A 130,517-nucleotide genomic window follows, 5' to 3' on the forward strand; every position below is an offset into this window, starting at 1 on the left:
GAAACAGGCCCTTCCAGCCCAGTGAGCCACGCCGCCCAGCAACCCACCTGTTTAACCCAATCCTGATCACGGGAAAATTTACAATGACCAATTAACCTACTAACGGGTACATCTTTGGACTGTGGGAGGAAACCGGAGCACCCGGAGGAAACACACGCGGTCACGGAGAGAACCTACAAACTCCTTACAGGCAGAGGCGGGAATCGAACCCGGGTTGCTAGTACTGTAAAGCATTTTTCCCTCTCTACCCCTCTCTGCTTTTCGCATGGATCGTTCCCTCTGCAACTGCCTGGTCCACACGTCCCTCCCCACAGATCTCCCACCTGGTACTTATCCCTGCAAGCATAAGTGCTACACCTGTCCTTACACCTCCTCTCTTACTGCCATTCAGGGCCCCAAACAGTCCTTCCAGGTGAGGCAACACTTCACTTGTGAGTCTGTTGGGGTAATCTATTGCTCCTGGTGTGGCCTCCTCTACATTGGCGAGACCTGACGCAGATTGGGGGACACTCATTTCAACTCTCCCTCTCATTCCCATTCGGATATGTCCATACATGGCCTCCTCTACTGCCATGATGAGGCCAAACTTCAGTTGGAGGAACAACACCTCATATATTGTCTGGGTAGTCTCCAGCCCCTTGGTATGAACATCGAATTCTCCAACCTCCGGTAATTCCCTCCCTCTCCCTTCCCCCATCCCACTTTCACTCTGTCTCCTCTTCTAGCTGCCTATCACCTCTCATAATTCTGCCTCCTTCTACTACCCATAGTGGTTTCCCCTTAGATTCCTTCTTCACCTCTCCTGCCTATCCCCTCCCTGCTTCCCCTCCCCCACCCCTTGATCTTTCCTCTGATTGGTTTTTCACCCTCCTCCCACCTTCTTCAGTCCTGACGAAGGGTCTCGGCCCGAAACGTTGACCGCTCCTTTCAACGGATGCTGCCCGACCTGCTGAGTTCATCCAGCTTGTTTGTATGTCTTGATTTGACCACAGCATCTGCAGTGTACTTTGTGTTTACTGTAAAGCATTGTGCTGACCACCACATTACAAACTCCTTACAGAGAATACCAGGATTGAACTCTGAACTCTGACACAAGCTGCAATAGCGTCATGCTAACCGCTACACTATGGTGGCATTGTCTGAGGGAGCGCTGGGGGCTGCTCAGAGAAGGGTTGCCACACATCTGGTGCCATCATAGCGTTTCCCACAATGCACGGCAAGCATTTCTTCCCACTCTCTCCCCCCCCCCCCCACCACCCCAGCAGCAACAGTCCGAGGCTGGGTGGAGCTGAGAAAGCCGACGACACCAAGCAGGCTCACCTGCTCACTCACCGAGTCAGCGAGGCCGCTCTCCCCACACTCCCTCACTCTTCTGTCCCTGCTGTTCCTGGGATCCCCTCTTGTTCTTCTCCGACAGTTCAGTTATGACCCTTAACAGTGTTACCGAGCAGAGAGATCTTGGGACCCACGTTCATAGCTCCTTGAAAGTGCTTACACAGGTCGATAAGGCAAAGGCTGATGGAATGCTTGCTTTTATTAGTCGAGGCTATGAGTTCAAAAGTCAAGAGGCTGTGTTGCAACTTTATAAAACTCTGGTTAAGCCACATCTGGAGTATTGTGTACAGTTCTGGTCACCCCACTATAGGAAGGATGTTGAGGCTTTGGAGAGGGTGCAGAAGAGGTTTACCGGGATGCTGCCTGGTTTAGAGGGGATGTGTTATCAAAAGAGGCTGGATAAACTTGGGTTGTTTTCTCTGGAGCGTCAGAGACTGTGAGGAGATCTGATAAAGGTTTATAAGATTATAAGAGACAGAGATAGAGTAGACAGGGAGTATCTGTTTCCCAGGGTTGAAATGTTTAATACCAGAGGGTATACATTGAAGGGAAGAGGTATGTAGGTTCAAGGGGGATGTGAGGGGTAAATTTTTTACTCAGAGTAGTGGATGTCTGGATTGCGCTGTCTGGTATGGTGGTAGAGGCAAATACATTAGAGGCTTTTAAGAGATGTTTGGACAGACACATGGATCTGAGGAAGATGGAGGGATATGGACATGGTGTAGGTAGGAGGGATTAGTGTTTGGGTGTTTTTGATTTGCTTGTTAGCTGGTTTGGCATAATGATGTGGGCCGAATGGCCTGTTCCTGTGCTGTCCTGTTCTGTGTTCTATGTTCTATCTCGGGAATGGGGCCTGTCATAATGTCCAGACATTGCCTGTATTTTGGGAAATGCCCAATTGCCCCATTGCTCCATCACCCAGTGAGACCATGGTAATCTTCCACCACAATATGTTCATGGTGTAGGTTGATGCAAATAAAACAAAGTGAGGCATTTTATGTTTAGTGAAACTCATAACACATTTTAATGAAATCCAAAACCTACCCAGCAAAAGCGCGCTAAAAAGCTTTTCTGTCATAATGTCATCACGTCCAACGAGCCTCTTATTGCGAAACCCCAACTCAATGTCAGTGGTTGTGAATTATGTGCATTTCCATCAATTATGTTACCCTACACAGGCCCTCCCAGAATTCACTAAAACTGGCATCGTGAGCCTGTCTGGAGCTCGGACGAGCCGCCCAGCTCAGGTCCTGTATTCCATGGGTGAAGGAACAGCACCCCGAGGTGCGTTGAAACACTGATGGTCATATGACACCAGGGGCATTTCTACGGAATACTCCAAATCTTGGGTGGGCCGGTTTAAGGCTATCTACTGAAATACTTTTACCCCAGTTATTTGTGATAAAAGTCTTTTCTCCCCATTCCAAATGCAGAACAGGCCATCCAGAGAGGGTCTAAGGGGATGTCGGTGTGCATCAGGACGAATGAAAACAAACGAGGTGGAATGTGATGGGAGGTAGGATTAGGTGCAAAGGAATTGAATTTACTGAGTGGAATGGAACGCTGTTGAGTGGCCAGCCTGGCAGTCGTGGCATCAGCTGGCACTCATAATGGCTGCCATATTCTAACTCTGCCACGGACAACGGCAGGTCCCCTTTTGAAGCTGTTGCGAGCCCCAGCACCAAGTCCTCAGACCAGCCTTTAAAGAGTGGTGAAACCACTTGCACAGGCCATTGGACCGTGGGAGATGTACCCTAACCTCGAGGTTCTGGGCCATCGCAGCCCAGAGGTCTGAACTGAATTGGAGACCGTGGTCAGAGGAACTGTCAGGTGGGGTGTCAAACCAAGCGACCCAAACCAGGACTGCAGCTGTCGTTGATCCTAGAGGGACAACCTCTGGCCACCTGGTGGCACAGTCCACCGTAGTAAGATGGTCCGTGAAACCACGGGAGGGGGAAAGAGGACCAACAAGATCCACATTGACACGGTCAAACCACCCGCTCAGGGACCTCAAAAGGTGACAATGGCAATCCAAAATTAACATGATGGTTAATTTTTGCCTGCTGTCATTCCACATAGGCTGCAGTCCAATCATGCATGTCCTTTCTGAGGCCATGGCAAACATACTTTAGTGCAACTAGTGGCTGTGAGGACTTTGAGCCCGGATGCGAGAAGCCATAAAACAGTTCATCTCCAGTTTGTGGGCACAGTGGGCAAGGGCAACTTTGTTGAGACATCACACAGGAGAGAATTCCCAGCAATGTGATGGCCAAGAAAGTCAACGGTTGACAACCCAAACTGGCATTTAGCAGGGTTAGTATTAAACTCGTGTTGGCTTACGTGCTCGAAGAGTGAGCAGAGATGAGATATATGTTCAGATTTGGGCACACTGGTGACAAATACGTCATTCAGGTAAACAAAAAGAAAGTCTAAGTCTTTTAATACAGAGTCTGTGCTGCATTTCTCAGCCCAAATGGCACGCACAAAAACTCAAACAGGCCAAAAGGGGTTGTCACAGCTGTTTTGGGAATGTACCCTGAACACACAGTCACATGATGGTAGCCCCTAACTAGATAGACTTGGAAAAAATTAACTTTCTGCTAAACATGCTGAAAAGTCTTGGATGTGTGTGACCGGGTAACAACCAGGGGTGGTGGCCTCGTTAAGATGTCAGTAATCACCACATGGGCGGCAACCACCATCGGGCTTAGGAACCATATGGAGGGTGAAGCCCAGGGGCTATTTGACCAATATACAATGTTGTCTTTCCATGTTGGCAAACTCAGCCTTCGCAGTTGCCAGCTTTTCTGGGTCCAGTTGACACACGCAGGCATTACTGGCGGGCCATTTGTGAGAATGTGGTGCTTGACCCCATGTTTTGTGACTGTAGTGGAGAATGTGGGCTTGGTGAGGTTTGGAAATTCATCCAGCAATTGAGTAAACTCATGCAGTGGTGCATGTGCTTGGTGAACTACATACACCTGTCTGGACACGCCCCCCCCGCTGACTGCTCCTGTGGCTCCTCCCACTGACCGTGGCTCCTCCCACAGACCCCTGTATAAAGGCGAGAGAAACAGTGAGAGAGGGGAGAGGGAGGGAGAGAGAGGGGGAGTGTGGTGAACTACATATACCTGTCTGGACACGTCCCCCCCCCCGCTGACTGCTCCTGTGGCTCCTCCCACAGACCGTGGCTCCTCCCACAGACCCCAGTATAAAGGCGATTGGAGCCTGGGCCCTGCCCTCAGTCTCCAGGATGTAGTATGGTGGTTGTGCCTGGTAGAGTCATTGTGGGGAACTTACTGGGGGAGCAGGGTAATGACCCAAAGTCCTTGACGTCCACATACCGGTAGTTCTTAAGATCAACTAACAGCCCTTGGGCCCACAGGAAATCTGCACTGACCAGAGGTCCAGCCACTTTAGCCAGGTCGAAGTCTCGTGTGTAATATCGCTTACTGAAGCAGAACATCACCCGTTGTGTCCCGTAAGTCTGGATCCTGCTGTTGTTGGCGGCCTTAAGCAAGATTTTGTCACTCTTTGCCTTCTTGTCAATAGACAATTCTGGCAGTACACTCACTTGCCCGTAATGAACAGTACACGGCCCTGTCAGCTGGAACCCATGTGTTCACAGACCTCTGTTGCCCCGAAACACTGGTACTGTAAGGCATTCGGCATTTCCAAGCAATCGTTATCACGGTCCTGATCGGTCATTCCCTGGTTCCTTTAAATTTCCCTTGTCTGTGTCACGATCTGGACCGTTCACTCCTTGTTTTCCGATATTCCTTGTTTCCCTGTGTTTCTTGAGCTCTTTAATTAAAGGCACTTGATTCTCAGCTGAACCGGCAGTATTTAGTGTCCGGCTTACAGCTACTCAGCGCTAGATCATCACCGGACGTCACCGAAGCAAGTGTGAGCAAGTCACATCGCCGGAGCAAGTCAAGTCTTCTCCCCGAAGCGAATGCCAGTAAGTTGTCTCTCCTTGCCGGAGCCAGCCCGTTAAGTTACCTCGCCTGAGAAAGCCGCTAAGCTACCTCACCAGAGTGGGTCCATCAAGTTAACCTGCCAGAGTGGGACAAGATCCACTGTCTGTAGTTCCCGGGCTGCGTCAAGAACTTGCTGCTACTTGGAGCCATTTTGTGTCAAGATAAAGAACTGTCAATTGTTGTGTGGTTTTGTGTCCCCGTGTCCTCTCCTCCATTGGGTAGGTCCAGCCGTTTACCGCTACCCTGAGTGGGGAATTGTCTCTTTGTGTCCTGTGTCCAAGAAGAGTCCCAGCTCTGTGTCCTGTGTTCCCGGTTTCAAGTCCAGGTCCCAAGTTCCAAGTCCAAGTCCAAGTCCAAGTCCCAGTCCCAAGTCCGTGCCCTGATTTCCAGTCTAAATCCAGGGCCTGAGTCCGAGTCCAGCAACACTTATTCCCGCTTCTATTTTGTTCACTCCTTGATTTCCCTCTGAACAATCCTTGCTTCCCAACTTTCCTTGTAATTATTAATAAACTCTATTTTGTTAACGCTACAAAACGTGTTTGTGTTCTGCATTTGAGTCCCCTTGTGACCACTTGTGACCACTTCACCAATGGTCCACTTGTGACAATCGTACCAAAACAGGTGTGGTAAAAGCACAAGCCCCGTGTCATCTGTTTTGCAGCCGCGGGTGTCCTTACGGTGGGGGCCTTGCTGACCGGATTATTGAGGTAGAGAAAGGAGGAGGAATGATGCATCGCTGCCTGGCTGAGTGCAGACTATTGGCCAGTTTAGCAAGCTAACTGTAGTCCTTCACATATGCATTAGTGTGGGTTATGTGAACTTGATTTGGCATTTGCTGCGTGAAGAGTTCTTTAAAAATAAAACAAGGATGGCAATTTTCCGGGAGAGGCGGCATGCAATCCGTGAGCTCTGAAGGCTCACCTTTGCTGAGACTGGGTAAGGAGAGCAACTGTTTGCTGCTCTCTGACTCTGATAGTCCAAAAGTCTATAAAAAGGTGAATTTTCAGCGATCAGAATTTATCGTGTTCAGGTGGGTGTTGAAGCAGATTTGCAATGCTCACGGCATGGAATTGAATCACACCACGTAATAGAATCTAACGCTGCTGGCGGAGATTTCTCAGAGGGTGGACTGGCTTCAGGTTGTACAAACCAAGCGACAGCATTTTGCTCCCAAAACTCTGGCAGCTTCAAAGTGACTGTGTTGGCCAACATATTCAATAACTCTGGAATCATCCTAGAGCATCAGGGTCACCAATGTAGCTTGATACAAATAAAATGAAATGAGGCATTTTATGTTTCATGAAACCTGTATTATCGAACTCCCAAACCTACACAACAAAAGTGCGCTAAAAACTTTTTACATCATGACAATGTCATCACGTCAGACCAGCCTCTTAAAGCAAAGCCCCAACTCAATGTTGGTGGTTGTGAATTATGTACATTTCTCCCAATTATGTGAACCTACAACGGTGTATATTCCGGCACCGTTCGTGGAACCGCTGCCTTCCAGCTCCAGTGACCCAGTTATCATCTCTGCACTGTCTCCGTGGAATCTGCACGTTCTCCCCTTGACCGTGAAGATTTTCTCCCACATTCCAAAGACATGCGGGTTGTTCAGCTAACTATCCCATACGTGAAGATGCGGGTGGGGGGGGAAGGTGGAGTAAAACCTGATGGGAAAGTCCCCCATCACTCCTCCTGGGGCATAGACCGGCGACAGCAGCTCACCAGAGTCCTCTGTCCTAGGCCAGTCTTTCAAATTGTTTCCAGGTGCAGCCCATCTTCCTCTCCCAGGGACGGAGTCTTTGGAGCTTCTGTTGGCATTTCTGTAGCTCTGGGTTTTTACAGAATGGAGTTGCTAGACCCATGTCAACCATCCCCCTTTTGCCGCCGGGATTGGGACTGTCCATGGAGGAGTTTGATGGGAATGTAGGAAGAATAAAAGGGGAAGAGTAGGTAGGTGCTCGATGGTCAGTACAGACTGGATGGGACGAAGAGCCTGCTGTGAGCTGTGTGAATCTGCACCTTTCCCAATCGAGCCCTTAGCATCTGAAAATGTAGGCATCTAAGTCATTATTATAACCGATGAATATCAGTCAGAGAGTCACATGGCACATAAACAGGCCCTTCAGCCCATCTTATGCATGCCGAACACGATACAGTACTGTGCAACAGTCTTAGGTACATGTATATAGGTAACGTACCTAAGGCACTTGCACAGAATTTGTCAATGTGGAGCAAAAAGTTTCACCTGCCCCATCACTGAAATGCTCCCACAACCATTGGACTCATTTCAAGGACTCTTCATCTCATGTTATTGCTTATTTATTATTATTATTATTGTACATATTTGCACTGTTTGTTGTCTTCTGCACTCTGGGTGAACACCCTAGTTGGGCGATCTTTCATTGATTCTGTTATGGTTATTATTCTATAGATTTACTGATTATGCCCACAAGAAAATGAATCTCAGGGTTGTATATGGTGATATATATATATGGTGCAGGCAGACCCAGCCCTGAGACACCAGGCAGGATCTTTTGTTTCCAAACAATTGGTTTAATTGATCATTTCAGAACGTTTCTCTGGTACTTCCTGCTCCCTCCCCTCTCCTTTCCCCTTTTCCCAACCATGATTCCCCTCTCCCTGCCCCCTTCCCACTCTCAGTCCACAACAGAGACCTGTATCAAAATCAGGTTTATCATCATTCACATATGTCATGAAATTTGATTTTTTCTGCAGCAACAGTACAGTGCAATATGTAAAATTAGTACAGTATAGTGCAAATATCTTGAGCACCCTAACCATACATATGTATGTGCCTAAGACTTTTGCACAGCATTGTGTCTATCCAAGCAAGTGTCATTTGCCCATATTTGTCCATAACCCTCTTAAACAAGGGATACCAAACTGGGGTCCATGGATTACTCACTTAATGGCATGGAACAGGTTGGGAACCCTGTGAAAGAAACACAAGAGAGTCTGCAGATGCTGAAAATGCAAAGCAACACACACAAAATGCTGGAGGAACTCAACAGGTTAGGCAGCATCTGTGGAGAGGAATACACAGCCAGCATTTCAGGCTTATATTCCTTCCCTCCCCCACCTTCCTATTCTGGCTTCTTCCTTTCCAGTTCTGTGTATTTAATATTTCAATAATATTTGATTAATCTTATATATAAGCGTTCTTGTTCGTTTAAATAATTCATTATAGGTCATGTGTCAAAATATGTAAATTGCTTACATCATCACACTATCACGTGATACGTGCGCCTCGCTTAAAGTAAATTCAAAGTTGGACCCGCATTTTGGACTCCTGTGTTGTCCTCTGAATTAACTTAATGTTTTGAAGTTACAAAGCATAACAGGACTGGCAAGTGTAAAGTTGTTTTTGTGGCAGCACTCAACCAGATTTTCAACCCCCCTCCTATATTCTGATTTGTCACCACTCTTGATTCGACTAGCAGCCAGCAAACTTGAATATGGCTTTGGAACTGTGGAAGGATGTCGTTAAGGTAGGAAAGGTGCAGCGAAGCTTTACTGGGATGTTGTCAGGATGGAGGTACATCAGGTTTGGTATACTAGAACTTTACTCCTCGGAGCATAGGAGAGTGAGGGTGCAATCTGAACGAGGCATATAAGAGGACAGCATGGTAGCGCAGTGGTTAGCACAATGCTTTACAGTTCAGGTGACCTGGGTTCAATTCCCACCACTATCAGAGTTTGTACATTCTCCCTGTGACCGTGTGGATTTCCTCTGGGTGCTCTGGTTTCCTCCCTCAGTCCAAAGACTTACCAGTTGAAAGGTTAATTAGTCAATGTAAATTGTCCAACCCTATGAATTAAATCTGGGGACTTCTGGGCGGTGTCTCATTAAATAAATAAAAAGAATCACGTGGGGTGCAGATAGGATGCAAGCACGCAGTCTTCTTCCAAGGGTTATGGAATCGAGAACTGGAGGGGGAAGGGGAGAGATTTAATAGGAACCTGTGGGGCAACTTCTTCACAAAGCAGGTGGTATGAATGTGGGATGAGCTGCCAGAGAGAGGCACAATAACAGCATCTAAAAACATTTGGATGGTAAGGGGACAGGAAAGATTTAAACTTAAGGGTTCCCAACCTGGGGTCCACAGACTCTTCAGTCAGTAGTCCATGACAGAAAAAGGGTTGGAAATCCCTGATTTAGAGGGATATGCGGCAAATGTTTTCACTCAGCCCTGGGACATCAAAGCAGCAAAGGTACATACATCTGAATGTTCTTTATTGATTACAGTTCAGCATTTAATACCAACATTGTCTGGAAATATCTTCACTGTGGCTGGTCACAGTGGACGAAAGACTCTAATATCCCATTGGGTCCATATTGGCTCAATCGTACTGTGATCAGAGACCTTGACAAGGATGATTTGGACCCAAATGCTGGAGTATCTGAGGCTAGGATTGAGACACGGTATCAAATTGGATCAAGATCTGAGCACAAAACAAAACGCTAGACAATATCGCTAGTAGGATGTATGATTGAGCAGCAAATCTCAGTTCAGGTGCTCATTAAACACTCCATTCTTGGCACCCAAAACAGAATTGCCAATTAGTAGGATGGTCCTGATTACTTAAATATCCATACTCCTGAGTGTTTGAGAGTCGAAACCCCAGAAGCTGGCCTGGTTGGGTGCATGTTGTAACAAAGGGATAACTACACTCAACTTGCCCATCCATTGAGATGTTCCCACAACCAATTATCTCACTTTAAGGACTCTTCATTTGGTTATCTCATGCTTTCATTATTTATTACTATCTACCTATATTCGCATTTGCATAGTTTGTTAACTAATGCACTCTAGTTGATGTTTCATTGATTCTGTTACAGTTACTATTCTCTAGATTTGCTGAGTATTCCCGGAGGAAAATGAATCTCAGGGTTGTATGTGGTGCCGCGTATGTACAGTACTCTGATAATAAAATTCACTTTGAACTTTGAACCACAGGGAAACGGGTTAAGTTTAGATGGCATCTTGTTTGGCATGGACCAATTGTGCTGTAGAGCCAGATTCCATGCTTTATGACTCAATTACAATGTAAATAATTATTTCGAATTGGTCCTTTCCAATTTATTAATCATCATCATCGTTATGTGCCACGTTGTATGATGCTAGCAGTCAAGGTCTTCCATCTGTCTTAAATCTGAGAAGTTTCAAAACTTTAGTCTGTCCATATAACAATTACAGCGCGGAAACAGGCCATCTCGGCCCTTCTAGTCCCTGCCGAACGCTTACTCTCACTGTCCATCCTTTGATGTAACTCATGAATGCCATGTGCTGTTGCCTGTCACTTTTTCTTCCATCAATATTTCCCATCACTGTGAGAAGCCTGAACTTCTCTCTCCTCAGAACTTGTCCCAGAAACTGCAGCTGCTGCTTTCTGAGTGATGATATCAGCTCTCTTCTTATTCCAGCTTTTCACAACATTTCCTCGTTTGTTACTGTCTTTTTGAGAAAGTTGCCCAAATTTGTTTGTTTGTCAGTCTTTGTTAATGTATAGTTTTTCATTGTATGTCTATATTTTATGTCTTTATTTTCCTGTAAATGCCTGCAAGAAAATGAATCTCAAGGTAGTATATGGTGACATATCAAGTCAAGTTTATTGTCATTTAACTATATACACATATACCATCAAACGAGACAACGTTTCTCTGAATCACCGTGTAAAGAACAGGAGTACACATAACATGCAATAACTTAGGAAAGTAAGAACAAAATGTATAAATTAATTGCACAAAATTAAACAAAGTAAAGTGTATAAATTAAATATTGAAAGGTACAGAACAAATTATCTGGAGAACTTTAAATACGATGCGGCAGGGAGCTCAGAAGCCTAATGGCCTGAGGGAAGAAACTGTTTCCCATCCTGACCATTCTTGTCTTTATGCATCGGAGTCTCCTGCCTGATGGTAGAAAGTCAAAGAGGATGCTAGACAGATGGGTGGGATCCTTAATGATACTAAGGGCCCTGCATACGCAGTGCTCCTGATAAATGTCCCCGGTGGATGATAGGGAGACCCCTGTGATCCTCTCAGGGGTTCTCACAGTCCTTTGTAAGGACTCCCAGTCCAATGCTCTGCTGCTGCCAAACCAGATGGAGACGTAGTTTTTCAGGATGCTCTCAATGGTGCTCCTGTAAAATGCAGTTAAGATGGTGGGGGGAGGGAGCATCACGTGCCACTTAGGACGTGGAGGCACCGCTGTGCTTTCTTGTCCAGGGAGGCGATATGAAGGGACCAGGTGAGGTCACCCGTGATTTGAACTCCCAGCAACATGGTAACTTGCTGCACCTAACTCTCTCTACATAGGAGCCATGGTTCCTCTGCACCTTCCTGAAGTCTTGGTCTTCTCCCGCGGGGTTCAGACTTGGGTTGTTCTTCTCACACCAGTCCACCAGCTGCTTGACATCCCCTCTGTGCTCCGAATCATCATCATTGTTGATGAAGTCAACCATAAACTATATGCACATTGCGGACATTGCTGTCTTCTCCCTTGGATGTACGAGTCTAAACATCTCATTTTTCCACCTATTCTTACCACTACACACTGCGGTATACCAGAAAGGTAGAGCAATCTCTCAAGTTGAGTATGATGTTCTCCTAACACAGGAATTACCAACCTTTTCCACCGTTAACCGAGAGATCTATGGACCCCAGGTTGGGAAACCTTGTCCTAAGGGGTTAACTATTGATGGGTCCTCTGCTGGCGGTAGAGGCCGATTTGGGATGTTAGTGTGGATTCCATCAGTGGAAAGGCCTGTGCAAGACTTTGTTTAATGTGGGGAAGCTGATGCACGGGCAGTGGCATGGAGTGCAAGATGACTGGGGAACCCTTCACTGCAGCAGCCTTCCTCCACTTTCACCGTCACTGTGATCCGACACCATCTCCCCCCAACTCCACCGTCTTTGCCTGGAACCTCCCCCTTGACCTTACCCGCTAAGTGCCAGATGAGTCCCTCTCCGTGTCTCGGGAACTCACTCCGCCACGTCAAGCTGATGATCCCACACACTCATTAGGGTCAAACTTATTGTCCCACTGTTGACATAACAATTAAAATTTTATACATGAGTTTTGAGAATTTATAAAATATTTCTTAGTTGTCTGGTGGATTTATGGGAAAACAGATGAGAAAAAACGTAATTGAAAACGTTACTGCAATTACAAGATTAGTCATAAATTGCACTGTCACATGCTTGTGATCACATGATCAGTTTAGGTTATCAGGTAATGGGAGATAATGAAATCTAAATTAACTTCTGTGTTTTGGATGCTGATAATCAGATGAATAACATTTGAATCTCTCCCAGTTATTTTATGAAGAGATACAGGGCAAAACAGGCCCATTGAGCCACTCTGTCCAGCAACCCACCGATTTAATCCTAGCCTAATCATGAGACAATTTACTGTGACCAATTAACCTAGCAACTGGTACGTCTTTGGACTATGGGAGGAAACTGGTACACCCGGAGGAAACCCACGTGCTCATGGGAAGGATGTACAAACTCCTTACAGACGGCGTCAGAGTTGAACTCTGATGCCTGAACTGTAATTGCAGCACGCTAAATGCTACATTCCCATAAGCTAGTTGGGTCAGTTTATGGGAGGGGAGAGGGGTGTCATGGGCTGGTGTAGGACCTGCCAAGTCAAAAGCTGTGTGTGCTGTGAGTTCAGGATAACTGTTTATGTCCTGCTTGTTATTTCAATTCAATTAAATTCAAGTTGAATTGTCATTCAACCACACGTGAGTACTCATGAATACAGTCAAAGGAGACAGTGATACTCTGGGCCAAAGTGCAAAGCACAGTACCATCAGTCACATCACAAAGCACATACAGCACATATAAGATAGCAAGCGCATATAGATATCAGTAAGATAGAGTCACACAAATAGTTTTTCAAGACTAATAGAAGATGGAGCCGAGGATGTTAGAATTGATTATACAGAGACAGATGTCCTTCAGAGTTCAAAGTAAATTTATTATCAAAGTACACATACGTCACCATAACCTTCCCTGAGATTCATTTTATTGTGGCCATCACCATCATCGTTATGTGCTGTGCCATAAGCCATGGGCAAATGTGGTCTTCCATCCATCTAAGTTCTAATAAGCTGGGTTGAGCTGTTCTCTGATCTTGGCAATTTACTTGTAAGTGCTTTGTCACCATGCAAAGGGACATCATCAGTGATTGTGATTGTGGTGCTCTTTAAAACTTCTGCCTGTCCATCCCTTGACGTAAATCATGACATACACCCCATCCTTGTTATATGCAGGGGATACGTTGTTTGCAGCCGGTGCATAACGTGAAAACGCATAATGTGAATAATTATTTAAATGGAGAATATGGGGATGTGTTCCAGAGGGCTTCCTAAATGTTTTATCTGTAATTTATTCACATTTTCATACCAATACGACACAAAAGCAGTACCACAAGGCAACATTCGTATTATATTTCATCAATTTAAGGTAATATTCAATGTAATAAATCATAGAAAGTTAACATACTAGGGTGTACGGTACTCACCAACAGTGGTGGGTGTGTTCGCTCTGGGGGATGAGTGGTTGTTGTGGTGTCGGGATCATATCAAGCACAGCAAGGGATGAAGGAAGACTCACAGAAATCTTAGAACTGCCAGCACCAGTTTGAAGAAAGTGGTGAGGGTTGTTTGCTTGGCAGCATTTTGATTTTCAGCATAAATTTGCTTGTAGGGAAGAAGGGCTGGCGGCAGGGAACGACTGAAATGCTGACTCCATTCTAAACTTGGGTCCATGTCCATCGCCATTTGTGCCAAGTGTTCCGACTTCCACCATTCCCTCACCATTGGGAAGCTCCCTGGATTTTCAAAATTGGCTGTTGCTTGCAGCATCTGAGAGATAATTCGCTGTAAAATAAATACGCCTTGAATGTGGATCACACCTTGGTCGGGTGGTTGAATCAGTGATGTTGTGTTAGGCGGCAGGAAATGCACTGTTATGTTAGGATGAATGCTGTCCAAATGTTTAGGATGGGCTGGCGCATTGTCAAGCAACAAAAGAACTTTAAAGACAAGATTCTGTTCCCGGCAGTAGTGTCCCAGAGCTGTGTTACCTTCACCTGATGCTGCGCTGTTTATAATTTACAGCTTATTTTCAAATGTTAAAGTGGTTTTCTGCCACTCAGCTGATGGCCCAGGACATGACATCGGAGGCTTAGCAGGCATAGTTAAATATTTCAAGCACAAAATCGCTACACTGTAGGTAAAACCAACAAAAGTTTAATAGCTCAAGATTGCACATCCACACCTTGCAAAAACCATTGCGAGACTGGCAGGAGTGAGATTGTGAGGCGTGCGCACATGACTTGTACTGGCGGGAAAGTGGTGCATCCCATCTCAACAGTGAGACTGTGAGGCATGCGTACGTGACTTGTATTGGTGGGAAAGCAGAGCTCCTCACATAACTGTGAGTTTTGGACGCATATTAGGAGGCGTTGGTAGAAAGAGGCTCCTCGCATAACTGCGAATCTGCATTGTCCGAAGACGCATATAACGAGGATAGGGTGTACTCAGTAAATCCAACAAACACAATAGAATCAATGAAAGATCGCACCCAACGGTATGGACAAACAACTGAAATGCAAACGACAACAAACTGTGCAATACAAAAGAAACAAAAAAGAAAGAACAACAATAAATAAATAAGCAATAAATATCGAGAACACGAGGTGAATGGTCCTTGGTAGTGACTTTTATAGATGCACAGCTGAGAGAATCCAAACTGGTTGCATCATAGCCTGTCACAAGAGCACTAATGCCCAAGAACAAAAAACGCTACAAGAAGTAGTGGATACAGCCCAGTCCATCACAGGCAAAGCCCTCCCAACCCTTGGTATGGTTGCAGTGTGTAGTGAGACTATCAGGAAGGACAGGCAGATGATACGGCAAAATTGCAGTAAAATTGAAAATGGTGATGAATACAGGACTGAGTGTGTTATATTTGAATGCAGACAGTACATGGAATAAGGTAGATGATCTTGTAGCACAGTTAGAGGATGGCAGGTGTCATTGTGAGCATATCCGATTGTGACTGCAATGAGATCGTAGCTGGAGCTTGCCAGCCAAGGATGCACATCGTATCGAAAGGACAGATAGGGAGGCAGAGAAGGTGGTGTGGCTCTGTTGGTAAAAAATGAAATCAAATCCTTAAAAAGAGTTAACATAAGATCAGAAGATGTAGAATCCTTGTGGGTAGAGTTAAGAAACTGCAAGGGTTAAAAGACCTTGATGGAAGCTATACAACAGCCTCTGAACAGTAGCCAGGATGTGGGCTAGAAATTGCAACAGGAGGTAGTAAAGGCATGTGAAGAGGGTAATGTTACAATAGTTATGGGGGGTTCAGTACACAGGTAGATTGGGAAAGTCAGGTTGGTGCTGGATCCCAAGAGAAAGGATTTATAGATTGCCTACGAGATGGCTTTTTAGAACTTTGTGGTTGAGCTCAGTAGGTGAAAAGCTGTTTTGGATTGGGTTTGTGTAATGAACTTAATTTGATTAGGGTGCTTAAGGTAAAGGAACCCTGAGGATAGCAGTGATCATGATATGATATATTTCACCCTGCAATTTGAGGGAGAGAGAAGCTAAATTCAGATGTATCAGTATTACAGTGGAGTAAAGGGAATTATAGAAGCATGAGAGAGGAGCTGGCCAAAGTTGATTGAAAGGAGACACTAACAGGGATGATGGCAATGAAATAAAGGCTGGTGTTTCTGGGAGTAATTCAGAAGGAACAAGATAGGTATGTACATTCCAAGGAAGCAGGAGTATTCTAAAGGCAGGATGATGCAACCATGGAAATCAAAGCCAACATAAATGCAAAAGAGAAGTCATATAACAGAGCAAAAATTAGTAGGAAGGTAGAGGATTGGTATGCTGTTAAAAACTAACAGAAGGCAACCGAAAGCCATAAGGAAGAAAAAGATGAAATATGAAGGTAAGCCAGCCAATAATATAAAAGAGGATATCAAAAGTTATCGGATAGATAAAGAATAAAAGAGAAGAGAGTGGATATTGGACTTTTGGAAAATGACACTGGAGAGGTAGTACAGGGGGATGAGGAAATGGCAAAAACACTTAATAAGTGTTTTGCATCAGTCTTGGTTGTGAAAGACACTAGTAGTATGCTGGAATTTCAGGTGGATCGAGGGTAGAAGTGAGTGCAGTTGCTATTATGAGGGAAAAGGTGCTTTGGAAGCTGAAAGATCTGAAGGAAGTTGTCACCTGGACCAGATGGTGTACACCCCAGAGTTCTGAAAGAGGAGGCTAAAGAGATTGTGGAGGTATTAGTAATGATCTTTCAAGAATCACTAGATTCTGACCTGGTTCCAGAGGACTGGATAATTGCAAATGTCACTCCACACTTCAATAAGGAAGGAGACAGACAAAGAAAATTATAGGCCAGTTAGCCTGACCTCAGTTGCTGGGAAGATATTGGAGTCGATGGTTAAGGATGAGGTCTCAGGGTACTTGGAGGCACATGATAAAATAGACCAAAGTCAGCATCGTTTCCTTAAGACCGGTTTCCACAGACTCAAGACTGCAGCACCAGTAGTGATGACCAAGAAGATATGGAGAAGAGAGGCGTAGTAGTGCTTATACTCAGGGATTCATCTTCAGGTCTGAATAATTTTGCCACAGATATCACTGACTTCATTAAAACCTATGTGGATGAGTGTATGCCTGTGAGAACTTACCCTACATACCTTAATCAATAGCTGAGGATAAACCAGGAGGTTCATAATCTGCTGAGGGCTAGGCTATGGCATTCAAGTCTGGAGACCCAGGTCTGTTAAAGAACACAAGGTATGACTTGCAAAGGACTATTTCAAGGGCTAAAGAACAAATCAGAGCGAGGTCAGAGGTGACAATGGGTGCACATCAATTCTGGCAGGGTTTGCAGGCCATTACTTCCTTCAAAGTGAGACCCAACAGCATGAAAAGCACTGATGCTTCACTCCCAGATGAGCTCAACACCTTTTTACACTTGCTTTGAAAGGGAGAATAAAACTACAGCTATGAGGGTTCCTGGAGCAACTGGTGACCCTGTGATCTCAGGCTTGGAGGCCGACATCAGGATGTCTTTCGGAAGGGTAAACCCTCACAAGAGAGCAGGCCCCAATGGAGTACCCAGTAAGGCTCTGAAAACCTGTGCCAGCCAACTGCCAGAGGTGTTCAAAGAGATTTTCAGTCTCTCATTGCTATAGTCAGAAGTTCCCACCTACTTCAAAAGGTCAACAAGTATAACAGTGCCCAAGTAGAGTGGCTTGAGTTGCCTCAGAGACTATCATCCAGTAGCACTCACATCTATGGTAATGAACTGCTTTGCTTTGAGAGGTTGGTCATGACTAGAAACAACTCCTGCCTTGGAAAGGACATGGACCCATTGCAATTTGCCTTTCACCACAATAGGTCAACGGCAGATGTGATTTCAATGGCTCTCCATGAAGCCTTGGATCACCTGGACAATATCTATGTCAGGATGCTGTTTATTGACCACAGCTCAGCGTTTAACACCATCATTCCACAGTTCTGATCAGAAAGCTCCAGAACCTGGGTCTCAGTACCTCCCTCTGCAACTGGATCCTCGACTTCCTAACCAGAAAGCCACAATCTGTGTGGATTGGTAATAACATCTTCTCCTCGTTGGCGATCAACACTAGTGCACCTCAGGGGTGTGTGCTTAGCCCACTGCTCTATACTCATCTTCTCCTCGTTGGCGATCAACACTAGTGCACCTCAGGGGTGTGTGCTTAGCCCACTGCTCTATACTCTCTATGCCCATGTCTGTGAGGCTAGGCACAGCTGCAATGCCATCTATAAATTTGCTGATAATGCAACCATTATTGGTGGAAACTCAAATGGTGATGAGAGGCTATTCAGGAGCAAGATACACCAGCTAGTTGAGTGGTGTCTCAGCATCAATCTTACACTCAACAAACAAGAGAAAATCTGTAGATGCTGGAAATCCAAGCAGCACACACAAAATGCTGGAGGAACTCAGCAGGCCAGGCAGCAACTATGGAAAAAAATACAGTCTAGGTTTCAGGCAGAGACCATTGCACTCAGTGTCAGTAAGACCAAAGAGCTGATTGTGGACTTCAGAAAGGGTAAGACAAGTGTACACGAACCAATCCTCATAGAGGGATTAGAAGTGGAGAGAGTGAGCAATTTCAGGCTCTTGGGTGTTAACATCTTTGAGCACCTAACCCGGTCTCAACATATCGATGCAGCAATGGAGAAGTCAAGACGGCGGCTATATTTCATTCGGAGTTTGAGGAGATTTGGTATGTTTCCTAAAATACTTGCAAATTTCTACAGATGTACCATGGAGAGCATTCGAACTAGCTGCATCACCGTCTGGTCTGTGTGTGGGGAGGGGGGTGCTACTGCACAGGATCAAAATAAGCTGCAGAGAATTATAAAATTAGTCAGCTCCATCATGGGCTCTAGCCTCCATAGTATCCAGGACTCAAAAAGGTGCCTCAAAAAGGTGGTGTCCATCACTAAGGACCCCCATCACTCATCTTCTCATTGTTACCATCAGGAAGGAGGTACAGAAGTCTGAAGGCACACACTCAGTGATTCAGGAACAGCTTCTTCCCCTCTGCCATCAGGAAGGAGGTACAGAAGTCTGAAGGCACACACTCAGTGATTCAGGAACAGCTTCTTCCCCTCTGCCATCTGATTCCCAAATGGACATTGAACCCGTGAACACTACCTCACTACTTTTCCCCTGTTTTGTACTACTTATTTAGTTTAATATATATACTATCTCTAAAAAATTTTCTGTATTATCATGTATTGCTCTGTATTGCTACTGCAAAGTTAACAGATTTTACAACATGCTCGTGATATTAAACCTGATTCTGATTAAGGGAAACTCTTGCCTGATAAAACTGTTGGAATTCTTTGAAGAAATAACAAGCAGGATAGACAAAGGAGAATTGGCAGATGTTGTGTACTTAGATTTTCAGAATGTTTTTTTTGTATGAGGCTGCTAAACAAGAGCCTACGCATGGAATTACAGGAAAAATAGTAGCATGGACTGTGAATTGGCTGATGGCAGGAGGCAAAGAGTGGGAATAAAGAGAGCCTTTTCTGGTTGTCTGCTGGTGAGGGTTCTGAGTTGGAACCGATTCTTTTAACGTTGCATGTCAATGCTGTGAATGAAGGAATTGATGGTTTTGTGGCCATTTTTGCAGGCGATGCAAAGATTGATGAAGGGACAGGTAGTGTTGAGCAAGCAGGGAGATTGCAGAAGGTCTGAGGCAGATTAGGAGAATGGGCAAACAAGTAGCAGATGGGATACAGTATGATTATGCACTTTGGTAGAAGGAATAAAAGTGTAGACTTTTTTCCAAACAGGAAGAAAATGTCACATTCTGAGCTGTAAAGGGACTTGGGAGTCCTCATTACCTGTACTGTACAGCGTTGTGCTAGCCTCTACACCACTGCTCTGCCTGCGGGTATTATCCATTTCCACCCTGGAAAAAGTCTCTGGCTGAACGCTCAATTTACATCTCTTGTCATTTTGGGCACCACCATCAAGTCACCTCTCATTTTTCTTCTCTCCAAAGAGAAGGGCTCTAGCTTGCTCAACCTCATGAGACAAGCTCTCTAATCCAGGCAGCATCCTGGTAAATCTCCTCTGCACCTGTAATGAGGTGACCAGAACTGAACACAATTGTTGGCTGGGTCTGAATCCCCAAACTCCCTCCAGTACAGCAAGGTGAGAGCATCTCCACCTGGATGTCTGCAGTGGTTCGATACTGCAGCTTACCAAGGGTAATTGGGAGATGGGCAATAAATTCTGGTCTTGCTAGCAACATCATATTAACTGCAGATACCTTCTACTGGCATCAGGTAATTTAATAAACAGAATCAGGATCAGGTTTAATACCACAGGCACATGTCATGAAATTTGTTGTCTTTCTGGCAGCAGTACAATGTAATACATAATAATAGAAAATACTGTGAATTACTATATCTATATATATATATATATATATAGCTAAGTTAAATAAACAGGGAAAATAGAAATTTAAAAAGCAGTGAAGTACTGTTCGTGGGTTCAATGCCCATTCAGAAATCGGATGGCAGAGAGGAAGAAATTGTTCCTGAATCATTGAGCGTGTGCCTTCAGGCTCTTGTACCTCCTTCCTGATGGTATCATTGAGAAGAGGGCATGTCCTGGGTGGTGGGGGTTCTTGATGATAGACGCTGCCTTCCTGAGGCACCGCTCCTTGAAAATGGCCTAGATACATGGAGGTTACTATTCATAATGGAGCTAAGTTTACAACTCTCTGCAGTTTACTTCGATCCTGTGCAGTAGCCCCCCTCCCCTCCCCTTCCCCCAGTTAGACTGCCCTCCACGGCATATCTGTAGAGATCTCCTCTGAACAAGGTTAAGGCTGCCGGACACAATGTGACAGATTGTGAACAGTTTGTAACAATAAATACGGCGAGAAAAAATCGTGCTTTTCTCCCAGCTGCAAGAGAGAGAAAGAAAAACCTCTTGAAACTGTTCGCCAGTTTCAGTATCCCTGACCAGCCTCCCTGGTCTTTTTAACAGACCTTATTTTTGCAATCGCAGACGTCTATTGCCCTTTTAAGAAACGCCTTGCTCGAAGCGCGGCCCCGGACACCAAACACCCCGCCCTCCTTCCACCTCACAGTGTGCGAGCAGCGCCGGGAACGCGCTTCCCTGTTCCTCACTCACACACAGGTGAATGAACTGGCGGAGGACACGCCAGCCAGAAGGACTCCCTGCTCGGGGACGATGGCAGGGAGACTGGTTCGAATCGCGGCGCTGGTGATAACCTGGGGTGTAGCGGCTGCAACCCGCACGGTAGGTGGGGGCAAAAGAGAAATACACGGGAGCTTTAGACAAACCGTAACTCGGAACAATTATGTATTTTTTCTCTTTTAAGTACCCATCCCACTCTCTCATGCACGGTTGCATAGCAGTTGTAATTGAGTTCAATTGTTTTGAAAGGCGCTGTTAAAACTTGCAACTTTGCATTTAGCGGAGGGGGGCTTTTCGTTTGTGGCAACTTTGATCGGCATTTTGGGAAAAATGTTTTCGACAATGAGTGAACGAAATCTTGCTCGCGACTTTAGAGTTGTATGTTTACAAGGCTGCGCGTCGAGCACCTATGTATTGAATTGTTGAAAGATGATGTTTGAAATATTTGAAATAGAAATTTCAATTTATTATTGATGAAATCTTGTGACTTATATTTAAAATAAATCTCTTGCGGGTCTGGTGAATGATTTCCATTTAAAATCGGGGCTTTTTTTGTCTTTAAGCGACTGTTTTGGTTCCTGAGGCGCCTTTTTTTTAGTCATTACGAATACCATCAGAGAGCGGGGAATGTTTCAATTATTCCCACAGACTGTCTAACATCTGTAAACTGTCCAGGCTGCCTCTGGAGTCCGTGACTGTGTTGACGATGATTGTTTTCACGGGGCTACGAGAAAATACACACACTGGCCTCTGGAGTGCCCGGTAATCCAGTCCCTTTGTAAACCTTCCTTCCCTGGCCGGGAGGGGAAATAAACTTTCCGGCTCTGGAGGTGTACATATCTGCCTGTCTTACTCCTTCATAAATGGAGCTTTTGTAACGCGTTTTAAAACGGGGGGTGCGGGGGAGTCAGCATATCAAGTGACCCCCATTTTAATGGCCTTCTTTGCTCTTCCCGTTTTAAACCACCTCCTCCTCCCCCTCTAATTATATTGGCCGAAGGGGCTGCGATAAATGTTGCCTTTGTTTCGGTAACAGCGAGACCCGAGGGCTGTTTTTGATCACCCTTTCATCCACCCCTCCCGTGTTGTATCCCCTATCGTGCAGGACACGTGGAAATGTCGATAGAGCACCGGGTGACAATATATCGGCATTAATATGAAGCCGCTGTTATGGAGACCCAGTTATTCCCCCCCCCCCCCACCCCGCTCCCCCATGCCGCCTACTTTAGGTAATATCTCTGCCTCTTCCCGCCCTGTTGTTTTTCTGAACTGATCTCATTAAAAAGTGAGAGCGTTAAATCTGTTCAGGCTGTGTCTCGGACTGTTCACAGCATTGTGTAGACGTGTACGGGTGTAAAATGGTCCATATACGCCTTTTTCTTTGTTCGCAATGGCAGTGTTTGTTGTCCGTCCCTTACCCGAGAACCCGGTTAACAATAAGTCACCTGGTAGAGTTGAAGTCCCTTTCTAATGAGCCTGAATCAGGAGAGCAGATTAGGATCAGGTTTAATATCACTGGCATATGTCGTGAAATGCCTTGTTTTGTGGAATCAGAACATTGCAATACAGAAGGAAAAATATAAATTACAAAGAAATGTACATACAGTACTCTGCAATATATGTAGTACAGTATTGACCAGATCAGAATCACTGGCATATGTCGTGAAATTCGTTTGGCAGCAGTACATTGCAATATATATTAATAAAAACTATAAATTACAGCAAGAAATTTACATACTGTAGTATGCAGAAGTCTTAAGCACCCCAAGATAGAAATTAAGCATCTCGTTGGTTAAACAAGAAAAGGTTCCATGATTTATTTTTGCATTTACAGACAGTGTAAGAGTCTAAGGCACGTATAGCGAAGGTGCTTAAGACTTTTGCAGAGTACTGTATTTGTGGAGTGGAGAGTGGGTTTGTAAATCTTGTGGGAGCAAAGGATGTGGGAATGGTGAGGGTGGAGCGCCGTGGGAGGGGTGTGGGACAGGTGGCAGAGGAGGAGTGCCAGGGGCAGGGGGGTGGGGTGGCATAGCTGCAGACACACCCAGCCCGAAGACATGAGGCAAGGTCATTCGATTCCAAACAATTGGTTTATTGATCATTACAGAATGTCTCTCTGGTGCTTCCTACTCCCTCCCCTCTCCCTTCCCCTTTTCCCAACCATGATTCCCCTCTCCCTGCCCCCTTCCCATTCTCAATCCACAGTAGAGACCCATATCAGAATCAGGTTTATCATCACTCACGTATGGCATGAAATTTGTTTTTTTTTTATGGCAGCAGTACAGTGGAATACATAAAATTACTGCAGTGTGCAAGAGTCTTGGGCTCCCGAGCTGTATATATGTGCCTAAGACATTTGCACAGTACTGTATAATTAAATAAATGCAAAAAGGAGATAGTGTACTTGGGTTCATTGTCCATTCAGAAATCTATGGTGGTGGTGAAGAATAAATGTTGATTTCTTCCCTTGAAGAGCATTAATTAACCAGAGGGTTGTTTTTCTACAATCTGCTGGCTTCAGGAGTAACATCTCCAGGACCGCATTTTTAAAAATATGTATTTTTATGAACTAATCTTTTCAAATTTTTGTTTGAAACTATGGTTTTAAATGTTTCTGCAGTCTCCAAATGACACATTCCGGTCTTGGAAAGGTGCCCAAAGTTAAAACAAGTGGTTTGTTAGTTCAGCCCATCCCTCCTACAGGTGACAACAGCTGGCCAGAGTCCACTGTCCTGGGCCAGTCTTGTGGTGGTCCTGGATGACAGAAGGATGATTCGCCCTGTGGTGTCCACAGAGTTGTGTCTGTCTTCACATGACATCATTCGCCTTCTAGGTGAAGATCTTTCCTCTCTCAGGGATGAGGTCTTTTACGGGATGGGGTTGCTGGCCCCGTGACTAACTCCCTTCCTCTCACATCCAGGCTGAAGTAGAATTTGTGAAGAATCAAAATGATGTTGACGTATCAGAATCAGGTTTAATATCACCAGCATATGTCATGAGATATGTTAACTTTGTGGCAGCAGTATAATACAATACATGATAGAGAGGAAAAAGAAAACTGAATTACAGTAAGTATATATTAAATGGTTAAAATACGTAGTGCAGAAACAGAAATTTAAAAAAATATTCGGGTAGTGTTTGTTCATAGCTTCAATGTCCATTCAAAAATCGGATGGCAGAGGGGAAGAAGCTGTTCCTGAATCACTGAGTGTGTGCCTTCAGGCTTCTGTACCTCCTCCCTGATGGTAGCAATGAGAAGAGGGCATGTTCTGGGTGATGGGGGTCCTTAATGATGGACACTGCCTTTTTGAGGCATCGCTCCTAGAAGATGTCTGGATACTACAGAGGTTAGAGTCCGTGATGGAGCTGACTGAGTTTACAGCTCTTGCTTTGATCCTGTGCAGTAGACCCCCTCCCACCCCAACCCATACCAGACGGTGACGTAGCCAGTTAGAATGCTCTTCATGGTACATCTGTAGAAATTTTTGCGTGTTTTAGATAACAAACCAAATCTCCTCAAACTCCTAATGAAATACAGCCACTGTCTTGCCACCTTTATATCTGCATCAATATGTTGGGACCAGGTTAGGTCCTCAGAGATAATTACACCCAGGAATTTGAAATAGCTCACTCTTTCCACTTCTGATCCTTCTGCGAGAACAGTTGTGTGCTTCCTCACCTTGCCCTGCAAATTTACAAAGGAAGGGCTAATTCAAGATCATTGGAAGTGGAAAAACTTGTTTTGATCTAGAAATCAGTGCTTGCATGGGTTCTAATTGGGTTCCAAGTTAGTTGAACATATAGTCAAGAAGAAGACATTTGCCCAGCATTGTGGCAGGGAGGGGAGCGTTATCAATTTGACCATTTTCCCACAGTAACAGATGCCTATTGTGGTTGGTCCCAGAGTGCACTGTGGTTGGGGGGAGGGCCATTCCACTGCTGTTCAGCAAATGCCCCTGGGCTGGGGGTGGGAGTGAGGCAGGGAATCGGTACCTTATAGAACTGAAGACATGAGACGGCAAACTCAAGCTTGTTCAATGGTTACATATAATTTCAGGGAATGTATACAACCTGAAATTCTTACTCTTCACAGACACGCATGTGAAACCCTGTAAAATGAATAACAGAAAAATGTAGAATCCCAAAGCCCCCCTCCTCCAGTTACTCCAGCAGAAAGCATCAGTCTCCCCCACCACAACACACACAAAATGCTGGTGGAACACAGCAGGCCAGGCAGCATCTATAGGGAGAAGTGCTGTCGACGTTTCAGGCCGAGACCCTTCGTCAGGACCACAACACCATGCAAACAATAATCTCGATTCTGTCCAAAACCCCTGTCCATCCCAAGAGTTCAACATCCCAGAGGCACTCTCTCTCACTAACCAGGGGCAGGAAGATATCACTCCTTCCACAGCAAGCCGGGAGACATACAGCTGGCTGTTTCGATCACTGCAGAGTTCCCCTGACTTGAGGATCAGCAACAAACTCTCTCTCTCATCATCTTTTGAGAGAGAGAGAGATCATTTGAGTGCAGAGGCACCCAACAGCCACACCTGCTGTCTTGATGTTCTGCTGTCCCACGACATCGGCAAGGAATCGGGTTGCTCCATGTCTTCCTGGAGATACCAAACACTAAGCTGCTCGGAGAGCTGCGGAAGCAGGAACATACTGCCGTGAAGAGCCGCATTTTGAGTGTGGGTGTAGATCACAGGACCCCTGCTACCTTGAAAAGGAAGGGAGAGACATTAAAGAGAATTTAAATAGTTTCACAGATGAACTCAAAGAAGTCTGTCTCTGGTGCCATCTCCCACTTCATTGAACTCTTTATTTCCAGTACACAAATGTAAAAGAGAATGAAATAATTGTTACTCTGGATCCTATGCAGCACAAAAAACACCTTAAATATTGGTACATAAGATACACCTGCATAGCCCCTCCCCTCCCTCCAGATCAGAGTCATGTGAAGCCATGAGAGCAGCTGGTACAGATCACAAGTCCTGGTTATGTGACCACTGACACCAGGCAGACAATCTCTGAAGAGTATTGATAATGGCTGGGGTCACCCATCTTGTAAAGACACTGCCCAGAAGAAGGCAATGGCAAACCACTTCTGTAGAAAAATTGGCCAGGAACAATCATGGACATGGAAAGAGTGGGTTCCTTTATTGATGTCACTGGCCCTTTTCTGGCACCTTTGTATACATGTTCTCGATGGTGGGTAGGCTGGCACCTGTGATGCTTTGGGCAGTTTTGACTGCCCATTGGACAGCCTTCCTGCCTGCTGAAGTGTAGTTTCTGTACCGTGCAGTGACGCACCTTGTTCGGACACTGTAATGCTGGAGTCTGGAGCAACAAAAAATCTGCCGCAGGACATAAGCGGGTTGAGCGGGGACTGTGCAGTGGGGGGGGGGGGGGGCAGGAGCAGGGAGGGCAAAAAGGAAAGGAACTGTCAACAGTGATGTAGCCATTTGACCCAAAGTATTGCTTGTCCCTCTTGGCCCAAGGATGCTGCTCGACCTGCTAAGTTCCCCAGTTAGTGGTTCATAGAACTGGTTTGGGTGTGAGGTGGTCAGTGATGTACTGCACCATGCAATTCTCTAACTATAGTCATAGAACGAGCCCTTCAGCCCATTATGTTGTGCCAAGGTTTTAACCTACTCCAAGATCAATCCAGTGCTTCCCTTCCCCATATCCTTTTTTCTTTCATCCATGTACCTATCTACAAGTCTCTTAAATGTCCCTAATGTATCTGCCTCTACCACCACCTCTGGTTCCATGTACCCCTGTTTTTAAAGAAAACAACAACTACCTGTAATATTCCTCTCTATACTTACCTCCAATCATAAGATTATGTCCCCTTGTATTAGCCATTTTTACCCTGGGTAAAAGTCTCAGGCTGTCCACTCGAGTTATGCCCCTCATCGTCTTAAACACCTCTATTAGGTCACCTGCCATCCTTCTTTGCTCACTCAACCTTTCCTCATAAGATATGTTCTCTAATCCAGGCAACATCCTGGCAAATCTCATCTGCATCCTCTCTAAAGCTTCCACATCAGATTAAGGAAATGTATAGAAATAATGGGGTTGTTGTCATGGGGGATTTCAACTTTCCTGATATACACTGGGACCTTCTTAATGCAAGAGGCTTAGATGAGGCAGAATTTAAGTGTTTCCATAAAAGTTTCTTAAATCAATGTGTGGACTGTCCAGTGAGAGGAGGGGCTATACTGGACTTGGTGTTGGATATTGAGCCTGGCCAGGTGACTGACCTGTCAGTGGGTGAACGGTTAGGGAACAGTGACCACAACTCCTTCACTTTAGGATAGCTATAGATAAGGCTCAGGATGGCCGTCCCTTACCAACTTGATTGAGTTTTTTGGCAAGGCGATGAGAGAGATTGAGGCTAGGGCAGTGGATGTGTTTGACAATGAGAGGCTAATTCAGAATAAAAAGCATGCAGCAAATTGGCTGTTTGGCTTCAGTAGGAAACAGGTTTGTGCATAGGAAACAGAGGGTAGTCTTTGAAGAGATTTGCTTGAGTTGGAGGTCTGCAATTAGTGGAATTTTGCAGGAATCTCTGCTGGGAGCTCTGCTATTTGTGATGAATATACAGTGCCCATCAAAGTATTCACCCTCTTGTATTACAGCATTGAATCACAGTGGACTTAATAAGTAAGTATTCATCCCTTGCATCTATTAGTAGATGCACCTATGGCAGCAATTACAGCCTTGAGTCTGTGTGGATGGATCTCTATCAGCTTTGCACATCTGGACATTGCAATTTATCTCATTCTCCTTTACAAAACTGCTTGAGCTCTGTCAGATTGCACGGGGATCGTGAGTGAACAGCCCTTTTCAAGTCCAGCCACAAAAACTCAATATTTCTCTCTCTCTCTCTACCCAGTCCTAAAGACACAATTAAATGCATCTTGATTTAATCGAATGTTGCTCTCACAGTCTCAAAAGTTCAAACTAAATTTATTATTAATGTACGTATATTACCATATACTACCATGAGATTAATTTTCTTGCAGGCAACTACAGGAAAGTAAAGAAATATAATAGAATTTACAAAATCTCTACATAAAGGCTGATAGACAACCACTGTGCAAAAAAAAGACTCATTGTGCAAATAGAACTTAACTCTGAGAGCAAGTTGTAAAGAGTTTTCATCCATTTGTTCTGCCCATTCCTGCCCCATCTTCTCCATTACTGAAAACAAACTTATTTTTTCCCCTTTCCCAGTCTTGGCAGATGATGCCATATCTGGAACATTAGCTCTGTTTCTCTATCCACATACCTGACCTGCTGAATATTTCCCACGTTTTCTGTGTTTTATTTCAGAATTCTATTATCTGTAGTTTTTTTAAATTTCCACGTTGGTTTGGAGCCAGAGGTCCAAGAGCCAGGCCTCATCAGAGGATCAGAGGTGGAGAGGGTCAGCAACTTTAAATCCTTTGGTGTTTGCATTTCGGAGGACCTGTCCTGGGCCCAGCACATAAGTGCAGAAATGCAGAAACCATGGCAGTGCTTCTACTTCCTTAGGAGTTTACGGAGAATTCGGCATGACATCCGAAACTTTGACAAAGTTCCATAGGTGTGCAGTGGAGAGTATGTTGACAGGTTGTGGCACAGCCTGGTATGGAAACACCAATGCCCTTGAACGGAAAATCCTACAAAAAGTAGTGGATACGGTGCAGTCCATCAGGGGTAAAACCCTCCCCACCACTGAGCACGGTTCCAGGAAAGCAGCATCCATCATCGGGACAGGTTCTCTTCTCACTTCTGCCATCAGGAAGATGGTATAAGAGCCTCAGGACTCACCTCCAGATTCAGGAACAGTTATTACCCCTCAATCGTCAGGCTCTTGAACCAAAGGTGTTAACTTCACTCGCCCCATCATTGAAGTGTTACCACAACCAGTTGGCTCTCTTTCCTGACGAAGGGTCTCGGCCCGAAACGTCGACTGTGCTTCTCCCTATAGACGCTGCCTGGCCTGCTGCATTCCACCAGCATTTTGTGTGTGTTGTTTGAATTTCCAGCATCTGCAGATTTCCTCGTGTTGGCTCTCTTTCTAGTACTGTTTCTCTCATGTTCTCAATATCTATTAATTATTTCATTCTTTTTGTGCTTGTGTAGTTTGTTGTCTTCTGCACTCCAGTTGAACACTCAAGTTGGTCGGGCTTTTCACTGATTCTGTTATGGTTATTTTTCTATAGATTTATTGAGAATGCCTACAAGTAAACAAATCTATATGGTGGCATCGATGTCCTTCGATAATAAACTTACTTTGAACTTTGAGCAGTTAGAAGATGATTGAACGGTCCCCTAGTACGATAAGATGGACTCTTGACCTCACGATCTACCTCATTATGGCCCGTGCGCATTATTTGTCTGTCTGCATTGCACTTCCTCGATAATTGTAACACTTGTTCCGCATTGTTATTGTTTTCCCGTGTACTGCTGATGTGATGAGATGATCTGTAAAGACGTCATAAAAAAACCACGTTTTTCACAGTACCTCGGTACATGTGACAATAATAAGACCACAAGACATGGGCTCAGAAGTAATAATAAACCAGCTTTCCCACTGGTAACTATGGGAACAATCCCATAGCTCCAATTCGTATCTACCTACTGACCTGTACTCTTCAAATTATTCTCTCCCATCAGCTGCCTTTTGATTCTTTATGTCATTAATATGTAGTTTACAGCGACCGGTTAACCTACCAGCACATGGTTCTGTTTCTCTGAAGAGCAAAGAGCTGTGCGGAAACCCACAATCTCATTCACACAACATACAGATTCCTCAGAGACCAGACAGCGTGTGAGGTTGGGATCTGCCACGAGACAGATCCACAAGCAGTGTCTTTCTTTTTGCTCTAAGTGTGATTCTTTCTTGTAAACTTTGTGAACTCTGCTTATCTGATAATCAGTATCTGGTTTAATATCACTGGCATATGTCGTGAAGTTAGTTTTTGTGGCAGCAGTGCAATGTGTTACATGATATAGAGAAAACTGAGTTACAGTAAGTATATATTAAATAGTTAAAATAGAAATAATATTTTTGTGCAAAAATAGAAATAAAAAAAGTAGTGAGGCAGTGTTCATGGGTTCAATGTCCATTTAGAAATCAGTGCCTATGATGCTGCTGCAGGCAAATTTTTCATTACACCTGTGCATAAAGTACTGTGCCAGAGAGCCTAAGATTTTTGCACAGCACTGTGATGCTGTTTCAAAAAATTTTTAACACATGTGAGTGATGATAAACCTGAATTCTGATCTGGGTCTCTATTGTGGACTGAGAGTGGGAAGGGGGCAGGGAGAGGGGATCATGGTTGGGAAAAGGGGAAGGGAGAGGGGAGGGAGTGGGAAGCACCAGAGAGACATTCTGTAATGATCAATAAATCAAATGCCTTTGCCTGGTGTCTCAGGGTGTGTCTGCTCCCACGCTGCCATCGCCTGCACCCTGGCTCACATTCTCTGCCACCTGTCCCACTCCCTCTCTGCCACCTGTCCCACTCCCTCTCTGCCACCTGTCCCACACCCCGCCCCTGGCACTCCTCTGCCACATGTCCCACTCCCTCCCTGGCTCACGTTCTCTGCCACCTCTCCCACTCCTTCTGTGCCACCTGTCCCACTCCCTCCCTGGCTCACGTTCTCTGCCACCTCTCCCACTCCCTCTCTGCCACCTGGCCCACACCCCTCCCCTGGCACCCCTTCTCTGCCACCTGTCCCACACCCCTCCCCTGGTACTCCCTCTCACCACCTGTCCCACACCCCTCCCCTGGCACTCCCTCTCACCACCTGGCCCACACCCCTACCATGGCACTCCCTCTCTGCCACCTGGCCCACACCCCTCCCCTGGCACCCCCTCTCTGCCACCTGTCCCCCACCCCTCCCCTGGTACTCCCTCTCTGCCACCTGTCCCACACCCCTCCCCTGGCACTCCCTCTCTGCCACCTGTCCCACACCCCCTCCCCTGGTACTCCCACTCTGCCACCCGTCCCTCACCCCTCCCCTGGCACCCCCTCTCTGCCACCTGTCCCACACCCCTCCCCTGGTACTCCCACTCTGCCACCCGTCCCTCACCCCTCCCCTGGCACCCCCTCTCTGCCACCTGGCCCACACCCCTCCCCTGGCACCCCCTCTCTGCCACCTGTCCCACACCCCTACCATGGCACCACACCTTCGCCATTTCCACACCCTTTGCTCTCAACAGATTTACAAACTTGCTTTCAAAGTAAATTTTATTATCAAAAGTACTTTATTATCAAAGTCACCATATACCATCCTGAGATTCATTTTCCTGTGGGCATACTCAATAAATCTATAGAATAATAACTATAACAGAATCAATGAAAGAACACCCAACTAGGGTTTGCAATCAAAGTGCAGAAGACAACAAACTGCACAAATATGAAAAAAGGAAATAATAAATAAATAAATAAGCAATGAATACTGAGAACATGAGATGAAGATTCCTTGAAAGTGAGTCCATAGGTAGTGGGAATATTTCTCTGCCCCTGCCCCACACCCTCCTGTAGTGCTCCACCCTCGCCATTCCCAACATCCTTTGCTCTAGCCTGATTTACAAACTCACTCTCCGCTCCACGATGACAAATACAGTACTGTGCAAAAGTCTTAGGCACCCCAGCTGTATATATGTGCCCAGGACTTTTGCACAGTACTGTGTGTGTATTAGAAACAGGTTTATTATCCCTGACATGAGTCATGAAATTTGTTGCCTTGTGACAGCAGTACAATGCAATGCATAAAATATTATAAATTACAATAAAGAATATATTTAAAAATAAGTAATGCAGGAAGAGCACAAATAGTGAGGTTTAAGATGGTGTTATTGAAACTCAGCAGCTACTTATTGGCACCAAACAAAACAACTAAATACTTTATTTGTAACACTTTTCCTGATAAACGATGGCCACAAACAGTAGTCTATAACTTCTCTTTGGACTCAATGCGGCAGAACTGAGGCAAGGCAGATTTGAGGTGAGCAGAGGCAAGGTAGAGCCTCCGTTGGCGAGAAAGACTCGAGTTTCGATTTAAGCTCCAGGCCGAATTGGGAAGGTCGGGTACGGGCCAAATTGAGGCCGTGGGATCACGGCCCCAGAGCACATCGAAGTGACAGAGCTCAGGTCCGAGAACAAGGAGCCACTTGATGTTTGGGTGATTTCAGTCCTGAGCCAGATTGAAAAGGTCAGGATGTGAGGGCCGGTCCAGTTTGCTGCTCCATGATGTTTACTCGCTTCTGCACTGAACTGAGTGTGGAGAGACTATCTTCAATAAGCTTCAGTTCTGAAAGCTATTTCCTTCCTTTTATTACCTGCACAATTTGTGCTTTTTCTCCTTGCACACTTGGGTGCTTGATAGTTTTTTTTTAATGGGCTCTTTTTGGCGTCTTTGTTTTGTGGCTGTCTGTAAGGAGATGAATCTCAAGGTTTGTACGTGCTTTGATAATAAATGTACTTTCAGCTTTGAGATGGTGTTCATGGGTTCAGTGTCCATTAGGAAATCTGCCAGGGAGAAGATGTTGTTACTGAAATGTTGAGTGGGTGACTCCTGGACTTGAGGGCTTGTGTACCTTGGACAAAGGACATATAGTGAAGGCAGCGTCTACGGAGAAGAAATAAATAGCAGATACTATTAATCAAGACTGGCAAAGCGCTTGTAGTGAGAGTAATCATGATGCTGCTTTCCTCAGAGATCGTGTTTCATTTAGTGTAGGATGTTGTACGATAGAGGGATTAAACGGGGGGGAGGAGGGGGTATGGAGAGTACTGATTCCCTGTAGAGATGAGGTTGTGGGTAGAATAATTGTGAGCTGTGTGGTAGGCTGGGTGGATGATGCAACAGGATGTGGTGAAGTGGATGCAATGGTGTGGGGCTGGGTCCGTGTGTAACCAAGTGAGGAGTCCCACAAAGAGGGTGTTGGTGTTCTTGGATCTCGTTGCTTCTCAAACTGAATTGGTATTGGTTTGTTATTGTCATGTGTACCATGATGCAGTGAAAAGCTTGTCGTGCGTACAGTTAATCTGATCAACCATTCTAGTTAGCCACCCCGTCCCTCTCTGTTACCTCGGTCACTGCGATGTACTGTAGGTTGTTTGAACCACTGTTTATAATGCTGCTTACATTGCAAGTACATGCTGGTATTTGTTTTTATGCACATTTATTCCATATCTGTCCATTAACTTTAAATTTTATATAATCCTTCATTCTTTATAATTGTTGAATGTTAAACACCAGAAAGTCTGCAGGTGCTGGAAATCCAGAGCAACACACACAAAATGCTGGAGGAACTCAGCAGGTCAGGCAGCATCCATGGAAATGAATGAGCAGTCGGTGGTTCGGCCCAAGACTTGTGTTTAAACTTTATCAAGGATCAAATTTAATTACCAAATACTGTATCTTTACTGAAAATGTATTAGGAATTTACTGTGGTGTATTGACGTGGCATGCAACAAAAACGACAGTTCACCTGCGAATCTGCTGGGGTTGTCTGTTGTGTCTGGTGCTCCTGATGTGGCCTCTTCTACATTGGTGACACCTGTCGTAAATTGGGGGGGGGGGGGGTGGCTTCGTTGAGCACCTCTGCACCATCTGCCACAAGTGGGACGTCCCGGTAGCTGAATAGTTGATGTTATGGGCTGAGACTCTTCTTCAGGACTGACAGGCAAAAGGGTAGGGAGGGGAAGGAGGTGAACTGGAAGGTGAAAGGTGAAGCCAGGTGCGTGGAAAAGGTGAAGGCTGGAGAAGAAGGAATCTAATTGGAGAGGAGAGTTGACCGAGGGAGAAAGGGAAGGCGGAGTGGACCTAGGGGGAGGTGACAGGCAGGTAAGAAGAGTAAAAGGCCAGAGTGGGGAATAGAGGAATGGGAAGGGGAAATTTGTTCACTGGAAGGAGAAAAACTTACTGTTCATTTCCTAACCAAAAGCTGTGGGTGAAGCAGGAGGTACGTCATCTACTGAAGGCTAGGTCTGAGGCATTCAAGTCTGGCAACCCAGGCCTATATTAGATAACCAGGTATGATTTGCCGAGGGCTATTTCAAGGGCATCGGATGCCTGGCAACTCTGGCAGAGTCTGCAAGACATTACTTCCTACAAAGCAAAACCCAATAGCATGAATGGCAGCGATGCTTCACTACCAGATGAACTCAACGCCTTCTATGCACACTTTGTAAAGGAGGACACAGCTACAGCTGTGAAGATCCCTGCTGTACCTGATGACCCTGTGATCTCTGTCTCAGAGGCCGATGTTAGGCTGCCTTTAAAGAGAGTGAACCCTCGCAAGGCGCAAATTCCAGATGGAGTACCTGGTAAGGCTCTGAAAGCCTGTGCCAACCAACTGGCGGGAGTAATCAAGGACATTTTCAACCTCTCACTGCTATGGGTGGAAGTTCTCATTTGGATCAAAAAGGCAACAATTATACCAGTGCCTAAGAAGAATATTGTGGGCTGCCTTAATGTCTATCACTCGGTAGCACTCACATCTACAGTGATGAAATGCTTTGAGAGATTGATCATGATTAGAATGAACTCCTACCTCAGCAAGAACCTGGACCCATTACAATTTGCCTATCGCCACAACAGGTCAACAGCAGATGCAATCCCAGTGGCTCTCCACATGGCTTTAGACCACCTGGACAGCACAAACACTTGCGTCATGATGCTGTTCGTCAACCATAGCTCAACATTTAATACCATCATTCCCATAATCCTGATTGAGAAGTTGCAGAACCTGGGCCTCTACCTTCTTCTGCAATTAGATCCTCGACTTACTAACCAGAAGACCACGATCTGTGCGGATTGGTGATAACATATCCTCCTTGCTGACAATCGGCACCAGTGCACCTCAGGGGTGTGTGCTTAGCCCACTGCTCTACTCTCTGTATAGCCATTACTGTGTGGCTAGGCATAGCTCAAATACCATCTATAAATTTGCTGACAACACAATCATTGTTGGTAGAATCTCAGGTGGTGACGAGAAGGCGTACAGGAGGGAGATATGCCAAATAGTGGAATGGTGCCGCAGCAACAACCTGGCACTCAACGTCAGAATGAGCAAGTTTCTAGCTGTCAAGATCTCTGAGGATCTAACCTGGTCCCAACATATCGACACACATAAAATGCTGGTGGAACACAGCAGGCCAGGCAGCATCTATCGGAAGAAGTACAGTCGATGTTTCGGGCGGAGACCCTTCGTCAGGACTAACTGAAAGAAGAGATAGTAAGAGATTTGAAAGTAGTTTCCCTCTCCCCCTCCAACTTTCAAATCTCCTACTATCTTTTCTTTCAGTTAGTCCTGACAAAGGATCTCAGCCCAAAACGTCGACTGTGCTTCTTCCTATAGATGCTGCTTGGCCTGCTGTGTTCCACCAGCATTTTCTATGTGTTGCTTGAATTTCCAGCATCTGCAGATTTTCTCGTGTTTGCGTCGTAACATATCGATGTAGTTATAAAGAAGACAAGACCGGCTATACTTTATTAGGAGTTTGAAGAGATTTGGCATGTCAACAAATACACTCAAAAACTTCTATATTTGTACCGTGGAGAGCATTCTGACAGGCTGCATCACTGTCTGGTATGGAGGGGCTACTGCACAGAACTGAAAGAAACTGCAGAAGGTTGTAAATCTAGTCAGCTCCATCTTGGGCACTAGCCTACAAAGTACCCAGGACATCTTTAGGGAGGGTATCTCAGAAAGGCAGCATCCATTATTAAGGGCCTCCAGCACCCAGGGCATGGCCTTTTCTCACTGTTACCATCAGGTAGGAGGTACAGAAGCCTGAAGAGACACACTCAGCAAACAGCTTCTTCCCCTCTGCCATCTGATTCCTAAATGGACATTGAACCAGTGAACACGACCTCACTTTTTTTCTGTTCTTGCACTTTTTAAAATCTATTCAATATACGCAATTAATCTACTTGTTCATTTATTATTATTTTTTTAAAACTTCTTTTCTCTCTGCTACATTACGTATTGCATTGAACTGCTGCTGCTCAGTTAACAAATGCCGGTAATAATAAACTAGATTCTGAAGCCGATATTCATGCCATCAGGTTGGAGGTACTGAGATGGAATCTCAGGTGTTGCTCCTCCACCCTGAGGCACAAGTGCAGGCCATGGATCGATACATCGGAACAGGAATGGGATCGGAATCAAAACGTTAGGCTATCAGGAATTCCTCCCACGTGGCGGATTGCGATGGTTACTTGCTGCATAGAGGCAATGACTTTATGGCTGTATTTACTTGCCAAGTTTAAACTAGAATTGCTGGGGGGTGGGAACCAAACTGAAGAGATGGAGGAAGGGGTGGTTGGCTCACAAATAGAGAAAGCTTGTAGACTGCGAGAGGGAGGATAGGCAGGTGATAGAGAAGGGACACACAGATGGTTTGAGATCAAGTCAAGTCACTTTTATTGTCATTTCGACCATAACTGCTGGTACAGTGCATAGTAAAAATGAGACAGCGTTGTTCAGGACCATGGTGTTACATGACACAGTACAAAAACTAGACTGAACTACGTAGAAAAAAACAACACAGAGCTACACTAGACTACAGACCTATACTGGACTGCATAAAGTGCACAAAAACAGTGCAGGCATTTACAATAAGTAATAAACAGGACAGTAGGGCAAGGTGTCAGTCCAGGCTTCGGGTATTGAGGAGTCTGATAGCTTGGGGGAAGAAACTGTTACATAGTCTGGTCGTGAGAGCCCGAATGCTTCGGAGCCTTTTCCCAGACAGCAGGAGGGAGAAGAGATTGTATGAGGGATGCATGGGGTCCTTCATAATGCTGTTTAATGCAAGGTGTATCATGAACAAAGAGGATGAGCTTACAGCGTGGATGAGTACTTGGAGCTGTGATGTTGTTGCCATTACAGAGACTTGGATGGTTCAGGGGCAGGAATGGTTACTTCGAGTGCCAGGCTTTAGATGTTTCAGAAAGGACAGGGAGGGGGCATGGCACTGCTGATCAGAGATAGTGTCACAGCTGCAGAAAAGGAGGAAGTCATGGAGGGATTGTCTACTGAGTCTCTGTGGGTAGAAGTTAGGAACAGGAAAGGGGTCAATAACTCTACTGGGTGTTTTTTTTTATAGACCACCCAATAGTAACAGGGATATTGAGGAACAGATAGGGAGACAGATTCTGGAAAGATGTGATAATAACAGGGTTATCGTGGTGGGAGATTTTAATTTCCCAAATATTAGAAACACAGAAAACCTACAGCACAATACAGGCCCATCGGCTCACAAAGCTGTGCTGAACACGTCCTTACCTTAGAACTACCTAGGCTCTCTATTATTTTGTCATATCTGTGGCAGAATAAGCGCTCTAGAATTAATAAAATCCACCTCCAAAAATCTAAAAAAGAGGGTGGCATGGTTTTACCTAATTTTCGCTTATATTACTGGGCAGCTAATATACGTTGTGCTGCCTTCTGGTCTTTCTTCCACGGTCAACCCGAGTGCCCTAACTGGGTGGCAATGGAGTTGAGCTCCACTAAAGAATTATCTATATCTGCACTTCTTGGCTCTGCACTCCCTAGCAGTCTGCCCAGATCAATAGCTAATCCTCTGGTTAGACACACTTTGCGTATATGGGCTCAGTTCAGGAAATGCTATGGTTTCCAGGGGTTTTCCATTTCTAGCCCTGTCGCACACAATCACCTTTTTTTACCTACCACGTTCGATTCAGCATTCCATGTTTGGTACAGGAAGGGCATTAGACATTTTGAAGATCTCTTCATTGATAACCGCTTCGCTTCTTTTCAACAGCTCTCTGTTAAGTTCAACCTGCCTAACGCTCACTTTTTCAGATATCTCCAAATCCGACACTTTACTGCTCCTTTAATTCCTAACTTTCCTGAAATGCCTGTGAAAAATGCTATGGACCTATTTCTCTCCATTAATCCACTAGGTAAAGGTTTAATTTCAATTATCCAAGATAAACTAGCAGCCTTACGACGGGCCCCTGTGGATAAAATTAAAATGGCCTGGGAGCAGGATTTAAATATCTCCTTATCCGAGGAGAGCTGGGACTCAGTTCTCAAATCGGTTAACTCAACCTCTCTTTGTGCTCGCCATTGTCTCTTACAGTTTAAGATTGTTCATAGAGCCCATATGTCTAAATCTAAACTATCTCGATTCTACCCTGGCATTAGTCCGCTCTGTGATAAATGCAAGAGGGGCGTGGCCTCTCTCATCCATATGTACTGGCTCTGTCCTAGCTTGGAGAAATTCTGGAAAGATGTCTTCACTACACTATCGGGTATTCTGAATCAGCACCTAGAACCTAACCCCTTAATTGCTCTGTTCGGTTTTTGGGGCGAGACAGATTTATGTCTGGGTCCGACCAAATGCCGAATATTATCCTTTGCCTCTCTCCTGGCGAGACGCTTGATCCTCCTTAGATGGAGAGATGTTGCCCCGCCCACTCATGCGCAATGGCTTAACGACATTATGGCCTGCTTGGACCTCGAAAAAATTCATTATTCAGTTCTCAATTCGGATTTAAAGTTCCATAAGATCTGGGGGCCTTTTATCAAGTACTTTCATAACCTTCCTCTTGACTAGGGTTTTTTTTTCTTTTCGGTCCCTTGCTTTCAGCTCCCTTTTTTTTCTGGTAGTAGGCATTATTATCCTCTGTTGCTAAGTGTATTCACAGTCTGGGAGTTTGACTGTCCGGACTTATACTCTCTATATTGTGTGGTGGTTGATCTGGAAGTGTTTTTTTTTCTTGTGTTGTGGGGTTTGGGGAGGACACTAAGCTCACTTGTCTTTAATTTAGGTGCTTTTTTTGTTAAATTCTCTTCTTCTGTAGCATATTGTTATTGTATGCTTAACCTTGCTCTGTATTAATGCTCCTCATTGGGATTTGGGGTTTTTAATTTTGTAAAATGTTTTGAAGAACTAATTTAAAAAAAATTTTAAAAAAAAGAACTACCTAGGCTTACCCATAGACCTCTATTTTTCTAAGCTCCATGTACCTGTCCAGGAGTCTCTTAAAATACCCTATCGTTTTCAACTCCACCATCTTCGCTGGCAGCCCATTCCATGCACTCACCACTCTCTGCATTAAAAAAAACTTACCCCTGACATCTCCTCTGTACCTACTTCCAAGCACCTTAAACCTGTGCCTTCGTGTTAGCCATTTCTGCCCTGGGGAAAAAGCCTCCGACTATCCACACGGTCAATGCCTCTCATCATCTTATACACCTCTATCAGGTCACCTCTCATCTTCTGTCGCTCCAAGGAGAAAAGGCCGAGTTCACTCAACCTATTCTCATAAGGCATGCTCCCCAAACCGGGCAACATCCTTGTAAATCTCTGCACCCTTTCTATAGTTTCCATGTCCTTCCTATAGTGCGGCAACCAGAACTGAGCACAGTACTCCAAGTGGGGTCTGACCAGAGTCCTATATAGCTGCAACTTTACCTCTTGGCTCTTAAACTCAATCCCGTGATTGATGAAGGCCAATGCACCGTATGCCTTCTTAACCACAGAGTCAACCTGCGCAGCAGCTTTGAGTGTCCTATGGACTCGGACCCCAAGGTCCCTCTGATTCTCCACACTGCCAAGAGTCTTACCATTAATACTATATTCTGCCATCATATTTGACCTACCAAAATGAACCACTTCGCACTTATCTGGGTTAACTCCATCTGCCACTTCTCAGCCCAGTTTTGTATCCTATCAATGTCCCGCTGTAACCTCTGACAGCCCTCCACACTATCCACAACACCTCCAACCTTTGTGACATCCATCCCTCCACTTCCTCATCCAGGTCATTTATAAAAATCACGAAGAGTACGGGTCCCAGAACAGATCCCTGAGGCACACCACTGGTGACCGAAATCCATACAGAATATGACCCGTTTATATCCACTCTGCCTTCTGTGGGCAAGTCAGTTCTGGATCCACAAAGCAATGTCCCCTTGGATCCCATGCCTCTTTACTTTCTCAATAAGCCATGCATGGGGTACCTTATCAAATGCCTTGCTGAAATCCATATACACTACATCTACTGCTCTTCCTTCATCGATGTGTTTAGTCACATCCTCAAAAAGTTCAATCAAGGTCGTAAGGCATGACCTGCCTTTGACAAAGTCATGCTGACTATTACAAATCATTATGCCTCTCCAAATGTTCATAAATCCTGCTTCTTAGGATCTTTTCCATCAACTTACCAACCACTGAAGTAAGACTCACTGATCTATAATTTCCTGGGCTATCTCTTCTCCCTTTCTTGAATAAGGGAACAACATCTGCAACCTTCCAATCCTCCAGAACCTCTCTCTTTGATGATGCAAAGATCATTGCCAGAGGCTCAGCAATCTCTTCCCTCACTTCCCACAGTAGCCTGGGTTACATCCCATCCAGTCCCGGTGACTTATCTAACTCGATCCTTTCCAAAAGATCATTAAGTACCTCTGCTATCTCCTCCGGTTCCAAACACATTTTTCCACTGTCACACTTGATTGGTCCTATTCTCTCACATCTTATCCTCTCGCTCTTCACATACTTGTAGAAGGCCTTGGGGTTTTCCTTAATCCTGTCCGCCAAGGCCTTCTCATGGCCCTTTCTGGCTCTCCTAATTTCATTCTTAAGCTCCTTCCTACTAGCCTTATAATCTTGTAGTTCTCTATCATTACCTAGTTTCATCAGCTTCATTCTCCTGCAGCCCTTTACCTCTCCCACCCACCTGGCTTCATCTATCACCTTCCAGCTCGCCTCCTTCCCCCTCCCCTCCTTTTAGTTCAGGTGTCTATTACCCCTCTCCCCCAGTCCTGAAGAAGGGTCTTGGCCCGAAATGTTGACTACTTACTCATTTCTATAGGTGCTGCCTGACCTGCTGAGTTCCTGCAGCATTTTGTGTGTCACTTTATGGTTGTTGCTGGTTTCCTCCCTCTGTGCCTTAACCTTGGCGCGTATGCTCCCTGAAGTCTGGCACTAGCAGGTCCGTGCCACGCTGCTGTTCGTGCTGGTGACGTGCCGATGCAGTGGAAGTCAACCTTGTGGAACTGCGGTTTACTGAACATGGCACTTGCCCTCTTGATCTTTGCCAACATGTGTGTGCAACAGGAGGAGTCTTTGTGGTGTCGCGTTTAGACAGCAGCCTGAGCCCTTGGTCTGTGAGCCATCATCAAACGTTACTTCATGGCCTTTAAAGCCAAGTAATCTGAACTACCCCTCTGCTGGCAAGCACGCTTCACTTCAGAGAGTCAGATTTACTTTCAGTTATTAAAGTAAATTGCAGCTGCTGAATTTAATATCAGAAACAGAACACATCAAAGTGAGCACCTTTGACTGAAGTCTAGGACGAGGCGTTTTTACTTGTGTTTGTACTTCCCTCGCTGAGGTGCTAACATCAACTATCCAGCCAGCCAAACCCCATTCAAAGACAACATGAGAGTCAGGGTATAGCGTCCTGCCTCCGTGCTTTCACTGCAGACTCAATGGCATTGGCATTGTGAGAAACTGAAAAACAACAAAATACAGTGCAGTCACAGCACTGTTCCATTCACACAAGTGAATAAACACAAACAAGTAAGAACTTAAAGTTAAGTTTCCTGCAGGGAAGTTTAAGATTCCGACCAGTAAATGCTACAGGTAGATAGTATGTGTAAACCTTAAGTATCTATGTTAGTATCCAGTAAACTCAAAAATAACATTCTGTTTCAGCAAATAGAACGGATTAAGGATAGTCAGCAGGGCTTCGTGCGTGATAGATCATTCTAACCAATCTTATAAACTTTTTCGAGGAAATTACCAGGAAAGTGGATGAAGGAAAGGCAATGGATGTTGTCTACGTGGACTTTAGCAAGGCATTTGACAAGATCCCCCATGGGAGGTTGGTCAAAAAGGTTCAGTCGCTCCGTATTCAGGAATAAGTGGTAAATTGGATTAGACATTGGCTTTGTGGGAGATGATTACCTCTGACTGGAGACCTGTGACTAGTGTTGTGCCACAGGGATCAGTGCTGGGTTCGTTGTCATCTATATCAATCATCTGGATGATAATGAGGTCAACTGGACCAGTTGATAATGTGGTAAACTGGATCAGTAGATTTCTGAATTATGCCATGATTGGTGTAGTGGTGAACGAGAAAGGCAATCATGGCTTGCAGAGGATCTACATCAGCTGGAAAAATGGGCTGAAAACTGGCAGATGGAATTTACTGCAGACAAGAGTGAGGTTTTGCACTTTGATAGGACCAGCTAAGGTAGGTCTTAAGCGATGAACGGTAGGGCAGTGAGGAGTGTGGTAGAACAAAGGGATCTGAGAAAACAGGTCCATGAATCATTGAAAGTGGTGTCACAGGTAGAGAAGGTCATAAAGAAAGTTTTTGGCACTTGGCCTTCATAAATCAGTGTATTGAGTACAGGAGATAGATGTTACGTTGAAGCTGTATAAGATGTTGGTGAAGCCTAATTTGGAGTATTGTATGAAGTTTTGGCCACCTACCTACAGGAAAGATGTAAACCAGGTTGAAAGAGTACAGAAAGTTTACAAGACTGTTGCTGGGTCTGGGGCACCTAAGTTAAAAGGCAAGATTGAATAGGTTCCTTAGAATGTAGATGATTGAGAGGAGATTTGAGGTATACAAAGTTATGAGGGGTATAAATTGGGTAAATGCAAGCAGCCTTTTTCTACTGAGGTCGGGTGGGACTAGAACCAGACATCATGGATAAGGGAGAAAGATGAGAAGTTTAAGGGGAACAGGAAGGGAAAGTTCTTCACTCAGATGGTTGTGAGAGTGTGGAATGAATTGCTAGCACATGCGAGCTCGATTTCAGCATTTAAGAGAAGTTTGGATAGGTACATGGATGGTGGGCTGTGGTCCTGGTGCAGGTCGACGGGAGTAGGCAGTTTAAATGATTTCAGCATGGACTAGATGGGCAAAGGGTCTGTCTGTGCTGTACTTTTCTATGGCTCTATGACTAAAATCTTATTGATACTTTTAGATTAACTTCTAAACAATGTAACATCAACTTACAAGCAATGACTCTGCTGGGGAAACAACGGGAGATGGCTTTAGATAGAAACTTACTTAGCTCCTAACATAAACCTCTGGCCATCTGCCAGCCAAAGTGCTTTCCAACTTATTACTTCCTGACTGCACAGTAAGTGACCTAATACAGATCTGAAACTGCTCATTTCTAAGTAAAACCTGAATGCGCTAGTCACATAGTAAAAACAAACCAGTTGTCCGAAGGGCAGAACTGTGCCTGGATTAAATTAGTTAGAATTTAAGAATGCCTTGTGGGAGATTTATTTCTGAGTTCAGTTGCAACCTACAGCTGAAAACTCCAAGGCACGGCTGATAAGTATCGACCAAGCTGGCACAGTAGTATAGTGGTTAGCTTAAAGCTATTACAACACCAGAGACTTGGGTTCAATTTCTGTTGCTGTCTTTAAGGAGTTCGCACACTCTCCCTGTGACTGCCTGGACTGCCTTCGAGTGCTCCAAAAAATCCTACAAAATGTAGTGGATTTGACCCAGTGCATCACGGGTAAAGCCCTTCCAACCATTGAGCACATCTACATGAAATGCTATCATAAGAAAGCAGCATTCATCATCAAAGATCCTCACCACCCAGGCCATGTTCTCCTCTCACTGCTGCCATCAGGTAGAAGGTACAAGAGCCTCAGGACTCACACCACCAGGTTCAAGAACAGTTATCCTCGACCATCAGGCTCTTGAACCAAAGGGGATGACTTCTCTTGTCCCTTCATTGAAATGTACTGACAACTAATGACCTCACTTTAAAGACTCTGTCTCTTTATCTCATGTTCTCATTATTTATTGCTATTTCTTTATATTTGCATTTGCACAGTTTGTTGTCTTCTGCACTCTGGGTGATCTGTCATTGATCCTGTTATAGTTACTGTTCTGTAAATTTGTTGAGTATGCCACAGGGAAGTGAGTCTCAGAGTTGTACATGGTGACATAGATGTACTTTGATAATAAAGTTTACTTTGAACTTTTCCTCTTCCATCCAAAAGAAGTACAGGTTAGTAGGTTAGAACCATAGAACATTACAGTACGGAAACAGGCCTTTTGGCCCTTCTTGGCTGTGCCGAACCATTTCTCTGCCTAGTCCCACTGACCTGCACCTGGACCATATCCCTCCATACACCTCTCACCCATGTACCTGTCCAAGTTTTTCTTAAATGTTAAAAGTGAGCCCACATTTACAACTTCATCTGGCAGCTCATTCCACACTCCCACCACTCTCTGTGTGAAGAAGCCCCCCCCATGTTCCCTTTAAACTTTCCCCCTTCACCCTTAACCCATGTCCTCTTTTTTTTCTCCCCTAGCCTCAGTAGAAAAAGCCTGCTTGCATTCATTCTCTCTATTACCCATCATAATTTTATACACCTCTATCAAATCTCCCCTCATTCTTCTATGCTCCAGGGAATAAAGTTCTAACCTATTCAACCTTTTTCTGTAACTCAGTTTCTCAAGTCCTGGCAACATCCTTGTAAACCTTCTCTGCACTCTTTCAACCTTATTAATATGCTTCCTGTAATTCGGTGACCAAAACTGCACACAATACTCCAAATTCGGCCTCACCAATGCTTTATACAACCTCACCATAATATTCCAACTCTTGTACTCAATAAAGGCCAATGGACCAAAAGCTCTCTTTATTACCCTATCTAGTTGTGACACCATTTTTAGGGAATTTTGTATCTGTATTCCCAGATCCCTCTGTTCTACTGCATCCCTCAGTGCCCTAACATTTACCTTGTATGTTCTACATTGGTTTTTCCTTCCAAAGGGCAATATCTCACACTTAACTGTATTAAACTCCATCTGCCATTTGTCAGCCCATTTTTCTAGCTGGTCCAAATCCTTCTGCAAGCTTTGAAAACCTTCCTCAATGTCCACTACACCTCTAATCTTTGTATCATCAGCAAATTTGCTGATCTAATTTACCACATTATCATCCAGATCATTGATATAGATAACAAATAACAATGGACCCAGCACTGATCCCTGAGGCACACCACTAGTCACAGGCCTCCACTCAAAGAAGCAATCCTCCACTACCACTCTTTGACTTCTCTCATTGAGCCAATGTCTAATCCAACTTATTACCTCACCGTGTATCTGAATCTTCCTAACTAACCTCCCATGTGGGACTTTGTCAAAGGCCTTACTGAAGTCCATGTAGACAACAACCACTGCCTTCCCTTCATCCACTTTCCTGGTAACCTCCTTGGAAAAACTCTAATAGATTTGTTAAACATGACCTACCATGCACAAAGCCGTGTTGACTCTCCCCAATAAGTCCCTGTCTATCCACACACTTGTAGATCCTATCTCTTAGTACTCCTTCCAATAAATTACCTACCACCAACGTCAAACTTACCGGCCTGCAATTTCTGGGATTACTTTTAGAGCCTTTTTTTTAAAACAACGGAACTACATGAGCTATCCTTCAATCCTCCAGCACCTCACCCGTGGATACCGACATTTTAAATATTTCTGCCAGGGCCCCAGCAATTTCAACACTAGTCTCCCTCAAGGTCCGGGAGAATATCCTGTCAGGTCCTGGGGATTTATCTACTCTGATTTGCCTCAAGATAGCAAGCACCACCTCCTCTTCAATCTGTATAAATTCCATGACCTCCCTACTTGTTTGATTTATTTCCATTGACTCCACACCAGTTTCCTTAGTAAACACAGACACAAAAAACCCATTTAAGATCTGTCCCATTTCTTTTGGTTCCATACATAGCCGACCACTCTGATCTTCAAGAGGACCAATTTTATCCCTTACTATCCTCTTGCTCTTAATATACCTGTAGAAGCTCTTTGGATTATCCTTCACCATGACTGCCAAAGCAACCTCATGTCTTCTTTTAGCCCTCCTGATTTCTTAAGTTTTTTTTGCACTTTTTATACTCCTCAAGCACCTTATTTGCTCCCTGTTGCCTATACATGTCATACATCTCTCTCTTCTTCTTTATCAGATTTCTAATATCCCTAGAGAACCGAGGTTCCTTATTCTTACTCACTTTGCCTTTAATCCTGACAGGAACGTACAAACTCTGCACTCTCAAAATTTCTCCTTTGAAGGCCTCCCACTTACCAATCACATCCTTGCCAGAGAACAACCTGTCCCAATCCACGCATTTTAGATCCTTTCTCATTTCTTCAAATTTGGCCTTTTTCCAGTTTAGAACTTCAACCCAAGGACCAGATCTATCTTTATCCATGATCAAGTTGAAACTAACAGTGTTATGATCATTGGAACCTAAGTGTTCCCCTACACACACTTCCGTCACCTGTCCTAACTCATTTCCTAATAGGAGATCTAATATTACATCCTCTCTAGTTGGTACCTCTATATATTGATTTAGAAAACTTTCCTGAACACATTTTACAAACTCTAACCTGTCTAGACCTTTAACAGTATGGGAGTCCCAATCAATATGTGGAAAATTAAAATCCCCTACTATCACAATTTTATCTTTCCTGTAGTTGTCTGCTATCTCTCTGCAGATTTACTCCTCCAATTCTCGCTGACTATTGGGTAGTCTATAACACAACCCCATTAATGTGGGCACTATGGGCTTCAGACCAAGGGTGTAGCTATGGGCACTCGCATGGGCCCTAGCTATGCCTGCCTCTTAGTTGGTTATGTGGAACAGTCTATGCTCCAAATCTATACTGGTACTGCTCCCCAACTTTTCCTTCGATACATTTATGACTACATTAGTGCTGCTTCCTGCACTTATGCTGAGCTCATCAATTTCATCGACTTTGCCTCTAACTTTCACCCAGCCCTCAAATTCACTTGGCCCATCTCGGACACTTCTCTCCCCTTTCTCGATCTCTCGGTTTCCATCTCTGGAGACAGACTGTCCACTGACATCTTCTATAAACCCACTGACTCCCATAACTACCTTGATTATACCTCTTCCCACCCTGCCAAATGTAAAAATGCTATTCCCTATTCCCAGTTCCTCCATCTCTGCCGCATCTGCTCCCAGGATGAGGCTTTCAGTTCCAGGACATCCCAAATGTCCTCTTTCTTTAAGAATCGTGGTTTCCCTTCTGCCGTCATCAATGATGCCCTCACCCACATCTCCTCCATTTCCCGCATTTCAGCGCTCACCCCATCCTCCCGTCACCACAACAGTGACCGTGTTCTCCTTGTCCTCACCTATCACCCCACTAGCCTCCGGATCCAGCATATTATCCTCCGCAACTTCCACCACCTTCAACAGGACCCCACCACTAAGGACATCTTTCCCTCTTTACCCCTCTCTGCTTTTCACAGGGATCATTCCCTCCGTGACTGCCTGGTCCACACGTCCCTCCCCACAGATCTCCCACCTGGTACTTATCCCTGCAAGCGTAAGTGCTACACCTGTCCCTACACCTCCTCTCTTACCACCATTCAGGGCCCCAAACAGTTCTTCCAGGTGAGGCAACACTTCACTTGTGAGTCTGTTGGGGTAATCTATTGCATCCGGTGCTCCCAGTGCGGCCTCCTCTACATCAGCAAGACCCAACGCAGATTGGGGGACAGCTTCATCGAGCACCTACGCTCCGTCCGCCACAACAGCCAGGATCTCCCGGTTGCCACTCACTTCAACTCTCCTTCACATTTCCATTCGGATATGTCCATACATGGCCTCCTCTACTGCCATGATGAGGCCAAACTTCAGTTGGAGGAACAACATCTCATATACTGTCTGGGTAGTCTCCAGCCCCTTGGTATGAACATCGAATTCTCCAACTTCCGGTAATTCCCTCCCTCTCCCTTCCCCCATCCCACTTTCACTCTGTCTCCTCTTCTAGCTGCCTATCACCTCTCATGACTCTGCCTCCTTCTACTACCCATAGAGCTTTCCCCTTAGATTCCTTCTTCACCTCTCCTGCCTATCCCCTCCCTGCTTCCCCTCCCCCACTCCTTGATCTTTCCTCTGATTGGTTTTCCACCCTCCCCCCACCTTCTTTATAGGGCCCCTACCCCCCTCCTCCTTTAGTCCTGACAAAGGGTCTCGGCCCAAAATGTTGACTGCTTCTTTCAACAGATGCTGCCCGACCTGCTGAGTTCATCCAGCTTGTTTGTACTGCTCTTTCACTAGGTTGATTGATTACATGGGTGTAATTGGCTGGTGCAGGCTTTTGGACAAGACCTATCATCATGTGTATCAGAATCAGGTTTAATATCACTGGCACATGTGGTCAAATTTGTTTTATTTGTGACAGCAGTACATGCAATACATCATAAACTGAAGTAAGTATATATGTATATTAAATAATTAAAATAATTAATACAAAACAGACATTTAAAAAAAAAAGTGAGGTCATGTTCATGGATTCAAAGCCATTCAGAAATTGGATGGTGGAGGGGAAGAAGCTGTTCCTGAATCACTGAGTGTGTGCCTTCAGGCTTCTGTACCTCCTCCCTGATGGTAGCAATGAGAAGAGGTCCTTAATGATGGACGCAGCCTTTTTGAGGCATCACTCCTTGAAGATGTTTTGGATACTTTGGGGATTGGTGCCCATGATGGAGCTGACCAGTTTTACAACTTACTTCCACGCTGTGCGTTGCCCACCCTCCCATACCAGATGGTGGGTGATACAGCTATCAGAATGCTCTCCACGGTACATCTGTAGAAGATTACTTGAAAATTGCTCACTCTTTCCACTTCTGATCCCTTTGAGGACTGGTGCGAGTTCCCTTGTCCTCTTTCTGAAGTCCACAAGCAGCTCTTTGGTCTTGCTGACGTTGAGTGCCAGGTTGTTGCTGTGGCACCACCCAACTAGCTGGCATATCTTGCTCCTGTACACCCTCTCATCACCATCTGAGATTCTGCCAACGATGATTGTATCATCAGCAAATTTATAGTTGGCATTTGAGCTGTGCCTTGCCACGCAGTTTTGGCTGTGGAAAGAGTATCACTAAACTTCGTATCTCTAATGACAATAAATAAAAGCCTGGAAGGTGGGGTGTGAGCAGCCACCTGGGACGACTGCAGTCTCCCCACTGTCTTCCTGGGGAGGGAGTATCAGAGTTCCCATGAATAAAGGAGGTGATACATTTCCTGAGGAGTTCCAGCAATCCAAAGACATACCGATTGGTAGTTTAATTGGTTATTATACATTTTCCCATGATTAGGCTAGGATTAAATCGGGGGATTGTTGGGCGGTGCAGCCCAAAGTGCCCATTCCGTGCTGTATCGTGACGGTTCAATTTAATATCAGAGAATGGATACAGTATACAACCTGAAATGCTTACTCTTCACAGACATCAACGAAACAGTTTAAAAAAAACCCCAAAGAATATGACATAATAACATTAGAACCCCAAAGCCCCCCCACACACAAAAGCATCATCCACCACACATGTAATAACAAAGCCCCCAGAGGCCATGGTCTCGAGCCCATCAAAAACTACTGTCCATCCCAACACTTCAACGTCTCAGACAGGCTCTTTCTCACTAGTGAGGGGGGGGAGAGAGAGAGATATTGCCCCTACAATAATGAGAGGGAGACCAACAGATCGCTGTTTTGATGTTACAATCTGCTGTGTCATTTGTCTGTGCCATCTGACTGGAGGAACAATGGACTCTCGTTCACCATGGAAAGTAAGAGAGAGCAGGGACCTCCAATAGCTGCGCACACCCCCTGGCGTCGCAGCGTTCCGATCTCCTGAGATGCGTCGGTCAGTGACATCGGCGAGGAATCGCTCCAATCACAGGGCCGTACTCTGAAGGCACAGGACTTGCAGGCTGCACGTGGAGATACTGAAACGCCAGGCCACGCTGAGAATGGGAACCCACTGTCTGCGGTGAACCACAGTCTGAGCAGTAACTGTAGATCAGGACCCGCACCACCTTAAAAAGAAAAATAAAAAGACTTGAGAAGAGAATAAATTAAACCGTTTCGCGGACCGACTGGAAGAAGTCTCCCAGGTCCACAATGACTTCTGGTACCATCTTTAGCTCCTCCCACTCCAATAAAATAAAATACAAATAGTTTGTGCCATATATCTCATTAGTACACCCAATACATGTTGGATGCCACAACTGAATCTTGTTTAATATATTTAGATTCAATGGAGGAAAAAAAAGCTCCTGTTACCCCTGACGAAGGGTCTCGGCCCGAAACGTCGACAGTGCTTCTCCTTGTAGATGCTGCCTGGCCTGCTGTGTTCCACCAGCATTTTGTGTGTGTTGTTTGAATTTCCAGCATCTGCAGATTTCCTTGTGTTAGCTCTCCTGTTACCCAGTCAGTTTAGCTTGTACTGGACTTGAACTTAATGCCAACTGTAATTTCAGGAACCGTTGTTCTAATCTGGAGTCTGTGGCAGAGAAAGGAGAATTTGACTTTCTCGTACTTGAGGCCTTCAAGCATCAAAGAGCACCTTTATGGCTACCGAGTTCTGCGTGCAGCTTGGAGGTGAAGTTTAAGTTTAAGTTGGAGCTTTAAGTTCCTCGGGGTGAATATCACAAATGATCTGACTTGGTCTAACCAAGCAGAGTCCACTGCCAAGAAGGCCCACCAGCGCCTTTACTTCCTGAGAAAGCTGAAGAAATTTGGCCTGTCCCCTAAAACCCTCACTAATTTTTATAGGTGCACCGTAGAAAGCATTCTTCTAGGGTGCATCACAACCTGGTATGGGAGTTGTCCTGTCCAAGACCGGAATAAGCTGCAGAAGATTGTGAACAGAGCCCAGCACATCACACAAACCGATCTTCCATCCTTGGACTCACTTTACACCGCATGCTGTCGGAGCAGTGCTGCCAGAATAATCAAGGACACGACCCACCCAGCCAACACACTTTTTGTCCCTCTTCCCTCCGGGAGAAGGTTCAGGAGCATGAAGACTCGTACGGCCAGATTTGGGAACAGCTTCTTTCCAACTGTGATAAGACTGCTGAATGGATCCTGACCTGGATCTGGGCCGTACCTTCCAAATATCCGGACCTGACTTGGACTACCTTACTTTCCCTTTTCTATTTTCTAATTATGATTTATAATTTAAATTTTTTTTATATTTACTTCGATTTGTACTTCAGGGAGCGCGAAGCGCAGAAACAAATATCACTGTGATGATTGTATGCTCTAGTATCAATTGTTTGGTGACAATAAACTAAAAGTAAAGCTGTTGACCTCACAGTCTACTTGGTTATGGTCCTTGTACCTTATCGTCTGCCTGCACTGCACTTTCTCTGTAATTGCAATACTTCATTCTGCGTATATTTGTACCCTTCTGTAGTATTGCCTCAATACACAGTTGTAGTGGAATTATAGGTATGGATGGCATGTAAAACAAACTCTTTCACTGTACCTATGTTCACTCATTCATTAAGTTTTGTGTGACATGGGTGATCTGGTCTTTCCTTAACTATGATTGTTCTTGGCAAATTTTCTTCTACAGAAGTGATTTGCCATTGCCCTCTGGGCAGTGTCTTTACAAGACGGGTGACCCCAGCCATTATCAATACTCTTCAGAAATTGTCTGCCTGGAGTCAGTGGTCACATGACCAGGATTTGTGATCTGCACCGGCTGCTCAAACGACCACCCACCACCTGCTCCCATGGCTTCACATGACCCTGATCGGGGGAGTGGGGGGGACTAAGGTGCTACACCTCAGCCAAGGGAGATCGGCAGGCAAGCAGAGGGAAAGAGCACCTTACACCTCCTTTGGTAGAGATGTATCTCCTCCCCACCACCCGTAGTATTAGCACAGTACCTATGTGTAATAATAATAAAGTCAATTTACCAATTTAATTTATCAATCGAGGGCATAGTTATGCAGTAGTGAACTATCAGACTAGTGACGCAGAGATCTGGTCAAAAAGCTCCATAATGAGCCAAATCCCAAAAGAACAGCTGCAGAAACTTTTTCAATTGGTTGAGTTTTTTTACTCAAAGACATCCACCTGGCTCCTGATGTCCTTTACAGAAGATGACTTGCTGTCCTGGCTTAGCCTGGTCTGTGCGTGGCTTCATATCATTACCTGTTGATTCAAAGCCACCCAGCGAATCAAACATCCAGTTGTTTAGAGTCAAATGACCTTGCCTGGGGTCTCAGGGCTGGGTGTGTCTGCACCCGTGCCAACCTACCTGCACCCTGGCACTCCTTCTCTGCCACCTGTCCTATACCTTTCGTCGTTTATTGATCATTACAGAATGTCTCTCTGGTGCTTCCCTCTCCCTTCCCCTTTTCCCAACCGTGATTCCCCTCTCCCTGCCCCCTTCCCACTCTCAGTCCACAATAGAGACCCATATCAGAATCAGGTTTATCATCACTCACATGTGGCATGAAATTTGTTTTTTTTATGGCAGCAGTACAGTGTAATACACAAAATCACTACAGTACTGTGTGAAAGTCTTAGGCAACCTAGCTATATATAGTCAAAGATTTAAGTACATTTATTATCAAAGTATGTATGAAGAATACAACTCTGAGATTCATCCTCCCATAGGCAGCCACGAAACAAAGAAACACCGTGGAGCATGTTGAAGAAAACATCAAGCACCCAACGTGCAAAAAGCAAGCAAACAGCACATAGAACATGCAGACAAGTATGAGGTGATGTACTCTGGTAGGACCAACCAGGACAGGTCTTACACAGAGAGCAGTGAGGAGGACCAACCAGGACAGGTCTTACACAGAGAGCAATGAGGAGGACCAACCAGGACAGGTCTTACACAGAGAGCAGTGAGGAGGACCAACCAGGACAGGTCTTACACAGAGAGCAGTGAGGAGGACCAACCAGGACAGGTCTTACACAGAGAGCAGTGAGGAGGACCAACCAGGACAGGTCTTACACAGAGAGCAGTGAGGAGGACCAACCAGGACAGGTCTTACACAGAGAGCAGTAGGGCACTGAGGAGTGTGGTAGAACAAAGGGGTCTGGGTTCCAGGTCCGCAACTCATTGAAAGCGGCGTCACAGGTAGATAGGAGTGGAAAGAAAGCTGTTGACACATTGGCCTTCATGAATCAAAATATTGAGTACAGGAGATGGGATGTTGAAGTTTATAAGTCGTTGGTGAGGCCTAATTTGGAGTATTGTATTCAGTTTTGGCCACCGACCTACAGGAACAATCTAAATAAGGTTGGAAGAGTACAGAGAAAATTTACAAGGATGTTGCCAGGACTGAATGACCTGAGTTACATGGAAAGATTGAATAGGTTCGGACTTTATTCCTTGGGACGTAGGAGCTGGAGAGGGGATTTGATAGAGGTATATAAAATTGAGGGGTATAGGTAGGGTAAATGCAAGCAGGATTTTTCCACTGAGTTTTTGTGAGATTACAACTGGAGGTCATGGGTTAAGGGTGAAAGGTGAAAAGCATAAGGGGAACATGAGGGGAATTTTTTTTCAGTCAGGGCCATGGGAACATGGAATAAGCTGCTGGCGGAAGTAGTATGTGCAAGCTGGATGTCAGCGTTTCAGAAAAGGTGCATGGATGGGAGGGGTATGGAGGGCTATGATTGTGGTGCAGGTCGATGGGGTTAGGCAGTTTAAATGGTTCAGCACAGAGTAGATGGGTCGAAGGTGCTGTTTCTGTGCTGTACTTCTCTGTGACACTAATATCAAATACCAGAGCAAGAGGCCAGTCGTGTTCAGTTCGGTGCGGCGTTGCTCGGCCACTGTAGGCTGAAGACCCATTCCTTATAGAGCGATCGTCTTGATCGAACTGCTCAGAAACAGGATAAAAATAGAGTAAGCAGAATCCTGGAACACATGCAACATGAACCTCAAAGTAGAGTGCCTAAGATTCTTAAACAAGAGAAAATCTGTGGATGGTGGAAATCTGATGCACCATCAATAACTCTCGGAGATGTGAGATGAGAGATAGGCTTTTATTAGCTAGCTGGAAGAAAGCACTGTCAGCAGCAAGAGACCATCACACAACATCTTGGAGACTGAGGGAGGAGCAGTGCCTCCAATCGCCTTTATACCGGGGTCTGTGGGAGGAGCCACAGGAGCAGTCAGCAGGGGGTCTGTGGGAGGAGCCACAGGAGCAGTCAGCAGGGGTCTGTGGGAGGAGCCACAGGAGCAGTCAGCAGGGGTCTGTGGGAGGAGCCACAGGAGCAGTCAGCAGGGGGTCTGTGGGAGGAGCCACAGGAGCAGTCAGCGGGGGTCTGTGGGAGGAGCCACAGGAGCAGTCAGCGGGGGGGGGGGGGGGGGGGTGTCCAGACAGGTATATGTAGTTCACCACAAGATCTGAGCAACACACACAAAATGCTGGAGGGTCTCAGCAGGCCAGGCAGCCTCTATGGGGAGAGAAAGTACAGTCGATGTTTCAGGCCGAAACTCGACTCCAGTCCTGCCGAAGGGTTTCAGCCCGAAATGTCAAATATACTTTTTCCATAGATTCTGCCCGGCCAGCTGTTCCTCCAACATTTTATGTGTGTTGCCTAAGAACTTTGTAGAGTCCTGTATTTATTGTGTTTTTATCTTAAAATTGTTGTTGTGATGCACCTCGTGTGCTAGTGTAGTGGGTAGTGCTTGTCGCTCTCACTTTCAGCTTCCACCAGTGGCTAGCAGTCTTGTGAAAAGGAGAGCTGAACGTGTAAATCTCTCCCTGCCGGTACATAGCCTCTCCAACAGCAAGCCTCATGAAGTGTCTCCTTGCTGGTGACACATGGAAAGTGAATTCCTTTTGGACTCGGGCTGGACTATACAGGACAGGGAGGAGGTCTGGCCCCTGCACACTTGGGCCTAGTGACGTGTGGACATGTCAACACATACAAACAAGCTGGATGAACTCAGCAGGTCGGGCAGCATCTATAAGGAGAAGCACTGTCGACATTTCGGGCTGAGACCCTTGAGGTTGTATATGGTGACATTTCTGTACTTTGAGAATAGATGTACTTTGAACGTTGAACTTCAAATGTATGTACCGCTATGTTCCTGCAGTCCAGTGTGGTGGATGGAAAGGAAAGATCAAAGATGTGAATTCGTTCCCTGTGGGTGTTTGTGTGGGATGACGTGACTCCAGGTTCATGGATATCGAGTTAAGAGAAGCTAAAGTTGCTCAGACCCCATCCCGGGGTGGCCAGAATTCTTCAGTGGTCATCGGTGTCTGGAGGAGAGTGGGCCACGGCTGCACCTCAAGAGGTCCAGGATTTTGAGGAGTTCAAGTTCAAAGAAAATAGGTGACACAGTAGCACAGTGGTTAGCAGACCACTATTACAGCAACAGTTCAATTCCCACCACTATCTTTAAGGAGTTTGAACATTCTCCCCGTGACCATGTGGGTTTCCTCCGGGCACTCTGATTTCCTCCCACAGTCTGAAGACATACTGGTTAATAAGCTAATTGGTCACATGAGTGTAAATGGACTGGAATGGCCTATCACTGAGCTGTATCTAAATTTAAAAAATAAATTTATTATCAGTGTACATATGTATTACCACATACAACCATGAGATTCATTTGCTTGCAGGCATTTACAGGGAGAGAAGAAATACAATAGAATTTATGAAAAGCTAGACATTAACAAAGACTGACACAACAAAAGAGAATAAACTGAAAATAAAAATAATTCTGAGAACATGAGTTGTGGAGTCTTTGAAAGTGAATCCATAGGTCATGGAGTCAGTTGATTCAAGAGCCTGATCTTTGAGGGGTAGTAACGAGAAGAGGGAATGGCCATCAGACCTTAATCTCTTTGGATAGGCCGTCTTCGCAGACATGCCGTTAATGTAGTTTTCCTTTACACCAGGCAGCAGCTTGGTTTTTACAATTCGCAACCTTATTTTCAAACCCCTTCACGACCCCTGCACAGGAACACTGCCCCTCCCCAAACACCCCATCTCTGCATTACCAATCCTAGCCCCTTTTGCATCCATGGTTTATCATGCCCTGCTTTTGACGGCCATTCTTTGCTTCCTGAGCTCTGGAATTCTCCCTAAAGCAGCTCTGTCTCTCCAGATACATCATCTGGATTATTGTGTGCGTCTCAGTTTTTTTTAAAAAAAGCTGTTTAAAGAGATTAGCTTTATTTGTTGTACGCATATTGAAAATGCATCATTTACGTCAATGACCAGCGCAGTGCTGGGGCCAAGCTTCTGTCACCAACGTAGTGTGCCCACAACTTATTAACCCTAACCCAGATATCTTCAGAATGTCTTTGGAACTGGAATACCACGAGGAAACCCATGAGGTCACGCTGAATACGTACAAGTTCCTAACAGACAGTGGTGGGAATTGAACCCGGGTCGCTGACACTGTAAAGTGTCAGCTGCTACGTTATTATACTGACTTTGATTTGGGTGAATCCCACTTCCCCTTTCCCCAAGGATATTGGGCTGCCTTCTTTTTCCTCCTAATGTTCATGGGGGAAAAAACCCTACCTCATTAACCCTGGTGTGACTCTGTCAGTTTGTTGCCTTGTTGTAAGACGTTACTGTCTCTGTGATGGGAGGTGGTGTCCCTGCACACTCACCAGATCTGGCACAGGTAGACCACCCAGGACTTGTGCTCGCTCCGTTCTGGCTGAACCTTGACGCAGGACACACTGTTTCAGAAACAGTGGAATGTTTTTCAAGGCCTCACTGCTGCTGGCAGATGAGAAACAGACCAAACTGATTTCTATTTGCTCAGCTTGTTTTCGAAATGTAGGATCGCTAGAGCTGGTTATTATCTCGGCAAGATCAGAGAGCACACCAATTTCTCGTCGAAGCCAGCCATTTTAATGTGGCGACAAATGGTTTAATTTAAAAGGAGACTTGGAAGGAACTCTGGCATGTTTTAAGACATGCTGCGTTTTGCTCTTTTAGGTTTCCCACCACATCTGGTAGTCGTAAATTCCTTAAGTACGGTGACATTTTTAAAATAATTTTTTTTTTGGGTGGGGAAATGTCAGTAGTTTCAAGATGGTTTGTCTTGCAGGTTTGTGTGAGTTTATACCTTTGCCTGTGTGGTAACAGAGCTTTGCCCAGGCTACAGGCCACACACAAAGGGTGGTATGGTAGCGTAGTGGTTAGCACAACACTTTGCAGTACCAACGATTTGGGTTCAATTCCCATCACTGCCTGTAAGGAGTTTGTATGTTCTCAAAGGGCCAGAGGGGCTATTCTGCACTGTATCTCAATAAATTAAAATAAATAAAGGTTGTGGTATCACAGTCACAACGTGAATGCTCCTGTGGCCGTGAGCAGCCAACAATCGCAGGCCTTGCAAGAGGGAACCGAGGGCTTTTCTCGTCTAGCCGTTAGGAGGGTCCTCCCCACCTTGACTGCTACACACAAGCCACTGGACTCAAACGAGAGGTTTTGCAGATGCTGAAAATCCAGAGCAATGCACTCAAAATGTTGGAGGAACTCGGCAAGTCAGGTAGCATCTATGAAGAGGAAGAAGCAATCAACGTGTCAGGCCAAGACCCTTCTTCAGTTCTGGAAAGGAAGGGGGAAGCAGCCAGAATAAGAAGGTGGACTGGGAGGGAGAGGACAACAAGCTGGGAGGTGTGATAGGTGAGATGAGGTGAGGGGGAGGATGTGATCAAATAGTAAGCTGGGAGGTGATAGGTGAGACGAGGTGAGGGGGAGGATGTGATCAAATAGTAAGCTGGGAGGTGATAGGTGAGATGAGGTGAGGGGGAGGATGTGATCAAATAGTAAGCTGGGAGGTGATAGGTGAGACGAGGTGAGGGGGAGGATGTGATCAAATAGTAAGCTGGGAGGTGATAGGTGGAAGAGATAAAGGGCTGAAGAAGGAGGAATCTGAACCGTGGCAGGAAGAGGAGGAGGAGGGGCACGAGAGGGAGCCTGTCCTCTCACTCGGTCTCACCTTTTGTGCTATTTTGATCGGGGCAGACTGACCCTGCGACCTGCAGTCAACGAAGGACATAGTACTAAATTGAACTGAACATTCCTAGACTATTTCAACGACTCTGTGGTTTGAGGTTTTATATTCTCTGTTTTTCGCTCGTTTTTTTTTACCATTTGTGCGATTTGTTTTTTGCATATTGGGTGTTTGAAGTTTTCACTGAACAATGTTCCATGGTGTTTCTTTGTTTTGTGACTGTCTGTGAAGAAGATGAATGTCAGGGTTGTAAACTGCATGCGTACTTTGATAATGGCATGATAGTGTAGTGGTTAGCACAATGCTTTACGGTACCAGTGACCCGGGTTCAATTCCTGCTGCTGCTTGTAAGAAGTTTGTACACTCTCTGTGACCACATGGGTTTCCCCCTGGGTGCTCCGGTTTTCTCCCACGTTCTGAAGACGTACTGGTTAGTAGGTTAATTGGTCATTGTACATTGTCCCGTAGTTAAGCTAGGATTAAATCGAGGGGTTGCTGGGCGATGTGGCACGAAGGGCCTTTACCCCACTGTATGTCAAAAAATAAATAAACTTTGAACCTATCACCTGCCAGCTCGTACTCCTTCCCCTCCCCCCCTCTTTCTGGCTTCTTCCCAGTCCTGATGAAGGGTATTGGCCTGAAACGTCGACTGTTTAACCCTCTCCATAGAAGCTGCCTGACCAGCACATTATGTTTCACTCAAGCCACACAACCCACTGGGCTCAAACAAGAGTGGATGCTGGTCCTGTCAGAACTCTGGCCTCCAACTGGTTCCGCTTCACTCAACCGAGGGTGCACTGGTGATGGAGGGAATGAGCAGATTGCTTGATTAATTTCAAGGCGGTTCTCTAGGTCGCATTAAGTGTGTGTTAACGGTGGTAAGAGCTTTGGTGTGGGTAGAATCATTCATTGAGGGGGCCAGTTCGAAGGGCAAGAGCTGCAGACGAAGAACTGCAGGCATTCCCTCACCCTCTGCACTCTCGGAGTTCAAAGTAAGTTTATCATCTAAGTGCACCTATGTCACCAAATACTACTCCGAGATTCACTTTCTTGCTGGCATTCACAGAAAATACAAAGAAATAATTTTTAAAAAGGAACAAAATAATAAAAATAAATAAGTAATAAATATCGGGAACATGAGATGATGAGTCCTTGAAGGTTAGTCCGTAGGTTGTGGGAACAGTTCAGCGTTGAGGTGAGTGAAGTTATCCCCCGTTTCAAGAGCCTGACGGTTGTTCCTGAACCTGCTGGTGTGGGACCTGAGGCTCCTGTACCTCCCTCCCTGACGGCAGCAGTGAGAAGAGAGCGTGGCCTGGGTGCTGGAGTCTCTGATAGCTGCTGCTCTCCAGCCAGAGTGGAGTCAGCTTTGGTTGTTGTTTATTCTTTGCCGATTATTACACTCATCTCTACTCATCCCACTTGCCTGCGTTAATTCCATATCTCTCTAAACCAATAGAGGGATATGGTAGGGATATGTCTCTACCAAAGGAGGTTTAAGGTGCTTCTGCCCTCCGCTAGCCTGCAGGTTGTCCTTGGGCAAGGTGTAGCACTTTGTTTAGCCCCCGATCAGGGTCACATGAAGCCAGGGGACCAGGTGGTGGGTGGTCGTATGAGCAGCCGGTGCAGATCACAAGTCCTGGTTATGTGACCACTGACGCCAGGCAGACAATCTCTGAAGAGTATTGATAATGGCTGGGGTCACCCTTCTTGTAAAGACGTCTCACAGAAGGAGGCAATGGCAAACCACTTCTGTAGAAAAATTTGCCAGGAACAATCACGGTCACGGGAAGACCATGATCGTCCTCGTCATACAACACGGCGCATAACGATGATCTGTAACCAGGTCTGAATTTGAAGCTGCTGCACCACAGGGGAAAATAACAAACTTGGGAACGATAATGACATTTGTTATTTCAATCTGTCCACCCCCACCAGTTGGGTTTAGTCATCAAATTGTTGTGTGTTAAGAACAATTCATGAAAGCGATCAGATAACCTGTCTGTATAAGTTGGAGTGAATTGGTGCTGCGGAGGTGTAATTGCATCACGATGACACAACGGTTGGAGTCATGGGTGGTGTGGAAAGTTGATGTGGGTTACAATGGGACTGCTGTCCTTGTTCTGTTGATAATTATTGAGTCTGTTCATATGTTTACATTTATTTAATCAGAATCAGGTTTCATATCACTGGAATATGTTGTCAAATTCCTTAACTCTGTGGCAGCAGTACAATGAACTACATGATAAATATGGAGAAAAAAGCTTACATTATACTTACATTAACTATATCTACTCAATAGTTAAGTTAAAGTAAGTAGTGCAAAAAATAAAAGTTAAAAATATAGTGAGGTAGTGTTCGTGGGTTCAGTGTCCATTCAGAAATCTGATGGCAGAGGGGAAGAAGCTGTTCCTGAACTGTTGAGTGTGTGTCTTCAGGCTCCTGTCCCTCCTCCCTGATTGTAGCAAAGAGAAGAGGGAATGACCTGGACGATGGGGGTCCTGAATGATGGACACTGCCTTCCTAAGGCACCAATCCTAGAAAACGTCTTGGACACTACAGAGGCTGCTACCCAAGATGGAGCTAACTAATTTTATTAAATTGAATGACTAATTTAAGTTTGATTATTGACATTTGCACATGTGACCGTTCTGCTAATTGTTAATTGCTCTTGTCTGTTTGCACGATTGTCTTGTAAGTTAGTTTCCATTGTGTTGTACTGTCCTGTGTTTATGCTTGGTGCCGAACCACAGTCAATTCTGGTACGTGACCATAAGATACAGAAGCAGAATGAGGCCGTTTGGCCCGATGTGTCTGCTTCGCCATTTCATCATGGCTGATCCATTTCCCACTCAGCCCCAATCTCCTGCCTTCCCCATTCTCCCTTCATGCCCTGACCAATCAAGAATCTTATCAATGTCTTACGTATAGATAAAGACTGCGCCTCCAAAACAGCCTCTGGCAATAAATTCCACAGATTCACCACTCTGGCTAAAGAAATTCACATATTGCTGATAAAGCGATTCTGATATGCTGCAGAGCTGGGCTGAGAAGTGGCAGATGGAATTCAGTCCGCAGTAGTGTGAAGCGATTTGCTTTGGAAGGCTGAGCTTGAAAATGGAAATTGGGGTTAATGGCAGGATTCTTAGCAGTGTGGAGTAACAAGGGACTTGGAGTCCACATCCATAAATCCCTGAAGTTTCTGTGAGAGTTGAGAGGGTAGTTAGGCGTGTTGGCCTTTGTTAGGGGATTGAGTTTAAGAACCACGAGGTAATGTCACAGCTCTATAAAACTGGTTAGAAGAACACCAAGCATTGCGTTCAGTTCTGGTCGCCTCATTTTGGAAAGGATGTGGAAGCATTAGAAGAAGTGCAGAGAAGATTTACCAGGATACTGCCTGGATCAGGGAACCTGTCTTGTGACGAAAGGTTGTGTGAGCTAGAGCTTCTTCTCTTTGGAGCAAAGGTGAATGAGAGGTGGCTTCATAAAAAGTGTAAATGACAATAAGAAGCATTGATAAAGTGGATAGCCAGCACTTACTTTCCAGGACAGAAAGAGAGGGCAAAATTTCAAGGTGATTGGGGAATGTCAGAGGTAGGTTTTTCACATGGAGAGCGGTGGGTGAGTGTACCACACTGCCTGGGGTGTGGCAGAGGCAGGTATCTTAGGTACATTTTAGAGACTCTTAGATGGGCACATGGATGATAGAAAATGGAGGGGTATATGGAATGGAGGTGTTGGAGTCGGTTAAGAGGTCGGCACTACATCATGGGCCAAAGAGCCTATACTGTGCTGCCCTACTCTGTGTGCATGTCCGTGTCTAACTATTCCAATATTTTGCCTTTAGGTCTATTATTCTTGCGGTGCTGTGGTCAGTTCTGAGCCTGAAGGGATTATCCTGTCTCCTGGCTTTCCCATGAGGTACGCCGCAGGCACACACTGTGTCTGGCAGTTCTTCGTCCCGCCTGGAGCTCGTCTCGACTTGCAAGTTTTTGACTTTGACGTGTTCGAGGGCCCAGACGATGAGGGCCGCCAAGCCCCTGAGACAGAGGATCGGGAGAAAGGAGACTCCAGTTCAGCTGAGGGTAGAGGTTCAGTGCGGGCCAGAGAGCCCCAGAAGCTGCATTCACCCATGAAGGAGACCAGTCCTGGTGGGAGAGTCAAGATCTTGTTGAACGAGATAAATGCTTCAGAATCAAAAGGTTCGAAGGTCGACAACCTGGGCTCCTCTGCAGACAAACAGACACAGAAAGAGTTGGTCAAGGTGTTGCCCCAAATGAACAATTCCTCAGTGAGTGACTCCCCACTTGATGCAGATTCAGCAACGTCCACCCTGAGTGTGGCCCCAGCTGATGTCCCAGTGTCTAGCACTGAGCAACTGGAACTGGACCGTCTCAGGCTGCCTGAAGGCGAGGAATCCCCCGGGACAAACGTCCCAGCCTCCGAACCTCCCGAGGTGTGTCCGGACGACGTTCTGTATATTTCCGATCTGATAACTTTCTCCGTCCGTTTCTGCGGTGACAACTCGCCGGTGAACAAGACGCTGACCTTTGGCTCTCCCCTGGAGATGGTGGAGGTGGTTGTGGAGCTGATCACCACCACGGACCGGGGCCGAGGCTTTCTCCTGCTCTACCACTTTGAAAATGACCTCAGCAATGACCTCCAGAACCCGGTGAAGGTCAGAGGCCACGACAACCTGATCCATTTCCTGGTCATTGGTGGCATTACTTTGCTATTGGCCGTTCTGCTGACTGCTGTCTGCCGCACCTGGAGGTGAGTTTAAGTTCCTCTTGGATGTGTCTGTTAACTTCTAAAGTTTGGAGATGCAGCGTAGGACAGGTCGCTTCAGCATCGCCCAGCAACCTACCTGTTTAACCCCGCCTAATCACAGGACGATTTACAATGACCGGTTAACCTATTAACTGGTACGTCTTTGGACCGTGGCAGGAAACAGGAGCACCCAGAGGAAACCCACGCGGTCATGGGTAGGACGTACAAGCTCCTTACAGAGGATGTCGAAATTGAACTTGAGCTGTAATAGCATTGCGCTAACCGCGCCATTACCGTAGCACTGCAGCGAGTAAACGTGGAGGAAACAAGATAAATATTGTTGTGCGATAGCCTAGTAGTTGGCATGGTACTATTACCGTGCCAGTGACCCACATTCAATTCCCACTGGAGTCTGTGCATTCTCCACAGGAACATGTGGGTTTCCTCTGGGTGCTCGGGTTTCCTCCCACTTTCCAAATCACGTGGGTTGCTAGGTTACAGACGTCTGTTTGGGTGGCATGGATTAGTTGGGTCTGGAGGGCCTGTTACTGTACTGTATCTCCAAACGAACAAATTGTTGGTGTTTAACAGGGTCTCGTACAGTTTGCATTAGGGCTTTCAATCATATCTTCTACATTCATAATCAAAATTTGGGAAAAAAAATCACTATCTAGAAATTAAATCAAGACTTTATGTTCTTAGACATTGAAGCAGGATTATGTGATTCGATCTCTTCTCCCTGCACACTCAGTGAATAGGACCACGTTTTCGTCAGATCTTTCATCATGCCTCCAATCTGCCTCACTAACCCACGACCCTCGATTCACTTAACGTCCTGTCGACTGTCCTCAGTGACTGAGCCTCCGAGGCCCTCTCAGGAATTCAAACTGTTTGTTCTCTGGCTGAATAAATTTCCTGACCTCTGCCTTGCTTGTCTAGTCTCTTAACTCACGATTGTAACCCCTGGTTCCAGGCCCTTTAGTCAAGAGAGGTGTTTACCCTGTCAACTTGACAAGGTAGCATAGTGGTTAGCACAACACTTTACAGTACCAGCGACCCGGGTTCAATTCCCATCACACGGTAGTGTAGTGGTTAGCACAACGTTTTACAGTACCAGCGACCCGGGTTCAATTCCCATCACACGGTAGTGTAGTGGTTAGCACAACGCTTTACAGTACCAGTGACCCGGGTTCAATTTCCATCACACGGTAGTGTAGTGGTTAGCACAACGCTTTACAGTACCAGTGACCCGGGTTCAATTCCCATCGCATGATAGTGTAGTGGTTAGCACAACGCTTTACAGTACCAGTGACCCGGGTTCAATTCCCATCGCACGGTAGTGTAGTGGTTAGCACAACACTTTACAGTACCAGTGACCCGGGTTCAATTCCCATCGCACGGTAGTGTAATGTAGTGGTTAGCACAACGCTTTACAGTACCAGTGACCCGGGTTCAATTCCCATCGCACGGTAGTGTAATGTAGTGGTTAGCACAACGCTTTACAGTACCAGTGACCCGGGTTCAATTCCCATCGCACGGTAGTGTAGTGTAGTGGTTAGCACAACGCTTTACAGTACCAGTGACCCGGGTTCAATTCCCATCACACGGTAGTGTAGTGGTTAGCACAACGCTTTACAGTACCAGTGACCCGGGTTCAATTCCCATCACACGGTAGTGTAGTGGTTAGCACAACGCTTTACAGTACCAGTGACCAGGGTTCAATTCCCATCGCATGATAGTGTAGTGGTTAGCACAACGCTTTACAGTACCAGTGACCCGGGTTCAATTCCCATCGCACGGTAGTGTAGTGGTTAGCACAACGCTTTACAGTACCAGTGACCCGGGTTCAATTCCCATCATACGGTAGTGTAGTGGTTAGCACAACGCTTTACAGTACCAGTGACCCGGGTTCAATTCCCATCACACGGTAGTGTAGTGGTTAGCACAACGCTTTACAGTACCAGTGACCCGGGTTCAATTCCCATCACACGGTAGTGTAGTGGTTAGCACAACGTTTACAGGACCAGTGACCCGGGTTCAATTCCTGCTGTTGTCTGTAAGGGGTTTGTATGTTCTCCCCGGGATTATGTGGGTTTCCTCTGGGTGATCCGGTTTCCTCCCACAGTTAGTAGGTTCACTGGTCATTGTAAATTGTCCCGTGATTAGGCTGGGGTTGAATCAGGGGATCGCTGAATGGTACCAGAAGATCCTATTCTATGCTGCATCTCAATACAACAAATAAAACAAACTCTGGTAATGAATTGGTGTTTCAGTGGGGACACCGTGAGGACGCAGTGTATAGGTCTCCCTGTCTAAGCTGATTAAACCCCGACCATCCCAGATATAAATCTGGTGATCAGAGGCTGAAAGAATGGAATGTTTGCTGTGATACCTTCAGCAGAGGAGTCTCGTTAACTAATGTCATGGTGACCAGAACTACAGGTAGTGTAAAGCTACCATAAAGCTTTGCTGTGGCAGTCATGTGGGTGCAATTCCAGCCATTGGCTCCGAGGAGTTTGTCCGTTCTCCCTGTCACCACACGGGTTTCCTCCGGGTACTCCGACTTTTCCATATTCCAAAGGGATACGGGGTCGTGGTAGTGAGCTGTGGTTGTGCTGTGCTGGCTCCGGAAACCTGGCAACACTCGCCGGCTGCCCCCAGCACCACCTCGGACACAAATGGCATATTTCACTGAGTTTTGATGTACATGTCGATAAGATTGAAAGAGTGTAGAGAGAATTTATAAGGATGTTGCTGGGACTTGAGGGCCTGAGTTATAGGGAGAGATTGAATAGGTTAGGACTTTATTCCCTAATTTGATTGCGGTATAGATAGGGCAAATGCAAGCAGGCTTTTTCACTGAGTTTGTGTGGGATTATAACCATGGGTTATGGGTGAAAGGTGAAATGTTTAAGGGGAACATGAGGGGGAGCTCCTTCACTCAGGGTGGTGAGAGTGTGGAATGAGCTGCCAGCACAAACGGTGCATGTGGGTTCAATTTCAACACTGAAGAGAACTTTGGAAAGATACATGGATGGGAGGGGTGTGAATGGTTATGGTGTGGGTGCAGGTTGATGGCCCTAGGGAAATTGATGGTCCAGCACAGACTAGATGGGCCACAGGGCCTGTTTCTCTGCTGTAGTGCAATATAAATAAAATTATTCTTTAATTTTGATTGGAATACCTAAAGTCAGATGAATCAGTGATCATTAGCGAAAGACTCTGTGACCTTATTAGGTCTAACCAAGTCCCTATTAACTGTTGCCTCTGAAACAGCCCATGAAGCCACTCAGTTCACGGACAGTGAAGGCCATTCAGCCCATCGAGTCTGCTCTATTCCATCATTGCTGATTTATTTTCCATCTCAATCACATTCTCCAGCCTTCTCCCCATGACATCTGCCCCCCCCTTACAAATCAGGAACCTATCAATTTCTGTTTTAAATACACCCAATGGCTTGGCCTCATTGAACAGCACCCCCATCCTGCTTATAAATATGAAGAGAAGTCTGGGAGGGTGTGAGGAATCTTTGTCGCCAGTGGTGTCTCGCTGGCCTTTGGTCCCCCAGCCCACCCTGAACAGGCAGCTTCACATCAGAGACAGAGACCAGGACCTCCTGCTGAAAATGGGACGTCTAGACCAGTTGTGTAAGTCTTCCAGGGACTAATTGCGGTCAGCAATCTGAAAAATTAGCCCTTGGACAGGGGTTAACTGAATCCAGATGGGATCGCGTCCTGCCTACCACCAGGATTTGGGCTGGTGTTTATTTTGTAAAAATCCTCCTCCTCCCTCCAGCCCCAGAGAAAACATCACAGAGGTCACAGTCCCGTGTGAGCAGGCACTGAATGTCACCGCTCGACAGGGTGGCTTCAGTAACAGCCTTTGATCAGCAGCTTGGTTTCAAGATATAATTAAAATGGTGTCTCAGTACAGAACTAAAACAAGCCCCCCTCTGTTCAGCAAACTGTGTATGTCTGTCTTCTCAACCAATTAAGAAAATTAGAACTGGGTGAGGCTATTCGGCCTCTTAAACCTTCAATGAGATCATAGCTAATCTGTGTCCCATCTCTACCCTCTCGAATCTAGGATCAGGTTTAATATGACCAGCATATGTCATGAAATTTGTTGTCTTTGCAGCAACAGTACAATGCAATACGTAATAATAGGGGAAAAAAGCGGAATTACAATGCATATGTTGGGTCCAGGATAGATCTTCAGAGATATTGACAGCCAAGAACTTGAAATTGCTCACTCTCTCCACTTCTGATCGCTCTTTGAGGACTGGTGTGCGTTCCCTTGTCTCACCCTTTCTGAAGTCTGCAGTCAGGAAGGGTAAGATGAAGGGATGCCTGCTTGGTTGTGGTACTTCCATATCAAATATTGTTCTACATTGTGGGCAAGCGAGGTTGGTGCTGGAAGCATGGTGGCTCTTAGGGGCTGCCCCCAGCTCACCCTTGGGTGCTTCAGTTGTTAATGCCAATGACACATGGTAGCAACAAGAGAGCAAGATGCACAAAATGCTGGAGGAACTCAGCAGGTCAGGCAGCATCTAGGGGAAATGAATGAACGATCGATGTTTCAGGCCTAGACCCTTCATCAGGACTGGAAAGGAAGGGGACAGAAGCCAGAATGAGAAGGGGAGGGGTGAGGAGGTGAAGCTGCCAGGAGATGGGTAAGGCCAGGTGAGGGGGATGGGGGGGGGGTCTTCTTTCCATTCCTCATTCCCCTCTCACCTCATCTATTCTCCTCACCTCCCTCTGGTACCCCTCCTCCTTTCATGGTCCTCTCTCCTCTCCAATCAGATCCTTCTTCAGCCCACAAATCCTCTCCCAAATTCTCATTTCATTCCCCACTCCTTCCCCCTCACCTGCCCTCGCCTATCACTTGCCAACTAGTCCTCCTGCCCCTGCCTCTGCACCTTCTTATTTTGATTTCTTCCCCCTTCCTTTCCAGTCCCAATGAGGGGTCTCGACCAGAACCGTCGACGGTTTATTAATTTCCATAGATACTGCGTTCCTTCCTTTGGCATTTTGTGTTTGTGGTGACACGTTTCACTATATCTTTCAATGTACATGTGATAAATAGATGCAAATAGATTTGCTTAGTGAAAGAGTTGCACACACATCCCAGCCTAACCATGGGACAACTTACAATGCCCAATCAACCTCCCTACACTACGTGTTTGGACTGTGGGAGGAAACCCACGTGGTCACAGGGAGAGCGTACAGACTGCTTACAGACAGTGGTGGGAATTGAACCAGGGTTGCTGGTACTGTTAAGCATTGTCCTAATTATCGAACGAGCTGCCAGAGGAAGTGGTTGAGGCAGGAACAATAACAACATTTTAAAAGGGATTCGAAGAGGTGCATGGATAGAAAAGGTTCAGGAATAAGTGGGCAAAACACAGACAAATGGGATTTTGGTTTAGAGGGGTAACTTGTTGGCGTGGATGAGTTGCAGAATCAGAGAGCAGTACAGCACAGATTCAGGCCCTTTGGCCCAAGCAGTCCATGCTGACCACAGTGCCCACCCAGCTCAACCCAATTTACAGTGCTTGGACCCTTGACCTCGAAGCCCCTCCTTTCAGTGAACCTATCCCAATGCTTCTTGCATGATACTGTTGTATGTACCCTCAGGCAGCTCACTGCCCTCTGTGTGGAAAAGGTTGTCCCTCTCTCTGGACCCTTCCAAATCTTTCCCGTCGGGTGGAAAAGGTTTCCCCTCTCTCTGGTCTCTTTCAGATTGTTCTCCTCTCACCCTGTACAGTATCTATGTCCCCTGACTGTGGACTCCCTTACCCTGGGGAAAATACTGTCACCGTCCACCTTATCAATACTCCATGAAGTTAGACATTTCTATAAGCTCACCCCTACATTCTCCTCTGTTCCGAGGAATAGAAAGTACAGACTCCTTACAGACGGAGGCAGGAATTGAACCTGGGTCACTGGCGCTGTAATAGCGTTGTGCTAACCACTGCAGTGCCGCCCACGTTACTGTGATCAGTAACTAGCAAACACATCAGGGCTTGGCCCCTTGAGCCTCGTCTGTCACTCAAAGAATCACGGCTGGCTTGATTGTAACCATTGCTCTGCGTGTCCATCTGCTCCCTTTCACCTTTCACCTTGCTTACCGAATATAAAGCTGCCTCTGCCTTAAAAATATTCTTCCACCACCCGCTGAGGAAGAGAGATTGCTGGATTATGTTCCGTGGAAATTACCTGCTGTGTTTCCTACTTTTCAATCGGATTGCAGGTGAAAGATTGCTTCTTCCCTTGGGCTGTGAGACTAATGAATACCCACTACCACTGAGTTCTCGTCACTAGGACAGCGAGCTGTTTACTGTTTATCTGAGCTGTGTACAACATGCACTTTTTGAATTATATTTTATTAACTTACGGTAATATTTTATGTTCTATGTGTGATACAGTACTGTGCAAAAGTCTAACACATGAATGTAACTAGGGCGCCTAAGACTTTTCCTCAGAACTGTATTTGTCAACGTGGAGCAGAGAGTGAGTTTTCAAAGGATGTTGGGAATGGTGAGGGTGGAGGGGTGTGGGAGGGGTGGCAGAGAAGGTGTGTCAGGGGTGGGTGTTGGTGGCATGTGTGCAGACACACCCAGCCCAGAGACACCAGGTAAGGTGATTTGATTCCAAACAATTGGTTTATTGATCATTACAGAATGTCAGAATGGCTTCCCACTCCCTCCCCCTTTTCCCAGCCATGATTCCCCTCTCCCTGCCCCCTTCCCACTCTCAGTCCACAGTAGAGACCCATATCAGAATCAGGTTTATCATCACTCACATATGTCATGATTTTTTTCTTGAAGCAGCAGTACAGTGCAATACATAACATTACTGCAGTACTGTGCTAAACTTTTGGGCACCTTCACTATTTTGCTTCACTGGAGGAACATTGTTTCATTTGGTTGTATACACTTGCAAGAAAAAGTTTGTGAACCCTTTGCAATAACCTGGTTTTCTGCATTAATTACTCATAAAATGTGATCTGATTTTTCATCGACATCACAATAATAGACAAACACAATATGCCTAAACTAATAACACACAAACCATTGTACTACTTCTTGTCATTACTGAGTACACCATTTGAACAATCACAGTTTAGGTTCAACAAAGAATGTGAGCCTCTGGGGAAATGCCTTCTACAAAAGCTGTTTGGAGTCAGGTGTTCCAGTCAATGAGATGAGATTGGAGGTGTGGGTTGCAGAGGTGCCCTGCCCTATAGAAAAAGACGCACAAAGTCAGGTTACTGACAGAGCCTGCTCTTCTCAAGAAAGATCTGTTTATGTGCACCATGCCTCCTTCAAAATATCTTTCAGAGGACCTTGGAAGAAGAATTCTAGAGATGCATGAAGCAGGAACAGGCTACAAAGCATTTCTAAAGACCTGAGTGTCGATCAGTCCACAGTAAAGGAAATTGTCTCCAAATGGAGGAAATTCAGTACTGTTACTACTCTCCCTAGGAGTGGGTGTCCTGCAAAGATCTCACCAAGAGCACAACATGCAATGCTCATGAAAAAGATAGCAAAGGTAACAGCAAAAGATCTGCAGAAATCTCTAGAACTTGCTAAAATCTCTGTTCAAGTGTCCACTATAAGGAAAGCGCTGAACAAGAATGGTGTTCATGGAAGGACACCATGGAGGAAACTATTACTTTCCAAAAAAAAAAATTGCTGCATGTCTCAAGTTTGCAGAAGTCCACCTGGATGTTCTACAGTGCTTCTGGGGCAACGTTCTGTGGACAATGAGACAAAAGTTGAACTTTTTGGCAGAATGCAGACTTTGGAGGAAAAAGGACACTGTACACCAACACCGAAACCTCATCCCGACTGTGAAGTGTGGCGGAAGGAGCATCAGGGCCTGGACAGCTGGCAATCATTGAGGGAACAATGAATTCAAAATTGCATCAAGACATTTTACAGGGGAATGCCAGGGTAGCGGTCTGTCACCTGAAGCTTAATAGAAATTGGATGATGCAACAAAACAATAATCCAAAACACAAGAGTAGATCAAAAACAGAATGGTTTAAAAAGAAGAAAATTCACTTCTTGGAATGGCCAAGTCAGAGTCCAGACCGTAACCCAATTGAGATGTTGTGGCATGACCTGAAGAGGGCTGTTCATGCAAGGTATCCTAGAAATATTGATGTTTTGTAAGGAAGAATCCTCTAAAATTCTTCCAAGCTGATGTGCAGGACTGATCAACAGTTAGCAGAAACGTTTGGTTGAAGTTATTGTTGTACGAGGAGGCCACACAAGTTACTGAAAGCAAAGGTTCACATACTTTTCCAACAAATACATGTAATAGTGGATCATGTTTCTCAATAAAAGCATGAACAAGTATAATTTTTTTTGTGTTATTTATTGGGATCTCTCAATCTAGTTTTCGGACTTGCTTGGAGATCTGATCACATTTTAGGTCAGATTTATGCAGAAGTAGACAAAGTTCTAAAGGGTTCACAAACTTCTCAACACCACTGTAGGTGTGCAGTTAGATATAAAACTGGAAATGTTCTGGGATGTGTTCCACAGTTGCAGGAGGTGTTATAGAAGCTTCCCTGTGTTGTGTTTTTACAAAAATCCTGTTTGCACACATTTCAGTGTCAGCTTTGAGAATGTGCCGGGTTGTTTACTGAAAATGTTTTCTCTTGCTTTAGGAGAAGGTCTCATTATAAAGGAAGGTGTTCCCACTGCTCAAGGAATCGTGAGGTAAAAGATGGTGCTTTTATTGAGTAGGATTTGGAACCAGCTGCCTTTCAAAGGGAATCTGATTAAATCCTTGACAGAGGAAGATTGCTGGACTTCTGAGAGAACCTGGAGTGGGATTGACTGGATAATTCTGAGAGTGGGCTGCAGATTCAGATTTATCACGTACATTGAACCATACAGTGAATTCTCTGAGGCTACCATAGCACCTCTCACCTCTGTAATTAGAGCGGCACAGTAGCATCATGGTTAGCACAACGCTTTACCAGGTGACCAGGGTTCAATTCCCGCCACTGCCTGTAAGGAGTTTATACATTCTCCTTGTGACTGCGTGGGTTTTCCCTGGGTGCTCCGGTTTCCTCCCGCAGTCCAAAGATGTACCGGTTGGTAGGTTAATTGGTCATTATAAATTGTCCCGTGATTAGACTAGGGTTAAATCAGGGGAAATGCTGGATGGCACAGCTTGAAGTACCAGAGGTGTCTATTCTGCACTATACCTCAATTTTTAAAAAATGTGCAGATCAATTTAATGAGATTTAAAACTCTGGTTTCGGATGGAACTAAATTATTTCCCAACTTTACATCATCTGTGATATAATGAACATTGTTTCCTAAATTCCTTTAGCTGCCGGATCTTTCCTCCTTTCACAATACTCAGTTTCAGATTTATTAAATCAGGTACATTGAAACATACAGCGAAATGCATCATTTACATTGACAATCAATACACACAAGGCAAGTGTCACCACACACACCACTGCCAGCGTGGTGTGTCGACAGTGTTCATCAGAACAAATCAAACAGCAGAACAAAATACGACAGCAACAGCAAGACAACCCCTTTCCCACACTCTCACAGACAGACAGATATCCAAACACAGGACAGTCTGCCTCCAGTCCTTGGCCCCGGACTCTCAGAATCACAGACAATGGGTCTCCAACCACCTGTCCTTGGCCCAGACTCGCAGACATCGGGCTTCTGACCTCAGACTCAACAACAGTCTTTGTCCTTCAAGCTCACCGAGCTGTGGCTATGGACCCTGGTCCTTGCTAATTGGGCCGCAGCTAGCTCCATCATGAGGACAACTCTCCCTATCATCAACAACATCTTGCCTCAAGAAGGTGACATCTCTCATCAAGGACTCTCACCACTCGGGCATGCCCTCTTCTCATTACTACCATCAGGGAGGAAGTACAGAAGCCTAAAGACCCACAACCAATGTTTTAGGAACATTTTCATTCACTCGGCCATCAAATTTCTGAACAGACAATGAACCCATGAACACCATCTCATATTTTACTCTTTTTCAAGATTGTTTCATGTCATTTCCAGTACACGATTGTAAAAGAGAATGAAATAATTGTTGCTTCAGGTTTGATGCAGCAGAAAGAACATAATAGGTTAAAGAAACGATGAAGTGTTGGTGGTTGGAGGGGTGGGTTAGTGGGTGGAGGTGTTGATCAACCTTACTGCTCAGGGAAAGTAACTCTTTTAGTCTGGTGGTCCTGGCACAGATGTCACGGCGTGTGCCAATATATAATAAAGCTGATTTGGATTTTTGACTTTGATGTCAGTGTTTCAATGTCCACCTTCACTTTTGTAGGTTGGGATCCAGAATTCTGCCGCTGATATTGGGGAGATGCAGTTGGTACCCAACGGGATGCATCAGGATGAAAACGAGAACAACAATCACAGCGTCAGCCTGGGACGACAGGGTCAGTGCTGGCTGGACGTGGTTCCATGTTCCTGCGGCTTAACCAAAGGGTCTGCCCACCGTCCATGAATACAGTGTAAACCTTCCCAAAGTTATTTTACAGTGTGTCTACCTTTTCCCAGTGAACGTGGATCCCCTACACCCGAACGGTGCAAAATCACCTCCACCTGCACCTTGCCCCATCTCCTCCCCCCCCAAGTTGTAAATAAACCTCTGCCTGACCTCAGTTCCCAGCCACTGCTGGAAGAAGTCAAACCCCCACCCCACCCTTTCTTTCTCCTTTTGCCCTACTGGGAAAGTTTTAGGATTGTGGAAGATATTAAAAAAAATGTCCTTTGGCAAATATTTTGGTCTTAAAGGAAAATAAAGTGCAAATGTGTGAGTCTGCCTCCTTCTAGATTTGGCCTTGATTGATCTCATTTCTTTGTACTTGGGTTGAAGCTCTCGAAAGATAAGATCATAAAACTATAAGAAATAGGAACAGAATTAGTCTCTTGTGTCTGCTTTGCCATTCCATCATGGCTGATTTATTATCCCCCTCACCCCGTTCTCCGTTCGAGGGCCCACTCTCAGTGTTCTCCTGACCGATAGAGGTCATTCCCTCCGAGGGTCCACTCTCTGTGTTCTCCTGACCGATAGAAGTCATTCCCTCCGAGGGTCCACTCTCTGTGTTCTCCTGACCGATAGAAGTCATTCCCTCCGAGGGCCCACTCTCAGAGTTCTCCTGACCGATAGAGGTCATTCCCTCCGAGGGCCCACTCTCAGTGTTCTCCTGACCGATAGAGGTCATTCCCTCCGAGGGCCCACTCTCAGTGTTCTCCTGACCTGATAGAGGTCATTCCCTCCGAGGGCCCACTCTCAGTGTTCTCCTGACCCGATAGAGGTCATTCCCTCCGAGGGCCCACTCTCAGTGTTCTCCTGACCCGATAGAGGTCATTCCCTCCGAGGGCCCACTCTCAGTGTTCTCCTGACCCGATAGAGGTCATTCCCTCCGAGGGCCCACTCTCAGTGTTCTCCTGACCCGATAGAGGTCATTCCCTCCGAGGGCCCACTCTCAGTGTTCTCCTGACCCGATAGAGGTCATTCCCTCCGAGGGCCCACTCTCAGTGTTCTCCTGACCGATAGAGGTCATTCCCTCCGAGGGCCCACTCTCAGTGTTCTCCTGACCCGATAGAGGTCATTCCCTCCGAGGGCCCACTCTCAGTGTTCTCCTGACCCGATAGAAGTCATTCCCTGAGAGGGCCCACTCTCAGTGTTCTCCTGACCCGATAGAGGTCATTCCCTCCGAGGGCCCATTCTCAGTGTTCTCCTGACCTGATAGAGGTCATTCCCTCCGCGGGCCCACTCTCTGTGTTCTCCTGACCCGATAGAGGTCATTCCCTCCGAGGGCCCACTCTCTGTGTTCTCCTGACCCGATAAAGGTCATTCCCTGAGAGGGCCCACTCTCAGTGTTCTCCTGACCCGATAGAGGTCATTCCCTCCGAGGGCCCATTCTCAGTGTTCTCCTGACCGATAGAGGTCATTCCCTCCGAGGGCCCACTCTCAGTGTTCTCCTGACCCGATAGAGGTCATTCCCTCTGCGGGCCCACTCTCTGTGTTCTCCTGACCCGATAGAGGTCATTCCCTCCGAGGGCCCACTCTCTGTGTTCTCCTGACCGATAGAGGTCATTCCCTCCGAGGGCCCACTCTCAGTGTTCTCCTGACCCGATAGAGGTCATTCCCTCTGTGGGCCCACTCTCTGTGTTCTCCTGACCCGATAGAGGTCATTCCCTCCGAGGGCCCACTCTCAGTGTTCTCCTGACCGATAGAGGTCATTCCCTGAGAGGGCCCACTCTCAGTGTTCTCCTGACCCGATAGAGGTCATTCCCTCCGAGGGCCCACTCTCAGTGTTCTCCTGACCCGATAGAGGTCATTCCCTCCGAGGGCCCACTCTCAGTGTTCTCCTGACCCGATAGAGGTCATTCCCTCCGAGAGCCCACTCTCAGTGTTCTCCTGACCGATAGAGGTCATTCCCTCTGAGGGCCCACTCTCAGTGTTCTCCTGACCGATAGAGGTCATTCCCTCCGAGGGCCCACTCTCAGTGTTCTCCTGACCCGATAGAGGTCATTCCCTCCGAGGGCCCACTCTCAGTGTTCTCCTGACCGATAGAGGTCATTCCCTGAGAGGGCCCACTCTCAGTGTTCTCCTGACCGATAGAGGTCATTCCCTGAGAGGGCCCACTCTCAGTGTTCTCCTGACCGATAGAGGTCATTCCCTGAGAGGGCCCACTCTCAGTGTTCTCCTGACCCGATAGAAGTCATTCCCTCCGAGGGCCCACTCTCAGTGTTCTCCTGACCCGATAGAGGTCATTCCCTGAGAGGGCCCACTCTCAGTGTTCTCCTGACCCGATAGAGGTCATTCCCTCCGAGGGCCCACTCTCAGTGTTCTCCTGACCGATAGAGGTCATTCCCTCCGAGGGCCCACTCTCAGTGTTCTCCTGACCGATAGAGGTCATTCCCTCCGAGGGCCCACTCTCAGTGTTCTCCTGACCGATAGAGGTCATTCCCTCCGAGGGCCCACTCTCAGTGTTCTCCTGACCGATAGAGGTCATTCCCTCCGAGGGCCCACTCTCAGTGTTCTCCTGACCGATAGAGGTCATTCCCTCCGAGGGCCCACTCTCAGTGTTCTCCTGACCGATAGAGGTCATTCCCTCCGAGGGCCCACTCTCAGTGTTCTCCTGACCGATAGAGGTCATTCCCTCCGAGGGCCCACTCTCTGTGTTCTCCTGACCTGATAGAGGTCATTCCCTCCGAGGGCCCACTCTCAGTGTTCTCCTGACCGATAGAGGTCATTCCCTGAGAGGGCCCACTCTCAGTGTTCTCCTGATCTGTTTGCAGGTAACTCCCTTCAAGCCGAAATTGAAGTCGCCTCCACCGAGTCGGCAGTGACGGAGTCCGGGAGTGACGAGATCTTTGTGATTTCCGCCGGTCCCAGCGTTGGCACTTTGCATTTCTCTAGTTTTAAGACGAAGGTACATTGGGAACCTTGGCCATTAACACAGGAGGGTGGAGGGGGAAGTGCAGTGATTGGTAGAGAATTGCTTGATCTTGCAATACAAATATTTCTTTTGTCTGTGTTCTTTTAAGCTTGATTATTTATAGGATCATAGACCTCTACGTCACAGAGCCAGGTCCCTCAGCCCATCTAGTCTATGCCAGACTGTTGTTCTGCCTAATCCTTGATTAATGATACTGGTCCATGGCATAAAGAAGATTGGGAGCCCCTGGACCATGGCCCTCCAATCCCCTCCCAACCACTTAACCAAACTTCTCAAGTGTTGCAGCTGAAGCCCCTTCCAGCACTTCTAGTAGCTCGTTTCCCACTTGTACCCCTCTCTGAGTGAAGGCTCCCCTTCAATATTGACCTTCCACCTATGACCTCAAATTCTAGTCTCATGCACCAACCTCAGTGGAAAAATCCGACTTGCATTGACCCCATCTATACCCATCATAATTTTGTATACCTCTATCAGATCTCCAGAGCCTTCGAGATACCCCATCTTGCTGTTTCCAAAATGGATATTTACTATATACGTACTCTTCTACACTGCAGTGGGAATGTTCTTTGATCACCAGGACCGTAACCTAAATGTAGCTTAGCCCAGGCATATCTTCCAGAAGCCCACAGGCGGATGTAATTCATCAGTAATCATCTGAATGTCCTCCTGCCTCTTGCCTAAATTCATCACCAGGATTTGAGAATCGAGAGAGAAAGGTTAGCTGTATTTGTCACATGTACATGGAAACGTGCAGTGAAGTGCGTTGCTTTGAGTCAACAACCGACACAGTCTGATCAGAAGTGCTGGGGGCAGCCCACAAGTGTTGCCATGTTTCCGAGGCCAGTGCAACATACCCCCAGTGTGGCACTAATCAGGTGCTGGGCCCTTGTTGTTTGTGATCTCTGTCAACAATCTGGATGATAATGTGGTTAACAGGATCAGCAAATTTGCAGGTGACACTGAGATTGGGGGTGTAGTGGACAGCGAGGAAGACCATCAGAGCTTGCAGTGGGATCTGGACCAGCTGGAAAATGGCAGCACTAGTGTGAGGCGTTGCACTTTGAGAGGACCAACTAGGGTAGGTCTTGTGGTGAGCAGTAAGGCACTGTGGGGGTGCAGTAGAACAAAGGGATCTGGAAATACAGGTCCATAATTCACTGGAAGTGGTGTCACAGATTGATGGGGTCATTAAGAAAGCTTTTGGCACATTGGTCTTCATTAATCGAAGTATTAAGTACAGGAGATGGATGTTATGTTGAAGCTGTATGAGACATTGGTGAGACCTGCTTTGGGGTGTTGTGGTCACCTACCTACAGGAAAGATGTAATAAGATTGAAAGAGTGCAGAGAAAATTTACAAGGATGTTACCAGGACCTGAGTTACAAGGAGAGATTGAATAGGTTACAACTTTATTCCCTAAAATGTAGAAGATTGAGGGGAGATTTGATAAAGGCATGCAAAATTATGAGGGGTAGAGATGGTGTAAATGCAAGCAGGCTTTTTCCACTTTTACTACTTCTCACCTGCCTATCACTCCCCCCTGGGTTCCCTCCTCTAGAGGCAATGGGTTAAGGGAGAAAAGTGAAATGTTTAAGAGGAACCATGAGGGGGGGACTTCACTGAGAGGGTAAACACAAAGTACACTGCAGATGCTGTGGTCAAATCAAGACGTACAAACAAGCTGGATGAACTCAGTAGGTCGGGCAGCATCCATTGAAATGAGCAGTCAACGTTTCGGGTCCTGATGAAGGGTCTCGGCCCGAAACGTTGACTGCTGCTTTCAGCGGATGCTGCCCTACCTGCTGAGTTCATCCAGCTTGTTTGTACGTCTTCACTGAGAGGGTGGTGGGAGTGTGGAATGAGCTGCCAGCATAAGTGGTGGATGCCAGCTGGATTTTAACGTTTAAGAGAAGTTTGGATGGGTATATAGATAGGAGGGATATGAGGGGCTATGGTCTGTGTGCAGGTCAATAGGACTGGGCAGCTTAAATGATTTGGTATGGACTAGATGTACTGAAGGACGTGTTTCTGTGCTATGACTCCAACCCTAGAATATGAGGGGAAACTGGAGCACACAGTAAATCCACATGGTCATGGGGAGAACATACAAGCTCCTGGCAGGAATCGAACCACAATTGGTAACTGCTGGTGTTGTAAAGCGACTGCACTAACCGCTATGCTACTGTGATGCCCCAAAGAGCTGCCTTCTGAAATTGGCGTGAGAACTGACTGAGCTGCTGTTAAGACGTAGCTGTGTTCGTGAATGAGCAGCACGTGCTCCTGTTGCCATCAGAAACTGTGAATGGGTAAGGATGGCAGATCCAGGATGTGCACTCTTCTTGCTGTTGCCATCAGAAAAGAGATAACCTTATGAACAGTCATTACCCCTGAGCCATCAGGCTCTTGAACCAGAGGGGGTAACTCCATCACTGAACTGTTCCACAATCAGTAAACTCACTTTCAATGACTCTTCATCCCATGTTCTTGATATCTTTTGCTTATTTATTCTTTTTTGTATTTGCACAATTTGCTGTCCTTTACACACTGATTGTATGCTTTTGAGTGCGGTTTTTTCATCGATTCTGTTGTTTCTTTGTATTTATTGATTCAAAATTCGAAGTACATTTATTATCGAAGTATGAATACATTGTACAACCTTGAGATTTGACTCCTTACAGGCAGCCACAAAACAAAGAAACCCCCAAAAAAGTCTGTCAAATACCTAATGTGCGGAGAGAGAGAGAGAGAGAGAGAAAGAACACATTGTGCAAACAACAGAAGTAAGCAAACAGCATTTAGAACGATAGACACAGAATCTGGGGTCCAGTGCAGGGCTGAATCGGCGTCTTGGAGCCCAGAGACACGGAGCAGTGCGCAAAGCCGTCTGATCCTCGCTCTGGTCCTGACACCCCAACTTTTCAATCCAACTGGTCCGGCTTTTAAATAGTCCGGTCATTCCTCGCTGTAGGATCCGGACCCTGTTGCATCGATGCGCTCTGAGCCTGGACTCCCCCTTTTCAAATCTGCCTGGTGCTTAAATTGTTCAAACCTCGTTCTTGGTTTAAGTGGTTTTAAATCTACTTCTACTCCGATCCAACTTTGCTCCACTCTGCTTGATTGACTGATTGAGATACAGTGTGGAAAAGGCACTTTCTCCCCTTCAAGCCACTTTAACCCCCAGCCTAATCACGGGACAACTTGCAATGACCAATTAGCCTACTAACCCGTACATCTTTTGGACTGCGAGAGGAAACCCAAGCACCAGGAGGAAACCCACGTGGTCACCAGGAGAACATACAAACTCCTCACAGGAATGCCTGCAAGAAAATGACTCTCAGGGGTTGTATATGCAGACGTGTATATACTTTGATAATAAATTTACTTTGAACTTTGCTTTGTGAGAATTCAGTAGGCTTGTGATTATTCTCAGCTTTGTACTTGCAACTTCAAAACTAAGTCGTATTCTCAAATACAACTCAAGACCCTTCAGGAGGTTCAGATGAAAAGTCTTGGCCTGACACATGAGCTGTCCTTTTCCCTCTTTCACCATGGCTACTGCCCACCTGCCGAGTCCCCCAGCTTCTTTATATTATTAAACAGTTTCAACTATGAAACCAGGTTTAAAAAAAAAATAATTAGATATACGGCACAGTCCAAAAAAGCCTGTGCTAACCAGTTACATCCCTGCTCCCCATTAACCGACTAACTGTGTGAGAATCTGGAGCACCTGCAGGAAGCCCACATGGTCGCAGGGAGAAGGGACAAACTCCTTGGTCAGTGGCGAAAGTGAACCCGGGTGCAGCTACAAAGAAGGCAGGACAATGGCTATATTTCATTAGGAGTGTGAGGAGATTCGGTACGATAGTGGCAAATTTCTATAGATATACCCTGGTGAGTATTTTGACTGGTAGCGTGACTGCCTGGGTTGGGGGTGTGGGGGCTACTGCACAGGATTGAGAAAAGCTGCGGAGAGTTGTAAACGCGAAGCTGAACACAAATATAATTTCAGACTACTTGTATCACATGTGAATTCGGAGAAATAAGAAATTTTAGTAAATTGAATGCATTTAATTGCATAACTGTGCTGATGCTTAGTTCATCTAAGCTAAAAATGTTTTGTTGATAATTTTTGTGTGAACTCAGCGTCTGCTTCTTTTCGCTTAAATGTTCAACAATAATCATCCGGCATTGATGGATTCCAGTTGCCCTGATAACGCTTCTCTGTGACCGCAATGTCCTGGTGAAACCTTTCACCACGCTCGTCACTGACAGTGTCAAAGGTTGCAGAGAAATGGGAATGCGGAAAATGAATCTTTAGTGACATGTTACACTTCATGGTTTTGTTTGCTTAAAGTATTTTGTCAACCGGCTGTATGTAGTCTGATGCTCTGTAGATGCCCAGAAAATTTTCAACAACATCCTTGAATGCTGTCCATGCGATTTTTTTTTTTTTTTTTTTTTTTTTCCCCCCAGTCCAACCAGAAGTTCTTCGAATTGCCTGTCATTGAAAACCTGTTTGATTTGTGACTAACAAAAATGCCTTCCTTAATCTTGGCATCGGTTATTCTGACTTGAATTATGAAGTTAAATAACAAATATAGGTGAATTTTTAAAAAACTGATGGGTGATGGGGAAATTTCATGGCAATTTTCATGATCAGCAGCCCAAAATCCATTCGTTAGTATCTGTCTGTCACGAAGGACAGACTCATCATCACGAATCTGGGTGGAAGGTATGGAGATCCTGAGATGCCCAGTCGTTAAGATCTCCCTCTCGGCCTCTGCAGTGTAGTCCAAAGGAAAGGGTATGTTTGGCACCTGCTTGGCTGCAGGAACTGCCGGAGGGATGTTCAATGACGTCCGGCTGCTTTAGGGGCTTCACTCCGGATTTTCTGTCTGGGTTTACTCCTGGAGCCTTCATCTCTCCGAGGCTGTCCACAGGCTGTTTACCCATATCTGGGGATCTGGTTCACCAGCACCAGGGCATGTCCACACGTCGATGGGCCTGCGAGCTGCGTTTGCAAGGGCCACACCTCCTTGTCCTCTGTAGTTCAGCCAGAGTCCGAAAGGAGTTCAGTTTCCGTGTGTCGCCGGCGAGGAGGCGCTACATAACGCTGTTGGAGAGGCTGTGTACTGGCAGGGAGAAGCTTACACGTTCAGCTCTCCTTTTCACAAGACTGCTAGCCAGCGGTGGAAGCTGAAAGTGAGAGCGACAAGCACTACCCACTACACTACCACACGAGGTGCATCACAACAACAATTTGACACCCAAGATCCAGAAGATGCACTCAAAAGTATTCAAGAAGTAAAATCTTTGTTGTCCAGTGTTATTGAAGTGCCTTTCTAAAGACAAAGCTGTATTTAAACTAGAAATTCTGGGAAAATATTCATTGTGGTCAAAGTCTGGCTTGGTGTCTCCTTGCCTTGAATTCAGTTCAAGCTGTGCATTAGAGTGTGGGGAGATTGTGAACTTGGCACAGCATAAAATTCCTGTTTTGGTTTGTAATGTTTGTCTAGACGAATAAGCTGCCGTCTTTGCAGGGATTATCTTATTCTTTGGTGGGAAAACAAAGCTTAACTATCAGTTTTCTGATTTAATCAAGAGCTGTGTAACAAATGGTGTACAACAGCAAGATCAACAACATAAAGGACCAAATATACAATCCTGTGCAAAGTCTAGCTACCTGTATGTGCCTTGGAGGTAGAAATGTACCCCAAACTGGTTAACAAGTGTCACCATCCAATGTAGTCAGATGTTCTATGGTCTGAGTTTGAAAAGGTGGCTTACGGCCGAGTTATAAAAATAGATTTTAAAAATGCAAAATAAAGGAAAGAGAGTCTATGATATGGAAGCATACAGTACAGGCCCTTTGGCCCACAATGTTGTGCTGGCCTTTTAAACTACATTCATATCAAACCTTTCCTCTCACTCTGTGGCCTTCTATGTATTGGTGAGACCCGACGCAGACAGGGAGACCGTTTCACTGAACACCTATGCTCTGTCTGCCAGAGAAAGCAGGATCTCCCAGTGGCCACATATTTTAATTCCATGTCCCATTCCCATTCTGATACATCTGTCCATGGCCTCCTCTACTGTCAAGATGAAGCCACACTCAGGTTGGAGGAACAACACCTTATATTCTGTCTGGGTAGCCTCCAACCTGATAGCATGAACATTGATTTTTCTAACTTCCATTAATGCCCCTCCTCCCCTTCTTACCCCATCCCTTATTTATTATTCCCCCCCTTTTTTCTCTTTTTTTCCCTCTCTCTCCCTCTCAATCATGCCTTGCCTGTTCTCCATCTCCCTCTGGCGCTCCCCTCCCCCTTTCTTTCTCCCTAGGCCTCCCATCCCGTGATCCTTTCCCTTCTCCAGCTCTGTATCACTTTCGCCAATCACCTTTCCAGCTCTTAGCTTCATCCCACCCCCTCCGGTCTTCTCCTATCATTTTGGATCTCCCCCTCCCCCTCCTACTTTCAAATCTCTTAATATCTTTTCTTTCAGTTAGTCCTGACGAAGGGTCTTGGCCTGAAATGTCAACAGTGCTTCTCCCTATAGATGCTGCCTGGCCTGCTGTGTTCCACCAGCATTTTGTGTGTGTCGCTCGTATCTCACTTAGCTCTTAATTTTTCTATTATCCATGTGCCTAAGTGTCTCTTAAATTTCCTAATAGGGCCTCTGTCACCACCCCGGGAAGCACTGGTGGAGTGGTGTTGCAGTAGCAACCTGCCACTCAACGTCAGTACGATGAAAGAGCTGATTGTGGACTTCAGGAAGGGTAAGACGAAGCAACACATACCAATCCTCATAGAGGGATCAGAAGTGGAGAGAGTGAGCAGTTTCAAGTTCCTGGGTGTCAAGATCTCTGAGGATCTAACCTGGTCCCAATATATTGATGCAGTTATAAAGAAGGCAAGGCAGTGACTATACTTCATTAGGAGTTTGAAGGGATTTAGCATGTCAACAAATACACTCAAAAACTTCTATATTTGTACCATGGAGAGCATTCTGACAGGCTGCATCACTGTCTGGTGTGGAGGGGCTACTGCACAGGACTGCAGAGGGTTGTAGATTTTGTCAGCTCCATCTTGGGTACCAGCCTACAAAGTACCCAGGACATCTTCAGGGAGCGGTGTCTCAGAAAGGCAGCATCTATTATTAAGGACCTCCAACACGCAGGGCATGCCCTTTTCTCACTGTTACCATCAGGTAGGAGGTACAGAAGCCTGAAGGCACACACTCAGCGAGTCAGGAACAGCTTCTTCCCCTCTGCCACCTGATTCCTAAATGGACATTGAATCCTTGGACACTACCTCACTTTTTAATATATAGTATTTCTGTTTTTTGCATGTTTTTAAATCTATTCAATACATGTATACTGTAATTTATTATTATTTTATTTTGTTTTTTTTCTTCTACATTGGGCATTGCATTGAACTGCTGCTGCTAAGTTAACAAATTTCCCGTCACACTGTAAATCTGATTCTGATGTTCTACACACCCACCACTCTGTGTTAATTTAAAAAAAAAATCACTGACTATACTTTGCTCCATTAACCTTAAGTTATGTCCCCTCCTATTAACCATTTCCGCCTGGGGAGTAAGGTGCTGGCTATACCTCTGTCAAGTCACCTCCCATCCTCCTTTACTCCAAAGCCTTGCTTATGTTGGACCTCACTGATCTCGAGAAGGCTGCAACAAAGATCTTTTTGTTTTTGTTGATGCATTTAGAGATGCAGTGTGGAACAGACCCTTCCGGCCCAATTTCGGAACAGCTTCTTTCCCTCACAGTCTGATTTCTGAATGGACATTGAACACTGCCTCGCTACTTTTTTATTTCTATTTTTTGCACTGCTTATTAAATTTAATTATTTAATGTGTGTGTGTTTACTGTAAAGTGTTGTGCTAACCACTACACTACCGTGCGATGGGAATTGAACCCGGGTCACTGGTACTGTAAAGCGTTGTGCTAACCACTACACTACCGTGTGATGGGAATTGAACCCGGGTCACTGGTACTGTAAAACGTTGTGCTAACCACTACACTACCGTGTGATGGGAATTGAACCCGGGTCACTGGTACTGTAAAGCGTTGTGCTAACCACTACACTACCGTGCGATGGGAATTGAACCCGGGTCACTGGTACTGTAAAGCGTTGTGCTAACCACTACACTACCGTGTGATGGGAATTGAACCCGGGTCACTGGTACTGTAAAACGTTGTGCTAACCACTACACTACCGTGTGATGGGAATTGAACCCGGGTCACTGGTACTGTAAAACGTTGTGCTAACCACTACACTACCGTGCGATGGGAATTGAACCCGGGTCACTGGTACTGTAAAACGTTGTGCTAACCACTACACTACCGTGTGATGGGAATTGAACCCGGGTCACTGGTTCTGTAAAGTGTTGTGCTAACCACTACACTACCATACTGTCCTAAGGAGAGGAGGTTTCCCTCCCTTAAAAAAGCTCAAGTGAACAGATGGTATTTTCAGTCAGTTTGAACTCCATTGAAATTCTCAAATTTCTCCTGACATTACCTCATGATTAGAAGACCATAATGCTTGATGGTGCTGTGGTGGATGGCAGTCACTTTTGAACAATTTTACTAGCCCTATTATGTTACTATTGCAGTGCATTGTGTTTTATAAAATTGCTCTCAGGGATATCCCATTCCCTAAGCTGCCAAGTATTTGTGAACATCTCGGCCCAGCTCAGGACAGTCATCTCCTCTTGTGAGTCACTTGGATCTTTCCTATGGGAAAATTCTTCCAGTGACTTCAGCCTGGAAACAAGCCGTCGGAATGCCACATCTCACCAAAATGAGATTCCAAACCACCCCAGAACTCTTGAGATCTGAGCTTTAAAACATCTCTCCTAGGAATTTGTTCTATAGGATTTTTACATATAAGTGTCCTATTAAGCCATGGTAAGCCACAGCTAGTGCATCTAGTCTTATCTAGAGGGCACAGCCTAGAATACAAGGACATCCCATTATAACAGAGATGAGGGGAATTTCTTTGGCCAGAAGGAGGTGAATCTGTGGAATCCATTGCCACTGACAGCTATGGAGGCCAATTCTTTGGGTATATTTTGATAGGGTTCTTGATTAGTTACGGATGGCAGAGGTTATGGGGAGAATACAGGAGAATGGAGTTGAGAGAGAGAATAAATCAGCCATGGTGGAATAGCAGTACAGGCTCAATGGGCTAATTCTGCTCTATGTGCTATAGTCGGCAGAAATTTGAGAACTTGAATGGAGTTCAAAATGACTGAAAGATACCATCTGTTCACTTAGACAATAGACAGGTGCAGGAGTAGGCCATTCGGCCCCTTGAGCCAGCACCGCCATTCACTGTGATCATGGCTGATCATACACAATCAGTACCCCGTTCCTGCCCTCTCCCCATATCCCTTGACCCCGCTATCTATAAGAGCTCTATCTAACTCTCTCTTGAATGCATCCAGAGACTTGGCCTCCACTGCCTTCTGGGGCAGAGCATTCCACATAACCACCACTCTCTGGGTGAAAAAGTTTTTCCGCATCTCTGTTCTAAATGGTCTACCCCTTATTCTTAAACTGTGGCCTCTAGTTCTGGACTCACCCATCAGCGGGAACATGCTTCCTGCCTCCAGTGTGTCCAATCCCTTAATAATCTTATATGTTTCAATCAGATCCCCTCTCATCCTTCTAAATTCCAGTGTATACAAGCCCAGCCGCTCCAATCTTTCAACATATGACAGTCCCGCCATTCCGGGAATTAACCTCGTGAACCTATGCTGCACTCCCTCAATAGCAAGAATGTCCTTCCTCAAATTTGGAGACCAAAACTGCACACAATACTCCAGGTGGGGTCTCACCAGGGCCCTGTACAGCTGCAGAAGGACCTCTTTACTCCTATACTCAATTCCTCTTGTTATAAAGGCCAGCATGCCGTTAGCTTTCTTCACTGCCTGCTGTACCTGCATGCTTGCTTTCATTGACTGATGTACAAGAACACCTAGATCTCATTGTACTTCCCCTTTTCCTAACTTGACTCCATTTAGATAGTAATCTGCCTTCCTGTTCTTGCCACCAAAGTGAATAACCTCACATTTATCCACATTAAACTGCATCTGCCATACATTTGCCCACTCACCCAACCTGTCCAAGTCACCCTGCATTCTCATAACATCCTCCTGACATTTCACACTGCCACCCAGCTTTGTGTCATCAGCAAATTTGCTAATGTTACTTTTAATCCCTTCATCTAAATCATTAATGTATATTGTAAACAGCTGCGGTCCCAGCACCGAACCTTGCGGTACCCCACTGGTCACAGTCTGCCATTCCGAAAGGGACCCGTTAATCACTACTCTTTGTTTCCTGTCAGCCAGCCAATTTTCAATCCATGTCAGTACTCTGCCCCCAATACCATGTGCCCTAATTTTGCCCACTAATCTCCTATGTGGGACTTTATCAAAAGCTTTCTGGAAGTCCAGGTACACTGCATCCACTGGCTCTCCCTTGTCCATTTTCATAGTTACATCCTCAAAAAACTGCAGAAGATTAGTCAAGCATGATTTTCCCTTCATAAATCCATGCTGATTTGGACTGATCCTTCTACTGCTATCCAAATGTGTCGTAATTTCCTCTTTTATAATTGACTCCAGTGTCTTTCCCACCACTGACATCAGGCTAACCGGTCTATAATTCCCTGTTTTCTCTCTCCCTCCTTTCTTGAAAAGTGGGACAACATTAGCCACCCTCCAATCAGCAGGAACTGTTCCTGAATCTATAGAACATTGGAAAATGATTACCAATGTGTCCACGATTTCTAGAGCCACCTCTTTAAGTACCCTGGGATGCAGACCATCAGGTCCCGGGGACTTATCAGCCTTCAGACTCAACAGTCTATCCAACACCGTTTCTTACCTAATATAAATTTCCTTCAGTTCATCCTTTACCCTAGTTCCTTTGGCCACTATTACATCTGGGAGATTGTTTGTGTCTTCCCTAGTGAAGACAGATCCAAAGTACCTGTTCAACTCGTCTGCCATTTCCTTGTTCCCCATAATAAATTCACCCGTTTCTGTCTTCAATGGCCCAATTTTGGTCTTAACTATTTTTTTTGCTATTCACATACCTGAAGAAGCTTTTACTATCCTCCTTTATATTCTTGGCTAGTTTACCTTGAGCTTTTTATGGGAGGAAAACCTCCTCTCTTTAGGGAGGTGCTGTAGCGTTGTGGTCAGCAGGACCGGGATCTGCTGGAAAGGCCAACTGGCATTTGTGTGGCACCATTCCCAGCCCAGGGCCGTTGAACAGTGATACAGACAGTGAGGAACTTCGGTTACCACTGGTGCCATGAACAAAATAGTCACCAATTCGTGTGCAGTAAGATTCCCACTGTCAGCTCTGTCCAGATAATAGAGAAGCATTCTACAGATGCTGGAAATCCAGGGCAACACACACACAATGCTGGAGGAGCTCAGCAGGACAGGCAGCATCTGTGGAAATGAATGAACAGTCGACATTTTGGGCTGAGACCCTTCATCAGGACTGGAAAGGAAGGTAGAAGATGCCCAAATAAGGTGGGGGAGAGGAAGGTGAAGCCAGGTGGGTGGGGATGAAGTAAGAAGCCTCTCCTCCTTCACTCTCCTCTCCTATCAGATTCTTTCTTCTCCAGCCCTTTACCTTTTCCTGCATCGTTTGCTCCCGCCAGATATACAAACTCGCTCTGCGTTGATAAATACAGTACTGTACAGAAGATTGAGGTACCCTAGCTATATACATACATGTGCTTAAGACTTTTGCACAGGACTTTATGTGTGATGAACAAATTTAAGACCAAGACTGCTCAACAGTAGCACTTAAATCCAGCGTTGGAAATGATGGTGACCAAAGCTACCTTATTAGATATTCAAAAATCTGAAACCCTTCCAGCCCCAAGCATTTCGGATAAGGGACACCCAACCTGTATTTTTCAACCTTCCCCCTAAAATATCAGCGAGACGCAAGAGACTGGAGTGCAGAAGAAATGGGGGAAGGGGTCTCATTGAAACCTATTGAATATTAAAAAGCCTAGATAGAGTGGAAGTGGAGAGGATGTTTCCTATGATGGGGTAGTCTCAACCAAAAGGCACGGCCTCAGACTAGAGGGACATCCTTTCAGAGTGGAGGTAAGGAGGAATTTCAGGAACCAGAGGAAATTGAATCTATGAATATATTGCCATGGATGACTGTGGAGGCCATTTCACTGGGTATATTTAAAGTAGAGGTTGATATGTTCTTGATTAACGGGTGTGAAAGGGGTTGAGAAGGATAATAACTCAGTCACGATGAAATGGCAGAACAGGCTCGATGGGCTGAATGGCCTGATTCTGCAGATGCTGGAATCTGGAGCCATAAGCAACCTGCTGGAAGAACTCAGCAGGTCCAACAGCATCTGTGGGTGTTCTGATGATTAGAGTATTGACCTCAAATGTTGACAATTCCGTTTGTCCTACTAATCTGCTAAGTTCCTCCAGCCAACTGACTGTTGATCCAGTGGGCCCCACTATCTCTGTCTACACACTTGAGGACTTTACCTGGCCTTTGACCAACTCTGTCATTCCTAGGTTTCCAAGAGGAGCCCGTCGAGTTCACCTACTGTCTGTGACTGGCTGCTGCCAGATCTCCCCCCTTCTGAACAGGGAAACCCAGTGGTGGATCGAGCGGGAGATGACAGAGAGGATTCTCCTTCCAGGCAGCAAACATGCTACACACACAACCCCAAGGATGCTGAGAGGCCACTGCGGAGAGATTGGTATGGCTGGACTTCAACAGGACCACTTACTAAGCTGGTGGAGAAGTGTGTGAGTATATCAAGCCAAGAGGGGTTTAGAGCACTGGAGAAATTGGTTGTTTTCACACAGGGTGGCAGTGTGAAATGTGAGGAGGATATTAGGAGAATGCAGGGTGACTTCGACAGGTTGGGTGAGTGGGCAGATGCATGGCAGATACAGTTTAATGTGGATAAATGTGAGGTTATCCACTTTGGCAAGAACAGGAAAGCAGATTACTATCTGAATGGTGTTAAGTTAGGAAAAGGGGAAGTACAACAAGATCTAGGTGTCCTTGTTCATCAGTCACTGAAAGTAAACATGCAGATACAGCAGGCAGTGAAGAAAGCTAATGGCATGTTGGCCTTCATAACAAGGGGAATTGAGTATAGGAGCAAAGAGATCCTTCCGTAGTTGTACAGGGCCCTGGTGAGACCACACCTGGAGTATTGTGTGCAGTTTTGGTCTCCAAATCTTCGGAAGGACATTCTTGCTATTGAGGGAGTGCAGCGTAGATTGACGAGGTTAATTCCTGGGATGGCAGGACTGTCATATGTTGAAAGATTGGAGCGACAGGGCTTGTATACACTGGAATTTAGAAGGATGAGAGGGGATCTGATTGAAACACATAAGATTATTAAGGGATTGGACGCACTAGAGGCAGGAAACATGTTCCTGATGTTGGGGGAGTCCAGAGCCAGAGGCCACAGTTTAAGAATAAGGGGTAGGCCATTTAGAACAGAGTTGAGGAAAAACTTTTTCACCCAGAGAGTGGTGGATCTATGGAATGCTCTGCCTCAGAAGGCAGTGGAGGCCAATTCTCTGGATGCTATCAAGAGAGAGTTAGATAGGGCTCTTAAAGATAGCGGGGTCAAGGGATATGGGGAGAGGGCAGGAACGGGGGTACTGATTGTGTATGATCGGCCATGATCACAGTGAATGGCGGTGCTGGCTAGAAGGGCCAAATGGCCTACTCCTGCACCTATTGTCTATTGTCTATATCTTATGGTCTTATAATGGTTGGAATCACGGTTGAGGTAAGGGGAAAGGAGAGGAGAGGGAGAATGATCTCACTTTGAGAAAATGCACAGGCATGTTCCTTCCTTTTGGAAAGCACTTGTAGAGGTAGGAAGTCACAGTCAAAGTGAATGTACCTTTGGGATCTGTGTTGGAACCACTTCTTTGATGTCTTTGTGGCCAAGTTTGTGGACGATATGAAGATAGGTGGAGGAGCAGGTAGTTTTGAGGAAGTAGAGGCTACAGAAGGACTTAGGAGAATGTCAAAGCAGTGCTGGAAAGTGTCTGGTCATGCACTTTGGTAGAGGAAATAAAAAAGTAGATTATTTTCTAAGTAGAAAGAAAATTCAAATATCTGTGGGGCAAAGGGACGTGGGAGTCCTCGTGCAGGATTCCCTAAAGTTAATTTGCAGGTTGAGTCTGTGGTGAGGAAGGAAGATGCGATGTTAGCATTCATTTTGAGAGGATTAGAATATAAAAGCAAGGATGTAATGATGAAGCTTTACGGAGCACTGGTGAGGCCTCACTTGGAGTATTGTGGACAGTTTTGGGCCCCTTATTTAAGAAAGAATGCGCTGACATTGGAGAGGGTTCATGAAAACTTTTCTGGGATTGAAAGGCTCGTCGTATAAAGAGCGTTTGGTGCTCTCGGCCTGTGCTCACTGGAATTGAGGTTTCAGTGAGGTCACCCCCCCCCCCACCCATTCTTCGATCAAATGTTGAAAGGCCTCGAAAGAGTGGATGTGGAGAGGATGTTTCCTGTGGTGGGGGGGGGGGGGGGGAGTCTAAGACCAGAGGACACAATCTCAGAATAGACGGGCATACTTTTAGAATGGAAATGAAGAGGAATTTCTTTAGCCAGAGAGTGCTGAATCTGTGGGATTCATTGCCACAGGTGGCTGTGTCATAAGGCAGAGGTTGATAGATTCTCGATTATCCTTACTTTTCTAAGTTATCGTGTGCTATGTGTGTTATGTGTACAACCTTACACCCTGGTTTGAAGAAACATTGGCTCATATCTATATACATTATCTGGTTACAATGCCCTTAAAAAGTATTCACGCCCTCAGAAGCTTTCGTATTTTATTGTTTTATGATATTGAATCACAGTAGATTTAATCTGGCTATTTTTGACACTGATCAACAGAGAAAGGCTCTACCGTGTCAAAGTGAAAACAGATCTCTACAAAGTGATCTAAATTAATTACAAATATAAAACACAAAATAGTTGATTGCATAAATATTCATCCCCCTTAATATGACACACCAAATCATCACTGGTGCAGCCAATTAGTTTGAGAAGTCACATAATTGAATGGAGATCACCGTGTGCAGTCAAAGTGTTTCAATTGATACACCTGGAACTGGAAGGTCCGACTGCTGGTGAGTCAGTATCCTGGCAAAAACTACATGATGGAGACAAAGGAGCACTCCAAGCAACTCCGCAAAACAGGAAGTTGCCCAGTGAAGCAGTGGAGGTTACTTCAGTAAATATATTTAAGATAAGATTGCCCGGGTGCTTCACCAGTCGCAGCTTTATGGGAGAGTGGCAAAGAGAAAGCCACTCTTGGCGGCAAAAGAACTCGCACGAACTCTTGGCTAGAGCTTGCCAGAAGGCATGTGGAAGATGTTGAAGTCAGCTGGAAGAAGGTTCCAAGGTGTGATGAAACCAAAATTTATCTTTTTGGCCTTCAGACTACATGCTATGTTTGGTGTCAAAAACACACCATCTCTACCCTATAGCATGGTGGTGGCTGCATCATGCTGTGGGAATGCTTCACTGCATCAGGCCCTGGAAGGCTTGTGAAGGTAGAGGGTAAAATGAATGCAGCAAAATACAGGGAAATCCCGGAGGAAAACCTGATGCAGTCTGCAAGGGAACTGACATTTGGGAGATTTGTTTTCCAGCAAGACAATGACCCCAAGCATAAAGCATAAAGCCAAAGCTACACAGGAATGGATTAAAAACAACAAAGTTAATGTCCTGGAGTGGCCAAGTTCAGAATCCAGACCTCAATCCAATTGAAAATTTGTGGCTGGACTTGAAAAGGGCTGTTCACTCATGATCCACATGCAATCTGACAGAGTTTGAGCAGTTTAGTAAAGAAGAATGGGGGATAAATTGCAATGTCCAGATGTGCAAAGCTGATACAGACCTATCCACACAGACTCAAGGCTGTAATTGCTGCCAAAGGTGCATCTACCAAATACTGACTTGAAGGGGGTGAATACTTATGCAATCAATTATTTTGTGTTTAATAATTGTAATAAATTTAGACCAATTTGTGGAAATTTGTTTTCACTTTGACACGAAAGAAACTTTCCTGTTAATCAGTGTCAAAAAAAGAAACAAAATAAATCCGCTGTCGTTCAATGTTGTAAAACAATAAAATATGAAAACTACCAAGGCGGGGAGGAGGGTAAATAATTCTTATGGGCACTGTATATATGTTATATACATGTGTACAGTTAAATGGCAATAAATTTGATTAGTCAGGGCATGAAGGGATTTGGGTAGCAGGTAGATTGGGCTAAGAGGGAAAATGGATCAGCCATGATGAAATGTCAGAGTAGACTCAATGGGCCAAATGGCCTGATTCTGCTCCTGTATCTTATTCTATTTTATATGTCTCATTATACTACCTTGAGTTTCATTTTCTTACAGACATTTACAGCAAAATGAAGATTACATTTATGAAAACTATACATAAAGTTGCTTGGAATATTGTGAACGGTTTTGGGCCCCTTATCTGAGAAACATGCATTTATGAGGAGCTGGTGCATATAGGACCAGAGGGCACAGCCTCAGAATAGAGGAACGTCCACTTAGAAGGAAGATGAGAAATTTCTTTAGCCAGAGAGCGATGAATCTGTGGAATTAGTTGCCACAGGTGGCTGTGGGTATATTTAAGGCAGAGTTTGACAGGTTCTTGATTAGTCAGGGCATGAAGCGTTACAGGGAGAAGGCAGGAGATTGGGGCTGAGTGGGAAATGGACCAGCCACGATGAAATGGCAGAGCAGTCTTGATGGACGAGTGGCTTAATTCTGTTCCTCTATCACAAGTCCTGGTTACGAGACCAGTGATGCCAGGCAGACAATCTCTGAAGTGTGTTGATAGAGGTTGGGGTCAACTGTCTTGCAAAGACAGTCTAGGAGAAGACAATGGCAAACCTCTGCTATAGAAAAATTTGCCAAGAACAATTATGGTCATGGGACCATGATTGTCCATGTCGTGTGACGCAGCACAATGCAGAGGGTTCAGAGGGGGCTCACGAAAATGGTTCATGGAATGAAGGGGTTATCGTATGAGGAGCATTTGATGGTTCCAGGCCTGTATACACTGGAATTCAGAAGTGTAAGGGGTCATCTCATTGAAACCTATCAAATGTTAAAAGGCCTCAATAGAGTGGATTTGAAGAGGATGTTTCCTATGATGGGGGAGTCTAGGACCAGAGGGCACATTCTCAGAATAGAGGGACATCCATTTAGAACAGAGGTGAGGAATTTTTTTAGCCAGAGAGTGGTGAACCTGTGGAATTTGTTACCACAGGCGGCAGTGGAGGCCAAGTCATTTGGTGTATTTAAGGCAGAGGTTGACAGGTTCTTGATTAGTCAGGGCCTGAAGGGTTACAGGGAGAAGACAGGAGAATGGGGTTGAGAGGGTAATAAATCAACCATGATGGAATGGCAGAGCAGACTCGATGGGCCGAATGGTCTAATTCTGCTCCTAAGGCTTAAATATAAAAGACTGACAAACAGCCAATGTGCAAAAGGCAAATTATGTAAATAAAAATACATTACAATATAAAATAATAAACACAAGAAAATCTGCAGATGCTGGAAATCTGAAGCAACACACGGGAGGAACTCAGCAGGTCAGGTAGCGTCTATGGAAATGAGTAAACAGTCGATGTTTCGGGCCGACACCAGGACCGAGAGGGAAGATGCCTGAATAAAATGGTGGAGGGAAGGGAAAGTGGCTAGTTGAAGGTGATAGGTGGGAAAGGTCAAGGGCTGGAGAGGAGTGTGGACCATGGGAGAAAGGGAAGGAGGAGTGTATTCGGGGGAAAGTAATAGACAGGTATTACTTACATTTTTTATAGAGGTATAAGGTCAGAGTGGGGAATAGAGGAGGGGGTGGAATTTTTGTTCATGCCATCAGGTTGGAGTGTACCAGACAGAACAAAATAACAATACTGAGAACAGAACACACTCAGCTTGCCGGAGGGACTCAGCAGGTTCTGGAGTCTGATGGTTGAGGAGTATTAAGTGTAGCAAAATCACATCGACTTTTAAAGATTGGATTGGGTGGCTCCTGCAGAGAAGGAGAATGAAGAGAAAAGGGATGGATCATCACAGAGTTTCTCTTGAATTACAATTACTTGTCAAGAATGGGACACAGACTCCTGGGAAGACTACAGCAGCAGACAGGTTGTGAAAAACTTGTAACTTCCACATAGCTTCAAAACCAAATTTATAAAGCCTTAAGATGTAGGAGGAAAATTAGGCCATTGGGCCCCATTGGGTCTGCTCCGCCATTTCATCACCGCTGATTTATTTTCCACCTTTCAACACTATTCTCCTGCCTTCTCCCTGTAATCTTTAGCAACACAGAGAAGGAATGCCAGGGGTTGGGAGTAGGTGGGTGATGAGGTGGGTACAGGCACACCCAGCCCTGGGACACCGGACAAGGTCATTTGACTTCAAACAATTGGTTTATTGATCATTACAGAAAGTCTCTCTGGTGCTTCCTGCTCCCTCCCCTCTCCCTTTCCCTTTTCCCAACCATGATTCTCCTCTCCCTGCCCCCTTCCCACTCTCAGTCCACAATAGAGACCCAGATCAGAATCGGGTTTATCATCACCCGCATGCAATGATTTTTTTTTGGCGGCAGCAGTAGAGTGCAAAACATAAAATGATGGAAGTAGGAAGTCTTGGGGTCCCGAGCTATATATGTGTGTACACACACACGCAGACACAGACACATGCACACAGACAGACACGCACACACACACACAGACGCGCACACACACACAGACGCGCGCACACGTGCACACACCCCGCACACCCCTCCCAATGAAATATAGCCACTGTCTTGCCACCTTCATTGCTGCGTTGACTGTGGGTTGGGTCCTCAGAGACAGGTGAGGTTCTGAGTGTGTTGTCTGAGAATCAAACCTCAACGTCGTTAGGATGATTCAGCTGTGAACTAATAAAAAGGGTCAATGTTGTACTAAAGCTCTCTCCCAGCTATTTCACTTTATCTTTTTTTTATATATACAGACCCCAGGCAACTTACCGAGTGACCAGGCCACTGAGAGACGACGGAAGGTTATGTCCGACGTGCAGTTAGAGGCAGACTGGGAACAATTGTGTACAGATTCGTCGGCAGGTGCTGCTTCATACCCCCTCACCCGATCCGCCCAGACCCAGCGCAAGCTCACCTCGGCCACCAATTTACGGCGGACCTGGTTTGGAAGTCCCTGCTTTGGCACCCGGCTGGGTGCCGCTCGACACGACTCCAGCGGGGCAAGGCAGGTGGTCCCGCGCGGCACGGGCCCCAGGCCCCCGCAGGAGAGCGCCAAGTCAAACGACCTCACTAGGGGCTTCCGGATCGATGGGGCCAAAAGCAGGCACCGTGCACCTGAATCTGAGCCAATAAACCTGATCAAACCGTCTTTCGTCATTTCGGAGGCGAGTGAAGATCGTGAGCCTCTGGTCCAGGCAGCCAATCTGGCAACATCGGCCCTTTCGAGGAACTGAAGCCGAACAGAAGCGATGCAGCTTCGGAGGGCCAGAGGCTGACCCACGCTGTCCCCGGGGCATCTTAAATCAACGCAGTGGGTTAACTGCCCCAACGTCATGCATCGTTCTGGTGAGGCACAACCAATGCTTCCGGGAGGCAGAGTATCATCCCTGCACAGTCGCTGCAAACCCCGCCACACCGTTATCGCACTGACCTCGTGGGCAAGTGGCATTACCTTGCTGCTGACAAAGGATTCGTTTTCCTGAGGCAGTGGTGCTGTGGGGAGAGGGCTCCAGCTTTTATTGGTAGCCAATTAGCTGGTTGTGCTACAAGGCTGTTTTGAAGCTCGTCAGAACAAAAAGCAACACGTCCCAAGGATTAAGTGCCTCACAACTAAAGAGACAAAACCTTCACTTAATGACTTCAGTGTCCTCTTGAAAAGCAATACTATTGTTAATACTGTGGCTTAAGCTAAATTGTATAAATTCTATTAGTAATTGATAGTGTTGAATTCACTAATATTGGTTCATTTAAACAGAAACACACCAAGTAGCTCTGCCACTAAACGCAATGAGACCACAAGATACAGGAGCAGAATTCGGCCATTTGTCCAGTCAAGTCCGCTCCAGCATTGCATCATGGCTGATCCCTTCACCCATATCCCTTCACGCCCTGGCCAATCCAAGAATCTATCATCTATACCCAATGTCTTACCATTCTCTGGCTAAAGAAATTCCTCCTCATCTCCTTTCTAAAACTTTGTCCCTCTATTTTGAGGCTGTCCTCTGATCTGAGACTCCCCCACCATCCTCTCCACATCTACTCTGTCGAGGCCTTTCAACAGGTGATTGGTTTCAGTGAGGTCACCCCTCATTCTACTAAATTCCAGTGAGTACAGGCCCAGAGCCATCAAATGCTCCTCATAGGATTAGCCTTTCAACCTCAGAATTATTATTTGTGAACTTTCTTTGAACCTTCTCCAAATTCAGCACTTCCTTTCTTAGATGAGGGGCCCAAAACTGCTCTCAATACTCCGAGTGAGGCCTCACCGGTGCTTTATAAAGTCTCAACATTACATCCTTGCTTTTATATTCTCGTCCTCTTGAAAGTGTGGAGAAAGGTGCAATTCAAATGGGTTAGAAAATCCACTAAAATCAATTACAGTTTTGAAACAGTTGGGGGACCAATAAGATGGTGGCCAGGAGGCGAATTGATGCTTCATGTGTTTCTTGACAAAGGTTACTGACTGAGGAAGGCTTTGTGAAACATTGATGTCCTGTGTTGGCACACACTGCTGTGTAATCCGGTGTTTACTGGACCAGATGAAACAGTGTGAAGGTGAAAGACGCTGCAATGATGTGTTCCCACTTAACTATTTTAATGCTTTCTTCCTTTTCCCATGAATGAATTAAAATGGTGTGAAAACTTTTGTAAATGGTTGAAGTGTGAAATAATCAGACTGACTACACGAATAAGACCACAAGGCACTGGAGCAGAATTAGGCCATTTGACCCATCGAGCCTGCTCCGCCATTTCATCATGGCTGATCCATTTCCCTCTCAACCCCAGTCTTCTGCCTTCTCCCTGTAAACCTTCCATGCCCTGACTAATCAAGAATCTATCACCCTCTGCCTTAGCTACACACAGTGTCTTGGCCTCCACAGCCTCCTGTGGCAACAAATTCCACAAATTCACCACTCTGGCTAAAGAAATTCCACCTCATCTGTGTTCTAAACGAACGTCCCTCTATTCTGAGGCTGTGCCCTCTGGTCCAAGACTCCCCCACTATAGGAAACATCCTCGCCACATCCATTATTGAGGCTTTTCAACATTCAATAGGTTTCAATGAGGTCACCCTTCATCCTTCTGAATTCCAGTCAGTACAGACCCAGAGCTATTAAATGCTCTTCATATGATAATCTGGTTCTACACACAGTTGAAGATGAGCTTTTTGTCATAAATACATCGAAAAATACAGGGAATGTGTTGCTTGTATCAAGTCAGCGTGGATTTTTATTCATTTATTGAGATACAGCATGAAACAGGCCCTTCTGGCCCTTTGAGCCCTGCGCAGCATCCCCCCCCACCCCCATTTAATCCTAACCTAATCACGGGACAATTTACAATGACCAGTATGTCTTTGGACTGTGGGAGGAGAGGTGAGCACCTGTGGTCACGGGGTACGTGTTGGGGTAGCTGTAAGTGTGGCCATGCTTCACGGAGCCCACGTCTCACTAACCCTGATCCGTATGTCTTTGGGACAAGGATGGAAACTCACGTGGTCACGGGGAGAATGTACAAATTCCTTACAGACAGTTGCCTGCGGTGGGAGTCGTGCCCTGACTGGCACAATGGGTCTGTTCTTATGTTTATACTTTTTAGTTGCAACAGTTTAAACTCACTGAGAACTGTGAGGTCACGTGGACTGGACTCAACCAGCGTCTTGGAACCGGGGATTTAAAAACTGTTTGCCCAGTAGTTAACTGTCGGGTCATGGTGCTTTACCTGTTATGTGAATTGTCAATTGGAGGCCCCCTGTTGATCGGAGTTGACCAGGGATGTTACGTCCCAGCTATCTACGTGATACACAAGCCAGGGCAGTGTGGTAGGGAGAGCGAGCTTTCGCCCGTATAGCAAGCTCCCTCTCCACACAGCGGATGGATCCAAAGGAACAGCAGAGACTGATTTCTACTCATTGAGTTACAGTGTGGAATAAGCCCTTACAATCTTTTGAACCATCCGGCAACCCCTGATTTAATTCTAGCCTAATCACAGGACAGTTTACAATGATAAATTAACCTATTGACCTGTACGTTTTTGGCCCGTGGGAGGAAATCAGTGCACCCAGAGGAAACCCTTGGGGTCACAAACTCCTTGCAGGCAGCAGCAGCAATCGAACCCGGGATGCCAGTACTGTAAAGTGTTGTGTAATCTCTGTGCTGTCCTGAGATCCCAACAGCAACGCAGGAGTTGCCAGTCCGTGTTGGACTGCCTTCGGGACTCCAGGTCTAGATGTTCCTCTCTGGGTTTACTCCCAAAGCCTTCCCCATGAGGTTGGAGAACAGAGCTTTCTGACTCCTCGAGGAGCTGCCAACCACAGCTGATGAGCCCCATCTGCCCAAAGCAACTGGTTTGAAGGTGCCAGTAACCCCCTTTGCCCCTTCTCCTGTCAGTAGAAATGGATCAGCTGAGCTTCATTTCCAAGCTGCATGTGAAGTCAAGGAGCTGGACTAGGTTGCCAGAGGCTATTTGAGATGCACCCCATTGGGAGCATTTAATAGGTAGTGGGAGCTTGTCTCCATTACCACTCCCAGCAGTAGCAACCTTAAGGAACCATGAATTGTCAATTTATTCTAAAAACAGGACCAGACGTGCTACACACAAATGTTGGAGGAACGCGGCAGGTTCAGGCAGCATCTATGGAAATGAATAAAAAGTCAACGTTTTGGGCCGAGACCCTTCTTCAAGACTGGAAAGGAATGGGGAAGATGCCAGAGTAAAAAAGCAGGGGGAGGGGAAGGAGGATGGGTAGGAAAGGTAAAGGGCTGGAGAGGGAGAAATCTGATAGGAGTGGAGAGTGAACCATGGGAGAAAGGGGAGGAGGCGGGGACCCAGGGGGAAGTGATAAGCAGGTGAGAAGAGGTATGAGGCCAGAGCGGGGAATAGAAGAGGGGGAGGGAGAGGGAATTTGTTTCACCGGAAGGAGAAATCGGTATTTATGCCATCAGTTTGCATGTGACCCTAGATGGAATATAAGGTGTTGCTCCTCCACCCTGAGGGTGGCCTCACCTTGGCACGGGGGGGGGGGGGGGCATTGGCCAACATGCTGTTAGCCTGCAGACTCCGCCTGCTCCTCCTCAAATTCCCGTGGAGTGAAGTAATTCTGAATCATTCACCTTTTCATCTCTGTTCACTCACTCTTGTTCACGGATGCAGTAATGGAGTTCTATTCTAGTTCACCTCAGTCTCACTAAAATCTTGTTGAGGGCAAATTGAGTCAGAAAACAGATGAGACTTCAATACAAAAGCCTTCATTGAGCACTGCAGCACAGAAACATTTAGTCCATGTTGCCTAGTTACTCTGCCTAGTCCCATTCACCTGCACCTGGACCACAACTCTCCATACCCCTCCCAGCCATGTACATATCCAACTCCTCTTAAACGTTGCAATCAAACACACATCCGTCACTCAACACACACAAAAATGCTGATGGAACGCAGCATGCCAGGCAGCATCTATAGGGAGAAGCACTGTCGACATTTTGGGCCGAGACCCTTTGCCAGAACTAACCGAAAGGAAAGATAGTAAGAGATTTGAAAGTAGGAGGGGGAGGGGGAGATCCGAAATGATAGGAGAAGACAGGAAGGGGTGGGGTGAAGCTAAGAGTTGGAAAGTTGATTGGAAAAAGGGAAACAGAGCTGGAGAAGGGAGAGGATCATGGGATGGGAGGCCTAGGGAGGAAGAAAGGGGTAGGGGAGCACCAGAGGGAGATGGAGAACAGGCAAGGAGTGATTATGAGAGGGGCAGAGAGAGAAAAAGAAAAAAGGGGAAAATAATAAATAGATAAATAAATAAGGGATGGGGTAAGAAGGGGAGGGGGGCATTAACGAAAGTTAGAGAAATTACTGTTCATGCCATCAGGTTGGAGGCTACCCAGCCGGTATATAAGGTGTTGTTCCTCCAACCTGAGTGTGGATTCATCTCGACAGTAGAGGAGGCCATGGATAGACATATCAGAATGGGAATTGGACGTTCAGTAATTCCACCTCACAGCCATCTTGGATAGATGATGGAAGATTACTAACCCACAGAGAAGACGTGAAATGCAGCTATACCCCTTTCCTCCAGATATGAGGTTATGAAGCCATTGTGACTTGAAGCCTGGAACATGGCTGTTGTAGGTGGCACGGTAGTGTAGTGGTTAATACAATGCTTTACAGTACGGGTAACCCAGGGTTAATTCTCACCTCTGCCTGTAAAGAGTCTGCGTTCTCCACGTGACCATGTGGGTTTCCTCTGGGAGTTCCGGTTTCCTCCTTACACGGTAGGTTAATCGGTTATTGTAAATTGTCCCATGATTAGACTAGGGTTAAATCGGATTGCGAGGTGGTGTGGCTCAAAAGGCCAGAAGGGCCTGTTCTACGCTCTGTCTCAATGAATAAATTTTTTAAAATCAGGTGTTCCTAACCTGGGGTCCTTGAAACCCTCGTTTATGGCAGGGGTCCATGGCATAAAAAAAAGGTTGGGAACCCCTGCTCCAGATTCAATCAGAGATAGTGTCACGGCTTCAGAAAAGGAGGAAGACATGGAGGGATTGTCTACAGAGTCTCTGTGGGTAGAAGTTAGGAATAGGAAGGGGTCAATAACTCTATTGGGTGTTTTTTTTAATATAGACCACCCAATGCTAACAGGGACATCAAAGAGCAGATAGAGAGACAGATTTTGGAAAGGAATAATAATAACAGGGTGTTGTGGTGGGAGATTTTAACTTCCCAAATATTGATTGGCATGTCCCTGGAGTGAGGAGTTTGTTAGGTGAGTTCAAGCAGGTTTCTTGACGCAATACATAGATAAGCCTACAAGAGGAGAGGTTGTACTTGATCTGGTATTGGAAATGAACCTGGTCAAGTGTCAGACCTCTCAGTGGGAGAGCATTTTGGAGATAATGATCACAATTCTATCTCCTTTACCATAGCATTGGAGAGGGATAGGAACAGACAAGTTAGGGAAGTGTTTAATTGGAGTAAGGGGAAATATAAGGCTATCAGGCAGGAAATTGGAAGCATAAATTAGGAACAGATGTTCTCGGAAACGTACAGAAGAAATTTGGCAAATATTCAGGGGATATTTGCATGGAGTTCTGCATAGGTACGTTCCAATGAGACAAGGAAAGGATGGTAGGGTACGGGAAGCGTGGTGTACAAAGGCTGTTGTAAATCTAGTCAAGAAGAAAAGCAGAGCATACGAAAGGTTCAAAAAACTAGGTAATGATAGAGATCTAGAATATTATAAGGCTAGCAGGAAGGAGCTTAAGAATGAAATTAAGAGAGCCAGAAGGGGCCATGAGAAGGCCTTGGCAGACAGGATTAAGGAAAACCCCAAGGTATTGTACAAGTACGTGAAGAGCAAGAGGATAAGATGTGAGAGAATAGGACCAATCAAGTGTGACAGTGGAAAAGTGTGTATGAAACCAGAGGATATAGCAGAGGTACTTAATTAATACTTTGCTTCAGTATTCACTACGGAAAAGGATCCTGGCGATTATAGGGATGACTTACAGTGGACTGAAAAGCTTGAACAAGAGGAAGTGCTGGAGCATTTGGATAAGTTGGATAAGTCACTGAGACTGGACGAGATGTACCCTAGGCTACTGTGGGAGGCGAGGGAGGAGATTGCTGAGCATCATCAATGGGGACGGGTAACATTCCAGAGGATTGGAGGGTTGCGGATGTTATTCCATTATTTAAGAAATGGAGTAGAGATAGCCCAGGAAATTATAGACTAGTGAGTCTTACTTTAGTAAGATGATGGAGAAGATCCTGAGAGGCAGGGTTTATGAACATTTGAAGAGGCATAATATGATTAGGAATAGTCAGCATGGCTTTGTCAAGGGCAGGTCATGCCTTATGAGCCTGATTGAATTTTTTGAGGATGTGTCTAAGCACATTGATGAAGGTAGAGCAGTAGATGAAGTGTATATGGATTTCAGCAAGGCATTTGATAAGGTACCCCATGCAAGGCTTATTGCATAGGATCCAAGGGGACGTTGCTTTGTGGATCCAGAATTGGCTTGCCTACAGAGGGCAAAGAGTGGTTGTAGACGGATCATATCCTGCATGGATGTGCCTCAGGGATCTGTTCTGGGACCCCTACTCTTTGTGATTTTTATAAATGACCTGGATAAGGAAGTGGAAGAATGGGTTAGTAACACAAAGGTTGGAGGTGTTGTAGATAGTGTGGAGGGGTGTCAGAGGTTACAGCGAGACATTGATAGGATGGAAAACTGGGCTGAGAAGTGGCAGATGGTGTTCAACCCAGATAAGTGTGTAGTGGTTTATTTTGGTAGGTCAAATATGATGGCAGAATATAATATTAATGGTAAGACTCTTGGCAGTGTAGAGGATCAGGGGGATCTTGGGATCTGAGTTCATAGGACATTCAAAGCTGCTACGCAGGTTGACTCTGTGGTTAAAAAGGCATATGGAGCATTCATCAATCATAGGATGAGTTTAGGAGCCGAGAGGTAATGTTGCAGCTATATAGGACCCTGGTCAGACCCCACCTGGAGCTCTGTGCTCAGTTCTGATCACCTCACTACAAGAAGGATGTGGAAACTATAGAAAGGGTGCAGAGGAGATTTACAAGGACGCTGCCTGGATTGGGGAGCATGCCTTATGAAAATAGGTTGAGTGAACTCGGCCTTTACTCCTTGGAGCAACAGAGGATGAGAGGTGACCTGATGGAGGTGTATAAGATGATGAGAGGCATTGATCATGGGTATAGTCAGAGGCTTTTTCCCAGGGCTGAAATGACGAGCACAAGAAGGCACAAGTTTAAGGTGCTCAGAAATAGGTACAGAGGAGATGTCAGGAGTAAGTTTTTTACGCAGAGAGTGGTGAGTGCGTGGAATGGGCTGCCGGCGACGGTGGTGGAGGCGGATACGATAGGGTATTTTAAGAGACTCCTGGATAGGTACATGGTGCTTAGAAAAATAGAGGGCATAGGTTATTTCTATGGTAAGGACATGTTTGGCACAGCTTTGTGGGCCAAAGGGCCTGTGTTGTGCTGTAGGTTTTCTATGTTTCTATTCTATCTTTGTTATCTATCCTATCACCGTGCCCCCCCCCCCAAATCTTACCATAAAGTTACTTTTCATTCTGTGCTCAAGAGAATCCATGAAATTTGGTTTATTATCAGGTTTCACATCACTGGCACAGGGTGTGAATTTTGTTTTGTGGCAATAGTGCAATATATAATAAAAGAAACCTATAAATTACAATAAGAAATATATTTTAATAACAAATACATATTGCACAAACAGAACAAAAAAAGGGGAAAAGTAGTGAGGTAGTGTTCGTGGGTCCAGTGTCCATTCAGCAATCTGATGGCAGAGGGGAAGAAGCTGTTCCTGGATCGTTGAGTGTGTGGCTTCAGGCTCCTGTACCCCCTCCCTGATGGCAGAGGGGAAGAAGCTGTTCCTGAATCACTGAGTGTGTGGCTTCAGGCTCCTGTACCTCCTCCCTGATGGCAGAGGGGAAGAAGCTGTTCCTGAATCGTTGAGTGTGTGTCTTCAGGCTCCTGTACCTCCTCCCTGATGGCAGAGGGGAAGAAGCTGTTCCTGGATCGTTGAGTGTGTGGCTTCAGGCTCCTGTACCTCCTCCCTGATGGCAGAGGGGAAGAAGCTGTTCCTGAATCACTGAGTGTGTGTCTTCAGGCTCCTGTACCTCCTCCCTGATGGCAGAGGGGAAGAAGCTGTTCCTGGATCGTTGAGTGTGTGTCTTCAGGCTCCTGTACCTCCTCCCTGATGGCAGAGGGGAAGAAGCTGTTGCTGGATCGTTGAGTGTGTGTCTTCAGGCTCCTGTACCTCCTCCCTGATGGCAGAGGGGAAGAAGCTGTTCCTGGATCGTTGAGTGTGTGTCTTCAGGCTCCTGTACCTCCTCCCTGATGGCAGAGGGGAAGAAGCTGTTGCTGGATCGTTGAGTGTGTGTCTTCAGGCTCCTGTACCTCCTCCCTGATGGCAGAGGGGAAGAAGCTGTTCCTGAATCGTTGAGTGTGTGTCTTCAGGCTCCTGTACCTCCTCCCTGATGGCAGAGGGGAAGAAGCTGTTCCTGGATCGTTGAGTGTGTGTCTTCAGGATCCTGTACCTCCTCCCTGATGGTAAGAATGGGAAGAGGGTATGTCCTGGGTCATCACGGGACAAACCTTTCATTCCAGCAATCCATTCTGTGAGTCTTTTCTGAGCTTCCCTCTATCTTCCTAAGTGTTCCCTTGTTTACACTCCTGTTCTGAGGAAGCAAATGTGACCTGGACTTGGCTGCTGCATAACAGAATTAAAAAAAAATAAATGTGAGAACACAAGAAGCTGCAGTTGCTGGAACCTGGAGTAACAAGTTTCACAGCTGGAACTCGGGAGCTCGAGAAGTGGGGAAGAAATTGTTGGGCATTTCAGGTGGAAATTAGATGTACAGATGAATGGTGCCGAGACTTCTCCGCCTTTCTCCTCAGGACTGATGCAGGGATTTGACAATACCTTCCTTCCCACAGATTCTTTAGTTTTATTTTAGCGATGTAGAGTATGTCCTCCTGGCCCCCGTTGAGCCCCGTTGCCCCAGCAACCCTGGCCTAATCACGGGACAACTTACAATGACCGATTCACCTAGCTGGTGTGTCTTTGGACTGTGGGAGGAAACCAGAGCACGTGGGGAAAACTCAGAAATGGTGATCTGCACTTGGCTTTTATTGGATCCATCCTGATATAGATCATCCAGAGCAATCTTCCTCAGCCTGTACCCCACCTACTTTGGATTTGAAAGCAGATCTGATATCGTTAAAAGGGAACTGTTTAAATACCCGAGGAATAAATGGTAGTTCCACGGGAACACATACAGAGACTCCTTACAGAATGGCACTGAACTCCAAACTCCAGAATGCCCCGAGCTGCACTAACCACTGAGTATTGAGAGGCATGGCCAATGCTTGTTAACAACGTTTGATAAGATTGTTTGTTGCTAAATAACAAAATGTAAAATCATCCGGTGGTCTGGCAGAAAGGAATCAGGATTCAGATGAATTTATTTATCACACAGTCACGTACATCGAAGGATACAGTGAAATGTACCGTTTGCATCAGCAATCAACACGACCTAACGATGTGCAGGGGGGAGCCTGCAATTGTCACCAATTGTTTGGTGACAGTGAATATATTTCATTAGGAGATTGAGGAGATTTGGTATGCTGTCAAAGACACTGGCAGACTTCTACAGACGTACCGTGAAGAGCATTCTAACTGGCTGCGTCACTGTCTGGTGTGGGGGCAGGGGGCTACTGCACAGGATCGAAGGAAGCTGCAGAGGGTTGTAAAATCAGTCAGCTGCATCATGGGCATAAGCCTCCATAGTATCCAGGATGTCTTCAAGGAGTGATGCCTCAAAAAGGCAGCATCCATCTTTAAGGACCCCATCACCTAGGTCATACCTTGTTCTCGTTGCTACCGTGAAGGAGGTACAGGAGCCTGAAGACACACAGTCAATGATTCAGGAACAGCTTCTTCCCCTCTGCCATCAGGGAGGAGGTACAGGAGCCTGAAGACACACAGTCAATGATTCAGGAACAGCTTCTTCCCTTCTGCCACCAAACTTCTGAATAAACTTTGAACCCATGAACTACTTCACTACTTTTTTATTTCTATTTTTGCACTACCTATCTAACTATTTTATATATATATATATACTGTAGTTCACATTTTTTACTATTATGTATCGCATTAAATGAGTGTAGCTGTCCCTTTTTGTTCAGGAGCCTGATGGTTGAGGGGTAGCAACTGTTCTTCAACCTGGTGGTGTGGGTCTGAGGCTCGTGTACCTTCTACCTGATGGCAGCAGTGAGAAATGAAGATGGCCTGGGTGGCGAGGCTCCCTGATGACGGATGCTGCTTTTCTAAAGCAACGTTTCATGTAGATGTGTCCAGTGGTTGGGAGGGCTTTACCCATGATATACTGGGCCGAGTCCACTACCTTTTGTAGGATTTTCTGCTCAAAGGCATTGGTGTTCCGTACCAGACCGTAATGCAGCCGGTCAAGTTTGCCCAAGTTTTTGATGACTTGTTGAGCCTCCGCAGACTCCTGAGGAAGTAGAGGCACTGTCGTACTTTCTTTACAATAATATTTATACGATGGGTCCTGGACAGCTCCTCTGAGATAGTGACACCTAAGAATTTAAAGTTACTGACCTCTTCACCTCTGATCTGCCGATGATTACTGGCTCATGGACCTCTGGTTTCCCTCTCCTGAAGTCTACTATCATTTCCTTGGTCTTATTGACATTGAGTGAGAGGTTGTTATAACACCACTCAGCCAAATTTTCAATCTCCCTCCTGTATGCGAATCATCACCACCTATGATACAGCCTACAACAGTGGTGTCATCGGCAAACTTGTATATGGTGTTGGAACCACACAGGTGTAACATAAGCAGAGCAGGGAGCTAACTACACATCCCTGCAGTGCTCCTGTGCTGATGGAGATTGTGGAGGAGATGTTTTTGCCGATCCATATTTACTGGGGTTACAAGTGAGGAAATCCAGGATCAAATTACACAAGGGGGTATTGAGACTCACGTCTTGGAGTGTACTGATTAGATTTGAGGGGATGATGGTGTTAAATGCCGAGCTGTAATTGATAAAGAGCATTCTGATATATACATCCTTGCTGTCCAGATGTTCCAGGGTCGTGTGAAGAGCCAAAGAGACCTGCTGAAGACCTGTTGCTTCAGTAGGCAAATCGAAGTGGATCCAGGTCACTATTCAAACAGGAGCAGATGTATTTCAACACCAGCCTCTCACATGCACAGCGATGAAGTGTTTTAAGTGCCACTGGGCGATAGTCATTTAGACAGGTTACCATGCTCTTCTAGGGCACCGGTACGATTTCATCCTGCTTGAAGTAGGTGTGTACCACACACTGCCAGAGCGAGGGGTTGAAGATATCTGTTAACACCGCCAGCCACAGGTCTTCAGGACTCAGCCAGGTACTCCATCCGGACCGGATGCTTTCCTTGGATTCAATCTCTTGAAGGCAGCCCACATATCTTCTTAAGAGACCAAAGGATCTACTGGAGACATCAGGGTGTGCGATGGTTCCTCCCTGTTCTGGTGGTCAAAGTGAGCATAGAAGGCTCATCTGGAAGTGAAGCTCTGCTGTCCCCTATGTCGCAAGATTTAGCTGTGTAAGAGGTTATTCAAACCCTGCCACAGCTGTCAAGCATCCCTCATTGATTCCAGTCTAGTCCGGAATCACCACTTTGCCTGAGATCATACCTGTATCTCTTGTAGCATTCTTGATCTCCAATGGTTTTGTATTTCCAATCATTCAATTTTAAAAAATGTTAGCTGGTCAATGAGACTTAACCAGTTCTTCAACCAGAGGATGTTTCCAATGTATTTTAAAACCCAAGTACTTCAGAACTGTAGCTACTTCTAATGCAGGAATTGCAAGGGTTAATTTGTGCACAGCAAGCTCCCACAGAAGTGCAACCACCATCTGCAACCTGTTTAAAGCTAATCCATTAATAACGAACCAAAGGGGATAATTTCACTCAACTTCACTTGCCCAGTGAAATATTCCCACAACCTGTGGACTCACTTTCAGGGACTCTTCATCTCATGTTCTCGATATTTATTGCTTATTTATTTGTTTATTGTTCTTATTTCTTTCTTTTCCTTTTGAATTTGCACAGTTTGTTGTTTTTTGCATCCCGGTTGTTTGTCCATCCTGTTGGGTATAATCTCTTTCAAGGACTCTTCATCTCATGTTCTCAATATTTATTGCCTCTTTATTATTTCTGTCTTTTTGTATTTTTTTACATTCTTCTGCACTCTGGATAAAACCCAAGTTAGAGCAGTCTTTTATTGATTCTCTTATGGATATTATTCTATAGACTTATTGAGTGTGCCCAGAAGAAAATAAATTGCGGGTTGTATGTGGTGACATATATGTACTTGGATAATAAAATCTACTTTGAACTTTTTGACTGTTAAATGGAGAACAAAAGGTGTCTGAATTAGTTCATGCTGCTGGAGTGGGTCTCGAACCCACAGCCTGTGATTCAGAAACATGATGCCACTGATTGAGTCAGAGGTGTACAGATGAAAGGTACAGTTACTGTTCCCTCCTTCTGAAACCAGTTTAATTCACAAATTATTTCTAGAGTGGGTCTTGAACCCACAGCCTGTGATTCAGAGACAAGATGCCACTGACTGAGTCATAGCCATACAGATGAAAGGTGCAGTAACTGTTCCATCCTTCCAAAACAGTTTAGTCCACCAATTATTTCAAGGCTGTGCAAGTAATGGGATGTCTATTTCTGCAAGTACGTGGGGATTAGTAAATTATGCACTGAATGGAATCATTTAATTCTGAATTATTAAATTGATAAAGTTTAAAAAATGAGGCACTGAACATACCGCGTTTGTTCCCGTCTTGATGTTCGGATATCAGTGTGTAGATGAAACAAGAAAATTAAACTTGCATTAATGGAGTCCTACGTCACATCTCTGAAATTATGAAGCATCATAAATGCATGGAGTTGTGTTTTCACCCACACAGTAAGTGAAGTGTTTGTAGTTTTGCAGCCCAGTGAGACAGACATTGCTGGTTTCTAAGATAAGAACAGATAATCTATCTTTACGTGGGTGGGGGGGTTGAATACCTGCCCTGTAAATCTCTTGTGACTTCAACCCCCCCCCCCCATCTTTATTTTATACCCTCGAGTATACATTCCCACCTGGGAAAAAGACAGACTATCTACCCTATCTATAGCGCTACGCTAAAGTCTTAAGCACATATATATCACTAGGGCACCTAAGACTTCTGCACAGCACTTGTATTTGTCAACGTGGATCGGGGAGCGAGTTTGTAAATCTGGCCGAATCAAAGGACATTGGGAATGACGAGTGTGGGGTGCCAAGGGAGGGGTGTGGGACAGCTGGTATAGAAAGTCTGTAGATGCCGGAAATCCAGAACAACACACACACAAAATGCTAGAGGAACTCAGCAGGTCAGGCAGCATCTATGGAAGTAAACAAACAGTTGACATTTCAGGCCAAGACCCCTCTGAGACCCAGTCCTGAAGAAGGGTCTCGGCCCGAAAAAGTAACCTGTTTTATTCATTTCGATATATTTTATACACACACACACACACACACACCGTTTCCTCTGTGGCTCATTTTGATTTGATTTGAAGCATGTAGTGGAAAGATGTCTACTTCCATCCTCTATTTCCCCTTGAAACAGCAATATCTGTGAGTCTTACGTTTTTGTTAATGTTGGTGAACTTTTATTAGACACTGATCACAAAGCACACCAACAGGTGATTAGGACAGCTCAGCAATCACTGGGACTCAACCACTGGACCTGGAGACAATCCAGAACTCTCGATGCCTACAGCATGCTTGTAATATCATTAGAGACCCATCCCATCCCAGACACGGTCTGCTCAATCTCCTGACATCTGTAGGAGATACAGAAACATCTTAGTCAAGACAGTAAGACTGAGAAACAGCTTCTTCTCGAGGGCTGTTGTGCAGCTGAATAATGCTACACCCCGGCTTGCCAATGACCTTTGAGAGTTATGGACTATCAAAGTCACTTGTTGCATGCAAATATGGACTTTTTAAAAATTATGCCGTACCACATGCATTGTAAATATCTGTTTTGCACAGACTGGAATAGCACCACAATCTCGCTGACTTCAGCAGTGACAACAAAGTTCTGCTCTATTCGGAACTGTGCAAAAGTCTTAGGCACCCTCACTATATAAATGCTTAAGATTTTTGAGCAGTACCGTACGCCTCTTTTTGTTTACATACAAACTTTATCAGGTCACTCCAATGCCCCCAGAGGAAACAATCCAAATTTGTACAACCTCTCCTTATAGTCAATACAATTCAACCCGGACAGCATCCCAGTGAACCTCCGCTGCACCCTCCTTCAAGCCTCCACAGTTTTTCTGGACAGGCAAAACTGCACACAACACTCCAAACGTGGGCCTCAGTATTTTTAAATGGGTTCTGTTGGGTTTCTTTGTTCTGCGGCTGCCTGCAAGAAGATGAAACACAAGGTTGTATTCGAGGTCCTATTCCGCGCTGTATCTCAATAAATAAATCACTTTTACTGTACATTTTCCTCCTGCATTTGACCCTCAAAATGCAACAACTCACACTTATTCAGATTAAACACCATCTGCCATCTCTTCACTCAAATTTCCAACTGTTCCCTATCCTCAAAACGAAGGGGGATCTCAGCATCTACGGAAATGGATAGATAGTCGACATTACAAAGGGTCTCAGCCTGGAACACCGTCTGTTTATTCATTACCACAGATGCTGCCCGACCTGCTGAGTTCCTCCAGTATTTTGTGTGCGTTGCTTTGGATTTCCAGCATCTATAGAATCTCTCATGTTTATAATGTTCTATATACCTGTTGGAAACTTTTGACTCCCTTCTTCACTGTCCAAAACTACCAATTTTCATGTTACCTGCACTCAGAAAAGTCCAGAATCTGAATAATGTTTAATATCACTGCCACAAGTTGTGAGACTTCTTGTTCTGCGGCAGCATGGTGCAATACATAAAACTGTAAATTACAGTTTTATATCCATCCATCGGGAAAAAAGTTAAGTTAAATAAGTAGAGCAAAGAGAAGGGAAGAAAGTAGTGGGTATAATGTGCAGTCAGAAATCTAATGGCAGAGGGGAGGAAGCTGTTCCTTAATGATGGACACCACATTTTAAGGCATCGCTCCTTGGAGATGCATTGGATACTACAGAGGCTAGTACTCAAGATGGAGCTGACTGAGTTTACAACTCTCTGCAGCTTATTTCAAACTTGTGCAGTGCCTCTTCATCCCACCCTCAACAGTTGCTGATGCAGCCAGTTAGAATGCTCTCCATGGTACATCTGCAGAAATTTCCAAGTGACATACCAAATCTCCTCAAGCTCCTAATGAAATATAGCTGCTGTCTTGTCTTCTTTGTAACTGTATCGATATATTGGGACCTCAGAGACATTGACACCCAGGAACAAAGTTCAAAGTAAATTTATTATGAACCCTGGGATTCACTTTCCTGCGGATATTCATAGCAAATTGAAAGAAACACAACAGCATCAGTGAAGAACCACACACAGCAGAGATGGTCAAATCACCAATATGCAAGCACAGAAAGAGAAGAAAATAATAATAAAAAATAAATAGGCAATAAATAAATCAGAGTGCGAGAGGGAGGATAGGCAGCTGATCGAGAAGGGATGTGCTCAGACTGATAGTTTGAGATGTGTCTATTTTAATGAAGGAGTATTATGAACAAAGCAGATGAGCTTAGAGCGTGGATCAGTACTTGGAGCTATGGGGTTGTGGACATTACAGAGACTTCGATGGTTCAGGGGCAGGAATAGTTACTTCGAGTGCCAGGCTTTAGATGTTTCAGAAAGGACAAGGAGGGAGGCAAAAGAGGTGGGGGCATGGCACTGTTGATCAGAGATAGTGTCATGGCCATAGAAAAGGAGTAAGACATAGAGGGATTGTCTACGGCAGTGGTCTCCAACCACAGGGCCACAAAGCATGTGCTACCGCAGTGGCCGCGAGGAAAGGATATGATTTGGTGGTATGAAGCAATATGAGTCAGCTGCACTGACTCTACGGAGTCTCTGTGGGTGAAAGTTAGGAACAGGAAGGGGTCAATAACTCTTCTTGGTGACTGTAGGGATGACTTACAGCTTGAGCATCATCAATGAGGACGGGAGAGGTTCCGGAGGATTGGAGAGTTGCGGATGTTTTTCCATTATTCAAGAAAGGGAGTAGAGATAGCCAGGAAATTATAGACCATTGAGTCTTACTTCAGTGGTTGGTAAGTTGATGGAGAAGATTCTGAGAGGCAGGATTTATGACCATTTGGAGAGGCATAATATGATTAGGAATAGTCAGCATGGCTTTGTGAAAGGCAGGTCATGCCTTACGAGCCTGATTGAATTTTTTGAGGATGTGACATTAATGAAGGTAGAGGAGTAGAAACATAGAAAACCTACAGCACAATATAGGCCCTTCAGCCCACAAGGTTGTGCCGAACATGTCCCTACACTAGAAAATTCCTAGGCTTACATATAACCCTCTATTTTTCTAAGCTCCATGCACCTATCCAAAAGACTCTGTCATATCTGCCTCCACCACCTTTGCCGGCAGCCCATTCCACGTACTCACCACTCTCTAAGTAAAAAACTTACCCCTGACATCTCCTCTGTACCTACTTCCCAGCACCTTAAACCTGTATCCTCTTGTGGCAACCACTTCAGACCTGACTATGAAGCCTATGACTGTCCACACGATCAATGCCTCTCATCATCTTATGCACCTCTATCAGATCACCTCTCATCCTCCGTCGCTCCAAGGAGAAAAGGCTAGTTCACTCAACCTATCCTCATAAGGCATGCTCCGCAATCCAGGCAACGTCCTTGTAAATGTCCTCTGCACCCTTTCTATGGCTTCCACATCCTTCCTGTAGTGAGGCGACCAAAACTGAGCACAGTACACCAAGTGGGGTCTGACCAGGGTCCTATATAGCTGCAACATTATCTCTTGGCTCCTAAACTCAATTCCGTGATTGATGAAGGCCAGTGCAGTGTATGCCTTCTTAACCACAGAGTCAACCTGCGCAGCTGCTTTGAGCGTCCTATGGACTTGGACCCCAAGATCCCTCTGATCCTCCCCACTGCCAAGAGTCTTACCATTAACACTATATTCTGCCATCATATTTGACCTACCAAAATGAACCACTTCACACTTACCTGGGTTGAACTCCATCTGCCACTTCTCAGCTCAGTTTTGCATCCTATCAATGTCCCGCTGTAACCTCTGACAGCCCTCCACACTATCCACAACACCTCTAACCTTAGCATCATCAGCAAACTTACTAACCCATCCCTCAACTTCCTCATCCAGGTCATTTATAAAAATCATGAAGAGTAAGGGTCGCAGAACAGATCCCTACGGCACTCCACTGATCACCGAACTCCATGCAGAATATGACTCGTCTACAACCACTCTTTGCCTTCTGTGGACAAGCCAGTTCTGGATCCACAAAGCAATGTCCCCTTGGATCCTATGCCTCCTTACTTTCTCAATAAGCTTTGCATGGGGTACCTTATCAAATGCCTTGCTGAAATCCATATACACTACATCTACTACTCTTCCTTCATCAATGTGTTTAGTCACATCCTCAAAAAATTCAATCAGACTCATAAGGCATGGCCTGCCCTTGACAAAGCTATGCTGACTATTCCTAATCATATTATATCTCTCCAAATGTTCATAAATCCTACCTCTCGGGATCTTCTCCATCAACTTACCAACCACTGAGGTAAGACTCACTGGTCTATAATTTCCTGGTCTATTTCTACTCCCTTTCTTGAATAAAGGAACAACATTCGCAACCCTCCAATCCTCTGGAACCTATTGATGATGCAAAGATCATCGCCAGAGGCTCAGCAATCTCCTACCTTGCCTCCCACAGTAGCCTGGGGTACATCTCATCCAGGCCCGGCGACTTATCCAACTTGATGCCTTCCAAAAGCTCCAGCACATCCTCTTTCTTAATATCTACATGCTCAAGCTTTTCAATCTGCTGCAAGTTGTCACTATTATCACTGAGATCCTTTTCCATAGTGAATACTGAAGCAAAGTATTCATTAAGTACCTCTGCTATCTCCTCTGGTACCATACACACTTTTCCACTGTCACACTTAATTGGTCCTATTCTCTCATGTCTTAACCTCTTGCTCTTCACATACTTGTAGAAGGCCTTGGGGTTTTCCTTAATCCTGCCCGCCAAGGCCTTCTCATAGCCCTTTCTGGTTCTCCTAATTTCTTTCTAAAGCTCCTTCCTGCTAGCCTTATAATCTTCTAGATCTCTATCATTACCTAGCTTTTTTGAACCTTTTGTATGCTTTCCTTTTTTTCTTGGCTAGATTTACAACAGCCTTTGTACACCACAGTTCCCGTACCCTACCATCCTTTCCTTGTCTCATTGGAACGTACCTATGCAGAACTCCACGCAAATATCCCCTGAACATTTGCCACATTTCTTCTGTACGTTTCCCTGAGAACATCTGTTCCCAATTTATGCTTCCAAGTTCCTGCCTGATAGCTTCATATTTCCCTTTACTCCAATTAAATACTTTCCTAACTTGTCTGTTCCTAACCCTCTCTAATGCTATGGTAAAGGAGATAGAGTTGTGATCACTATCTCCAAAATGCTCTCCCTCTGAGAGATCTGACACCTGACCAGGTTCATTTCCCAATACCAAATCAAGTACAGCCTTTCCTCTTGTAGGCTAATCTACATATTGTGTCAAGAAACTTTCCTGAAGACACCTAACAACCTCCACCTCATCTAAACCCCTTGCTCTAGGGAGAAACCAATCTAGATTTGGGAATTTAAAATCTTCCATCACAACAACTCTTATTATTACACCTTTCCAGGAACTGTTTCCCTATCTGCTCCTCAATATTCCTGTTACTATTGGGCGGCCTATAAAAAACACCCAGAAAAGTTATTAACCCCTTCCTGTTCCTAATTTCCACCCACAGACTCCGTAGACAATTCCTCCATGGCGTCCTGCTTTTCTGCAGCTGTGACACTACCTCTGATCAACAATGCCACACCCCCATCTCTTTTACCTCCCTCCCTGTCCTTTCTGAAACCTGGCACTTGAAGTAACCATTCCTGTCCCTGAGCCATCCAAGTCTCTGTAATGGCCACAACATCATATCTCCAAGTACTGATCCATGCTCTAAGCTCATCCGCTTGGTTCACAACACTCCTTACGTTAAAATAGATACATGTCAAACCTTCGGTCTGAGCGCGTCCCTTCTCTATCACCTGCCTATCCTCCCTCACACGCTGTCTCCTGTCTTTCTCTATTTGAAAGCCAGATGCCTCTTCCTCAGTCTCTTCAGTTTGGCACCTGAGAACATTTCTATCACATACAAACCTTTGATTTCTGTCCACACAAGCAGTCCTCACATGACCTTTATTCCCCTCCACCTCAGCATCTGTTCTAACACTCTGGTTCCCCTCTCCCTGCAAATCTAGTTTAAACCCCCCGGAGCAGCACTAGCAAACCTTCCCGCAAGGATGTTTGTCCCCTTCCAGTTCAGGTGCAAACAATCCCACCTTCCCTGGAACAAAGCCCAATTGTTCAGAAACATGAAGCCCTCCCTCCTGCACCAACTCCTTAGCCACGTATTAAACTGCATTATCTTCCTATTTCTGGCCTCACTAGCACGTAGCACGGGGAGCAATCCTGAGATTGCAACCCTGGAGGTCTTGTCCTTCAACTTTGCACCTAACTCCCTAAACTCTCTTTGCAGGACCTCCTCCTTCTTCCCATCCACGTCATTGGTCCCTACATGGACCATGACATCTGGCTGCTCACCCTTTGCCCTGAGAATACCGAGAACTCAATCCGAGTTATCGCAGACCCTGGCACCAGGGAGGCAACAGACCATCCAAGATTCTCAGTCTCTCCCACAGAACCTCTTATCTGTCCCCCTAACTATTGAATCCCTTATCACTACTCTCCTCTCTTCTCTCCTTCCCTTCTGAGCTGAGGGTCCAGTCTCGGTGCCAGAGACGCGACCACTGCAACTTGTCCCTGGTAGGTCGTCCCCACCAACAGTATCCAAAACGGTGTACTTATTGTTGATGGGAACGGCCACAGGGGTGCTCTGTTCTTCTTGTCTATTTCCCTTCCCTCTCCTGACAGTCACCCGGCCATCTGCCTCCTGACTTTTAGGGGTGACTATCTCCCTGAAACTCCTGTCTATTTCTGCCTCTGCCTCACAAATGATCTGAAGTTCATCCAGCTCCAGCTCCCTAACACGGTTTGTCAGGAGCTGCAGCTGGATGCACCTTTTGCAGGTGTAGTCATCAGGGCCAATTGTGCTCGCCCTGACTTCCCACATACTGCAAACGGAGCACTGGACTGCCCTAACAGCTGCCTCCATTACCTACTAAGTTAATTAAATTAATTAAAGGAACTTACCTGGCCTTACCTCACTTGGAGCAAGCTCGTCTTCAGCCTCTGCTTGCCGAAGCCTCTCGAGCCAAAGCCTCAAAGCTCCACTCCTACCCTGAGCCACTCACACCACTGGACGTTACTCGCTGGCCACTCCTCTCAGTTACCCGTCCTTTTATTTGTCCCTGCCAATGACCTCACAAGCCCTTCACTCCTCCTCTTCCTGTTGCAACGGTTTCTCGATCACACTGTCCTGAGTACCCGCTGTGGGCCTCTTTAAAGCACGCTCACCTCAGCTGCTTCCCAGCACTCAGCGACTCATGAGCCCTTCACTCTTCCTCTTCCTGCTGCAGCGGTTTCTCAATCATACTGCAGATGTAGTGTAGATGGATTTCAGCAAGGCATTTGACAAGGTACCCCATGCAAAGCTTATTGAGAAAGTAAGGAGGCATGGGATCCAAGGGGATATTGCTTTGTGGATCCAGAACTGGCTTGCCCACAGAAGGCAAAGAGTGGTTGTAGACGGGTCATATTCTGCATGGAGGTCGGTCACCAGTGGAGTGCCTCAGGGATCTGTTCTGGGACCCTTACTCTTCATGATTTTTATAAATAACCTGGATGAGGAAGTGGAGGGATGGGTTAGTAAATTTGCTGATGATACAAAGGTTGGGGGTGTTGTGGATAGTGTGGAGGACTGTCAGAGGTTACAGCGGGACATTGATAGGATGCAAAACTGGGCTGAGAAGAGACAGATGGAGTTCAACCCAGATAAGTGTGAAGTGGTTCATTTTGGTAGGTCAAATATGATGGCAGAATATTGCATTAATGGCAAGACTCTTGGCAGTGTGGAGGATCAGAGGTATCTTGGGGTCCGAGTCCATTTGACACTCAAAGCAGCTGGACAGGTTGACTCTGTGTTTAAGAAGGCATACAATGCATTGGTCTTCATCAATCACGGGATTGAGTTTAGGAGCCAAGAGATAATGTTGCAGCTATATAGGACCCTGGTCAGACCCTACTTGGGAGTACTGTGCTCAGTTTTGGTTGCCTCACTACAGGAAGGATGTGGAAGCCATAGAAAAGGTGCAGAGGAGATTTACAAGGATGTTGCCTGGATTGGGGAGAATGCCCTGTGAGAATAGGTTGAGTGAACTCAGCCTTTTCTCCTTGGAGCGATGGAGGATGAGAGGTGACCTGACAGAGGTGTATAAGATGATGAGAGGCATTGATTGTGTGGATAGTCAGAGGCTTTTTCCCATGGCTGAATTGGCTAGCGCAAGATGGCACAATTTTAAGGTGCTGGGAAGTAGGCACAGAGGAGATGTCAGGCGTAAGTTTTTTTACGCAGAGAGTGGTGAGTGCTTGGAATGGGCTGCTGGCAACAGTGGTGGAGGTGGATATGATAGGGTCTTTTAAGAGACTCCTGGACAGGTACATGGAGCTCAGAAAAATAGAGGGCTAAGGTAAGGACATGTTTGGCATAGCTTTGTGGGCCAAAGGGCCTGTATTGTGCTGTAGGTTTTCTATGTTTGTAAGTATCAAGAACATGAGTTTAGAGCCTTTAAAAGTTGTGGAATTAGTTCATTGCTGGGGTGAGTGAAGTTATCCCCTCCAGTTCAAGAGCCTGATGGTTGTGGGGTAATAACTGTCCGCCTACATTCCAATCCACATCGTTAGGATATATCACAAAGATGTCCCAGCACTGAACGCTGGCAAACCTCACTGGTCGCAGATACCCTTTCAGGAAAAAATGCCCTCAGCCATTTCTCATGGCCCAGCTGGTTTTGGGACCAGTTTACAACTCACCATGGATGTGATGTAGCTGAATCTTCAGGATCAGGCACCTTGTCAAATGCTTTTTTTGAATCTGCCCACTGGCCTATCGTCAATTCACCTTTGACACTCTCAAAAAAACTCAAATTTATAAGATTGAGTTGGGGGGGGAGTCAGGAAGGAATAAAATGGGAGCTGAGGCCAAAAATTCGATCGGACACAATCTTATTGTTTGGAACTATAGGTTGAGAGTTCAAAGTACATTTATTATCAATGTATACAGTATACAATCTTGAGATTGGTCTTCTTGCAGACAGCCATGAAATAAAGAAACACTATAGTGTCCTTTAAAAGAAAACCCCCACACTGGACCATCAGACATGGGAAAAATAGAACATAACATGCAAATAATAAAAAGCAAACAACTGACATTAAACATCAAAACAACAGAATCCCCCAAAATGAGACGACAGCCACGATCTATTGTGGTGAGTAAGAGGCCACAGCCGTGGAGTCCCTCAGTTCAGTGCTGTGTCGATGGCTGCAGACCGCAAATCCCACAAATAGTAAAGCATGTTCAGCACTGAGGACCTTAAACGTCAAACCACAGCCGTGAGCCACCGAGGGACACCTTCAGGTGGCAGCAGCAGGAGGGAGACTGGTCAAATGTAGGCAGCGGCACTGAACACCTCTACATTTTCCACTCCTGCCGTGTCGATTTCAATCTTGCTCAAGGCTTTCACTGCTGCAGAATAATGGAGCCAATCACAGGTTTGTGTTCCACCATTAAGAATCGGTGCAGTGATGGCCGTGGTTGCGTTCCACGCCAAATCCCCCAGCAGATTGCACAAGTGCCGGATCATTCAGTCGACCCGAAAATACATTCTTAAAATGGCAATTATAGGCTGCAATCACTATCCAGTAATATTGTAAACTGTCTGCAAGATATCGCCATCTTGCCGGAAGGTCAGACAGCTGCCTATTCCTATAACATATATACATACATATACACACATATAATACAAGGCGGCGACATCCATCATTAAGGACCTTTATCAACCAGGACATGTCTCTTCTCATTGCTACCATTGAAGTGTACAGGTGCACACTCAACGATTCAGGAACGATTCCCCTCTGCCATCTGATTTCTGAATGGACAATGAACCCATTTTTTCTGACCTCTTTTTACACTACTTACTTAAATGTTTTATTTCTTATTGTAATTTATAATTTTTTATTGCAATGTACTGCTGCCACAAAACAAAAACAAATTTCTCAACATAGGCTAGTGATAATAAAACCGATTCTTTCATCCATGTGCCTACTGAAGAGTCATCGGGTATATTTAAGGCAGAGGTTGATAGGTTCCTGATTGTGTATGAAGGTGTACGGGCAGAAAGGGGTTAAGAGGGAAATGCATCAGCCATGATGAAATGGTAGAGCAGACCTGATGGACCAAATGGCCTAATTCTGCTTCTCTATCTTATGGTCCTTAAATGTCCCTAATGTATCTGCCTCGACCACTAGTTTTGGTGGTCAGATTTGTCAGTTTACACACAAAATCATGTTCATGGTTTGACATTCTTTGCCTAATGAAATCTCAGGGTGGCACGGTAGTGTAGTGGTTAGCACAACACTTTACAGTACCAGTGACCCGGGTTCAATTCCCATCGCACGGTAGTGTAGTGGTTAGCACAACGTCTTACAGTACCAGTGACCCGGGTTCAATTCCCATCGCACGGTAGTGTAGTGGTTAGCACAACGCTTTACAGTACCAGCGACCCGGGTTCAATTCCCATCGCACGGTAGTGTAGTGGTTAGCACAACGTCTTACAGTACCAGCGACCCGGGTTTGATTCCCATCGCACGGTAGTGTAGTGGTTAGCACAACGTCTTACAGTACCAGCGACCCGGGTTCGATTCCCATCACACGGTAGTGTAGTGGTTAGCACAACGTCTTACAGTACCAGTGACCCGGGTTCGATTCCCATCGCACGGTAGTGTAGTGGTTAGCACAACGTCTTACAGTACCAGTGACCCGGGTTCAATTCCCATCACACGGTAGTGTAGAGGTTAGCACAACACTTTACAGTACCAGTGACCCGGGTTCAATTCCCATCACACGGTAGTGTAGAGGTTAGCACAACACTTTACAGTACCAGTGACCCGGGTTCAATTCCCATCGCACGGTAGTGTAGTGGTTAGCACAACGCTTTACAGTACCAGTGACCCGGGTTCCAATTCCCATCGCACGGTAGTGTAGTGGTTAGCACAACGCTTTACAGTACCAGCGACCCGGGTTCAATTCCCATCGCACGGTAGTGTAGTGGTTAGCACAACGTCTTACAGTACCAGCGACCCGGGTTCGATTCCCATCACACGGTAGTGTAGTGGTTAGCACAACGTCTTACAGTACCAGCGACCCGGGTTCGATTCCCATCACACGGTAGTGTAGTGGTTAGCACAACGTCTTACAGTACCAGCGACCCGGGTTCGATTCCCATCGCACGGTAGTGTAGTGGTTAGCACAACGTCTTACAGTACCAGTGACCCGGGTTCAATTCCCATCACACGGTAGTGTAGAGGTTAGCACAACACTTTACAGTACCAGTGACCCAGGTTCAATTCCCATCACACGGTAGTGTAGAGGTTAGCACAACACTTTACAGTACCAGTGACCCGGGTTCAATTCCCATCGCACGGTAGTGTAGTGGTTAGCACAACGCTTTACAGTACCAGTGACCTGGGTTCCAATTCCCATCGCACGGTAGTGTAGTGGTTAGCACCTTGCATACTGTACTGGTGAAACAGGTTCAATTCACGCCATTGCCTGTAAGAAGTCTGCACATTCTCCGCCATGACTGTGTGGGTTTCCTCCTGGTGCTCTGGTTTCCTCCCACGGTCCAAAGATGTACCGGTTGGTAGGTTAATTGGTCATTGTAAATTGTCCTGTAATTAGGTTACAATTGGGGGTTTTCTGGGCGACGTGGTTCGAAGGACCGGAAGAATAAATGAACCAATAAATAAATTTGTAGATCAAGTTTCAGACCAAATCCAATTACTGGTTCTCTTCCAAGGTTTCCACAGAGAGGATTAGGTGCATGTAACTGTGCCTCACCTGACAAAAAAGGTCAGCAGCTGCCAACATCTGTGTTTATGCACACACTTGCCTGGTTTAATTAGCATGGCAGTAGGAGATAATTTACTGACAAAACAGGGATGGTGGCTCAAAAGGGCAGTAAAAACACAAGAGCATTCTCAGCTTCTGCAACCTCATTAAAAGGAAGTAATGTAAACAACCCTCCATAACAAGCGATCATTTGGTGGCAACCGTTTAATAGAAATAGGCCCATTTGTTAGCGCTGAAGTCCCGGTGAGAATTCTATTATCTTTGTGACCTCATTAAGTAATTCATGACCTACAACTAACAAGGAGATTTTGTTATCGAGGCCACATGATCACCAATTTGTTCTTCAATCCTTAAATGAATCATAATTTACAATCTAAACAAAAGACTTGCTAAGAATAAAAGGACACTCATCTAAATTGCTTGCAAGTAATTATCAGTCTTAAATAAATACTATTAGACAACTTAATTAACACGCAGCTTAAACTGTTTCTCCCAAGTTCATAATGAGATTTCAAATTAGTGCTGCTGGGTGCTAGTTAATGGGTTTCTACAGAAAACTATTTGAAATTGATCTACAAACAGTAACACTTCCCATCTCCTTATTCTGGCTCCTACCCCCTTCCTTTCCAGTCCTGATGAAGTGTCTCGGCCCCAAACGTCGACTGTTTATTCCTCTCCATAGATGCTGCCTGACCTGCTGAGTTCCTCCAGCGTTTTGTGTGTGTTGCTCTGGATTTCTGAAGCCTGTACTCACTGAAATTCAGATGAACGGGGGCGGGCGGGGGTGGGGGGAAAAAGGATCTCACTGAAGCCTACCAAATGTTGAAAGGCCTTGATAGAATGGATGCAGAGAGGATGCTCCCTGTGCTGGGGGAGTCTGGAAGAATTTCTTTAGCTACAGAGTGGTGAACCTGTGGAATTCGTTGGCACAGGCAGCTGTGGAGGCCAAGTCATTGGGTATATTTAAGGCAGAGGCTGAGAGATTCTTGATTAGTCAGGTCATGAAGGGTTACAGGAAAGCAAGAGATTGGGGCTGAGAGTGAAATGGCAGAGCAGACTCAATGGGCCAAATGGCCAAGTCCTGGTGAGGGTCTCAGCCTGAAACGTTGACTGTACTCTCTTCCATAGATGCTGTCCGGCCTGTTGAGTTCCTTCAGTATTTTGTGCTGGATTTCCAGCATCTGCAGAATCCCTTGTAACCATGATAAACTGGGCCCTATTTGTCTCTCAATCCACAACACTGCAGATCCCAGGAAATTCCTCAAATCTGTATTCAGAATCAGGTTTAATATCACCAGCATATGTCACATAATTTGTAAACTTAGTGGCAGCAGTACAATGCCATACATGATTATGTAGAAAAAAATATAAATAAGTAAATCAACTACAGTAAGTATATATATGTATATTAAATAGTTAAATTTAAAATTGTGCAAAAACAGAAACAAAAATGTGAGGTAGTGTTTGTGGGTTCAATACCCATTTAGGAATCAGATGGCAGAGGGGAAGAAGCTGTTCCTGAATCATTTGAGTGTGTGCCTTTAGGCTCCTGTGCCTCCTTCCTCGTGGTAGCAATGAGAAGAGGGCATGTCCTGGGTGATGGGGGTCCTTAATGATGCATGCCGCCCACCCTTCTGAGGCATCACTACTTGAAGATGTTCTGGATACTTGGATTAGATGGAGCTGACTAGTTTTACAACTTTCTGTGGCTTCTTTCAAGTCTGTGCAGTAACCTCCCTATACCATGCAGTAACCTCCCTATATCATGCAGTTACCTCCCTATACCAGGCAGTAACCTCCCTATACCATGCAGTAACCTCCCTATACCATGCAGTTACCTCCCTATACCAGACAGAGATGCAGCCTGTCAGAATGTTCTCCATGGTATATCTGTTGAAGTTTAAGAATTTAGGTGACAAATGAAACCTTATCAAACTCCTAATGAAATATAGCCACTGCCCTGCCCTCTTTATAGCTGCATTGATATGTTGGGACCAGGTTGTATCCTCAGAGATATTAACACCCAGGAACTTGAAACTGCTTGCTCTCTCCATTTCTGATCCCTCGATGAGGATTGGTTTGTGCTCCCTTGCCCTACTCTTTCTGAAGTTCACAATCAGCTTTTTGGTCTTACTGACACTGAGTGCAAGGTTGTTGCTGTGACACTATTCAAAACAAGCCCATAGCTTTGTGAATTCCACATCTACTTCTGGCAGCTTCCTTTCACATTTGCAGTTCAGCTGAAGCATTAATGCGCTGTGCGTATTTAAGTTGGGAGTAATGGCGATGGTCAAAGCAATTAATATTTCCTGCAACACTAACAATTCTTGTAATCCAATTGGAATTCAAGATAGCACTCTGTTGGGAGATGAATGCCCTCTGTTGGGAGATGAATGCCCTCTGTTGGGTGATGAATGCCCTCTGTTGGGAGATAAATGCCCTCTGTTGGGTGATGAATGCCCTCTGTTGGGAGATGAATGCCCTCTGTTGGGTGAGGTCAACCATGGATGTTGCATCCTAGCTGTCAAAATGGATACCAGGGCAGTATGGTATGGAGAGCAAGCTGTTGCTAAATCAGCTGGTTCCCCCTCCACCACACCACACCAAAGGAATGGCAGAGATTGACAGTTTGGCAGGAGTTGCCAGTCAGCATTGAATTCAGTGTAGCCTTAGACACTCCAGCTCTTTCCTCAGGGTTTACACCCAAAGCCTTCCCCATGAGTGGGTATAGCTACAAGGCAGCGGAGGTTTGAGAGAGTTTTCCTTCTCCTGGCTTTTTGGGCTAGTTCAAAAATGTCTAATTATCCCAGGGGTTCCCAGTTAATGGCATTAAGAAAGGTTGTTTTATCCTCATATGGAGTATTGTGTGTAGTTATGCCCACACACTTACAGAAAAGATGTCAATAAGATTGGGAGCTCAGAGAACATTTACAAGATTGATGCTGGGATTTGAGGATCTGAGTTATGAGGAAAGGTTGAATAGGTGAGGTGTTTATTGCTTGGAGCATAGAGGAATGAGGGGTGATTTGATAGAATTGCACAAGATTTAGGGGTACAGACAAAGTAAATGCAGGCAAGCTTTTTCCACTGATGTTGTGTGAGACTAGAAAGAGGTCATAGGTTAAGGGTGAAAGGAGAAATATTTAAGGAGAACCAGAGGGTTCTTCTTCACTGAGGGTGGTGAGAGTGTGGAATGAGCTGCTAGGAGTGGAGGATGTGGGATTGATTTCAACACTTAGAGAAATTTGTATAACCACATGATGGGAGAGCTATATTGGAGTATGGTCCAGGTGTGGGTTGATGGGACTAGGTTCAGCACTGACTGGATGGGCCGAAGGGGCTGTTCCTGTGCTGTAGTGCTCGATGACTATAATATTTCCCTTTTTTAAAATAAATTAGCCATGAATCTGAAGATAAATGAGTATTTCCCGGCAAAGCTGCAGAAAATTGTTACGTACATTCTTGAACACACTGTACATTCCTTCTACTTACTGTTCTTGGCAGATTTAATGGAGATAATAACCTTAACAGAATTTAGCCTCATTAGCAGTTGTTTCAAGCCAATAAATTAATGCTGCCAAAATCTAGTAAACTGCGGAGAACATGGAACATAAAAAAGTACAGTGCAGGAATAGGCCATTTGGCACACTGTGATGAACCAGCTAAAAAGCAAATCAAAATCTTCCAAACACTAATCCCGCCAATCTACACCGTGTCCAGGTCCTTCCATCTTCCTCACATCCACGTGCCTATCCAAAGGTCTCTTAAAAGCCTCCAATGTATTTGTCTCTACCTCCACATCAGGCAGTGCATTTCTCATTCCTCTTGAACCGTTCCCCTCTCACCTTCAATGCATGCCCTCTGATATCTGTCTTCTAAAAAGCAAGGTAGTAATATTCATCCTGACGAAGGGTCTCGGCCTGAAACGTTGACAGTGCTTCTCCTATAGATGCTGCCTGGCCTGCTGCGTTCCACCAGCATTTTGTGTGTGTTATTTGTAGTAATATTAATTTCATCTGCCATACCTTCCCAAAAGCCACAAGATGGATGGAAAGTTTTGGTGAGGAACTATTGCGTACCAAGTCCATAAACAGATACACCAAGGTGATCAACATCGGGAATATTAGTTAAAAGTACATTATCAAAGTGTGTATATATTGCATAGCCTTGAGATTTATTTCCTCACATTGGCTACCACAAAAAGAAACCCCAAAAGAACCCATTATATTAAAAAAAAGTCAAACACCCAATGCACAGACGGGGGAAAAAAGCACACAAACTGTGCAAACAAAAGTAAGCAAACAGCACCCAGAACTGAAGTTTTATGAAAGACACGAAGCCAGGTGTCACTACAGCCAGAATAGGTCACAGCCTCAGTTCACTGCAGAGCCAAACAAATGTCATGGGACCACAGGCATCACTGCAGCCAGAGTGGGCCGCAGCCTCAGTTCAGCACAGAGCTGAGTAAATGTCACAGAAGAGAGCAGAAATGGCCCGTCCCTCACAGGTCCTGACACCCTGACCTTTTCGAACTGGTCCAGCATTTAATCAATCCAAACATCAGGTTATTCCTTGCTCTGGGACCTCTCTGGGACCTTGGACCCTGTCGCCCTGATGCGGCCTATACCCGACCTTTTCAATTCAGCCCAGCGCTTAAATCGATCAGCCTCACTCCCACCTTTGTTCACCTCACTTTCACCTTCTTGCTCCTTCGTTTGTAGTGATCGTTATTAATAAAGTGTTTAGTAGTTTTCTTTGTTTTGATAAGTAGTTGCTGGGCATCACTAGTGCCCTCTTAAACCAGAAGGGACATTTGAGAAATTCTTAGATAGGCACATAGATAATAGAAAAATAGAGGACTATGTGGGAGGGTAGAGTTAGATTGATCTTGGAGTAGGTTAAAATATCAGCACAACATTGTGGGCCGAAGGGCCTGTACTGCATTGTACTATCTTGATCCATGTTCTAAGACCATTCCGAAAAGACAGCATGCCAGTGACAGTCACTAAATTCACCATTATCCACTTCCATTAAAGAGCCAACTGTAACCAGTAAAGAGTATTTAGCTGAATGATTAAACCCACAAGACAAAGGAGCAGAATTAGGCCATTTGGCCCATCGACTCAGCTCTACCATTTCATCATGGCTGATCCTTTTGCCCACTCACCCCCTTTCTCCAGCCTTCTCTGCATTAGTTACACACTCTGACTAATCAAGAACCTATCAACCTCCACCTTAAATACAACCATTGAATTGGCCTCCACAGTTGCCTATGGTAATGAATTCCAGGTTCACCGCCCTGTGGCTAAAGAAATTCCTCATCTCTGTTCTAAATGGTCATCCCTCTATTCGGAGGCTGTGCCCTCTCTGGTCCTAGACTCCCCCACTATAAGAAACAACTTCTCAACATCCACACCAATTAGGTCTTTCAACATTCGATAGGATTCAATGCGATTGCCCCTCATTCTTCTGAATTCCAGCAAGTACAGGCCCTGAGCCATCAAACGTTCCTCATACAATAACCCTTTCATTCCCAAGTTCATTCTCATGAACCTCCACTGGGCAATCTCCAAGTGTCAGCACATCCTTTCTTAGATAAGGGACCCAAAACTGCTCGCTATACTCCAAGTGAGGCCTCTCCAGTGCCTTACAGAACATTGATCTGCATGATAATGTGATTAATTGGATCATCAGATTTGCAGATGACACAAAGGTTGGGGGTGTAGTAGACAGCTGTGGGATTTCACCCAGCTGGAAAAATGGTCTGAAAAATATCCGATGGAATTTAATGTAGACAAGTGTGAGGTGTTGCACTTGGGTAATACTAACTAGGTGGGTCTTACACAGTGAATGGTAGAACAAAGGGATTTGGGAATACAGGTCCATAATTCTTTGAACGTGGCGTCACAGGTAGAAAGCTTATCGCACATTGAACTTCATAAATCGAAGCACTGAGTACAGGAGCTGGGATGTTATGTTGAGGTTGTACAAGATGTTGGTGAGGCCTAATTTGGGGTGTTGTGTGCAGTTTTGGTCACCTACCTGCAGGAAGGATGCAAGTAAGGCTGAAAGAGTATACAGAAAACTGACAAGGATGTTGCTGGGACAGGACTTGAATTACAAGGAAAGATTGAATAGGTTGGGACTTTATTCCCTGAAACGTAGAAGACTGAGAGGAGATTTGACGAGAAGCTAGACTGGACTGCCAACACAGATGCCTTGTGCAGGAAGGCACAGAGTCGACTGTACTTCCTTAGAAGGTTGGCGTCATTCAATGTCTGTAGTGAGATGCTGAAGATGTTCTATAGGTCAGTTGTGGAGAGCGCCCTCTTCTTTGTGGTGGCGTGTTGGGGAGGAAGCATTAAGAAGAGGGACGCCTCACGTCTTAATAAGCTGGTAAGGAAGGCGGGCTCTGTCGTGGGCAAAGTACTGGAGAGTTTAACATCGGTAGCTGAGCGAAGGGCGCTGAGTAGGCTACGGTCAATTATGGAAAACTCTGAACATCCTCTACATAGCACCATCCAGAGACAGAGAAGCAGTTTCAGCGACAGGTTACTATCGATGCAATGCTCCTCAGACAGGATGAAGAGGTCAATACTCCCCAATGCCATTAGGCTTTACAATTCAACCGCCAGGACTTAAGAACTTTTTAAAAGCTATTATTAATGCTTTTTGAGATAGTGATTTAGATGCATATCATATTTTTTACTGAGTTAAGTATTGTATGTTATTAGTTTTGCTACAAGTGTATGGGACATTGGAAAAAAAAGTTGAATTTCCCCATGGGGATGAATAAAGTATCTATCTATCTATCTATACAAAATTACGATAGGGTAAATGAAGCAACTTTTTCCACTGAGGCTGGGTGGGATTACAACCAGAGGTCATGGGTTAAGGGTGAAAGGTGAAAAGTTTAAGGGGAACATACGAAGAAACTTCTTCACTCAGAGGGCGGAGAGTGTGGAATGAGCTGCCAACACTAGTGGTGCATGTGAGCCCGATTTCAATGTTCAAGACAAGTTTGGATAGGTACATGGATGGTAGGGTTATGGTCCTGGTGCAGGTTGATTGGAGTAGGCAGTTTAAATGGTTTGGCACAAACTAGATGGGCCAAAGAGCTTATTTCTGTGCTGTACTTTTCTATGACTAACTCCTGACAACCATGATTTAGCCTTAACCTAAGTTACAATAAGCAATTAACCTATCTGGTACGTCTGTGGACCGTGGGAGAAAACTGGAGCACACGGAGAAAACCCATGTGTTCCACAGGCAGGATGTACAGGTACCTTTTGTAAGATTTGGTTATTTAATTGATTTTACAAGGTCAATGGCACAGACCAGGACATGGATACCCATATCATTTTTATAAGTTCAGTTGATTTTTTTTTACTTAATTGCAATACCATTATCTATCCACTGATGATGCAAAAACTTTGTTTCACAGAGCATCTCAGTTCAGTTTATTTATTTAATGTGATATAGCATGGAAAAGGCCCTTTCAACCCTTCCAGCCACACCACCCAGCAATCGCCCGATTTAATCCTACTCACGGGACAATTTACAGTGACTAATTAACCTACCAACCAGGTACATCTTTGGACTGTGGGAAGAAACTGAAGCACCTGGAGGAAACCCAAGTGGTCACGGGAAGAATGTACTAACTTTTTACAGGCAGTGGCAGGGATTGAAGCCGTGTCACCTATACTGTAAGGCGCTATGCTACCCACTGCACTACCACAGTCCTTGAAACTAAAAAATTTGAAAGTCACATAGCAGATCTAAACGGTACATTACTTATTCAGTTTAAAATAAAGGTAAGTTCTTCCTGCGCCTCATTTGGCTCATCATAAGACCATAAGATTTAGGAGCAGAAGTAGGCCATTCAAGCCTGCTCCGCCATTCAATCATGGGCTGATCCACTTCATCCAGTCATCCCCACTCCCCTGCTTTCACCCCATACCCTTTGATGCCCTGGCTAATCAAGAACCTATCTATCTCTGCCTTAAATACACCCAATGACTTTGCCTCCACAGCTGCTCGTGGCAACAAATTCCACAGATTTACCACCCTCTGACTAAATAATTTCTCCACATCTCTGTTCTAAAAGGATGTCCTTCAATCCTGAAGCCATGCCCTATTGTCCTAAAATCCCCTACCACGGGAAATAACTTTGCCACATCTAATCTGTTCAGGCCTTTTAACATTCAGAATGTTTCTATGAGATCTCCCCCTCATTCTCCTGAACTTCAGGGAATACAGCCCAAGAGCTGCCAGACGTTCCTCATATGGTAACCTTCTCATTCCTGGAATCATTCTCATGAATCTTCTCTGAACCATCTCCAATGTCAATATATCTGTTCTAAAATAAGGAGCCCAAAACTGCACACAATACTCCAAGTGTGGTCTCACGAGTGCCTTATAGAGCCTCAACATCACATCCCGGCTCTTATATTCTATACCTCTAGAAATGAATGCCAACATTGCATTCTTCACAACCGACTCAACCTGCAGGTTAACCTTTAAGGTATCTTGCACAAGGACTCCCAAGTCTTTCTGCATCTCTGCATTTTGAATTCTCTCCCCATCTAAATAATAGTTTGCTCGTTTATTTCTTCCACCAAAGTGCATGACCATACACTTTCTAATATTGTATTTCATTTGCCACTTCTTTGCCCATTCCCCTAAACTATCTAAGTCTCTCTGCAGCTTCTCTGTTTCCTCAACACTACCCGCTCCTCCACCTATCTTTGTATCATCAGCAAATTTAGCCACAAATCCTTTAATACCATAGTCCAAATCATTGACATACATGGTAAAATGTAACGGTCCCAACACCGACCCGTGGAACTCCACTAGTAACCGGCAGCCAGCCAGAATAGGATCCCTACATTCCCACTCTCTGTTTTCTGCCGACCAGCCAATGCTCCACCCACACTAGTAACTTCCCTGCAATTCCATGGGCTCTTATCTTGCTAAGCAGCCTCATATGTGACACCTTGTCAAAGGCCTTCTGAAAATCCAAGTACACCACGTCTACTGCATCTCTTTTG

At 45.5% G+C, this 130,517-nt stretch overlaps 1 protein-coding gene across 1 annotated transcript; it reads left to right on the top strand.

Annotated features, from left to right (window-relative positions):
• Positions 1-21,074: 21,074 nt before the first annotated feature.
• LOC140730899 (uncharacterized) lies at positions 21,075-97,213 on the top strand. Its single transcript, XM_073051925.1, has 7 exons — positions 21,075-21,234; positions 61,803-62,728; positions 71,405-71,456; positions 73,057-73,168; positions 76,044-76,177; positions 88,811-89,047; positions 95,316-97,213. The coding sequence occupies exons 1-7, from the start codon at positions 21,166-21,168 to the stop codon at positions 95,793-95,795; spliced, it is 2,010 nt and encodes a 669-aa protein (XP_072908026.1). The 5' UTR covers positions 21,075-21,165; the 3' UTR covers positions 95,796-97,213.
• Positions 97,214-130,517: the final 33,304 nt, after the last annotated feature.

This window comes from Hemitrygon akajei, chromosome 7 (genome assembly GCF_048418815.1).
Source record: "Hemitrygon akajei chromosome 7, sHemAka1.3, whole genome shotgun sequence".
Taxonomy (NCBI): Eukaryota; Metazoa; Chordata; class Chondrichthyes; order Myliobatiformes; family Dasyatidae; genus Hemitrygon; species Hemitrygon akajei.

Coding starts and splice junctions, on each gene's coding strand:
- LOC140730899 (XM_073051925.1), top strand. CDS start 21,166: ATGGCAGGGAGACTGGTTCGAATCGCGGCGCTGGTGATAACCTGGGGT. Junction 21,235..61,802: donor TAGCGGCTGCAACCCGCACG/GTAGGTGGGGGC, acceptor TTTTGCCTTTAG/GTCTATTATTCTTGCGGTGC. Junction 71,457..73,056: donor ACTGCTCAAGGAATCGTGAG/GTAAAAGATGGT, acceptor TCACTTTTGTAG/GTTGGGATCCAGAATTCTGC.